General features: G+C 32.7%; 2 protein-coding genes and 1 pseudogene across 10 annotated transcripts; 2 read left to right on the forward strand and 1 right to left on the reverse strand.

Moving 5' to 3' along the window:
• The first annotated feature begins 15,074 nt into the window (after nt 1-15,074).
• LOC143223376 (TAF5-like RNA polymerase II p300/CBP-associated factor-associated factor 65 kDa subunit 5L) lies at nt 15,075-51,454 on the forward strand. The gene is made up of 15 exons (XM_076451283.1): nt 15,075-15,234; nt 17,714-17,871; nt 18,308-18,426; nt 19,674-19,803; nt 21,031-21,094; nt 26,405-26,459; nt 30,496-30,733; nt 31,710-31,901; nt 40,427-40,524; nt 45,471-45,552; nt 47,041-47,152; nt 47,411-47,579; nt 47,814-48,039; nt 49,487-49,635; nt 51,348-51,454. Exons 1-14 carry the CDS (start codon nt 15,139-15,141, stop codon nt 49,623-49,625), a joined length of 1,878 nt encoding a protein of 625 aa, XP_076307398.1. The 5' UTR covers nt 15,075-15,138; the 3' UTR covers nt 49,626-49,635; nt 51,348-51,454.
• Nucleotides 51,455-53,074: 1,620 nt separating this feature from the next.
• On the reverse strand, nt 53,075-97,743 carry LOC143223377 (serine/threonine-protein kinase Doa-like). 8 transcript variants are annotated; one of them, XM_076451284.1, is made up of 14 exons: nt 97,551-97,743; nt 92,207-92,367; nt 81,831-82,050; nt 65,173-65,266; nt 63,592-63,658; nt 60,153-60,266; nt 59,451-59,541; nt 57,831-57,906; nt 57,477-57,571; nt 56,995-57,124; nt 56,637-56,719; nt 56,300-56,379; nt 55,235-55,322; nt 53,075-53,715 (listed from the first exon to the last, which is right to left on the reverse strand). In XM_076451284.1, exons 2-14 carry the CDS (start codon nt 92,362-92,364, stop codon nt 53,485-53,487), a joined length of 1,527 nt encoding a protein of 508 aa, XP_076307399.1. In that variant the 5' UTR covers nt 92,365-92,367; nt 97,551-97,743; the 3' UTR covers nt 53,075-53,484. The 8 variants fall into 8 exon arrangements, with proteins under 8 accessions (XP_076307399.1, XP_076307402.1, XP_076307400.1 ...); XM_076451287.1 differs by lacking the exons at nt 92,207-92,367; nt 97,551-97,743 and adding exons at nt 85,342-85,563; nt 86,919-87,230; XM_076451285.1 differs by lacking the exons at nt 92,207-92,367; nt 97,551-97,743 and adding exons at nt 85,342-85,427; nt 87,138-87,191.
• An 8,265-nt stretch (nt 97,744-106,008) lies between these two features.
• Nucleotides 106,009-120,857, forward strand: LOC143223378 (adenosine deaminase-like; annotated as a pseudogene). The gene is made up of 8 exons (XR_013012883.1): nt 106,009-106,187; nt 108,575-108,636; nt 109,288-109,410; nt 111,449-111,717; nt 112,831-112,973; nt 116,873-117,114; nt 120,317-120,444; nt 120,609-120,857. The product of XR_013012883.1 is annotated as an adenosine deaminase-like (transcript).
• The last annotated feature ends 10,672 nt before the right edge of the window (nt 120,858-131,529 follow it).

A 131,529-nucleotide genomic window follows, 5' to 3' on the forward strand; every position in this document is an offset into this window, starting at 1 on the left:
GATACAGTTAGGGAAGAATTCAGACCTTTTATGTCTGTTGGTTCTGTGCCTTTGAATAATGACATTACTAATACCAACACCAAACGTATTTTACGTGATACTGGGGCGACTCGGTTATTATTATAAGATGGTACCTTGCCCTGAAATTCGATTTCTGCCACTGGTGAGTCTATTTTTGCCCAGGACATTGAGGATGGCTTTATTAATGTTCCTCTTTATAACAATTATTTAGCATTAGTCATAGTTTCGGGACTACTTGTGGTTGGAGTAAGATTTACTCTGCCAATTAAGGATGTATCATTATTGTTTGGAAACTCTTTGAATGGGGGAAAAGCTGTTGCTGAACCCGAGGTTGTTAGTGAGCCGATCACTGTTTCATATAAAGATGATGTTGTCACTGAGGAGAATCCAGATATGTTTCCCTCGTATGTTGTGACTCGAGCTCAAGCTAAGAAATTAAACCAAAAAGAGATGATAGACACGTGTTCAGAAAACGACCTTATAGATTTGTCTCATATTTGTCGATCTTATTTACATTTCTTCAGTGATTAACAATGGCGGATGTGAAGAATTTGGTTAACCTTGTATCAGTGATTAACAGTGGCGGATGTGAAGAATTTGGTTAACCTTGTAAAGTTCTATTTCCTGGAAGCAAATTGATCGAAAGTTGTTATAATGAGGTAAAACATATTTTACGGCTAAATAAGGTGTTGTGAGCTTGATTATTAATTTATCGTACAGGTATTTATAAAGTTGTATAGTGGCCAATATGGAAACAGCAGATCATATTCATCAAATCGTTTAGAAGGTTTATACCTGCAATAAAGTTTTCTGGTGAAAAACGTTATAATGGCACCATGGAAAAATTACACGTCAAAGTATCACACCACAAGCTTAATTTATCAACAATAAAAAAACGTAACACTTAGTGAAATATAATGTTGCAGTTTAAACCACCGAGTGATGAATCAGTGTGAAAAAGCAGTGTCAGTCTTCCTACTGAGAAGGTTTTCAGAAAGGATTACATTTAACTTCTTAAAGAGTCCAGGATTTGTAAGACATTCACTTATGTGTAGTGGAAACTTAAGGCTATATTGTTCATCTGTTTTCAAAGCTTTTTCAAGTGCACAAGATACACCTTTTGTTAACAAACTTGGTTTACAACAGTTTCATTATAAAGGTAGATAGACTGCCCTTTTGTAAAGTGATCGCTTGCATGTTTTGAAAGATGTGGAAAATGCACAAAAAAGTAAAGCTTGAATTTTCGAACAACAGGATGTGACATATAAATAACTGAACCACTTTCTCTTTTACAATAAATAACAAATTCGTGAAGTAAACTTTCATTTCCATCATCCATGTCAATGGTGACACTCTTGACATCTAAATATTCTGGATGAGGGAAGAGATTCTGGTTTTCGATGGTTTGGTTGAACATGATTTCACAGTAAACTCATATCACACAGCTTCCTTGGTTTTCACAAACCATTCAATATAAATAATGTAGTATGTATTACAAAAGTGTCATATAGTTTTTCTTGGTCCTCAGGTACGGTTAACAGACTTTAACCATTCTTTCTTCTGCTGTCACAGTCTAAATTTGTGAAATACACACCTGAAATAATTGAACATGTTCAAACGTATATTTCTGAAAAAGGTAATTCAAAAGAAATAAAATATATAGCCTATTCAAAGTTAGATAAACTTTGTTTTCTTAGTCAGTCTTAAGGAAATCTTTGAAAAGAGTATTTGAAATACTGCATCGAAAATACCTCCAGCAAATGGCAGTAGTTCTGGGTCTTTTGCAAAGAACCCAAACTGAAGAAACTATATATTCTTTTTCTATTAGAATATGATATCCTGGACATCCATAAACAAAACGAAGCTTTAGAGTCTTTTATATAATTTCAACCGACCAATTAACACCACTGCATTCTTTCCTTTTACTGTGGGTATGAGTTATGTTAACATAAAATATCCACAGTCAAAACACAACTTTATGTGAACAAATGATAAAAATGTTTCCTTTCCAAGTGCCATCAATCGATCTGGGAAACTTGCTGGTGTTTTCTTCGAGATTTCCAGTCTTCTTATAAAAGTGTGCAATATATAAGGAAGTTTACAATCAACATTAAGATAAGTGAAGAAAACGAAACTTCAGGAGGGCTTAAACAGGTGAAGTTTATGAATCGTGATACGATGCATGAGATCTTCTTGTGTTTTGGCTCAGAGCAGTGTGAGAAAACTTTACGAACAACATTTGGCCAAAATTTTTCAGAATTTTTCTTCCTAACCAAACTATTGTAGAAATCAATCTGCAGTATCAGTAAAACAGTAAAAATGATAATTCTGTTGATTCGTTAGTGTTTCTTCATATTTTTATGTTTTCAACTGCATTTTTCAAGTTTCAGTATGTTCAACTATTGTAGTTTTTTGTTTTTTTACAGGTAAATTATGGTAGGCTTTGCTTAACGAAACAAACTGCATACTTTAATTAATGCATGTAAATACGTTATAACAAAGATACACACAGCAAAAGTAACACAACAGCTGTAATATGATCACTTGTGATCATATACGAGTTAATTCATACATAATGCAAGTTATCTGCGCCATTCTTGAGTTAATTATGTATAATTTGGTATTGGTTTGTTAATCTTAAAGATGTTGATTTATAACAATCATGTCATATTTAGTTTATTTACAAGGTTAAAAGTAAATATCACATATCACACGTACTTGATACGCGTGGAAGGTAAAAATTAGCACACGTTTTATTTCTTTTGTTTGTTTTTTGTGTAGTTTAGTTGGTTTAATAACTCAGGAAGTCGAACACCTTTGTTTACCTTATAATTAATAATGACAGATAAGCACTTCGATTACTGCAGTTCAAAAATAAGTTTGAAAAGTCCGTAACGATTACGGTAACATACAGAGAGAGAAAATAAAATCTATATCTTTGGTTAAGCTTATACATCAGTAAATATAATTCACATACTGATAAGACTGGTTTTCTAGGGGGTTTAGAGTATATATCAACTGGTATCTTAAGTAAAAACAAATTATACAAAAAGTTTTGGTTGGTTGTCTTTAGCGTAAAGCTACACAATAGACTACCTCCATTTAATCCACTACGGAAAATCGAACACCGGATTCTAGTATTATAAGTACGTAAACTTACCGCTGACCCACCATGGAACCAACGTTTCGGATCACCACGACTAGCTATGACTAACATGGCCTGACTCGAGCCACAACCTACGGGTTTGAATACCGGAATTATTTACTCTTTAAGCTGGAGGGACGTTATAATGTTGTGATCAAACCTACTCCTCATTAGCAGAAAAAGTAACTCAAATGTTGGCGGTGGGTGATGCTAACTAGTTGCCTTCCTTCTAGTATATCATTGCCAAATTAGGAGCATCTAGCGCAGATAGCTTTCAAACGGATGTGCACAAACTTCAAAGAAAAGACAAACAAAAATAGTCTGCATAATGAAGCTCAAGAACATCTCCAGTAGTGAAGCTGTTAGTAGGAAAGTAACCCTTATCAGTATCTCGAAATAAGTTCTAGTTGTTTAATAACATAAATGAAACACATAAGCTATAAACTAGTAACACGATATAGTTATTTGATATCACATCTTAACAAATCAATTGTAAACTAGTAACACGTTCTAGTTGTTTCATATCATAACTTATACATATCAGCTATAAATCAGGCACACGTTCTAGTTGTTTCATATCATAACTTATACATATCAGCTATAAATCAGGCACACGTTCTAGTTGTTTCATATCATAACTTATACATATCAGCTATAAATCAGGCACAGGCACAAGTTCTAGTTGTTTCATATCAAAACTTATACATATCAGCTATAAATCAGGCACACGTTCTAGTTGTTTCATATCATAACTTATACATATCAGCTATAAATCAGGCACACGTTCTAGTTGTTTCATATCATAACTTATACATATCAGCTATAAATCAGGCACACGTTCTAGTTGTTTCATATCATAACTTATACATATCAGCTATAAATCAGGCACACGTTCTAGTTGTTTCATATCATAACTTATACATATCAGCTATAAATCAGGCACACGTTCTAATTGTTTCATATCATAACTTATACATATCAGCTATAAATCAGGCACACGTTCTAGTTGTTTCATATCATAACTTATACATATCAGCTATAAATCAGGCACACGTTCTAGTTGTTTCATATCATAACTTATACATATCAGCTATAAATCAGGCACACGTTCTAGTTGTTTCATATCATAACTTATACATATCAGCTGTAAATCAGGCACACATTCTAGTTGTTTCATATCATAACTTATACATATCAGCTATAAATCAGGCACACGTTCTAGTTGTTTCATATCATAACTTATACATATCAGCTATAAATCAGGCACACGTTCTAGTTGTTTCATATCAAAACTTATACATATCAGCTATAAATCAGGCACACGTTCTAGTTGTTTCATATCATAACTTATACATATCAGCTATAAATCAGGCACACGTTCTAGTTGTTTCATATCATAACTTATACATATCAGCTATAAATCAGGCACACGTTCTAGTTGTTTCATATCATAACTTATACATATCAGCTATAAATCAGGCACACGTTCTAGTTGTTTCATATCAAAACTTATATCAATTATAAGTCAAATACATAGATTAATTATTATTTACTGTAGCTTATACAAATAAAAATAATAACTTAAGCGCATTCGTTATAAACCTAACACACAATTTGATCGCTATCTATTGCACATTATTCAAACGAACAATGAACAAGGCACAATGTCAAGTTATTGTCTGTCACCAATCGCATCAACCAATTTAAAGCTGATACACAAATGGACTAAAATTTTATGAACCACAGTTTAAGCCCCTCAGTTTTACACTTACTACATAATTTAGGCTTCACCTATCAAAACCTGAGTACTTCAAATATAAACTTGGTGGACAGTTTAATCTAATTCATCAAAATTTAAACAGCTATTATTAACCTAGCAGGTAATTTAGTCGTTATCTGTCACAACAAAACTGATCCGTTACAAACCTAGAGCCGTGCATTATAGTTAAACATATCAGTACTAATAATGAAAGATAAGTTAGTCGTTCCACAATAAACTCAAACACAACATTACAAATCCTTAATTTAGTCGTTGCATAATACAGTTAAACACATATATATTAATCTCGACACATAACTTGTTTTTACGTATATTACAATCTAAAATACGTAATACTGTGTGTTAACAAAGGTTATTTTGTAAAGAGATCTTTTTCGTTATTTCATAATTTTTTTTCAAACTTGAGTTCCATTATTACTTCTACCACCGAAGGTGAACAGAGGTTATGTTTTCTCCTCTGTATTTGTTTGTCAGCTAAAATTTCTTTGAAACAGCTCAATAGACTTAGACGAACGTTAATATACATTTGGACTATGACCCAACTGAGAAGTGATTAGTTTTGGGATGGTCAAAGTCACAGCAAGCTCACTAAAATCAAAAAATATACACTGCTGGCCAAAATCTTAAGGCCAAAGAACATAAAGAAAAAATATGCATTTTGCGTTGTTAGATTCAACCACTTATTTGAGTAGAGCTTCGAAAGATGAAAATAAGAAAAGGGAGAATTAAATAAAAACTTTTTTAGCATTTAATAGGGAAAATGTAAACACTATAAAATTAGCCTAAATACAAATTTGTCAAAAGTTTAAGATTATACGGTTTGTTTGTTTGTGTTTTGGAATTTCGCACAAAGCTACTCGAGGGCTATCTGTGCTAGCCGTCCCTAATGTAGCAGTGTAAGACTAGAGGGAAGGCAGCTAGTCATCACCACCCACCGCCAACTCTTGGGCTACTCTTTTACCAACGAATAGTGGAATTGACCGTCACATTATACGCCCCCACGGCTGGGAGGGCGAGCATGTTTAGCGCGACTCGAGCGCGAACCCGCGACCCTCGGATTACGAGTCGCACGCCTTACGCGCTTGGCCATGCCAGGCCCAGATTATACGGAAACGATGCGTTAATCGGTAAACACGTAACGAAATTTAGTCATTCGTGTTCACGCATTAGCGTCCAACATCTCCCACTGACATCTCCTGTGTTACATTGGGTAAAAACAAGGCAAAGGCTAAAAAGTTGACAGATTTTGAACGTGGCAGAATTGTCAAGCTGCAAAAGCAAGGTCTCTCACAACGTGCCATCGCTGGTGAGATTGGGCGTAGTAAAACTGCTGTTGCAAATTTCTTAAAAGACCCTGAGGGATACGGAACGAGAATTTCAAGTAGTCGGCCCAAGAAAGTTTCGCCGGCGTTGAGAAGGAAGATTCGACGGGTTGTCCGGCAAGACACCAGCCGATCGTCAAATCAGATTAAGGCCCTTATAGACGCAGAATGCAGCTCAAGAACAATAAGACGGTATGTGCGAGAGAAAGGCTTTAAAAACCGTAAACATCTTCAAAGGCCACGCCTCCTTTCACACCACAAAACAGCTCGGTTAAACGTTTTTGAGGAGCACCAAACATGGGACGTAGAAAAGTGGAAAACCTTCTCTGATGGGAAAAAATTTAACGTAGATGGTCCAGATAGTTTCCAACGTTATTGGCTCGATAAGGATATCCCACCGGAGGCATTTCCTATACGACACAATGGAGGAGTTTCCATCATCATCTGAGGGCCTTTCTCCTTTCATGGAATAATGGAGCTTCAGGTTATACAGGGGCATCAAACAGCTGCTGGCTACATTGGCATATTGGAGAGAGCATCCTTATTGACTAAAGGCCCTCGCTTGTGTGGAATTGCCTGGATTTTTTAGCAGGACAACGCTGCAATCCACAATGCCCGCAGGACAAAGGACTTTTTCATGGCGAATAACGTGATTCTTTTGGACCACCCAGTGTTTTCGCCCTAACTGAATCCCATTGAAAATGTTTGGGGGTGAATGGCAAGGGAAGTCTATAGAAATGGATGTCAATTCAAACAGTGCATGATCTTCGTGAAGCTATCTTCACCACTTGGAACAACATTCCAGCCAGCCTTCTGCAAACGCTTATATCGACCATGCCAAAGCGAATGTTGGCAGTTATTCGCAATAACGGCCGTGCAACTCATTACTGAAACCTTTTGTTGGACATTTCCTACGCTGTTTAGGACTTGTTTTTTGGTATGGTCTCAAACTTTTGACCAGCTAGTATTTAGACTAATTTCATAGTGTTCACATTTTCCCTATTAACTGCTAAAAAGTTTTTATTTTTATTTTCCCTTTTCTTATTTTCATCTCTCGAAGTTCTACTCAAATAAATGGTTGAGTCTAACAATGCAAAATGCATATTTTTTCTTTATGTTTATTGGCCTTAAGATTTTGGCCTGCAGTGTATATTATCTGCTAACATGAGATTGATTTTTCATACTATTTTTGTTCTACAGTTCAGTCAAAAATTATCAAATATTGATCACACCTGGTGGTCGTGTATAGAATATTATTACTCATTGTTCTACCAGAAGTGATTCGTATCAGTTGATAACGGCGGACGTACAGAATATTTTCGAATTTTTGAAAGCTGAATATTGTCAACGCCAGGTGGAGGAGGCATGCGCTCCACTGAACACCCATTTAGTTTGTGTTTTAGTATCGTTGCAGCTTTAAACGAACAGGAAAAAAGACAAGCTGTAATAAAGTGAATCAACCATGTAATGATTGGATATTATTTTGTTTTCAGTAAAGTTGCTGAGACTATCTGTTGGTAACCCTAATTGTGAACTGCCCTACAAAGAAAGGCAACAGGCCTTAATCACACACCGCCAACTCTTGCGGTACTCTTTTTCAAACGAACAGTAGGATTAACCATCACTTTATAACACATTTATGGATGAAATACAAACAAATTGCTAATCGAACGATTTAACTACCGGACCATGTAAAATCATCAAAAAAAAAAAAGCTCGGCTCGACTGATAGTTTGAGGATCGCGGGTTTGAATCCCCATCACACCAAACATGCTCACCCTTTTAGCCGTGGAAGCGTTGTTATATGACTGTCAATCCAATTATTCGTTGATAAAAGGGTAGCCTAAGAGTTTGTGATGGGTGAAATTGACTACTTATCTTCTTTCTAGTCTATCACAAATAGACCAGAGAGACTAGTATAAATAGTCCTCGTATAGCTTTCCACTAAATTCAAAACAAAGAAAACATAACTGCTTTTTCTCTGAGTAAAGTGAAATGTCTCATTTAAAATAATGAAAGGAAACTATCATACATTTTTGTCCCCCAGTGGCACAGCGGCATGTCTCCGGACTCACACCGCTAAAAACCGGGTTTCGATAGCCTTGGTGTGCAGAGTAGTTTTGTGGTTAATTCCAAACAAACAAATCATACATTTTTAGACACTGTTGTTAATGCTGAAGTTGTTGTTGTTGTTTTGAATTAAGCACAAATCTACACAATGGGCTATTTGTGCTCTGCCCACCACGAGTATCGAAACCCGATTTTTAGCGTTATAGGTCCGCAGATATACTGCTGAGCCACTGAGGGGGGGGGGCGAATGCTGAAGTTACATTCATAAAAATAAACAAATTACTCATAAATACTTATAGATCTTTTTTCTTTCGAGAGTATTGTTTATACATTTTAATTTTCTATCTTTGAAAACAAATAAATTTTTAGCATTTAAGAAAACGTTGTATATAAGATGAGTAGGAAAACGTATTAAATGTTATAGTGAGCACTTTCTAATACAGCAGAAAGCTGTGTTGAAGCAACTAATTTTTATACAAATGTTCGTGTGGAGGGGATTTTTGGACTCATCCGGGGTATAACATAATAACTGGCGTATCAGTTGCTCAAGCTCAAGAACTTGTGTTAGTCAGAAACTTACTTTTTAGTAGTATATATTGAAGTAAGTAATGTGTGTGTTTGGCTAAACTTTATTCTACAGTAGATGTCTGTGACTTGTTGGCGATAAATCCGACAATAAACAAACAACATGTCTCCAATTGTTTTAAAAATAATATTTATATTAGAAACAAAATAACACACGTATATATTTATTTACACTGTGAAAGTCATAGACGTATCTTAAAACTATAAAGTGCTCTTCCTGTTGTTTGTTTGTTTTTTTAATTTCGCGCAAAGCTACTCAATGGCTACCTGTGCAAGCTGTCCCTAATTTAGCAATGTAAGACTAGAGGGAAAGCAGTTAGTCATCACCACCCACCGCCAACTCTTGGGCTACTCTTTTACCAACGAATAGTGGGATTGACCGTCACATTATAACGCCCCCACGGCTAAAAAGGCGAGCATGTTTGGTGCGACCGGGATTCGAACCCGCGACCCTCAGCTTACGAGTCGAACATCTTAAACCACCTGGTCATGTCGGGCCTCTCTTCTTCTTCTCCAAAGTCTATTTAGGCCTATTCAGTTGCTATAGAATTCAGTTGACAAGCTAAACTATTTTTATCTATTTCTGTAGTAGCAATACCTGTTTATAATTCACACACGCTTTCGCGAGAGTTAGTGCAATTTTATCCTGGACTTCCAGTTATCGTCTCATTTTCATCAAAGTCCACACAGGCTGGCTCATTTAGCTTAAAACACCCTTGACGAGACAACTTACTTTTCTTTTCTCTTTCAAACTATTAATTTTACTCTGACATATCAATCATTATAGGCCTTTTACTTCTACGTAAGATAGTATGCGTTTTCTAACTTTTCTCTCACCGAACTTCTCTTTCTCGTGAATTTATTTTTCACTCTCACTGTTTCCGCTCGTTTGATCGCAGCTATTTGTACCTCTGTCACTTAGGCTTTCTAAAAATCTATACAGCCACGACATCATTGAGTTACATACAATGTTCGATAGTTTCGACACCAACAAATTACAGACATAAAACAATTTAATTAATAATCATACTTAAAGTAAACAATCTTTTATATCTGACATTGTTACAAATGAAGATTGGGCAGAGAAAGAGACATGTCTCGAGCTGGGGTTCTCATTTTTGCTATTTTCTTCAGCTGGAACCACTTTCTTCATATGAAAATAAACTTTTATCCTCCCTTTAACTTTAATAATATTATCCTGCTCCAAAATATTATTTCGTAAATCTTCTCAACTCCTTATTTTCTCACTCTATTCTCTATTTCACTTAATATAAAACCTTCGAATTTTTTTCTTATTCAGTTCATTTTTTCAAACATACAATTTATTTACGATGGAAACATTTCCGGTGCATAAATGAAAATTAACTCTTTATCACTGTGATGAATCTGATTACATTATATGTTTGAATGCCCAGTCACTGGAGTAAGAATGTTATATTTTTACCCTATATTTTCGTGTGACTAACTGACTGACTTACAGCCAAATAGACAACGTATTATAACAAATCCTACTTTATGTTAACAATTGTATGAAGTTCTGCCTCTTCTTGTTGCAGCTATGTCAGTGACCTCTCTTTTCCTGAATGTATAGAGCATCTTTTGAATATTTATTTCAAATGGTATTCAGTCGGTACTAGTTAATGACACCTTTTTTATAATTCAAAGAGCAAAATATTTTAACCTATTGATAGCTTACTGGGCTTCTTGATGATTCTAAATCTGTCAAAATATAGCAGATTATTACTTCCTTTGAAACTTGAAGACAGCATCCAAGGCGTTATACTATTTGATACTTGTGATTAAAAATTTATATTATTTCCATACAAAATTCTATTTAAAATAGCAATGTGACCAAATTAATTACTGAAAAACTCAATTATAATTGTTCTGACACCCTTATCCTTACTCTGTTTTAATTTTCTCTGGATTCAAGTCGTCCATTTATGATATTTTTACAAGCATAACAACTTCCTGAAGAACACGCAAAAAATCAGATTTCTGTAAAACGAAGTATCATACAGTATTACTAAAGTAAGCAAAAGATGAAGAATCAACATGGCGGTATACAAAAAAAAAAAAAAAGATATCGCTAATTAAGTGAATGAATTCTTTTTCTACATCCTGGAAGGCAGCCAATCTCCACATGAGAGATCTTTGGTTACTGGAACAAGCCCGAGGATTGTTACCTAATACTTGACAATTATATTGATTTCTGCTTCTTACTTCCTGCTATTCATATGAGTACTAGGAGCATTTACAAAAGAGACAGTTTGCATTTTTATATTTATCCCCAGGACCATGTACCTCTTTAAAAAAAACAAACAAACTACTGCACTATTATCAGCCATTGAGTAATTATTCTTTTTGAATTTTAGTGAATAATTGCCTAAAACAGAGATGTATTTTTCATTCAGAGTGAATATTTTATCTCGAATATAGAAGCAGTACTTGCAAATTAAGACACCTGCAGCCATCAGTTTCTTGAAATGTTTAGAGCCCTTCTAGGATATAAAAAGACCTCAATTACAATTAAAACCTTAGACAACACTTTTGCAAAGTCCATATTCCTGGCACCTACATTAATATGATCTGCACTTATAGAATAAGCAGGTTTAAAAAGAAATGGATGTTAATTCGGTAACATGGGGTTCAAATGTCACCATTTATTTAGGTGTCCACTTGAACTGATCATTAGCTTTCTTCTGCGAAAATAGAAATGGTGTCATAGTGGCATACATAAGGATAAATAATGTGAAATCTGTAAAATTCATTAATTATTTCTTTGCGGTAAGATTTAGCCAGTTTTCAATAGTTTTACGTTTCGCTTAAAGATGTAGATGGCTTAAAGAGCTGATTTCACCAAAATCAATGCATGTATAGTAGCTAAAACTTTAATATACCTTTATTGTTAGAAAAAGCACTGTTTCCAAATTTTTTTATCTACAGCTTAAAACCTCAATGTTATCTTCCTCAATGACCAAGATCTTGCTAGAATAATTTGTAGGCTATAAATCAAGACCTCAAAGTTATACATAGCTCGAACGCTACACTACAAAAACAACCTTTGAGCAATTGATTTTGTGCAAATACTTTTTGTTTAACTAATGCCTTCCTTCAGGATTTGGGAGGCTTATTCATCGACTGTATTTTTTATTGCTGTAACCAGTCTTCCTCAATATCAAGGTCACTTAATAAATTTGCATTTCCAAAGTTTACTAAATCTGTGATTAGGTAAACATAAGATAGTTGACCAATTGGTTCGACAAACACATTTTTTTAATCTTACAGAATTTATGTTAATCTCTATATGTTTCTAAAATATTTGTATCAACTTATTTACACTTATTCTAGCCACTTCGTTTGGTTTTGCATGTTCAAAAATATGTAGCCAGTCTCCTTTAATTGCTATGAAAATTTGAATTCCATTACTGGAGCATATCTTGGTTAAAAATCCCACATTTGCCACTTGTTACAAACTGCCTATTATGTTCTCTTATTTTTATTACTAGTTGTTTATTTATTGTCATATCTTTCTGTAAATATAACTATTCTTGGTATCAGCATTAGCAAGCTGGAAAGATTCTGGGATACACACTTTTAAAAAGGATTGCTTCTATTTCTGTGTCTACCAGAACCTGTCTTTTACCAATTCACTGTTGGATGAACACAGACATGCCTCCACAACTTCCTTGAACATTTCTTTTGCTGGCATTGAACTTTGACTTCTTACCAAAGCTAACTATTTATAGACTGAATTAATAAATCTGTTTTACCTAGGTTTTTATGGTTTAACATTGACATAACAACAACTTAAGAAATCCTGCATCTTTTCAGTCGTTGATTCATTAAAGTGTAAGTATGTCCTTCTTCATTACCTGACACGGGTATCGCTCTAGGACAACTGTCACTCTAGTAGGTTTCAAGTTATGTGATACAGCAGGGTGACACATAAAACATTAACCTAAGAAATGAGTCCTTTTCGTACGTGGGTTACTAAGTTTTAGTGCATTAGAACAACCTGTGCCATAAGTGAAGTTATCTTTTATTTGACCTCTGTGAATCGTTGATTAAAAACAAAGAATACTTTAAGACTTAAAAATAATTTTGTCTGGTTACAAATATCTTCTGGTGTTCCTATAATCGCCTCCAGTGACTCAATGGCAAGAATAAAAGCTTGTAACTGTTCCTATATTTTTATTCTTTTGTTAAATAATTCAACTTGTCCTATTCAAATAACTTTTTGCAAATATGGCAAAAGTAAAAGATAAATTTAACAAAAAATAAAACGTTTTAGAATAAGAATTTAGTCAACGATAACTTAAAATGCAAATCTAAGAAATAATTTATGAAAAAATAATAATTCAATTGGCCTCTTTATAATGTTCGATCCAGAATGGACAGGTAATTAGGCGCTTGACTCACAATCTGAGAGTTGCGGATTCGAGTCCCTGACACACCAAACATGCTCGCTCTTTCAGCCACGAAGCTTTTATAATGTGATGGTCAAACCCACTAATTGTTGATAAAAGAGTAGCCCAAGAGTTGGCAGAGAGTGGTAATGATTAGCCGCCTTCCTTCTGGCCTTACACTGCTAAACTCGAAACGGCTAAAGCAGATAATCCTCGTGTAGCTTTACGCGAAATTAAAAAAAAAAGATTTTTAATATTTCTAATGTTATTGTTCGTAACCAGCTTTTTCACTTCTGCAACTAGGCCAATACCCTAGACCTATTGAAAATACTGATGAGCAAATGGGTGAAAAGTAAATGATTAAGTGGGTCATGATAAAGATGCACTGAAATCAAAATTGCTAGCAAAAAAATGAAACCCATTTTGTTACATCTATACACTAAACACTACATTTATAAATCCAGGTACAAATTACAAAATTATAATTGCTAATTCTAGTAGTGAATGAAGGTTTTCCTGGGCAATGAAGTGTGGTGAACAAAAGTTGTTCTGAAATACTAATATTACATTATTACATACCTATGATTTAAGCTCTGTAATGGAATAATTAATTAAGATGAGTGTGGGAAAATATGCAACAGAATGTGATTTTTATCATAGCTACGTACTGAGCACTGCATATAAAAATGAATTTTACATGTGGTTGTAGACGTATGCTTTGTCTAGCCCAACAGTGACGTGCATTTGTGGATAGTTGGGTGGGCTTTAAACCTTGCGTTCCTCTTCTTATGTCTCAATGTACCTTCTTTTGGATCGTAAAAAAAATGTCTATAACTACTAAAAAATATGCTTCATTCGACGCCTTACTTGCTGGGAGTTAAGGGAAAATAAAATTTTCAAATGAATGGCATACAGGGTTTAAAAGGAATTTATTGAAAAATGTGTATCAGAAGCACCCCTAGTCTCCATAGTCTCCCCCTAACACGCCTCCATCTAAATACTTTCCTTACCATGCTTAATAAGTAAAAAGTGTGTTTTTTTTATCTGCACCTCAAATGGTGAATTTCGATACTAAATGTTTGGTTTTCTTGGACAGTAACGCATGGCGACAAAAGATAGGTTTGAAATACTGTTTATGAACTGTCCGAAAGGAATTTTATGACAAAACATATTCATTTGAGTATAATCTTCATCTAAAATCATTAGGCTTATTAGTTATGTTGTTTTACCAACTTTCGGCTTTGGACTCTTTTTTACTTTGTTCAATTTACTATTGAAATTACATCGTCAATAAATAATTTGTCTAAACACAAATCACGGTACAGCATAACAAATTGCACGTTGTTGTTGTTTTTACACTCACACTTATCTTTCTCACAAATTACCAAATGTAAGTTACTTAATTTTATTATTTTATACACAAAACGCACATGTATAATATTCATGGTTTTATTATATATGGCAAAAAGTTTGTTGAAAATCATTTGTAGATCTCTAATTGTAGACCACTGATTGCCTTCGTATAAAAAAATATTATTTTGCTCATGATTGTAATTGTAGATTTTTAGGAATGAGAATTAAATCACTGTTTTATATTTTAAATATATATATATGTATATTTATTATGCACTTCAAAAAGCGAACTTTTATAAACCTTGAAAATTAAGAACAGTGTTCACATTTTGTAAATAATATCTTAAGACTGGTGATATAGTAGTGATAAATGCTATATGGTTATTATTCGCTAGGTGGCAATGTCATCTTTATGGGGAGAGATTTGTCAAATTTTGGAAACATGGTTTTATTATGAAAATAAAGAGTTTTTCGTTTGAAATGAAGCGAAGTCGGAGTGAGCTTGTTTCTTCAGCAGTAGGAAGTTTTCTGAGAAGAAGACAGTATTCGGTAAGTTTAAGTTTATAGCCATAATATTTTATACGTGATTGGCTCATTTCTGTCATTCAACCCTTATTATTTAGAACTTAAGTCATTAACTTGGCTAAGTTTAAAATTGTAATTAAAAGTTTGAATAGAACTTGAAGTAACAGTGGTTAACCAGTTTATCAAGTTGATATGAAATTACATATATTCCACTGTTTCTTGTTATTTTAGTTATATTAAGTTTGCGTGGTATTACATGTTGTATGGTTTTTATGTAATAGCTAAAACTCACAAAAATAGTAGGCACACTCCACCTATTCATAGTTTAACCTTATTATACTTGTAATTTGCATCTCAAGACAGCTGGTATGAGTATTAAAACTTTTATTTAAGTAGAGAACAACTTTTTGACCTTCTTAGGTCATATTCAGGTTAACAAAAAAAGGATGACCTAAGAATATTGAAATATTGTTTTCTATTATCTTCTAATAAATGTGTTAATACCCATACTAGCCATCTTGAGATACATTTTTATTTCAAGTGGGTTTCTCATCATCATGAAACACTTCTCATCTAATACATTTTGAAATTTGGCATGGTCTGCTAGATAGTGTATCAACTTGTAGTTTGCAAGACATGAGATTGAACACCATCATTTGACATGCTCGTCCTTTCAGCTATGAGGCATTATAAATATATGGCATTAATCCAACTATTGGTGAGTAAATGGTAGTTCAAGAGTTGGAAGTGAGTGGTGTGCTGACTGTCTTCCAGTTGTCTGTCACTTCAAAATTAGAGGTGGCTAGTGTCGATAACCTTCAAGTATTTTTACATGGAATTTAACAAACAAACAACACGTGTTGAAGAATGAGAGTATTTTTGTTAATATTACTGTATAGAACAATTTTGAAAGAAGTGGTCATAAATGAAAACTAAAAATTTGGGTTTCATTAGGATAAATTTTAATTTCAAGATTTATAATTAAGCTATGTCTTAATTTTATAGTAGATTTTTAGCAACAAGAAATTACAGTTTTTGGTTTTAAACTCGCAAACCACATGAAATTTATCTACCAGTTAATTTCAAACTGCTGAAAACATTGTTATTGGAAATGCCTAATGTAAATCACTAAATATAGGGTGTGAATTTTCCATCTGTGTTAGGTTTTGTTAAGAATATGGATGTTGCATCATTAATATCTCTTTCTTTTTCAATATTTACAATACTTTCTCTTAGCTTAAATGTGCTCTTGAAACTGATTTATATGTGTGTGAAATATAATTTTGCATGAAAAATATAACCTATGAAAGTGTACATTGTTTTGATCATAAATATTTACTCTTGCAGGTATTGTACTTTGACTAAAATCCAATTTATGAGGCATAATTAAGCATGGTAATAAAAGCTGTTATATAACAGACAAAGCAACAAATTACATAATACACCAATGTCATACTGGCAAGTAATATGTAATAATACATTTGATATTTAAATTTTGAATATGATGAATTAACATCATCACACATAAGTTAAATAGTTATATTACCCTTAATTTTGAAATAAATTTCAAAATGAGTAATGACAAATGCATTGTACTAGTTTTTTATACATGAAGAAACTAGGTTTTATGTTTGTAATAAACAAAAGTTAGCTTTGAATGACTGACATCTAGCAATGTATATAATCCTCTTATTGTCTCACTGAGGCATTCATAGTACCAAGTTTTACATTTTGGGATCTAATAGTGAGATTCTGTATTCTTACCCTATCATAAAGGCTAAACCTAAGAGTAATGAGTATCCTGAAAATTATAATATTTTTATTTTTTTTGTGAGAAGTCATGTTTGCTTGGCCTTATGAATAACAAACAAACATACCCACCTTGATGATGGGAAAAATTTAAGTTAAGCAGTTAAGTTAAATTAATTTATGGAATTAAAAAAGGTTAATTGTTTTCCACTCTTGAGTTTACTGAACTACTCACGCTACCCACTGCAAAAAGTAATTATTGAGAGTCGAAGAGCCACTTAACAGTAACATATGGTAGATCAACACTTTTATTCATTAACTTACTCTACATTTTGGAATGTGACAAACATTGTATGATTATTTCTTAACAGTTTAGTGTAGAATATTCCGCTTGCAAAATAAAATTTTGCATTCACATTTATTTGTGTGTTTTACCATTATTTCAAAAGTAAATGTTGAGCTTTGCTTGTCACATATTTTCAAGTGGGTTTCTCAAAGAGACATTACTGTGCACATTATATATAAAATAGAGTACTGTATATAACTGTGTAAAGGAAACATAAGAAAAAAAATATTGTGTACCTTTTTTCTGTCTTTAATTAGTATGTTTTTTGTTTATCTGTTATAGACATTGTTGATACTAATAATATAACATATAATTTACAACCAGGATACAGACTACTGTTATTAACCATAGCACATATAATAGAGCTTTTAATTCTCATAACCTTTCTCTTTTTTTTTTTCTTTTCAGGACTCTGAGACATTCAAAAAAAGTGACCTGAACATTCATCAAGTTCTTCAGGAGATGACTTTAAATGCCACTGTCTGTGTTGGTACAGGAATGAGAAATGCTTTCAGCTACACCAGCATCAGTGGAGATGCCACTGCTGTGGATCAGCAGTACACAAGGTAACATAAGAGGTCTTGTCAAAATACTTAAAAATCAGCATTGCATTTGAAGGTATAGTTTTGTAATTGTAACTAGGTTGTATCTAATTGTGGAGTCTATAAAATAGATGGTGATATATGAGTATATCATTTCCAGATATTAAACTATAAAGATGCCAAGAAATAAACAAAAATATATATTTTGTGACAAAAATTAGAGTTTTATATATTTATATTAAATCATAATAGTATATTGATACTTAGATTTTTTGAAAGATATGGGTTTTGAAAAGTTTCTCTGTAAATCAATGTGAGTTACTGATTTATGAAAGTTGTTTTAATAATGTAAATCAAGACAAGAAAGAAATCAATACAAGTTAATATTCATCACACTTTTCTTTTTAATAACAGTATTTTGTGAGATTATCATTAATTCTTCGATTATTCTGTTTTATAGGTTGAAGAACTTTTTATCTGAAGCCTTAGAGCCTTACAAGTCTGAACTCTCATACATTCTCTTCCCTATGTTTATCCATCTTTACTTGGAATTGGTGACTAATGGTCAGAAAACTGCAGGTAAACAGAATTAAGTGTCCCATCACAGTACTTTTGTAAGTTTTGTAAAATGTTTTTTATAACTTAAAGAGATTAACAGTTTACTTTATTTAGCTCTAATATGAAAACTAATGATTTTCAGAATTATTTGTTTTAAGAAATTGTATTTTCACAAAATTATATGCATAATAAAGTTGAAACTTCATTGGTAAAGCACCAAACTATTCCTGACACCAACATATTTAGCCATTAAGGATTCTTTATGCTATAGTTTGTCCTATACTAATTCTGTAAAATATTTTACTGTTTATAGTATTATAAAATGAAACTGTAACATTGAACAATTATTTCACTATTATTGCATTGTTTAGAATAAATATACTAAGTCCTGTGAATATTGTTCAAGGCTGCTCTCAAGTATGTGGTACAAATAATTGTAACCATGGAGACTAGAGCACTTGCTGAATTTCCACAAGTCCTGTTGGTTATCAAATTATCTAAAAACTTTATTTGTAAAATTTAAATATTCTTATACCTGCATTTCTTTGTTCTTTTAACTTAAATTAATTATATTGTGTACGGTTAAAAAGGTGGTTTATGTATATAAAGGGGCATGGCAGGTCTGTATACAAAAACAAATTAGATAACCAATTGGTTAGTTTCATTTTTATAAATGTGCTACTGTCTTCTCCCATAAGTACATACTCCAATATGAAGCATGACTGAGTGGCATGCTTCATTCAGTTTAATCATGAAGTCGCCAATACTTGTCATTTGGTGTCTTTTTATTCTTTCATAACTAAAATAAAGTTTACAGTTTCTTTTTATACTTGGATTAAGGTGAGATAATGCAAATTCAACATTTGACTATTTAATATACAAATTCAACATTTTACTAAGTAATATATATATTAAACATTTTACTACATATACAAATTCAATGCTTTACTATGTCCTTTTCTAACTAATCATTGAAGTATGGAAATTTAAAACCTTTTTATAATTACAAATTTACAAGAATAGTTTGAGGCTGAAAACAGAAATTTGTAATAAACTAAGACATGGTTATATATCTAGAGACTTGTCTTTGTGAAGTTTTCTGTATGTTTCTGCCTTATTCAAAAGGTGTTTCAAAACTTCAAATGATTCAGTGTTTGTTTTGGGGAATCTTAATTTATGCCTTGATGTGTTGGAAAGTTGTTGTGTTTTTTTTATATAAAAGGTATATTTTTTCTGCTTGCAATAACTTGATTAAATTTGTTTTCCAGCCCAAAAGTTTCATTCCAGACATCATGGGCTTTTTCTTCATTCCCAAGAGTACAAAAGTGTAGCAGAGAGTCTTTGCAGTATTGTTACTCTTCAAGATTTGGCAAAGTTTTCTACTGTTAAGGAAATTAGGTAATAGGATGTGTAAAGTTTTTTCTTAATGAAAGAATTAAGATACAAAGACTTTGAACCTTATAATTTGTAATCATTAACTAGCCAGTGTTTTCAAACTGCCTGAACTTCATTTGTGAAAATGCCAACAGTTCTCTGTATGGAACTCAGACCTGATATGAGTAATTTTAGACTTGGCCTGTAATGCTGTGGATAGTGAGATTAAAACTTGTATGTTGGCTATATGAGATTTATGAAACCTTTGGTATATTTTTTATATGTATATTTGGATATCTAACATTGAAATTTCAAATGTTTTATTTAAAAAAATCTTATAATATCTAATAAAATATGTTAAAGTTTCAGAGATAAAGAAAAGTTTTGTATGTACTGTTCATCATTGTGTGTTTATGGTTCTTGATTCATTACTGAGTCATTACCCTTCTGTTTTATGGTAATTTGTAAGAAGATTATAAAGCTATTAACAGCAATTGTTTTTATTTGATCATACAGAAATTGCTATGTTTTGGTGACAATCTTGAACAAGGGAAAAATCTAATAAATCAGTTTATCATACAAGACTTTGTATAAACTTAGAAATCAATTACTTGCTATGGAAATGCAATAAAACTCCAAAAATGTTATTTTGATATTGATGAAAAGTGTTCCCAAAGCAGGGTTACTTTTGCTTGGGGCCATATTTTGACCAAGAATTGCACTGTAAGGATGTTTTTTCAATATATTTGTGACATTTACAACACTTTGTACAATTAGTAAAAATAATAATAATATCCATAAACTACTGCAGATGATTTTCATATTTCAGTCTATCAATCACTGAATGACATAAGACAATGAAAGTGGTTACTGTGAGAAGAACAAAGTATATTGTTTTCTTATTATTCCTTCTGCCTTAAAGCTTCTTTACCCAAAATTCAAGTGACTTTCACCAAACTCTTGATACTAAGAAGAAAAATAACTAATTTTCAGATGAAAAAGGAAAAACAATAAACAATTAAAGTTGTAAAATCAAAAGCTCTAACATCAAATTATTTTTAAAAAACATTTTAATTCATTTTATCAGTTGTTATATGTTATGATACCAAAAGAAGATATTAGTATCTGTACAACTTCTCAATTTTAGGGATAAATATATGCATTTTCAATTAAGTAATTTTTTTTGGTAGTTAAATGTGTGTTTATTTTCTTTCGTGGATTTCTCTTAACTGTTTTTATTTACTCTTCCAGGGAAAATAAGTTCCATGTACAACTTAGTGAAGATTGTGTGGAATATTTCTTGAAATTTTTAAAGGTAAGACTCCTGTGTACACAATTATTTTATCTTAGTTTTTAAATTATGTTGCTTTTTGACCCTTTGATGTCAGTTTTTTCTATCGTTATATGTCTGTGTGTATGTGAATGTTAAGCGAAACTGTATTGTGAACATGAACTAATAGTGCAATCTCGCATAAGTGAAGATAGTGAAAATGTGCGAATTTATATTACTCCATGAATTGGACATGGCACAAAAAGGTTATGTTAATTAAAACTAGACAATGGATAAAATTTAACATACTGTTAGTAATACAGCAATGTAATGAGGGTTATTACCTAAGGTTCAGTAAAAGCGCAAACAAAATAACAATTCCTGAAAAGGAGGAAGGAGTTTGACACTAAACTTGATCCTCCCTGGTCCAAAACATCTATTGAATCCTGAGGAAGAATAAGATGTTAATTGTTGTTATTTATCATTTTCATTAGAACATGAATTCAATTTGTAAATATAATTTATTACAGTGATAGGTAGAATAAGTCCATGAAATAACATTTGAGGGGTGTAGTGTTGGTGTTTTTATTATATCAAGTATTTATTTTTAAAATATGAAACACTAAGAGCTTAATCATTCTGTGCCCCGGCATGGCTAGATGGTTAAGGCACTTGATTCGTAATTGGAGGGTCTCGAGTTCAATCCCAATCGCATCAAACATGCTTGCCCTTTCAGCCATGGGGGCATTGTAATGTGATGGCTGATCCCACTATTCATTGGTAAAAGTGTATCTCAAGAGTTGGTGGTGATAACTAGCTGCCTTCCCTCTATTCTAATTCTGCTAAATTTGGGACCGCTATCACAGATAGCCCTTGAGTAGTTTTGCATGAAATTCAAAACAAACAAACAATAATCCTTCTGTATGTGATATTCAAAACATTCTTTTTCTTTTGTTTAATTGCTATAACAGACCTTGACTAGGTTAAAGTTTTGGTGAGTTTATGTAGTATATTGAAAAATGGTTGCTGTCAATGGCTGCTTTTTGAGCCATGAGTAAAGTGAAGAGCTGCAAGATGTATATCCAGAAGTTCATGCAGAAATAGTCTTTATCTTTTTTGAATGGCTAGTTGTGACTTTTATAACTTGGTATTTCAGTCAGTTCTTATCATTTTACACATTTGTTTGTTTTTTCTCACTTTTCTGAGATGTTTCCAAACATTTGAAACAGCAACATATAACGCGCTTGGCGAAGTTTCTTAGTGTTACTTTTGTAGGGTTCCTGAAATATATCAGGCTTATTCACAAAGAACACTTGTTACTTTGTGAAAAACATAAAACTTTTGTATAAATTAATGTAAATGTAAAATAACAGTTACCAATCTGTATTATATCTTCAGTAAGTCACTGTTAGTAACTATTTATTTGGATTTTTTTTTTCCGCTGCAAGAAGTATGTTCCAGCTTTGTCAGTTTTCCTAACAGTAACTTTTAGTATTAATTTTTGTGGTATACCAAAAATTCTTATATACAAATCTGATAAGATATACAGATTTAATACAGAAAGAACTAGGAAATATTTAATGTTTTGTGATAGTAATAAAGAAAAACTGTGGAAAATTTAATAGCTAGGTTCATGTTGTTTTGATAGTGCTGTATTTTCAGAGTTGAAAATATTCATTTAAGATATTTTGTATTAGTGTGCTATTTATCATTTCTGCTGATCTAATAACATTGTAGTTATAATTTGTGTATATATACAGAGATGCCAACCATTATGGTTTGAGCATAATCATTATGATTTTGGTGTATACATTATGACTATATGCTCATACAGACAAATATTACGATATGTTGCAACTCCCAAATGATTATATATTATATAGGCCTATACAATAAAGTGATAAATTGTTCCTCCATGGCTTGAAAGGGGTAAAAAGAAAATTTCTAGTGAGATACAAATAAATTTGATAATAAATAAAAGACCGTAGTCCAAATGGCTACTTGCGATAATCTCCGACATCTACCAATAGTTTCAGTGCAATGCTTCTCCACACTGGGTACATGGGGGAATCCATAGTTATGTCATTGGTGCTGGTCAGACAATCAGCGCTCACGTAGATGGGTATTTCTCATTTTCTAAGCGGCATAGAAAGATCAATGCGATCGTTCACAAGATGGAAAAAAAAAGGCCTTGTTCACCAGATTGTCTTGTTTCTGGCAAATCTAAAGGAACTAAAACTGTGAATCAAAAATTTAGGAAAGAGTATAGTGCAAAATATCCGATTATTGCATCAAAAGTCAGTGACAGTCGTGCGTTTTATACAGTTTGTCACATTGATTTTTCTGTGGAGCATGGTGGTATAAACGATTGTTCCATACATACAAAATCGGCATCTCACCAACAAAAGGCTGAGGAGAAGACAAAAATGATGCAGGTAATGACATGAGTAAGAATTCAGAATATGAAACCATAAATGCAGAAGTGATGTTCACGCAATTTGTCATTGCTCATAATTTACCCCTAGCTGTAGCCAATCATGCAGGATATCTATTCAGAAAAATATTCCCAGACTCTGATATAGCGAAAAAATATGACTATGCTAGAACCAAAACTACAGCCATTGTACAAATGTTGGGTTGAGAAGATGACAAAATGATTTCAAGTGTACTTACTAACAGTGCTTACAGTTTAGCTACAGGTAGATCCACAGATGTGGATGACTCAAAATTGTATCCAGTGGTTGTACGATATCTTGACCCTTTGCTTGGAAAAATTGTTTGTTCTCTTTTGACAATGGTGGAATGGAAAGAAGCTTCAACAGGAGAGAATATTTTCAAGCTTTTGGACCACGAACTGACAAAGAGGAAAATTCCATGGGAAAACTGTCTTAGTTTTTCTTCAGATTATGCCTCAGTTATGTCTGGTATGGGTAAAGGTGTGATGGGACACATCTCAAGACAACAGCCTAGAATTTTCTTCATGGGCTGTGCCTGTCACCTCATGAATATTGCTGCCCAGAAAGCTTCCAGAGAACTGCCCTGCCCAATTTCTGATATATTGATAGATATCTGCTATTTTCTGGACAAAAGTGCTAGCAGAAAACAACATTTCAAAGAGTTTCAAGGATTGTTTTACAAAGAAACAAGAAAAATTCTACAACTTGTTAACACAAGATCGCTATCACTTGGGGTGTGCCTCAACAGAATATTGGACATGTGGAAGCCATTGAAGAAGTATTTTCACTGTGAAAAGGAAAAACTAGATTCAAAAGGATCTAAACGTGCAGCTCAGCCAGGCAGCAAGACATTAACAGTCAGGATATCCTCTCAGCCACACAGGGACACAAGACAACAAAGCAGACAAAGAAACATTTGATAAAACTCAATATATGTTTAGGCAGTCTGACCTTGAACTAAAGACGAGACAATCAATGAAAGAAGAGAAGAAAACGAAACCTAGCAAGGAAGTAACCAGGAAAAGTTATGTGCAGAGCAAGTTAGATAAGTTAACAGTCTTCTTGGTCAATAAAAAGAACTTGTTATTTTGTCTTTTTCTTCAGTATGCAATATCTCTATTTGAGCAAGCTAATTTGATAGTGTAAAGAGAAGAACCTTGCATACACATTATGCACAGAACTCTGATTACACAAGTTAAAAATATACTTGTCAGATACATCAAGCCAAAATATCTTGACTACAACAATGAATCCTTGCACAAATCTGATGAGGCAGTTTCTATTGGAAATGCTGCCAAGGAATACATTGTTAAATATGAAAAGGACCTGGACCTGATCAGCTTCTACACCAGTGTCAAGAAATACTATATTGCAGCTACAAATTACTTGATGAAACATTTCCCTCTAAATGATGAACTTCTGATTCACGCAGAGGTTGCTGACCCAGAACTGAAAGTCAGGAAAGATTTCTCTTCTCTATGCTTCTTCACAGACAGGTATCCTGTTCTTGTCAATACACATGAGCACGACACTATTGACAAGTTGGAAGGGCAAGATTTGAACTATCAAATTGATACTTTCTCAGAAACTGTCCTTCAGTTGAATGTTGACAAGTTTTGGGTTCAGCTGTCTACAGTTAAGGATGGAAATGGCAACCAGAAGTATGACATACTGTGTAGTGTTATGCTTGGAATTCTTACAGTCTTCCATTCTAATGCTGACAGTGAAAGGATATATAGTTTAGTGACTAAAAACAAAAGCAAGTTCAGACCAAACTTGAGCACCTCAGTTTTGAGCAGTATTATAACACACAAGATGTGTATGCAGTCAAATGGACAATGTTGTTATAACTCCCAAACATCCAGAGACATTTTCATGAAAGTAAAGGTTGTAACAGCTGCAAAACTATTACAAGTGTCATAAACGTGGTATAAACTAATCCTTACACAAAGGCCTTTTCTGCTTACTGTTTGTGCATGTTCAATGTTGTTTTACCAGTATGTTTGTTACTCTGAACTAAATAAAAGACATAATTTCAAAAGAATTTTTTTAAATTTATTTATTAAATACACAAAACAGTCATAAGTGAGCAATCTATAGCAGTAATAAATAATAATAGTTATAATAATAATATAATAATAAACAGCTTAGAGACATTGGTCAGGCCTAGTAGCTGCAAATGATAAAGGGCTCTGTCTGCAATCATTACGCTCAATCATTTGAAATAGTTGGCATCTCTGTATATATTTAGAAGACTGCTGTTTGAAACTTTCCAACACACGTCAAAAGTAAAAATAACTGGAAAACTGCTTCTGTCTTAAAGTTGTTCCTTCAGTTAATGACTCTGTGTTTTAATTTCTAAACATTTGTGTGTGTGTGTGTGTGTGTATATAGCATAAATAAAATTTAGTCAATCATAACAATGAATCACTGTATTGGTCATAGTGTTTTTTGGTATTTGTGGATATTTGTGTTAATACATGAAAAAATATATATTATTCATTATCTACATAGAGCTGACTCTAGATGTACAATAAAGGTTTAACATTTGATTGGAAATTGAATTGAAATCATTAAAAATCTTAGGAATAGACATGAATTTATTTTTTCGTATATATGATTTTTATATCATGCTTTATTCCTACTTGTATTAGACCAAAGTTTTTAGTTTGTGTTTTGTTACATGCAAAATATGTACCTGATAGATGTAGATTTACACTGAGAAGAAATCATGAGTTACCAAGAATATATAGATAGTAAACAGAGGTACCTTTGGTTATTGTACTAAACAGAAAAAAGAAAATTTTATTAACAGCATATTTTTTTAAAACTAGCTCAGTGTTTGACACTACAGATTAGATAAACAGTAGTTTATTATATTTCTGTGTTTTCTTTCCAGGACAATGACCAACTTATACTTCTTCAAGTGTTAAACATGTACTTTTGTATTGAAGGTGAGGAGAATGTGGTTGTAGTTAGATATAAATAAAATACATTTATTAATGCATTTATTGTAACATGAATGAATTAACTTTGTTTAACCCAGTTTTGCATGAAGATTACTTATGAATGATTTCACAGCTGAGATGTCTATCACTCGTTTCCCTGCCACCTCTTGCAAAGTTAAAACAATGCTAAAATGTAATTTAAATAATCAAAAGTAAATTTACATTACTATTGTACAGTGACTGTACTTTGAATTTTAGCTTTCAAAACTGTTTTTTCAACAGACTATACATTCTAAATCTTTCCTGTGTATACTGACAGCTGTAAAAACAATATAATAATTTAGTTTTGGTTTCTATCTGTTTGTGGCTAATGAAAATATAAAAATAAAATACTAAGCTTCAGTATTTAATTATAAGTGTATTTAGGTAAATATGAAACTAGTGTTGAGGCTTGCTGAGGAAACTGTAATTATTGTCCGTTTCATTTTCACATGTTTCATACAAACAAAATTATTTCCAACATCATCTTACTATTATGCTTTTAACTCATTCTGTCTTGTCTATCTGGTGATATATCAATGTTAGAAATCCTAAGAGTGAACTTATAAATACCATTTTACTTTTGTAAATATTATTTTGAAGAACAAGGGTCAATAAGATAATTTTTTACATAATTTTAACTTTTTTATTTGCACATGTTTTTTGACATTATCTCACATGTGTTGAAAAAGCCACTGAAGTACCAAAAACATATTTTCATAATACCCATAACTTGTACACACACATACACACACAAATTCCATGTTGTGTAGATTAAGTTCACATAATCACTGTTCAATTATTTTGAAACATCTCTGTACGCTGATATAAAACTAGGCTGGTAACATTGTTTTATTATGTAAAACAGGTGGATAGTGTTAGATATAAATTCTTTGTAATCAGTATTACAACTTGAAAATACAGAGAAACAAACTAAGTTGAGTATTTTACAGACCAGATGTGCAGACAGTTTTGTACATATCTTACCTAAGTATTCCTCAAACAGAATCATACAAGACAGGTGTTTGAGTAGTCACATGAAAATCTTTATCATCAGTTAACTTGTGAGACCATTATAATCTGTTCCAATTGATGTTTCTTCTCCTTGATGCATTTTCTTTGTAAGATCAAGCACATCTATTGTAGTCTTTCTTTTTTCCATCTTCACTTAACAGTTTGTGTAAACTACTTTTTGCCCAAGTGTCTTTTGCTGTACTAAGCTGAATGTGCAGGGATAACATTACCACTCATGACTAATGCTTGGATTCATTTGTTCAGTGACATAACAGTTATATGAGTACATAACATATTTGTTATAACTGTTACCTTATTCCCCAGTGACTCAACAGCATGTCTGAGGGCTTAGAATCCTAAAAATTGATTTCAATACCATTGATGTATCCCTGTGCTTAATAACAAACAGAAGCTCTTATCCCCTGGCATGATATTTATTCATTTGAGCTCAAGCTTGTTTAAAGAAGCATCATGAGTGGAACATGGATGAAAACCAACAAAATCATGGTGAATGGAATAGTAGTTCTGTTTATGGCTTCTCACCATCTTTGACTGAAATTTTCTTTTATCTTTAAAGTGTCATTATATAGTCTTCATATATACTTTGTCCTTTTAGTTTCACTTGGCATACAACAAATTAATATTTCTTCAGCATAATTTAAGGGCCTGATAATACTATTAAAATGTGTGAGCCACATGAACTATCAAGTAATGCAACAAAATATTATTAATTTCATAAGATGGTAACTAGAAAAATGTTTTAATTATTGTTAATAGTGTAATTTATGTATAACCTTGCAATTGGCTGTACTTTGCAAGTTGTGATTTCACTGTGTGATGCATAAGGTAAATATAAGGTCAGCATAGGTTAATTTAGTAGGCATCTTTTGTATGTTGTGCATTTACATCACAAAAGAACAGATTTAAACATTTTTGAAATATAACAAGAAATTATCTTGACATTTTAACATGGCATGCTTTATTATTTATGACAATGATAAAGGACATACTTAAGGTGTTTAAAGATAGGGTATACATTAAAAAAATAGATGCAACTAGGAAAAACTACCTTAACTGTAGTTCCATTAAAGGTGAAACACCTTCCAAGGTAAACATTTATTTTTTTGACTGACACAAGATGGTCAAATATTAGTTTTCAGAATTGAATGACGTAGTTTACTTGCTACCTTCACCCTGTCTAGGCTGGGAAACACCTTTCAGGTTTTGAGTTCACACCTGAATATCAGATTTCAAAAAAATTATTAAAAATAACTATATCAAAGGATTTTACTCAAAGATCTTACAGAATCTACATTTTCTCATTTTGTAATATTTTATAATTCACAAAGAGAAATGTTTAAAATCTTGTCATTTTCTACCCAGTTCTGAAGAATCTTTTCTGTAATCATCATACCAAATTTTTTAATACAATTAATCTGTTCTTCCCAAACAATACACCTATATTTTGTTGGAAACTATTATTCTGTCAGTTTATTTCTCACATGATTTTCATTCTCTCAATGATTTTATTAGTGCAACCTCTCTCTTCACCTTTTCAGGATGTCTGAATACATGATGTGTACCACTACAAATATAACTTAGCATTGAATATATTGGTAGGTATAGCTTAAACACCACAGAGCAAATTATAAACCAATTACTTCAATGTAAAGTGAATGGAGTGGTATGAGAGGGAATTTACTACTTCATGCAAAAGCAATTGAAGTATATCTCTTGCAGGGAAGAAAAACAGGGCTTAATAGGTAACTTAAAAGACTTAGAAAATGAAACCCAAACACCTTAGTTTTTTGTTATTGTTGTAAATGTTATTTTTATTTCTGAAATTGTATTTGTTTGAAAGTTATAGCAGTTTTTGTTTATGACAATATATCAGGTAAGCTGTATTAGATTTATTGAGTATGATATCAATTGTGAATAATCCTTAATTATAAAATGTTATTGTTAATTAAGCTTAATACATACAAACAAAACTAAAGTAATGAAAAAAAAACTATATTTTTTAGATGCAAACTGAACTCAATCAAGAATATTTTTAGTAAAAATACTGTTTTATAGTGTGATCTGATGCTGTTGTGTTTTTCATGATTTTTAGTTGGAAGTGGTGATTAATACTGTTAGCAAAATAAGGTATAAAAAGATATATCTTAATGAATATCAATCATGTTGAAGCTGATTATATATATAAAATGAAACATTTTTTATTAACACAAAATAAATTCAAATTATTAAACAAAAGGGAACCTTGAACTTTCTACAAACTTTAGGAAATAGTTTGAGCAATGTATTAAAACTGAGTTAGTCCAGAGTGTGTAAGGAAGTTATGTTAGTCATCTTGTAATTTACTGTAAGCCAGTAAATATTCAAAGCATGAATCTGTTTTCAGATAGAAAGAGTAAATTAGTAAGTAAATGTAATTTCTGTTAGATACTGTTTATTTGTCAAGGTAAGTCTGTTATTGAATGTTGGTTCATGACCACAAAATTTGAAGTTGAATAAGTAAAACATTATTGTTATCATTAAGATATGACAACTTTCCATCATTATTTTTGCTGAATAATCCTAAAGATCCTGGCAACTAATAGAAATCATTACAACAGTATGTGTTGTCTTCTGCTGTAGTTCAGTTCTAGTCCAGATAATTTGAAACTGAATGCAAAAATTATTTTTGGTTTGTGTTTACTGCTTCTGAATTATTGATTTTCAATTTTAATTATATCTTTTCAGTTGTTGTTTATAGAGTTAAGTGATCATAAATTGGGAGTTTTGGAAAACCTGTCGTGCTATAATTAAAATTTTCTCCTGTAATAAAATCACAAATCATATTCAAATTAAAGTATGGTATTAAGAGCTCCACTATTAATTTGAAATATAAATATGAAAAGACAATATATATATATATATTAATTGAACAGTTTTATAGATACAATGCTACAAAATATTGATTTAATTGTATTTGTTGCTATTTCAGTGGTTAATTTATCAGATCGTGATTCTAGCAACCTGCATATTCAAGAAGATAGTCCACCAATAAAAGTCAGCCAAATTTCAAGTCCTGTTTGTGAGATTAAGAATGAAAAAAGTCCTAAGTCACTTACTAATAGTAAAGAATCTTTGGAAGCTTTGAAACAGGCCATCAAGAAAGTGTCAGAGAGTCCTCCTTGCCTTCCTTCAGTGTGTTTGTATACTGTGAACAATACAAACCAGGGGTATGTGTTTTTTCTTCTTTTTTTATGAAAATTTAAAACTTTTTCAAATTGGTTCCTAAACTAAATTCAGTTTACATTATCCTTGATTGGCAGTGGTTTAATATGACTCTTTGATAAATGAGTCATTAGTTCAATGAAAAAGAAACATCTCTCAGTGGAATCATTTGTTTATTTTAAACATTTAAATCTAAGTTTTCATAATTATAGAATTGGTTTCAGATTTTTGGTAAAAAGCATATATTCATTAAATACCAACCTTTAGCTTATTACTCTTGTTTGCCAAGATTTCTGTTCACTGCAAGGTCTAAAAATATCAGACTTGGGTGGTACATTTATAAAACTTAGTTTATATTCAAGGTGACTGAATATTAAAAGATATAAGACTCTTGGAATTTTAGATAATATTCTAAAGAGCAAATTCAAAAATTAAAAGTATTTAAATATATTGTTGTTTAATGGTTATGTTTTGGTAATAATGTTAGTGAATAATTCAAAATGGTTCTTCTACTACTATTCGTACTGAAGCTTCAAGAGTGAAATGTTCACTGAAGTTTGTTTTAATAACTTATCAAGAATAAAGTGTCTAAGTTTTTCCATCATGCTATACAAATTATTAAAAAAAAGCTACATAATGGTTGCTTGTGTTCATTACCTGTTTTTGTCACTGGAGGCCAGTCTTTATCTTCACAGGCTTAACAGTGTGAGCTTGTCTCAGGTTACAACTCACCTGTTTATGAAAACTAGTTTTCATCTTCACAGACTTTGTGTTGCTTGTCTCAAGTTACCACACTCCTGTCTATGAAAATCAATTTTTACCTTTATAGACTTAGTAGTGTTAACTTATTCCAGGTTACCACATTCTGGTTCCTGTGGTCCAGTTTCTTTTTTTTTTTTTAATATCCTTAAAATATCAGAATGAGTCATATAAATATATTTGCACTGAAGTTATGTTTATGTTTAATTTTTATCTTCACAGACTTAGTAGCGTCAGCTTGTCCCAGGATACTACTCTTTTGGCTGGTGGCTTTGAGAATTCGAGCATTCGTCTATGGAGCCTGACGCCCAAAGCTTTAGAATCAGTGAAAACTGATGTTGATGTATCTAAGGTTCACCTTGGGTATGATATTTTGCCAGAAGATGATGAAATGGAAAATGATGTTTCTTCAAGGTAAATTATTATATAAATCTGTTCATGTATTTTCAAATAAATAGGTTGAAATGGGGTGAAAAAAAGTCATATGAGCATTTGTGATCACTGATTAACTCCTTTGCTTCCAAATTAATTTTATGTATTTATTTTGGCATTCCGTTAAAATGTGAAACTGATTTATTAAGAACACTTATAGATAACTATAAGGAACACATCTAAAGAAATATGATTTATCATGTAGTTTCAGTTAATTGATCAGGAATACTGGTAGATAAATACAAGTAATTTTGTAGTTGATAAGTTAAGAAGACATAGTTTTGAATGAATTTTAGTTTCAACTTTAACCTTTTTGAAAAGATCAGAGATCAAAAGTCACGTCATCACATTTGTTGACTTGCATTCAAAATTTATTCCCCTCGAGGTTGATTCCTGTATGTGGTGAAGGGACTTCCCAGAGAAAGTTTGTACTTTCAGTTTATCTCCTCTGGGATCTGAACACCCACCCATATATTTGCCATGTGTGGTGACCTGTGAAGGGGATGAGAAGATCCTTGTTGTTGAAGGGTTCAACCCTGAGACACCACTTTGACCTTGAAATCCTGTAGACAGATAGCTTTTGGTTGGCTTCCCATAAAGGTCAGTCGACTGGTCCATCTGGGCTAGAGTCAATGAAATACCCATGTTGAACATTCTCAACAAGTGTTATGGACATTGTATCTAATATTCGTGTGTGGTTATAGTGCTCACAAGACCCTGGCATTCCTGCAATGCCCTTGTTTGGCATTGCAGTATGTCTCTTCATAAGGCTTCTTAGTGGGTGAGGACAGTGGGCATTAAAATGTTCTTACTTTATTATGGATACCCCCCTCCATGCAGAAAAAATAAATAAAAAAAATTATGACTGGTAAACAGAGGTGAATGGATGACTGTTCAACAATCACCATCACAGTTAGTTTCTGTACCTATATTTCTCATTTTGCATTAATTATATGAGAACTCCTTATGGCAGAAGTCTCCCTTTTTTATTCAAATTAGATTAGAGGGGCTTGCTGGCTCTCACAAGTCAGTGAGGAAGTTATGTTCTTGAGACATTTTGATGAAAACATCTTCACCACAACACACCAAACTCCTCTTGAAATTGAAGGCTATGGAGAATATACCTATTGAGATTACTCCCCATGCTGCTCTGAATTCCTTAAGAGGAGTTATTGTTGAGAGTGGTTTAAAGAGTGTTCCCAGGTTGGCGATCCTAGTTGAATTCTCTAACCAAGGTATTTTTTTCAGTGTCCTGTATCTCCACTCAGAAGGACAGAATAATGCTATCTACAAATGTTCTTATTTTTATGTTCATATCACTATGCCCTCCTGCCACGATCAAGGCAGGATACTTAAATTGTAAGGTACAGCCATATATTCTCAACCCTCTCTGATCTTTCCAGTGCCAGCAGTTAGAACATTTAAAGCCCTCTTATAGTGGATCTTTAAGATGTGCTCATTGTGGCTGCAAAGTCCATGATACCTACAAGTTCAAACTGGAACCACACTGTGTTAACAGTAGTGGTTCACACTCCTCGTACTTTCAATCTTGCTCTAATTGGAAAGAGAGAGGTGCAACTTTAAAAATTTTAAACAATATTTCATATCCTGAAGTTCAGAATATACTGTCCTCCACTCCATCTTGGATATGTGTTGCTGCACTCCATTCAAGTGCTACAGTGGATATGTGGACAAATCACTCCTGCCTCCAACAGAGTCATTTGTAAAGCATCTGAAGAGTCTTTTGCCCTCCATGGTTAAAAGAATTGACAAGTCTTCATCTACTGCCATCTCTATCACCAAACTCTCCTTCCAGTAGTTCTGGATCCATCTTCTTCTCTGGCCCCGAAATGAAGACTGACCATTCATGTCAGCAGCTACTGTAATTGCCCTTTCAACCCAGGGCAGGATCCATGAAGATTGATAGACCTCCTTTCAATAAAGAAAAAAACATGATCAAAAACAGAAGGGCTCTCTGTCTAGTTCTCCTCCACTGAAGTAAAAATGGCCACTTTGACACAGTGGAACTGTCAACTTTTCAATCAAATGTAGATTACATTATTGATTTGATTGATTCTTATCATCCTGTATGTGCCTCTTCTTGGAGGAAATGTTTCCGAAACCTGCCAATGCAGTGACCTTTTGGCAGTCTTCTTTGTACAGAAATGACAGTTTATGTAATGGTAGAGGTGGCACTGAGGGTCAATCACCATGTGTCCACCCTGTCTTTGCCACTCAATACACACTTGGAGGCTGTATCCATTTGTGTTTCCTTGAGCCATACCATCACTGTTTGTTCCTCTACCTGTCTCCCGGTGAGACCTATGATTAGTCAGACCTTGATGCTCTCATTGAACAGTTTGCCAACTCTCTTTTTAATCCTGGGAGATTTTATTTGACATAATTCCCTCTGGGGTGGTGCCAATATTAATTGGAGGGGTTGTTCTATAGAGCTTATGCTCTTGTATCACAACCTTTTTCTTTTCAATACTGGTTTTCTATACTTATTTTCATGCACCAAGTCATTCTTTTACTACTATTGATCTCTCTACTGCTCCCCCTCACTTTTCCCTTACTTTTCTTGAAGGATTGGCAGTGACCCACATAGCAGTGATCATTTTTCTGTCATTTTAAGAGAAACTGGCCATGGTCGATGCCACTTGAGCCATGTGTCTCAATCAAACCTGGACCAGGAAAACTAGCTCTCTTTCACTGCTCTATCAGGACTTGATTTTGCCATCATCTGTAAGTCATTGATAAACAACTGCATGGCAGCAGTGACTGACTACTATCCAGGCAGCTGCTCAGTGTATTTCTAAAACCTCAATTTATTTTTCACAGTATCCTTGTCTGTAATGGAATCCTGCTTGTCACATGGTGGTTGAAGGGTCAAACCCTAATACACCACTTTGGTCTTGAATTCCTGTAGACAGACGTCATTGGGTTGGCATCCCCAAAGATCAATTGGCTAGTCCACTTGGGCTAGGGTTAACCACGTACCAGTGTTGGGCATTCTCAGTGGGTGTTGTGGACATTGTGTCTGATGCTAGTATTTGGGTATACTGCTCACAAAACCCTGGCATTGCTGCAGTATCCTTGTTTGACATTGTAGTGCATCATCTTGAAAAGATCATGCTGGGTGAGGTCAGTGGGCACCAAAATATTCTTTCTTTATTATGGATGTTCCAACCTAAAGTAAAAATAAAATATTGAAAAACAGACCATAGGTACATGACCATGTCTTGAAGATTCTGAACAGCAATCTTCAACTTTTTCAATAAGAAAATAGACTAGAAGGGGCTTACTAGCTGTCTTAAGGTAGTAAAAAAGCTTTGTTCTGGGAAACATCCACTCCAAAACAGAGTGAACTCCTCTTGCATTCAAAGGCCATTGAGGATATACCCTTTGAGACAACTCCCCATGCTACTTTGAATTTGTCATAAGGAGTTATTGCTGTGAAGGATTTGAAAAACATCCTTGGTTTCTCCACCCAAGAAGTTTCTCTAATGAGGTGTATCTTCACTCACAAAGATGGAATTATGATGCTGACAAGCATCCTAATTTTGACGTTTATATCACCATGTCCACATGCCACCATCAAGACAGATTATCTGAATTGGAAGGTGTGGCCATATATACCAAACTCTCTCAAATATTTCTAATGTTAGTGGTTTGGTCAATCAAAGACATCATGTTGTGATTCCTTGACGTGTCCTCATTGTGGTGGCAAGGACCATGACACCTACGAGTGCAAAAATGACCATCATTGTGCTAAATATAGTGGCTGTCAACTCTTTTACTTTCATTCTTGCCCTAGGTGGGTGGAGGTAAAAGAGGTACAGCATTTGAGAATGGTTCACAACATTTCTAACCCTGAGACTTGAAAGTTAGTGTCCACCACTCCATCTCAGATGTATGCTGCTGCACTCCATTCCACTGTTACAATGGGAGTGCAGGCAGATCTCTCTCTGTCTCCAATAGAGTCATTTTCAAACCACGTGAAAAAGCTTTTGCCCTCTGTTGTTAAGAGAGTTGATAAGTCAACATCAACACCTATCTCTATCCTTACCATTCTGTCCAGTAGCTACCCAGACCCATTTCCTTTGGCTCCGGCTTCTGGTGTTTCCTCGGGTCCCCCATCTTCTTCAGCCCTGAGATGAAGAATGATTATTCGATCATGCCCTCAGTCACTAGAATATTCATCTGCTTACAGAGACCTACTCACTCGAGCTAGAGCAGGAATCATCTCTCACCTGCTTCTCTTGTTATTCTTCTGGTTGTTTTTTACCAGATTTCACAGGAGAATGTTTTTCCTGATGCTTGGCACCATGCTATTGTCCCCCTTTTTCTAAGCCTAGGAAAGATCCCAAGGTTCCTTCAAACTACTGTCCAATTGCTCTGATGAGCTGTCTCTGTAAGATCTTAGAGAGGATGGTTAATGCTCATCTTGTTTGGTTCCTCAAATCAAACAATGTCCTCTTGCCCACCCAGTATGAGTTCTGACAACAGCATTCCACCATAGACCACCTGATTTAACTTGAGACGTCAATCAGAAAAGTCTTTCTCAAGTGAAAACATGTTTCTGAATTTTTTTACCTTGAGAAAGCTTATGATACTATGTGGAATTATGGCATGCTGCAAGACATCCACTCATACTGTTTGCGTGGCCATTTGCTCATTTTTATTAAACATTTTTTAATGGATTGGTGATTCCACGTCAGTGTAGATTTGACACTTTCCCGTTTTTTTTCACAGGAAATTGGAGTTCTGCAGGGCTGATCTTAAGTGTCACACTTTTCATTATAAAGATTAATGCCATCAGTGGGCAAGTCCACCCTACATTTGCTAGTGGTCTCTATGTCAACAACATCCATATCTCATATCAGTTGTAAAGCATGAGGTTTACTGAGCAGCAACTACAGACTGCCCTCAATCATTTACTGGAGAAGATCATAGCAAACAGTTTAACCTTTTCTCTCTATAAAACCATTTACATGCACTTTTATCACCAACAGAGTATTTATCCTGTTCCTAAGCTCCATCTTAGCAAAGTTTTAGTTCTTGGGGCTTGTATTTGAACTTAGCTGTCTTTCATTCTGCATATCAAGCAGCAACACATCAAGTGTACAAGGGCACTGAACATTCTCCATGTCCTCTCTTACACTTCTTGAGGAGCAGATTGATGTTTTATACCAAAGATCTATTGTGCCCTCATTTGATCGAAACTCACTATGGGCCTCTGGTCTTTAGCTCTGCAAGGACCTTGGTCTTGAAAATGTTGCACCTTGTTCACCATGTTAGGCTTCAGCTTTACACAGGGGCTTTCTGCACTTCTTTAGTCCAGAGTTTGTATACTGAATCTCCTCTGCACCTCTGTCATTTGCAACTGTCTTTACTGTATACTTGAATCCTTATCTCAACATTCCACCTGAGGTTGTGTTTTCCTTCTTTAGTGTGCCATGCTTTTTCAGAATAGACAGTCTGCTTTTGTTTTTTTTGGCCTTCATATCCAGGCTCATTTAGCTGAATTGGATCTGTTCTTGGGTGGCATTGTTGTGTCCATTCATCATCCCATACCACCAAAGTGTCCTTTCTTTGAATCATTTGTAGAAGGTGGATAATTCCAGTTGGAAGTACCATGTTTTACTTGCCTAATATCTTTTACATCATCCTACCATCCCCTTTTATTCAAATGGCTTGAAAGTGGGTGCCTCTGTGGGCTCTGTCATGGTCTGTTGTGGTTAGGTGGTCGCACACAGAATTCTCTCTACAGTTGGTGTTCATTGCTGTATTGTATGCCATTTCTCTTGCACTGGTTCATGTAGAAGCTATGCAGTATACCATTTGTACTATTTTTATCGACTCACCTTGCTCTTCACTGGCCCTGGAATCACTTCACATTAGTTCTTACCCTGTTGTCATTGATATTCAAAATTGACTGGCCCATTTCTCTTTGTCATCCATTTCTATTCAATATTTGTGGATACCAGACCACATCAGTAATTGCAGGAATAATCTCACTGACACCACAGCTATGTCCTTCTGCTCTAGTGCCTTACTATAGGTGGACTTTGGTCCTATATTATAGACTCAGATCTGCATCAATTTTCCAGATCAAATATTCTGCTACTCTTTTGCCATCCTGCTTCCATAAGGATCAGATGGAGGATGTTGTCCTAGTTAAGCTACACATTGGTCAGTTTTTTACTTTTTTTTGTTATTATTTTATCTGGGACTGATGCACCAATGTATGGTTTGTGTGACACTCAAGTCACAGTAGCCCACATTTTACTGTCAAGCTGTCAATACAACTGTGAGCAACAGCACCATTTTAGGCATATTGTTACTATGATGTTAGACACTGTCCACCTCAGTTGTGTTTTTAAATTTTTAAGGGACATTGGACTTTTTAGTTCTATTTAAGTTTCTGAGTTGAAAATTTTCCTTAGTTCTAACATGATTTCTTTTTATGTATTTTAATAATTTTACTTTTATTTTTAATTTTTCTACCAGTTGTTTGATGGTGATAGCCTAGTTGGTTATGCCATTAAATGTCAAACAACCAATCAAAATTTTATCGAACTACTATTTTATGAATTTATGTAAATAAGTTTGGAATCAAATTATACATTATATTTCAATCTTTAATATTATTAATGAGCTAATTTTTGATTTAAAAGTAAATATTAAAAGAACACATTTAAATATAGTTTTTAGTGAATCATGTGGTATGCTGAATGCAACACTGGTTAACATTAGATGTCTATAATATCAAAATACTAAGTCTATAGTTTTGTACAAATTAGGAACTCAGATTACTAATATTGATAAGCTAGAATATGAAATAAGAACCTGGTACATTTTTATTTGAAATATGGCTTATGTACTGAATTAAACACAATGGTCCCATTCATGTCTATCCATTTTTTGAAACAATCCCTTACATACACTTTCTTCAATATGACATGAATAATCACAGCTTAGAATATTCCCTAGTGGTTTTCTCAGCCATTTTAATATATGAAATGGTTACCACATTCTTTTGAACAAAGATTTCAACTGGGTAGGTTATATTTTTAGTCTGCTCTAAGTTTGATATATTTTAAACCTGAATACAGTTAGTTACTAAGCTTAATAAATTTATAGTGATATTCTGTGTTAGTAGTAGAGTTATGAGCTTTTTCGTAATTGAACTGTGTGTGTGTGTGTGTGTAAAACCTAAAAAAATTAATATTCTCTACATCTGAAATTTTAAAAGGCTTAGCACCTATGTTCAGCAGCATCTAAGTTCAAAGATCATAGCTAGAAGATAATTTTTTACATTTTTAATTTGTTTTATATTTTAAGATGAATGTTTCATAACATTTCTAAATAGTGATAATAATGATTGAAATGTGACTATATTACAAAATACTAGTCCACTAAAACACAGGTAAGACAGGGTCACTTTGTAAAGAGTAAAGGTCAGTTTTATATTATTCGATATGGTAATATAACTGCACATGCACATTATCAATGCAAGTTGTGTAATTTTAGCTAGGCATGACTGGAAGGTCAATATAATAAATAAATTTGTAGCATTGTGAGGCTGAAGCTACTTAGACTAAACATTTGTATTTTTGTATTATAATATGTAGTCATTCTAGCATAAAAAATAATTTATATATATTTCCTAATTTTTTTAATGGTGGTTACAAGGTTGGTCAAATGACAGACCCCACCTAATTAGGGTATAGAAAGTAACATAAAGTATAAAGTTTCTCTGAAGACAAATGTTTGAAATGTGTTTAGGAAGTTTTACAGATTATGCAAATAATTTTTGAGATGATGAATAGTTGTTTTTAATCATGGCATGAAATCACTTTGAACTCAGACTAGTAACAAAACAAAGTCTATTTTCACAAATAAATCTTTAGTAAAAATATTTCATTAAAAAATCTGAATTTCGTTTATAAAAAGCTTGTAATATTTACTAAAAGTCTACCAAATTTTATGAAGATAAACATTGTGTATCAAAAGTTATAGTGCAAATACTTAATGTTTGCAAATGTGTAGACAAACTTGTACATATTATACCAAACTTGTTGCAAAAGGGTTAAACTATGAATTTGTTTGTTATTAAGTTTTGTATGAAGTTTAATATATTTTAAGTATTAAATGTGCAAAACAGCCATATTTTGAGGCTAAGTAGTAAAAAAATATTTAATTTTATAATTCAAAACTGTACAAAAAGAAAATCTAAGCACTTGGACTTAAAGGCTTTTATAGAGACCTGAGTGTAAGTAGACAGTTGATTTTGTATTCAGAAAATGAGGTGGTTGAGTCTGTGCAAGAATATTCTTGTTTTCATAACCAATCTTGTCAATTGAACTTTCTGATGTCAAGTTCTAACAAAAAAAAATGTGGTTCACTAAATAATAATAAAAAAATGTAAAATTTTATTTTCAAGTGTTTTATTGTTGTATACAGATTTTCAGGATATGCTGTTATTATGTATTCATTTTTAGCCATGTAAAAGTGATGAGAGGACATGGAGGGCCTGTATACAGCCTGGCTTTTGTACCTAGGAGTAATATACTGCTATCTGCTTCAGAAGATACAACTGGTAAGTGTGGTAGGAGAAGTTTTGTGAGAGTCTTCATCAAGAGTATATTGTACGTCTCTAGGAAGCGTAATTAATACACACCTGTTCTCACTTGTTTCTCAATTGGAGATGTAAAGAAAACATTTGAAACTTAAACTTTTGTATAGTAAGTGTAAGAATGTGAAAGTACAAGATTTCTCTTTTGCTAAAATGTGTTTGTTATTTTTTCTCTGAGAATTTTTGAAAAGGACAGGATTAGAAATAAGATTGCATTAACTTGAGGAAAAGCTATGAGGATAATTACATTCCCTCATATAAAGTTGCATTTCCTTCTGAATTGTTTTTTTTTGTGTGTTTTTTAATTATTCATGCTATATATTCACTTTCATTGGTCATAACTAAAGGAATATAGATGGACCAGGCATTTCTGATTGGGAAAATCAGTTAAAAAGGTAAATTTCCTCAGAGTATAACATAATATTTTGATCTCTGAAAGAATACTTATGTAATAAAGAATAATTCTATTTCATATCTACTTGTGTAACCAACATAACTGAAGACTTGTGTACTCATTTTATTGTTTGTCTTTGAAGTTTTTATTCTGCTAATCACCATAAACTTCGTGACTCCTAAAAGCTTGCAGTGGTTTTGTTGTATGAAGAATTTGATTTTATGATGTCAATAAAAAATTACTTTTTGTTATAGTATTTTTTATTAAAATACTTTCTTATATACTAACTAATAAAGTATATTAGAGTGATCTAAAATAAACTTGAGAGTACAGAGAACAAACTAAAGGTTGACTTTGGGAGACAAAACACGATGAAGAAAAAAAGATACTTAAAAGTTTCTATACAGTTAACTGATTTTTGCATTAAAATGATAGATTTTATTGATATCTTAGCCTAATATCTGTATGAGGAGTAAAGCTGCCACTTACTCACTTGTGGAAGACTGTGGAAAGTATAGCATTTAAGAGGTATCTGGTATACAAGCTCCATAAATGATAAAGGGATTTATTTTATATTTAGTAGATATTAAATAGCTTTGTGTTTTTGTGTAACAAAAATAACTAAAGTATAGTTTTAAACAGTTATAACTTAATGAACTACTATAAATTGTATGTGGATAAACACCTTAAGATTAGAATGAATAGAAGTTTTTCAGAGGCTTATCTTGTGTATAAATGTGTATTTTTTACTCTGAGCTGTTAAATACCATTAAAAATGTGCTTGATGATGGATAAAAGTTAATGTATTTTGTAAGTGTATGTTCAAGGTCTAGATTGTGGTTTATGGTTATTAAAAACTCCTTTAAAAATTATGCAATTTTTTTTAAATAATTTGTGTAAAACATTATGCAGGATCCAAAATGGTGGTGGAAAATGTTGAAGGTAAACTCAACGTTATCATTTAGAATGTTGGACTAAAGCTGTATAGAAACTTCTAGATTTATTTTACAATATTTAAAAATCATTGTATAGACTTCTGTTTTATCATAGAAACTTTGAAACTTTAAATATATGTTTTTTTATTAGTGGCTGTCACTAATTTTTTGAAACTTTTTATATCAGTATACTAAACTGAAAATAAAACAAGGCTACTAAGCACATAGTCATGCAGAGAAAAGTTCACTGTTATGTAATGAATGTTGCAGTCTTTCATTAACACATTCACAAAATACAAGTAAAATGAAGCCTAAAGTAGTTCAATGAAATATCTCAGTTATTAATATTCCTAATGCTTGCATAGAGGAGTACCTTTTTTTTTTCTAAAAAATATCATTAGTGATCTATAGCCTCAAATTGTATTGCATAATACAGTTCATACTTTAGTACAGTACTCTAAGTCTTACATTTTTCAAATTCTAGAACAACATACTACAATCAACCACTCTCTGCAGCTGTCACTTATATGGATAAGACTGTTTCTTCTGTATAATGTGGCAGTGTTTTATGTGGGATTTAAATTTTAAATTTCCTATATGAACTGGTAAGGGGTATACACTCTCTATTCACCTGTACTTTGTTACAGAACAATGGATCAATAATGTTTGGTCTTTTCTTGTCACTATGACTCATCAAAACCCCATAGCATATGGCCAAAGTGTACAGAGGGAAACTATTCTGACCTCTATATATGACAGCTACTGTGAATGTGTCAGAAAAAGCATGTAGGTTCAATAAGTCTTGATACAAAACAATAAAAACCCTGTAACCCAGCTCCTTTGAAAGGTGAACCTTTCTTCTTCAGGGGCAAACTTAAATATGCATGATATTTTGTTATTTGTTTTATTAAGTCAGTGTATGAGTTATATTCTTGAAAGAGTTTAGGTTATTCTCTTCCCTGGCTTTTTATGTGAAAAATAACTTGTCATAAGGCTTTTAAAGTCAAAATTTTTATTTCCACTTTTAATAGCATTTACAAAACAGTAAAGTTGCAAGTCTAATATGGAACTCTACTTTAAATGAACTCACCTAATATTGAATGCAGGACTTGTTATGAAGTTGTAATATTACTGAACTTTAAGATGTCTCTAAAGAGTTCCAAGAAAGAACAGTATGTTATAAGAGATTAAAATTTAGTATCAGACAGTGGTGAATCTGCCTCTGGATTTTGTAGATTTGTTTCCATAGCCTCACACAAGTTAGCTTCTTTGGAAACTGTAGTTGTAGATTAACTGGCAGTTTAGATTAGACATTGAAGATTGAAGGTAGCAAAGTTAGGATAGTACCTCTAAAGTCAGTAGAGGCAGTACTGGTCTTCAATAGGGAATCAAATATAATGCCAATGAAGCTGGATACATACCTTGCTTGGGACAACCACTCAATCTTTTTGGCAGTTCTACCCTTGGAACATGTGCCAAAGATGTGCTTTATTTTGGATTGGTTTAGTGTGTCTATAATATGTTAAATCACATTTGACAAGTATTATAATAATGTTGAGAACAAAGTAGAAAATATCTTAGTGTAAAAAACTAAAAAACAAACAAACATGGTAGTGATATGGTTAGCACAAGAGAATGAAACAAAGACAATATGCCTGTGTTATCAAACATTAAATCAATCTCTGATTCAGTTTAGTCAAGATAAAATGCAAAAAAAATATTGCAAGTAAAACAGATGATTTGGAAACTGCTTTATTGAAAGTGCTTTGGAGTCACTCATTTTCAAGCTAATACATTTAGTAAAGCTTTATAGAAAGAGGAAGTAAGACTAGGAATTACTGTAACATTATTTTGATCTCTGAGAGATTTTGTTCAGTGTGTATGGGAAGACTTTGATAACATGGGAAAAGTGGGTTTGTCTGCTTAGAGAGGAGAGAAAATATGTGAATGATAACAGTCAGAAATGTTAGAGAAAGCAATATCTAGGTGGAACTGTTCATGATAAAGGGCTTCAAGATGGTAGTGAAAATTTACAGTTGAAACCTGTAGTGTCATTTGTAATTTATACATGTTTAAAATAAGTTGACATTCTGAAGTTTACTTCAATTTAAATTATGGAATTTGTATTTTTTGCTTTTGCAGTTCAATGCAGGTTGAATAATAACACAAAAGTTCACACTGTTTGAAGGAATTTAAATTTATATATTTAGAAAAGAATTTGCCAAATAACATGTACCATTTACTTCCATGTGTTCAAGGTTAACCATTAAGAAACTAGTTATTGATACCTAACTTATATTTGTGTGTTCCAATGTGTTCACTGCTCTACAAATATTACTTACCTTACTAGTTTCATGTGATCTTGCTGAGTATACATTTTCTGCTTTAAAACAGATAAAAATTACTTTTGAAGCATAGGATTTTAAGATCATTGTGTTGTCCTAATATTGACTGTTTCATTGAGTTTCAAAAGTACAGTTGGTCATAATATAATCTAGAAAGAAAATGTTGTAAGAGATAAAATTGGAATAGTAAATCTATAATGAAATAAGAAAAAATACCTAATAAAGTTACAATAACAAGTTTTTAATTGCTATTTGCAAGGGGCTAAAATGTCTACAAGGGCATTAGGAAACATCAATTCACTTGATCTTAGAATATCTTATAGCACATGACTTGCTTTCTGTTACTACAGAAGCACAAGTTGCAATCTGCAGTTTGTGGCAGTGGGTGAATTATAAGAATAACAGTATAATCCCATTATTAAAGTAGTCCAATAGTTGGCAGCAGAACTTGTGGCTGGATGACCAGAAACATAAGTGTTATGGTTAGTTAAATTTTATAAATAAACAGGTTATCAAAGAATTCAAATTGTGAGAAAAATTCAGGATTTTAGTTTGTGTTCTGACTTAACAGTCATGAATTATTACTGCTATTTCATAATTTCGGGTCTCCGAATAATGAATGATCAAAAGTGAACAGGAATTATAAAATAAGTAGTTCTTGTAACTTAAGTATTGGGTTGAGGAATAATTTGTGAGCGTTTTTTCAAGTTAAAAAAATATATTCATAAATGAAACGCTTTCGCAAAATATTTCATGTCATTTGGTAGATAATTTGCTCTAATAGATGGTGTGTTTGATTTTCATATGTCTTTAATATTTGCTTTCATTTTCAGCTCATTAAATGGAATGTCAAGTGGACAAAATCGAGCATTTTCGACACCATCTGCTTTTCGTGATTTAATTTCTTGCAATTTCGTTTAAAACAATGCATACTATATACCTAGGTATTACATGAAATAAAGTATCATAATAAATGTTTTGGGTGTAATGTGTTCATGCATTGAAGTATTGTATAGTCTTGCATGTAATGCTTGAATGAAATTATTTAAAAACGCTCACGAATTATTCCTCAACCTAATATTATAACATGTTTAGAGATAATACAGTGTTAATTTTATCATCACTGTTATCTGTATCAATATTTCTCAAATTGGATTCTCCTAGAGTACTCCAAGGACTCTGTGAGTCATGTCAAAAAATAAAAATATTGTTTGTATTATTGTATTTTCTTCACAGTTCGAGCATGGAGTATGACAAACCACACCAATATTGTGATTTATAGAGGCCATGCGTATCCTGTTTGGTCTCTGGACATTGGGTAAAAATACTTATAAGTAATTTCTATGTTATAAATCACTATGCTTCTATAAATAATTAGCTGAATATTAACATAAAGATTCTGTTGTCGGTGGTTTATTTTTCTTTATTCGTGCATATTTTAGGAATGTTTTATTAAGTTACTGCTGATCATAAATGAATGGCTTATTGGTAATAATTTAATCATATAAGCTAAAGAGAACCAATGTATGTTAGTGAAAAGTTATTTCATTTATATAATGGTTCAAACATGATTTTCAGTTATCTTTATATTTGATGTAAGGTTATGATTAGGTATAATAAATTATTGTAAAAGAATAAAAATTGTTTTTTTGTTTTATGATTAAATAAAAGCAAATTTCTTTAAAGCATGCAATGTAATTTCTTTTTTGAGGAAAGGGGAAGACAAAAAAAATCCTAAATGGAGTAAATGAATTATGGAACTATATTTGAGTTGAGCATAGTTTAATAATTATTAGCATGCCTAAATGTGAATACAAATTTGCATACCATTGCCACAAAATTTTGCTATGCACTTTGAGTGGTATGTGCACTGAGTGGCAACCATGTGTCACTATTTGACTATACTGGGCCAAGAGTCAGTAGGGAGCACTGCTAGCTATCTACCATTCTTTTGTATAGCTTTGTGCAAAATATAAAACAAAGGAACCATATACTGGGGTGTAGTTTTGTAATGATCCATTGTGATTGGATGGATGGAGAAATGTTTATTTCATACTTCTATTTAATTGCATTATAATCAGAAGAATATAAACCTGAATTGTTAATAATGAAGACAGATTGTTTAGTTTAAATAGTATTTTTATGTAAAATAATTAGGTTGAGTTTTCCCAATTGAGACTTAATTTTCACAGTTATAAAGAAAGTGCTTTATATACATATTAATCAGTGATGATGAGAAAACCCACTTGTAGAGAAATATATATGTAAAAATGGCTGGTTTGGGTTGAGATAATTTTTATGTAGAGGAGCAAACAACATTTCAACCTTCTTTGTGAACCTGGCGATGACTGTATATAGAAGACAGATTAATGTAAAGTTTGTTTGTTTTTTGCTATTTTTTTTCTACTCAAAGCTTAAACTATTTGAATAGGTTTGTTCACATTGAGAATAAAACCAATTTTTGGATGTTTTTGAAAGAAACTTAATATGCTTAATGTGAGAAAAAGTGTATTTATCCATGAATATTAATTAAACTAAGAATAAATAAATAAAACAACTGTCCCAATTATATTAAATTCCCATTGTGTGGTTTTTTTTAAATAAACAATTAAGTTGGATTAGAATAGAAATATAAGGGTATATTGTATTTAAAATGGCTGAATTTCACTACTTAGAAGCTGGAATCAAACATCCTATTCTATGATGAATTTAACTGCAGATTATCAGCTAGTAATTATATTGTTCTGATAAAAACCTCAAATGTTTATTGAGTTTGTTGTGATTAGAAAGTGTTGATTTCTTGTAGGCCATTAGGAGTTTATTTTGCTACAGCATCTAAAGACCACACTGCAAGAATTTGGACTACAGACAGGACATATCCATTAAGGATATTAGCTGGACATAACCTAGATGTTGATGTATGTACTGTATGTTTTCCATTTGTTTTGTTTCACCAAATATATATTTTCATTAAGGATACTTCACATTAAATATACAAAATCTGGAAATAAAACTGTTTGTAATTTTTTGATCTGCAATTGGAATGATGTATAAAAAATTACCTACAAACTGGAAAAACAGCTACTTCAATAGTTTTTACTTTTTAGGTTCAGCATTAAAAAAATCCATCTGACATTTAGTGGGAAACACTTTTTTGGGTTTGTTTGTTTTTTCAGTGTGTAAAATTTCATCCAAATGGAAACTATGTTGCCACTGGTTCCAGTGACCGAACCGTTAGACTTTGGAGTGTTCAAGATGGAAAGATGGTGAGAATGTTCCATGGTCACAGAGGCAGTATTTTTGCCCTAGCTTTTTCTCCCAATGGACAGTACCTGGCTTCTGCAGGTATGTGAGCTCAAGTGTATCAATGACATAAGACTAATACTCCCATTTTGATTATATTAAAATGTTTGTGTAGAATGTAAGGAAACAAAGAATATTTAACCACTGATCAACATATATACATACCATACCAACCTATATATGTGAATACATAAACTGATCTTTCTGTATATACCTATCATTTCAAATAAATGAATGTTGTTTTGTTGTTACTAAACTTTCTTGCCTCTACTGCAGGTGAAGACAGAAGGATAAAAATCTGGGATCTTTCTTCAGGATTGGTTATGAAAGAGTTACGGGGACATATAGACACTGTTTACAGTATCTGTTTTAACAATGATAGTACAGTTTTAGCCTCAGGAGGCTTGGAACATGTGCTAAGGATTTGGGATGTCCGAAAAGGAATCACCCACCATGGAGGACACACTGCTACTGGTAGTACTGCTAGCACAAATCCCAGATCGTAAGCTTCACACTGCTATCATTCACTCATTTTATGCTGTATTTCATAAGCAGTTCATGTGCATTACCTTACTAGCATATTTAAAATAATGTCATAATTGTTAGAATATTATGTAACAGAATGATATAATTACTGTAATATATGCATCATGAAAACAGTGGCATTTCAAGAACCATTTCAAGCATGTTATAATTAGTGTAAATTATAGTTTTTTCTGGGGAAATGTTTCCATGGCAAAATAGTAGGAAACTAAAAGCTTTCTGGAGCATTCGTCATTTTTGTTATATGTTTCACTAATCAGATAGCCTTAAATTTTACAGTGAACGTGGTTAGCCATTGGCAAATTCTGTATGCTAGTTTTCTATGTCAAAATTGTAGAACAACCCCCAGGAAACATAGCTTTTATCAAATGTGTAAAGCCGATCTTGGTAACTCGACCTTTAATGAAGACAGGTCTTTATTCACCACTTGTAGTTTACAATAAATGTACTTTCTAGTTCTACCTATTCTCAGACAAATACAGTAGAGCGCCATTAAGCCAGGGACCGCGAAATCGCTTAAGCCGCTGTAGCAAGTCTTGTCCCAAAATTTTTGATGTATTAAATCTACTACCTGGCTTTTTCAAGTTTCTCATACTCTCCTTGTTGTTGACACTAGTCTATACATATATATTATAATGATCACGCAATGGCCCAGATGAGGCTCCTCAGCAGAGCTGTTGGCGACTTTGGCTTTTCAGTCACAAAGATTTAAGCCGCGGTTAAGCAGGTTGACCCCCCCAAATACCGCGGCTTAACGGCGCTCCACTGTATAAGGAGAAAGTATCTTTGCAAGGCCTCACAGCATGCTTTATGTATATAACAAATGGGGTTATTTGATTACTTCTCTACTACTGTTTAAAAATCATACACTAAGACACAGTGAATATCTTCACTTTTTTGTATTTACTCATTAGTCAAGTAGCTTGTACGAACCACTCATACAAAGAAATGTTTCCTATGAATGAAATATAAGGTCTTATTACCTATTATAATGTGAGAAAATAACTTTTTAATTTCCTGTAACCATACTGTGGAGAAGTAAAAATATTTATAAAAAAGGTGTAATTTGTCTTATAAATATAGACCAAGTTTGTTTTTTTTATGTAAATGAATTTTTGCAGCAGATGTAAACATTCCTCATTGATCTAAAAAATATTTTACAAACAAATGAAAGAATACAATTTTAGTGGTTATAAACTTAATGTATATAGCACGTTTGGAGATTTTTTTACCAAAATGAAAACAGGGATCATAAAACATCCCATTTTCAGTTTTCTTGTAACTGGGTAACAGTTTCAGTAGGTAATAAGACTCATGTTTTACATTATACATCACTTTGTAGTTTGTTTTTAAAACTTCCTAGGTAAGATATAACTTTGAAATGGCACCTTTTTGTTTATACTTAGTGACAGAATAGATAGTCACACTGCCCCAGAATTGCTTGGAGCCTTTCCAACCAAATCCACTTCTGTGCAGCTTGTCCAGTACAACTGGCACAACTTATTACTGGCTGTAGGAGAAGGAGTAGAGACATGTAGTTCCTGACTCATCTGAGGTAAGTTGTATAACAACTCTCAGAACTTCTATAGAGAGTACAGTGCCCTGCAATGCTAGAATTCTACAGTAGGTTGATGTGTGCAGTGAGACAATAGATTCATAACTGTATCACTTGAATTAGTTAATATGCCTACCTACTCAAAACTGCTTTTTCCTGATGCTGATGATCTTACCTTTATCTTTGTGAAGAAACAATATAAAAATTGTCCTCAAATTGCTATAGTAACCATCAGTTATAACCAATGCAAAGAGACACAATTATATTTACAATAAATAGCTTTGAAATAGAATGTAGCTTATAGTAAGCAAAATCTGGTAACTTATAAACCAAAATTGTAATATGTTCCTTTAGGATTCTTAGGCAATAAGGTAAACAAATCAAACTTATAAACTGAATGTTATAAGCTTTCACTGAAGTCAGTAAGATTTATGATCCAATATGTTTGGGAAAGATCATCAAAGATAAGTGATATACTCTGTGGATCTGTATGTCATAACAGGTAGCATAAGAGTATAAACAGAAGTTGGTGTTAATGTTTACAACCTTGCATTATTTCACAGTGTATCTAACTTAGAATGATTCCTACACAAACAGTTTGCCATAAAGCTTTCTTGTGGATAGCAGCAGACACAAGTCTTATTTTTTAACAACCAACTAAAAAAATGCAGTTACCTGTGACATGTAAGGCACCAAAACGTGCTTACACAACACAAAATGTGTTGTTACATAAAACTTTAAACCAAAGTATCAAAACTTATAAATTTCTATACATACTTTGGCCTGACTTGCCCAATGATAAATACACATAGTCAAGTAATGACTTTTCACCTAACAAAGGTTTCCTTTTCTTGGTAAAAGAACACAAATTCTACCTTAACTTCCTGATATTTATTTGTATAATAGTATTCTGTTCTTTTTGTCTAACCATTTGGAAATTTGCCTGTAGCATCCTAGCTAGAAACAACTTCTTCCCATTCTTTTTTGTTTCATTCACAAATTTCCTTGTGTATCATTTTTGACTAAGCTTTATCTCATGCTGCAATAATAAAGTGCACACAAATTGGAATTAGCTCCAAACATGCTGAGCTAATGGTAAAATATACAAATAGTGGGCCAGTCTTTCTTTCTAACATCCAGAGTTGCTATCTGGACCATACTGAACTCGGAGCAGCAAGCAACAGGTTGAAACACTTGACCACTTTGTCAGAGTACTGATGTATCTGTTTAAAAGGATTTGGTGAACTTAAGCCTCCTCAGCGACCTCCACGTTATCACAAGCCAATTCCAAAGACTGCAAGAACTTCTTTTAATCCAATTTACACACTGGTCTAGCTGGTGACTCATGCTGGCAGCACTCCTCCCTAAAAGGATTGTTCTAGGACCAGTGCTAAATATCTCTCTTCACAAAACTGAAATTTATTATTTACAGTCTCATTTATGAATCCAGTATTTCTCACACTTTTTGTATAAGGAACACCAACTCTGACAATGCAAGTAAAATGGCCTTTACCACTATTTTCAAGTATTACAATTTGGGGAGTATGCTAATGTTCTGTACAGAAACATGCCACCACAATATACAATGTTAGTATTTTATAAATTCATATTTTCATAGCACACTTATAGAATGGAAGATGTTATTGTGTTTTATCCAAATGTAATGTAAACATAATGTATACAACTTAAGACTTGTATGTTTCATATTCCAGGTATCTGCTCAATCAGGTGTTCCTGCCAGTATGTACATATACATTTTCTATAAAACTTTTAAACTGTACTTATGTAATTATCTGTTATTAAAACAAAGAAAAACATAGTGTGGAATGATTTACTATGTTTGTGAAAAGAATATGAACAAGTGAAGTAGGTAGTTAGAAACAAACATGTGAACGTAACAAATTTTGTTCCTGGATAGCATGTTATTACTTATGTTGTACAGAAAATGGCAATTCCCTTAATTTTGCTTTTGTGACCTGGATAATAAAATTTAGAAATTAACCTATTTTCTATGTAAAAATGGACAAATTTGCAGATTTTTATTTACATAATGTCTGAATGAAAGAACATGAAACAAGATTTACATGTATTTATACTAAAGGTATACAAAAGTGAACAAATGTTTAGAAATGAGAAGATTGTAACTAATGTAAATCACTTTCACGTATCAGTCCCCAAATAGTTTGTTTTCATGTTTTCATTATACGCTTCTTGCTAGTGGCATTCAAAATCCAGTATATCATGGTGGAAATGCTCACCTTCATCCTCTGAGTATGCTCCCATGTTCTCCTTGAATTTATCAAGATGAGCATCCAGGATATGGACGTCCAGGGACATCATGCAGCCCACTTTTTTGCCGTAGTTCTTCACCAGAGCCTCAAATCAGTTCCACATAAATTTCAGCCTTGTGATTGACCAAGAAGCCCCCAACCACTGCAACAAATCTACCCAAAGCTTTCTATCCTTCCTACTTAGCTCCATGGGGAATGCTGTACACTCCAGGATCTTTAGTTGTGGTCCAACAAAGACATCAGCTTTGACCTTTGCCTCAGACAGCTTAGGGAAGTCTCAAAGGCACTTGAAGGCTGCAGACTCCTGATCAAGAGCTATGACATTGTTTCATAAGACCCAATTTTATGTGCAATGATAGGAACAATGCCTTCTGGAAGTCCACTAGTGGCTCACACTTGAGATTGCAACTCCCCACATAGAACTCAGTCCATTGTGGCCAGTGCTTCCTGTTGTAGTGTGTTGCAGTGTCACTGCTGTCCCAATGGCAAAGAGAACAGGGAAACTTTGTAAAGCCTCCTTGGAGACCCACCAGTTTGAAGTCTCTGATGACCTCCCAGCCATACTCATACTTCAAGACTTCTAACAAGGTCTTGATGCTATTGTATTCCTCTTTGAGGTGCATCGAATAAGCCAGGGAAGAGACAGATACTTATTCCCTTTATGGAGCAGCACAGCTTTGAAGCTTCTACAACATTCTAGACAGTTCTTCAAAATTCTTGTATGTTAAAGAAAATTCTCTAGCAGCAGCTACTCAGCACTGAATCTACCCAGAATGTTCTGGGAAAGGAGTAAAGTTTGAAGAGAATAATAGGTCTTTTCCATTTACTTTAGACATAAGCAATTGGGAAATACTTTCTTCCCAGGAACAATAACCAGTAAAAGTTTTATTACATAGTGTAATCTTTCATTCTTAAGCAGGCATGACTAAAGTAAGGCCATTTCATCTTACCAGCCCCTAGGTTTTTGCTTTTGAAACATCTCTAATTTTTAATTAATTTTTTAACATTCTTGAAAAATTCATTAAGAGGATGCCATCAGTGTGAAAAGTTTAAATCAATTAGAATATTCCTACAGCCATGCTGAACGCCAAGCACCACCATTATGGTTACAATATTTAACATACCATATTTTAAAACAACACAAGATACACAAATAAGAACTGTTTATTATGGCAGGTTTGAAAAAACAATAAATACAAGGTAGTAATTTACACAATTGCATTATTTGTTCATATAAACATCCTACAACTAAAACGTTTTGTACACTTTAATTATAAACACTGTACATGATGTAACAGACTGAAAGTGTTGAGGCAGTCTATCAGACAATGATAAATTAATGGACATTTGAAGTTTATGTTGAAAGAACTTTTAAAACAACATGAAACACAATGTGATAACCTATGTTATAACAAACATTGTAGATATGACAGTTTTCACATCTAATGTATCACTTTCTTCTTAAGCAAAATCCCCCCTTTCTTCCCTACTTTAAACCAGCTACATAGTTACAAGAAAAGATCTGAAATCAATATATGAATGAATATAATTTAAGGCTTCATCTACTAAGGCTATGTGAACGTTCTCTCAATCCGCTTTTTAACTCGGGAGTTTGACCATTAAGTCTCTGATCGTGTTTATGCAAAAGTAGCTCTGGTGGTAACTTTGCAAAAAATGGATGGTCAAGTGCTTCAGCTAAAGTGATCCTCTGAGATGGTTCATATTCTAACATCCTGAAGATAATGTCAAATAAATGTCTCTGATCTTCATCCTCTCCTGGGATATATCGCTGCAGGAGAAAACAAGCTATTATTTCAATGAAGGGCTGCATGCTTTCAGAAAAATAACATCCTTGCATATACCATTAAAAACCACATTCAGCAACCATCAATTTTCTGGTGATTTCTTTTTTTTGAAGTATCTAACAGTTACAAGCATAGTTATTTTTGTTTCGTGTATGATTACAATGAACAAATAAAAATGTAAGTGTGTGTGTATATAGGTGTTGATAGAATGGGAAGCTATGATAAAAAATAGTGATTATTCTGGTATCTCTTTATAGTCAAGTATAGTTACTTTAATGCAGATTCAAATGTCAGAGCTAGTAATGCAGGCTTAGTGAAAATGTTTTCACTTGTTTCAAAATTAGTTTCTTATCTGAAATATTCTTATACACTTTCAAACCAACTATAAGATTATTAAAAAATGTAAATATGAAACAGAGTTCACAAAGATCATCATATTTTGTAAACAAACTTTTCAGTAGTGGAATTCCAGCATAATCAATTATCTTGAAAGTCATATGTGCCATTAAAGACAAACTACCAGCTTATGTCCAATCAGGTTACTCTCTTTTTTTTTACAGGATAATTTGAGCCCTATTTCTAAATAGTTTGAAGTCATCCTTCCATTTCTCTAAGAGACAAGCAATTTTTCTGTGTTGTGATTAGTTTCTACTTCCAGATCTAAATTAAGTCATTTTTTTTAAACTGGTGCATAACTTTACTTATACTGTGATGAGTAATGAACAGCACCCTTGAAAACAATGTAGAGCAATTATTGTTTTAAACATTTATGTGACTTTTGAATCATTTTAAACTCACCATATAGTAACCTAAATTAATTTAAATCTGTGAATAATATGGCATTATACAGTTTACCATAATCAGTATTATATAGTAGACACTGTTTAATGCTTACATAAGTTTTTTTTAACCAAAAGTAAACTTGAAAACATAAGTTCTGAAAGATTTAAATTTACTCCATTTCCCATACAGTGTACTGTAGAATGCAGATTCACATATTAAGGCTTCAAATATCCCATTATTATAAGGGGCCTAAATGTATTTTCCTGGCTTGTTGACCATAGCTGTGCAGATTAGCCTTAAATGTAAAACAGTTACTGCATTCTTTTATCAAATCAGCAAGTGTATAGATTCTGGAATATCAAACACCCACCAGCCTGTATGAACAAAGTTTTGAGCAGTTTCCCTTATTTTTCAGTTTCCAAACAGTTAAACTTTCCATCTAGATTTGTGAAGAACTTTATAAGCTAGTCAATTTCAGTTTTTTTTTATTTAACTTTTTCTCTGGTTAATCTAGCAAAGTAGCAGCCCTTAGAAACATTTATCATTTATTTTACCCTTAGGTTGAAAATAATTACTTACTGGAAGAAAGTACCATTTTTTACTGAATGATTCATTATAGTTATTTGAAAGATCTCTGGGAAATAAAATGTTATTTGCTAAAGAATGATGGGAAGAAATGGTATGTGAACATCCAGTAAAAGATGCTTAATAAAAACTCACCTTAAGAGGTTTGCAATTTTCTCGAACATATCTGCCAGCAGAACCTTTCTCATCCCAGTCAAGCCTCCCATGGTAGAAATACTTGGTTCTAAAGAATCATAAATGATGGATTAATTTTTTTTTAATAATTGTTTCAGATGCTTTTTACTTGCATCTGTACATTAAATTTTATTTTTTTAAATTTTGCTAAAAATTTATAGTACAAACTGTAATCACAAGCAGGTGTATGCTATTAACAATGGTGTTTGTGTTCAATAATCATAGTTACCACCATGGGAAGAATTTCATTATTTTGAATATTTCTAATTATTACAGTAAACTGCTAAGTAAAACAAGAAATGCATACCTAAAACCTTAAATAAAATGTATTAATTTTTACTAATGGTTTAATTTTTACATCATTCAGTGCAGACAGTAGTGCTTTAAACATAGAAACTATATTTTATTGTGATGGGCTAAATAAGACAGTTGAAATACAATGTTGAATGATTTTTCTATGGCTGAAAAAAAAAAAGTTAATGTTAAAACTGTGAAGTGTTATAAATGCTGTTTAAAGTGAATGTAACATTACTAATATTTCTGGAAAGGTAAGGTATAATTTAACTCCGAAGCAGCATTTCACAACTCTTACGTTAAGAAAAAAACATTAATTTCAAAAGTAACTGACCAACACTGTACTTCAACTCACATCAGAAATTTATAAATCACAGAAACATTAGTTATATTTAAATGTTTTACACATTCCATTATGTCTTTATCCAATTTCTTCCGAGTTTTAAACTTTTAAAAAATTGGGTCATTTGTTACTTATTATCAATTAGCCTGCGTAATGCATTTTGAGTTAAAATAGTACGATACATGCACTAGTACAAAAACAAACTGTGTGGTCTCTAATGGTGAAACAATTTCTGTAGTTAAGTGATTTGCTTAATTTTTCTTAATCTCTGAAAAAAAAGAAAAAAACTTGAAAGGAATCTGGCATACTGAAAGAAAAACTCAAAAAGAGCAAGGAGCAGTTGTTATTTAAGTATTAAAAGCAATAAAAGTGGTAACATGTTAACTTACTTTGTTTTCCGACACATACGATATGGAAGTGGCCCTAAAATTCTCTCCATCATTGCTAGATGCTCTCGGTTGTCATGAGTCTGAAAAATTGTTGTTTTTTTTAAATGTTTAAGTAACTCTTAGATTTGTCTCTAACTTCTAACTTGTCAAAACCTATAAATAACTGTCAAGGACTTTGAAGTTACAAACCTGTAGTGTTTACTTGTTCTTCCAAATACATTAATCTAAAAATTACAAGTTCCAGAATACAACATCAATATCAATTACATGGTAAAACCAGCATCATAATTTAGGAAAAATGGAGTATTACAAAATTGTCTTTTGAAAAAAAACTTACCTGAAACAAAGTAATTCCTAAATAAAGTTCAAACAGTATGCATCCAATGCTCCAAACATCACAAGGTTGAGCCCATCCTAGCTCTAGCAAGAGAAAAACAAATTTAAATAAATCAATATAAAAGACATTTTCAGATGGTTCACAACAGAATTTAAATGATTTATTAATTATACTATACATAAAAGATAGATTCCTAATTTTGAAAAACTATTTTGTCATGTTTTAGTTTTTGAAATAGTTTTCATTATTATGACAGATATATCAATATGTTACACCTTATACTTAAGCTTCTGTTTCAAAAATTGAAGCATTTTAACACAAATTAGCTTCTGTTTTAATAACACAATTTTTTACATACCTAGAATGACTTCTGGGGCACGATAATGTCTGGTTGAAACTACAGTACTATGGTGTTCATGGTCAAATGTTGCTGACCCAAAATCAATTAGTCTAATGTGGGTGTCACGTACCCGACGATTTTCTCGTTTCTGTTCAAGTTCAAGGATAATAAGAAAACAGAACTTATACAAGATCTTCTAAGCACTGATGAAAAAGGACACTATATTTGAACATTATACATTTTTAGTTACTTACTATTGAAGCTAATTAAACAATTTTATCATAAATAAAAAAACTGATTTTAATATTCAATTTCACAATGAAAGAAAAACAGCATTTTCGAAATATTTCACATTCTAGTTTACTGTGTATAGTAATTCAACTACTTACAATTACCAAACATCAAATTTTACACTAACTTTAATTCATACTGTAAAAATCTGAGTGTGCGTTGCAGAGACACTTGTAACAATACACAAGTTTTGGATTTTTACAACTTACCTTTTTTGTATGGTAGATAACATCATAGTCCGAGTTACAAAATAAAATGTTTTCTGGTTTCAAGTCTGTGTGGGTAAGTCTGTTTTCATGCAAGACTGTTAAAAGATACAAAAAAAACATTCAATCCTCAATAACAAACAAGCTATCCTGAGTTCAGGATATTCAAAATAATGATACTGCCCAATAATAAGTTATTAATGTAAATAGTAACTATAACCAAATTACATAAAATAATTTTATATCTCACTATGGAGATGGAACTGAGAGTTAACATGACTAAGGTACCAATAATAATAAAATGATTTGACATTTTTAAGGCTGTTTGAACAATGTATGATAAAGAACAATGCTTACATTTCACAGAATAACACATCTGGTAACCAATGTGGCGGACCTGTTCCAATGGATAGGGTTGATAGTTGTTCTCCTTCTGTTCAACAAAGAGAAAAACAATATTTAGATGAAGATTAGAACATATGTAGCATAATTCTTAATCCAGCCCCTTAGGAATTTAAAAATTAAACAAGTGTATAACAACAGTATTCCCACCACAATGCATATCCATTTCTCTCAGGTTGACTGGGATACAACAAACACAATAGTAGTCAAAACACCATGGATATTAACTGAGCCAAGAATAATTACAATTATATTTATTATAACACATCAATATTAGGCCTATTTCATTTTTAAACACACCACATTCTTGAAAATTCCCAAGAAACTAGATAATGGAGGTAGTATTTAGAAATGTAAGGTATAATTGTAAGAATAATTTTTTGTTTATTCCAATGATTTTTCATCTACATGGCATACAAAAAAAAGAATGTTGTTCTCACAATTCTTTATGTAAAGCTTTGTGAAATACTATCTCCTTACTGGTGATAGCTTAACACATTTGTTGAGGAAAAAGTTAGGACACCCCCACATTTATTCCCACTTAAAATGGCTCAACTCACACACAGGTGCACATGATTAGAAGATCACTACTCAGCATTTTGAAAAAACCTCAGACATTTAATTTGGTGTGCACCTAACTGTTGAAGTAAGAGAGAGCACCATGGTGAGAGCAAAAGAGCTGTCCGAGGCCTTCAGAAAGAAATTTGTAGCTACTTACGAGTCTGGTAAGGGATTTAAAAAGATCCCAAAAGATTTTAAAATCATCCATTCCACTGTCCAGAAAATAGCCAACAAGTGGAGGGCTTTCGAAACAACTGCCAACATGCCCAGGTCTGGTCGTCCAAGCAAGTTCACCTCAAGAGCAGACAGCAAGATGCTAAAAGAGGTCTGCAAACACCCTAATGTCATCACAGGACCTAAGCAGGCTATAATCTCTCAGTATTATTGAAATTGAGATTAAATATCTATATATCCAAAAATGTTACAAAAATACACAGGCTTTCATAGGGTGTCCTAACTTTTTCACATGACTGTATGCTACAGTCTGTACTTGGTCACTATATCATGCTTGAAATAAGTATTATGAATTCCAGTAATTAGCTGAAAAATAAACTTGTAGCATATAAATGGATAGTGTGAAACTTTCCCACTTCATTACCTAAGAAAGTATATTTTCTGAAAACCAAAAATATGAACACATGGTTAAAATTGGTTTAAAAAATGCTATGTCATTTTTACAACAGAATCACTTGAAAATATACACTTTAGTAACTTGTGTGTATTTTATGGGTTCCCTTGGAGGCCTGCAGTATATAAATAAAAGTAAATGTTGAGAATATATACAATTTTCAAAAACAAAAGGAATGTATCTGCATTTCCCAGTACTAGATATATCTAAATACTAAAAGCCAAGCACAGTATTTCTTAACTGACTAGCTGAAATTGGGAATCTATATGTAAATTTAAAATATTTTAGTCATTCATTTAAATTTTCAATATCAATAGATGTTTTCGGTCAGATACTCAAAACATACTAGAAATTATATTGTGTAATATATGTGGCATAATACTTACAAGGAAGTCAAAGACACTAAGTCCTAGCATTTCAAATACTATACACATGTGTCCATGATAGTCAAACCAATCCAACATAGTGACACATAACCTACAATAAAAAATCAGTACAGTTTATTGATACCATAATACATAATCAACAAGAAAACATACAAACATGGCTTACCTGGGTTACAAGAACAAGCAAAAACACCATTTTACTGACACATAACTAAACACCTAGTAAAAATTTTACATCTAGAAGTAGTTAAACATTAATACTGTAGAACTATTAACATTGTAAAACATTCAAAAAGTATTCATAATTATAAATTGAAAAATCTAGTTTCATAAATTACAACACAGAAAATGTGAATGAAAGTAGCTCTTAAAAATACCATAAAAATAAATACCAGAACATGCAAGTAAAGCAAATTATGTAGCATTTAGTAAAAGTCACAATATTTGCAAAAATAAATTTTAAAAAATATTAAAACTGCTAAACCATAAATATTAACAGAAGTTTACTGAGAAAATGTTCAGACAGTTGGCTTGCAAACTACTTCACTAAATACATTATTATACCACATTTACACTTTCATCAAAACATAAATCACACTTTGGTTAAATATATTTAGTACAACTTAAGTAATCTAGTCCCTAATGGAACTTATTTTGTATATTAGCTTGCTAAAGTATGTTTGTTTAAAACTGAGATCAAACCTTTTATTTTCAGGATCACCTTCTGCTAACTTCTCAAGAACGTTTATCTCCAGCTTTGCAGCCTCTCTGTATTTCTCTACATTTTTTATTATCTTCAAGGCTACTACTTTCTCACTAGAGTACAAATTATCAATTGAGAGTTATTATTATGCAAATAAAAACAACTATTTTATATTAGTTCACATTTTAACACCAGAGTTAATAAATTAGAAAAGTCATTACTTATTATGAACGGACAGCAACAAGACTTTTAGTCGATTCTACAGTTAAGAAAACCATTTTTACTGTAGGATACAGTGTTTTATTTCAGAGTAATTAGTTTTTATACGTACTAATAACGTATTATCATACATACAGTAAAACTTTATAGTGCTGCCATCTTTTGAAAATAATTAACACCCACATACATTTATAATTTATTTTATCAACAAAGTTCTTCTGAGTTATCTCACACGTGAGCTATCAGTTCATAACTTCCTAAACAGAAATACATTAATTTTAACACACGAAACGTTATAAAAATTGAATCAACACCGTACATGTGCTTCTACAGAATTCTTCGATAGCTTATTAAAATATTTTTGAGATTAGGAATACACAGATGTAAGATTTCTAGAATCACAAAAGGCAAAACATTTAAAAGGCTTACCAGTCCCTATCAGATCTCAATTATTTAAAGATTTTGAGATTATATGAAATACACTGTGCTAATTCGTGGGAAAAAAAGGTCGAATTTGACAAAAATAGCTACTCTTGTCGTTTGGCATGATTCCGAGTAAAAATATTTTTTATAACTAATCTTTGTGTATGGAAGAGTTCCAACACACCAAAAGAAAACTAAAAAAACTTGCTAAATATAGAGGGTACTTCACTGGAAGGGCATTGATGTCACTACACAAATTTACTTATCCTGAGTGGTAGCTCCTAAACTTCGGATCAGGATAGCTAGTGACATCACAACTGAATAAATACCGACTATCCTAAGCATACAACAGAAACACAACAATTCAGTTTTATTCTCGCTGACAGTTTCCACATTTTTTTAAACAAGTGAAAGTAATGAAACTATTCTTTGTTTCAGCTGAATCATTCGCGATACCACAGTTTGTAGAATATGGTCTTTCCTAACATCTATAAATTAAAACAAAACAATATAATCAATAAAGACAACTAATGAATCAGTTTATCCCATTCTTTATTACGCTACCTATAATCAGTCTGGGGAATCCACAGCAAAATCTTGTTCTAAACCCATGAAAGAACACAAATTGCAGTTAGAAGAGGCCCGTCACCTTAGTTGCAACACAACTTTCTCCTGCAGTTAAAGACTGATAAACTGTAAAGGCAGACTGGATGCTTACAAGCTCCATTTGAAATAAAAATAACTACATCTCTCATGTCTGTTGCTCATAGTAAGGCGTCAGGCCTACGCCTATATAAATATACCTCCCTCCCCGAACAAGTCGAGCGCCTTCCTAAGCACCGTTCTTTTTTTATTTTTGTCTTATAATAATTAACCGTACTTCATGACATCACGTTAACCGTTAATAAACGATGATTTCATTAGCCATGCACCCAACAAAAAATCGAGACGTAAAACACTAAACAATTTCCAAATACGACATGCAACGCGAATCCAAAAATAAATCCAAATTCAGCTTGTTTGAATAAAAGATCGCTTTTTACTTATTAAAATAGGTATTGTAAACAATGAAGTTGTGGTATTCTGGTTGAAACAATAAGGAAATCAGCAGAATTAAAATAAAAATGCGAGTTAGGAGAATATGCTTAAAACAGTCAACTGTATCTTCACTCAACCCTAAAATGTCGACACAAATTTGACAGGCCAAAAAAGTTAACTTTTGTATGTCTTTCAATGACTAAATATTGTATAACTAGTCAAGCCTGCATATTTATCGAAGTATCTTCATTAACTGCATCTTCACTGATTTTATATAGGTCTTTAAAGCGGGTACTACATACGCTGGTTTATCGTTTCTGACTTATATCATTTTGCGCTTGAAGCAAGGTTTACTAATATGAACGTACAACAAATTTTACACATCATTTCGACAACTTTAAAACCATAAAGGTTACGTCTTTCGGAAGTTTCTCACCACAAATGACAAAGAATGTATCAAGAAGTATATGTAAAAATTAAAACGGGTTTGACAGATTAAACAATGGTGTTCAACATATTTCCAAACATGTCCAAGAACTTGTGTTTTTAAGTTGACAAACCTAAAAGATAAAACTAAACGTCTTACACTGTCCATAAAAACTGAGCAAGGCAATGGATTTGTTACAGAACAAACATACTATTTTATACTTGTAAGATGGAATACAATAAATTAGTTCAATATGGATCACAAAACCTGAATTCAAAACGCTCGCCGTATTTATTATCTGATAGTTACAACAAACAAATTAATTAAATCACACACAAAGTTATCTGCCAGAAAAGCCAATATTCAGTTTCGTCATTTTCACATGAATTAGACATACAACCGAAAACCTCTTATCCAAGTACATAAACTAGCGAGTGAAACTTAGATGACAACTTTTTAAAATGGCGAACACTTATTTTATTTAAAACTAAAGCTCAAAAAACAAAACTCCTGTCATCACATTCACATCCTGACACTTATGCACAAAGCAACTGGAACACTTTAGACGGCCGTGCATGAAATAACAAAACAGGCGTTAAAACTTAAAGCGTAAGCAACACAGAAAATACAGTAACTTTATTACTTGCTGAATATTTTTCAAAATAAATATTAAATGGACCAATGCCGGTATCACTATGTTATGCAATATTTGATTTTACGTAAAAAAAAATTATAGAAAAACTAATGACGAGGCAAGTATAAATCTTAAGTTGACTAAGTGGTAACTTAAACGTTTCAGTGACGAAATCACAAACCCTATTCATGACATTCCTAAAATAATGACGTGATCAGTAAAGTACTTGGAAAGTTAAAGGGCTTAAAACATGTTTTTTTAAATAATGTGATTTAGAAGAAAAAATTACGTCGATTTAAAATGACTACCGACTCCAAAGAAATGTAAACGGGCATTTTTGAGTTGCTTTGTTAAATTCTCTTTATGTAACCTAATGTTTTTTGTTTTCCTTTTTGTGGTTGCGAGCAAAATGTAAACTATACTAATGAAAAGAAAAAAAAACTTTAAAAGATCAACATTTCAGCAGTGGTTTACTCAAACGAACCTTCTACATTTTACTCAGGACCTAAACACACCGACATGTTTCAAAATACTGATAAATCGAAGCTTACAACAATAAAAATCGATTTAGCTTTTAGCTGAATAGAAAATCTTTCTGAAACATGCAAAGAACAAAAAGAAAAAACGAAATTGTAAAAAAGTTGGTTATGTCTTTAATTTGCCTCAAAAGGAAAGTTTCATCGCAAAAGTAACTTACGTCCTGACATCCACAACTTTTACAACTTTCCCAAAGGTTCCTTCTCCCAAAGTATTGACGATTTTATCTGAAAAAAGGGTAATAGTATTAGTAACAAAAACAGACGGTATTTCTCGTTACTACCACAATTTTGGTAGGACATATTAAAAGATCTCTAAGATGTTTGTATAAATTTACCTTCTGAAATTCCATACGAAACGGTCTGTACTTTATATAGATCTACAACACCCAGAATTTTCCCTAGTTTTATGTTTCGTAACATTAAACAACGAAATTCAAAATGGCTTCTGTCAAGTAAAGACGGTGTTTAACAGCAAAGAACAAAAAATTATAGATAATGGCTTTTATAGGTCAGCGATAACTCTGACATACATAGCCGTACTTATTAATTGATATAGCTAAACAAATTTATGAATTAAAAAAAAAAACTGTCGGCTAGTGTCCAGTATGAAACGTTAGATTTTTTTGTGCACGGTTCCTTGACCTATCGCACGTGTCGTATGCTCTCAGTGGTTCTGGAATTGATAACTTCGTTTAGTAAATCGATCAACCTTGCTTTGGTAATAAGAGAAAAGTACTGACCTACTAACAAATTACGTATACAGCTACATTTTGAGAGTCTGAGAAGCCTTTCATTTTAATAAAGATTAATTCGTGTTTTACGTGACAAAAAGGAGTAAAACTGTAAATAGCATCTAATCAAATACCCACTGACCAAGTGTAGTTGGGTCTAGTTAACTTGGACATTTATTTTAAGCCAAGTGTCTCGTGCCTTACGACCATGTCAAATTACCAGTGGCATTCCTCTACAATTTCCCATTATTCAAACTTTGCGAAATGTGGTTACACTGAATGCTATTAATATTGTTTAGTTTGATTTTAAGAAATACTGTACTATAGAAGTGTTCCTATATCAAAAGCATACAGGAATTGTCTTTCCGCTTATTAATTCCCGTACACAGTAACGTAAAAACCATTAATTGAATGTGTCGACAGAACAGCGTGCACAACGTATAAAATTAAAATATTTCCTGATATTACTCTTTATACATCACGGGGTCTAGAATTTGTAAGCAACATTCTTTGCGACCTAAATGTTTCCGATATCCATGTCCTTCGTCACTCTCATAGTAAATTTCATATCACAAGTAAGCAGTGTCTATTTTTTAATGATACTTTTAACTTGTTCGTTAAAATATATTAGTACGTACTATGAATAACTAAAGGTTTTATGCTTCCATTTTTTAAATACTAAACACTAGCCGACTAGTTACTGAGGTTGAGAGTTCAAAATAACACACGTCACTTGGATTTCCATGTTAGAAAAACTACTCGAAAATAATATAACCCACATCGTTACTCGGTAAAAAACAAACCAAAAATCTAATCATATTGTACATATACACCTATATAATGTGTGAGTGTATGTACGTGTGTGTTCAACAAAAACCACATTGAATTAATGAACAAATTCAAAGGTCATCTTAATTCCAAATTAAGAGCATGACATTAATAATTACATATGTATATTTTATATAAAATTATGTTTAAAACATGGAGACGTTACGAAAAGATGAGTACATCGATCTCTCAGGATGTCCCCATGACGATAGATAAGATGACCGTCATCATCATCCTCAACGCTGGACGGCCTGGAGCTATGTTCATGTGAGGACTGGTCAATTGCAAACCGCCAAGCAATCACGTGACCCAGGTCAGAAGGTTATTTCACCCAACCAATCCACCACGTGGCATCCATCCACAAGGTCAGTCAGTCAGTTCACCCAAACAATCCACCACGTAACAACCAAAGAGTCGAACCAAGCCACGCCCGTCGCCATGATTCACATTCAGACGACGACGAAGTAGATAGTGCCCACAGCGAGTGTAGTTAACCACCAATTTTCAGCAACATGGCAAATAATATAAACAAGGGAGGCATGGCCGTGTGAACAACATGTTCAAGGATATTATTTATACAGATAACGATTTTAAGACAACGTATTTAAAGATTTTCAATATTTTTACGTATTTTAAAAATTCCAAGTATTGAAATCTGACATTCATTATGTTTTTATTTATATTTAAGCAGTGATTCTTCAAACAAAAAAATTAAAGTATGGCAAACAGTAATTTGATAGAAATAAAACTGTCACAACACAGTTCAAAATAAACGAAACGGTGCGTTACAAACGTAAATTTAACGAATAAAATTCAGTAAAAATTTACTTTAAATGTATCTACCGTTTCGTTCGTGTTGTTTCACATTGGATAAAATGTACCTGTTTTTAACGTGCTGGTGTAAATCGTACTCGCTAGTGAAGCTTAAAATGATACAAAATATGTTTACGGAACAAATGCAATAATTATCACAAGTACAACCAATGTTTATCTGATCTGACAGTTGAAACAAACATCTACAACAGAATTACAATTCAATCATGAAGCAAGAAGTTATGTTCAAAAGTGCTCGAGTTAAAAGTTTATTTTTCTATTGTTTTGTGTAGTTTTTCACATCAAACGTGTGACTAAATTAGTTTTTGAAGGCTAATGTTGGTTTAAACAACAGATTAGCGAGATGTTTAATAAGCATTCATGAAACGTGCATAACAATTCTACAATCAATGAACAAAGCACACTTGAAACGTAGGTTCCCATGCTTGTACGAGGTATATTTATTAGATTCATGTTTTTACACAACCTCACACTGTGTGTCAGAAATCAGTAACAGTTTATTATACAAATATTTGGAGAAATACCCAATATAAAATATGGCGATCAGATGGATATCATTACCTCTGTATAATACTGTTTTATGTATATTTTTAATGAAACATTAAAACCCCGAAGACAAAAATATTATTTATAAATAAATAAAATATTAGAACACAAAGTAAGACTTTTTAGAGTGAAGTTGCATGCTATTCAACATGAAAGAGAACGTGAATAATCACCATGCCTTCAGCACCCTCTTTTAATGATTTTCTTTCTGCACAATGTTAAAGGTTTAGCAGTTTACCAAATTAAATCAAAATAACCTTCAAAACGTGTTGACTACTACACGTTAGGGTAATAGAATTCGAGTTACAATTTTTATAAAATTAGAAGTATTTTACACCTTTAAATGGTTTTACTTTGATTTAGAATGACTGTTTTAGTTATTCTACGAACAAGCATGCGAGTATTAAACTTCCTGTTAAAATTACATCAGTCACTTTACCATCCTTATTATACAAACACATTGTACTAAAGTAACTGTCGAGTTACTAATTTAATAAATAGCATCACTTTTGGAAAAGGGTAAAACATGCAAATTACAGTTTACAGCTGCAGAGTAAAGCTACCAAACTATAACTCGTTCAATCTATCATGAAGTTTATAAGCATGTAATAAATCCTGTTAACTGATGTAACGTTGCTTCATGTCAGCTATCAGGCATGTAATAATAAAACAAAATTACGCAAAGATTCCTACAGACATCAGCTTCTTCACACTTTCCTTCTGATGATCTTTGTTATCTGGCTGGACTTTCAACCTGGATGAAAACCGCTGAAGAAAACTTGAACAAGACCGAAACATTTTACACCATAAAGGGGTAGCTGCTCGTCGTTTGAATGCCCTCTTGGGAGGCTTTAAACCAATATCTCCTTCGTAAGCTTCTGCCACTTTTTCTTTTAACGTAATTTAATCTTTCAAATGCTGTGGTAGTTTAATATTTTGTACGGATTTAACTCGTTATAAATCGCGTACATGTACAGAAAAAAATACATTTTTCTTGCACTACAATTCAATTCACAATTTCTGTACGTTCTCAACACGTCATTAATATTTCCAGGACTATTGTTGTTTGGCACAGAAAATTGAGTTATCCTTTGGTTGCTCTCTTGCAACAAAAATTAACACATGCCAACTTCTTTTGAGAAAACATGTCACGTAAAATAAAATAATTTTGGACTTCTAATCCCTTGTAGCGTTTAAAACTTTCACTCAACCAACGGATTTAATGTTGCAAGATGATTTTAAAACTTCTTTATCAACAAAGTGTAATAAAGTATCAGTTTCACCTATAAAAGAAATGGAACCTGAAATCTTAACTGTAGTAAACAACCTTTCAAAGTATCCTCCAACGTGAGCACAAAACATAAAACCTCACTTAAAACAAGAAAAATAATACATCCCTCTTACACTGAAATGACGAAATCCATAATCCACTTGTGTACATATGAGACCTTAGGTACCTTACTGTAATGTTCAACAGGTTTCCTAATAAATCCCTTCAACAACAATTATTTGATTCTGGAGGCAACAAACCTCTACATGTGCTATACTGTGTCGAAATAAATGTTGAGATTATTTCATGTAAACAGAGAATAACAAAAGTTTGGATTAATATCAATACTATGAATTTGTAAGTACAAGTTAGATTATATATGTGTTTGAAAAAATAAAAGCTAGTCAGCAAAAATATCCATTTGACCCAAAGCCCTTCGTTACTTTCCAATTATAAACTGGAAAATGTCAACTGGTTTACTTCAAACGCTTCTACAGAAAAGGATAAAAATACAAGCTCTCTACAAAGAAACAAATGATAACTCAAATATGTCTATATGATAGTTCTGATTTCTATTTATAATCGATTCTGTAACTTTCAAAACAAATCAGCTTAGACATCCACATTTATCCCTTAATAACAAGTCCAGTTCTTTACAAGTTTAGAACTACACATTTAATATTCATAAGTTACGGTTGCCTCCAAAGTATCTAACAGTTGTAGATCACCACTGTTGACGGGCAAGTACTTGGTCCTTTTTGAGACACCAAAACCTGAAATATTCGGTCAAACTGTTTCGTTTTAAACCACCACATTCACGTTGATACAAGAACTGGAAATGGCGTTGAATTATATGACCACTACGGCTGTGCTATGAAGGCATCTCAGTAAGTTATTTGTATTAGAAATTTCAGTTTCGTAACAATGCTATACCGAAAATTATTTACCCAAGGAAGAAATAAAATCGCGTCTCTGTGGCACATCTTGTTGTGCTTCAAAAACGTCTTGCCAGATAGACTATACTCAAAATAGCTTCCACTTTCTGGCCAAGTTCCCGACTTCATGCACACATTCATAGTGAATAGCAAACATTTTTCTACGACCCTCAACATTTTTATTTTCTTAATTCTGATTTAGAACGTCCAATAAAAAACGGTGTTTTGAGTAAATCCTGAAGACATACATTTCCAAATGCTAGATTAGTGTTATTAGCACATTACGTTGAAATAAGCCCTGCATTTAAACGTACTAAAATCTCAAAATGTAACGTCTCACACTGAGAATGTTGATTATTCCAACTTTCGGTTTCAGTATTTTTTTCTAATAACGATGCTTGACGTCAATGTGCCTAATTCCCCCTGAGACTACACTGATTTGGAGAATGAGGGATTAACGTAAAGATTAGAATAGAGGAGGCAAAACTTTGGTAAAGAAAAACGAGACTCCGAGATATTGAATGGGTTTCACCATGCTTATTATAATATTTACTTCGTATGAATGTCTTCCTGTTGCTTTCCATACGCACAGAAAGTAATACCTCACCAGAGTTTTTTCTCTCTCTCTCTCAAGGTGTTTGGGTATATAAATTTGTATATCCAGGAGGGTCAGGTACACTAGATTTACCAGATTCTTACCGTCGATTACCTCACTTTAAACAACCGCGCTGAAAACACTTCGGATCGCAAGTATGGAAGATATTAAACTGTGTGTAAGATAAAACTACTACTCTGTGAGAATGTCCAAATACAACCTAGTACTAAAGATACATGAGACTCGCCAAACAGCAGTAGGAATACAATGACTATAAAATTCACTATTCAGCAAAAGAGCAAAGGATATGAACTGTTAGTTTTAGGGTAAAACCACACAGGACCGTTTGTCGTGCCCATCGCAAGCAATCTTACCCTGGATTTCGCGACTGACTCACAAGAGGACAGGGAAATAGTCTGGTTTGTTTTGAATTTCGCGCAAAACTACACGAGGACTATCTGGGCTAAATGTCCCTAATTTAGCATTGTAACACTATAGGGAGTGCAGATAGTCATCACCACCAACCGCCAACTCTTAGGCTACTCTTTTACCGACAAATAGTGGAATTGACTGCACATAATAACGCCTCCACGGCTGAAAGGGCAAGTATGTTTGGTGTGACGGGGATTTGAGCCTGCGACCTTCGGATTACGAGTACCTTAACCATCTGGCCATGCCAGGCCGACAAGGAAATAAAATTAGAACTTAAAACATCAAGAAGTGAAGCGCACTCGAGCGTTTTTTTTAGTTTTGTTTTCAAAGATAAAAACAAATAACTATACAACTGAACTCAATGTCATTTGCAATTACACGTACCACTTACAGTGCATGGAATAAACAGTTTTAATAAATAAGCTATATTAAAACTTAAATATCAGGTTAGTCATTTAATAAATAGCCCCAAAACTTAAAAAGTGAAAGATATGAAAATTACTTATTACAGTTGCAAATTAAACAATAAAGCAATCAGCATATGCCAGTTCGTTTAGCTACACTGAGTTCAACAGCGGTGCAATTACTTTATAAAAATTGTAATGCGTTCTTGGCATTGCATGATTATTTAGCCTTTAAGGTATTTTAGGGTTCTTCACCCTCGATATTTTCTTCCACTAGATATTTTAGGATTTCCCAGTAACGCTCTATTATTAAACTATCTCTACACACATACACCGTCCAAAGTTGGTAACATTCTTAAATCATTTGTGGAAAATGATCACGGAGGCGCAAATAGACAAGGTCAGAGTTTACAAGTCTACATTCCTTTCGCCATGCTGATGGTATTGCAGTTTGAATGAAATTCCCTAGTCTGATGTCAGAAAAAAACGTATGCATTTCATAAATTAAAAACTTTAGTTTTATATGGGAATGAAAATACTGTATTTTATTCACTAACCACGATTTATTATATTTCTTACAAGTGAATAACATTCTTCATACTTCTTAAAAGCGTGTAAGGAAATAGATTTTAAGATTAAAATGTTAACAACATTCGTCTAAAAATTCTGCTCTGTTTTATATCCACCCACAGCAGCCACAAAACGTATCAACTTCCGACACAACCAGATTTATCGTGGGCGACCGATGAATATTAAGAACTCCACATGTACACAATCTATTTCAATGTGTATTTCATTTACTGATAACGTTTTAGTAGAAACGAATTTTGAAGTTAAACACAAGCGACCATCACACTTTATTCGTCTGTTGGTAAGTATCCAACCCGGATTGAATACAGAATCTTCACTAACCTTTCACAAGCCACGATATAGAATGTGGAAGAGAAAATATATTGCTCTCATACAGTAATATGGCAGAGTAAAGGTTAATTTGACTACTACTATGTCAATTTCGTTGCCTAAAAATATGTTAGACCTAGGTATATATTAATTTTCTCTCTCTCTCAATACTGTGCATAACAATTTAAATGCCTAAATATTCATAAACACAGAAGTTCCAAGTTTATAGACATCTAGTTGTCAAGTGTCTTTCATTTTCTGCTTGTACTAGGGATGCACAACAATCACTAGTAACCAACCATACTACAACAGCTCTGCGACTCTCTTTATAAGATTACAATAAAACATGCTCTCCTACTGTTTGTATTATGTATACACGTGTTTACTAATAATCATAATGCTGATAAATTTACTTCTCTCTCTCCCTACACACAAGTGAATCTAAGTTATTATTGATACAGTTAAGGTCATCCAAGGTTAGTTTTATCACACTCTACCACATGTTCATTTGTAGCGTACATCTACCTGAAATATTTTTTTGTGTACAGAAGGTTTAAAGGTTTTGCTACTTTCACCTAAATTAATCAGATGTGGAAATCAATATTTAATAGTAAAAAAACCTTGTTACTGCGAGATAACTTTTGTTTAATTTCAAAAAACCGAAGGACTGGGTTTAATAACTACTAACACAGTTGTTTTCACTTTAAAAATATTTACCCAGTAATTTGGTTATTCAGAAAATAAATTTTAAAATCATGCACTATTATGATCAGAGCAAAAACAAAACAAAAACGAGTATAGTGCACAAAGTATTGTATCTTGTTTCCTTATTTACATAGAGCGTAGAGTTCGAAGCATGCAACTCCCACAAACCTCCTGTACTAAAGAGTGAACCGGCGTCTCATCAACTACACTAGGAGGGTTCAAAACATTACCACGATGCCTTCTGTATACGACAGTACGGTTAAAAGGTGGTGCCGGAGGAAGACGGGACCGAGCAGTGGACGTACATCCAAGATGGCGAAGTCCACTTAATGACGACGATGAAGAAAGATACAGTTGATTGGATTTATAGCAGGAATTATCCAAATCATACAAACTTAAGCGTGGAAAATGATGTGCAAGCATTTTAACACTTCTTGACGACGTGGTTCTACATCTGAGTGCACGCGAGAACAATACAATTTGGCCCAATATCTATATCGCACGTTTCAATAGCAGCCGGTTTTGAGACTAGTAGATAATTACTTAGAGCGAAACAAGACTTCCTTTCTTCCAGTGTAGGGTAACAGTTATACAGAGAAGAGAGGCTGACACGCTTCTATATCAAGCTCAACACGGGGTACAACGAGAGCATCCCTGGAGATAACACACTTTTACACACAGCTTCTTCCTTGTACTATAAACCCCAATTTATTTATTGTAAAAAATAAAAACAGGTTACTATGAAATTAACCACAATAACTTGTTTACACAAATACAGAAATGCAAAGCACAAACGCGACTATAATGAAGCCTGAAAATCAGGATTTAAAAAATGCATGAACACAATCAAATACTGACGTGTCTATACACAAAGAAAATTGATATGTTTTAAGTACAGACGAATTAACGAATGTTTTCATGCTCGTATACACAAGTGTGCACAACACAAATTCAGTCAACATAAACAAAAACATTTATTTTATACAAAAATAATGAATTTTTAATCTATTTAAATGTAATCAAGCGAAGTCGAAACCTATTATTCCAGTCTAAGAACTTTTTGTACGCACTAATAATCTTTACTGAAATGCAGAGAATATTTTAAAGTACTTCTGACAGAGGGAATGAAATCAGTGTTAAGTGCGACTGGAACAAATATCGGCGATTTTGAAAATAATTTGACCTATATTTACCACAAACAGTCTCTTCCAACAAAATACTGTTCGTAGCTACGTAGTCAAAGTACCATTGTTAAGGCTATCGCCTCAGTAGACGTTCTTAACACTGTTGCTAATAATTATTTATTATCTGTGTAGTTTTTTATAATTATGAGGGACTGTCATTAACACATACAATTATGCAAGTTATACATTCCTACGAAAGTGTCTAATTCATGCTTTCATGAACACTTAATTACTTAGATAATTTTATACTGAACATCCAGAAAAATATTAATTTTTTCTAGTTAGGTACAAAGCCACACAATGGGCTATCTGTGCTTTGTCCACCACAGGTATCGAAACCCGGTTTTTAGTGTTACAAGTCCGTAGACTTGCCAATGAAACATACTAACGAAAAGCCAAGTTTAAATTAACTTACGTAGAAAACCGATTGTACAATCATATACACTGAAACAATGTAAATGAAACATTTTTACTTAATGTATCCCTACATTACCAACCATCTTTTTGAAAATGGTGGTTAGTGGATAAGTTTTTATCTAAAAGTTTGTTACAATTTAGTTTTAGGCCAAATGAAATCACAGGAATTTTAAAAAAATTATTTTCGTTAAGCCCTAACCTCTATATAAAGGAAAGAAGAACGAATCAATGTAGGGTAGGCTCGTGTTGTTCGTTCATATATAGTTTACTGGTAAAAGCAAACCTACATCTTGTACCTATTTTTATCCATATAGGACATCACCTTGATGCAGGTATTCAGGAATTCTCCAGAACGGAAACACTACCAACGTCGGTCCGGTTTCCAATTACAGGTACAGGAATAACACAATTACTCAGATAATTAAAAATTGTCAATTTAAAAAGAGGTAATGGAACCGTCAAAAATATACAAAAGTCAAATACAAATACAATATTTTCAAGCCTACAACTAGCGGCTCTAAAAAAAGTAAAACTGGATTGTACTGTCTACCTTATCTTCTGAAACTACAAATCCCTATTTTGACTCCATTAAAGTTGTAAGTACTGTAAACATAGAGTCAAAATACGAATTTATAGCTTGAGAAAATAATGTTGGCATTGTTTACAGCCTAACTCGTTTATATACTCCCTAGTTGAGTATAATTTCATTTCGACTTAACTTGTTGCTGTATACTTTGACGAGCCTACTCCCGCTTTTAAATTAACTTTTTAAATATCTTGTTACTTAACTGTCCATTTACAAAGAATAAAATTTAAGCAAAATACGCGCATTTGCATCCAGTTGTTAGTCGCACGTTTCTAAGTAATTTGCTGCTGCTTCGGTTTTGTTTTAAGAGATTTTGTGTCCGTGATTTCGTGTAAACATACGTTTAACAAGTGTCGAGTACAAAGAATGCCGCTAACATCACACACAGTATTTAAAGCCACGTTAATCAACATTTAATGGAAAATACAATTTTATAAATAGGTCATAAGCATTCCCAGCATTTCATACAGTATATATTTGTCTATTATAGTGCAAAATACCCAGGCTGATTCTGCTGAAGACTTGTGAAACAAAAATATAAACAATAAAATACGCACTCAATTTCAACGAAGTACGAAAATCTGCAGAATAACCAATCACAAGAGTAGAGAAATCTATGATAATTGTTTACTGTTAGAAAATGAAGTTACACATTATCACGCAAAGACAAAGTATAAGTGCTAACTAGTGAATGGTAAATTTTTACCCAGAATTTTCCAATTAATGCGCATTAGTAAACTAGATTTTTCAATGAAGGGCTTAGAAAATTTTTCATCAGGGCGAAAAACAAAGGTCTTGGAATTAATTCTAAAACTACCTTATGGTATACTCAATACTACACTCATTACTACTATTCGGGTTTCAGTAAAATATTCGTATCAGTATTTTCTATTATGACTTGTAAAACTATAATAAATTATTATAAGCCTGTAGACATCGTTATAAATATATACTGTTTACTAAGTGCTTCCAATTAGTATAATGGTTTTTAACGGGCTTCGAAGAGCTTGTGTTGGTTGCGAATAACTTAAAAATATTTTAGAAGGTAGAAATCTTAACTTTCAAGAATCAACTTAAAAATAGCTCTACAACATTACCACGAGGATGCATAGATTTAGTGCACTGAACCCAGTCGTTTTTGCGGAGAAAAACTGATCTCTCCTCCTCTTTCAAGAATCAAAATTGTTTGTTTGTTTTTTTAACTGGGTTGCCTAAGTTTTAATAAAATATTAATAGGGGTGTTAAATTATAATAATATGAAACAAATGAACGAACTTTGTCTAACAACTGGAAGATTAACTTTTTTGTGCCATTATCAATATTTTAGCAGCCTTAACCGTTGATACAGGTCTTGAGTGTTGTTTCAAAAACAAGTCTACTTTTTAAGATCGTTTTTGACCATATGTTCCATGAGAATTTTTGTTAAATTCCTGGGGCAATCTTAGTATGAACCATTATTGTGGTTCATAACAACAAACTTAAAGTTATAAAAAACTGATTCACAAAATATTAAACACCAACGAAAACAATTTCAAAAATTAAACGTAAATCTGTTTGGTCATTAAAACAATTCTGTAATACCCAATATTTGAGGGGTTAAGGACGATTTTTTTTAACGAAATGCTAAGCTTTGAGTAGTCAGTTTCTCTCAGAAAGAGAGGGTAGTAATATGAAAGTGTTGCAAAACAATTATTAAATTATACGTACTCCCAAGACGGCTGGTATGGATGCTAGCACTTTAAAATAAAGTACAGAGCAACGTTTAGACCTTAGCTCATATTCAGGTAAACCTGCCGCCTTGAGAATACATTTTTACTTCAAGTGGGTTTCTCGTCATCACGAATTATTAAATGTTGTGGATTTCCATCTCCGTGATTTCTGGTGTATGTGCACGCGCCTAGCGTGTGTGTAAACGTTTATACAATCTAGTGTTTCCTCTATATATCGTTTTTGTAGACGATAGTCAATTTCTTTTCAAATGAACTGGAACAAACAAATACATAAACTTAATAACAACTTAAAGCGTAGCTAATTAGTATTAATTTTAATGCAAGTATTTTTATACACGCATAAACTATTTTCTATACAAAACATTTCCAGATAAATCTATTAATAGATATTCAACACGAAGACATTCATAATGGAAAACAAACATGAGCACTATACCAAGATATGCTCATAATTTGACTATATTTAAATACACAACTTGGATAATTAACATGTTGGTAAGCTCTCTCTTCTGACAGGCAATTTTTTCTCTAACTATTTTTGTCAGTCCCAAATTTCAAGTTAAAACAAACAAGCTGACTAGGCTACACAGCTGCCGGAACCAAAATGATACCCAACCGTGGTATACGACCCTTCGTGGAGGGTCCTTTCCTTATAGCCCTCGCATCACCGGAAATATACTGACTACACATACTTGTATGTGGACGAGTAGTTTTCGATTATAAGGTCCTTGATAAAATTCCCTAACCTTCAAATTCCAGTAAAACACACCGATTCGTGCTAATGTAGATAATACTAAAGTAGCATAATATAAATACATTATTAAAACCAGTTTAAAAAAAACAATTGCTTGATTAACAAAAACGACGCAAGGTAAAGTTTTTACCCTTAACCAGCAAACAAACTAAAACAAATGTTTCTTGATTGGTGCTGTCCATTCGCCAAATTCATATTGGTAATAGTTATATTCCTATAAAAAAGCACCTGGAAGTTTCAATTATGTGTAAAACGGGTGTGGTAATAAAATGTGCCCTTCTTTCTATCTTGCTCTGTAACTTGAGCATTCGTTCATTTTCAACATTTTCTTTTTAATAACAGTTGGAAAACTAACATATTGCTGTCGCTTTCAAACAACTTAATGTATAGACATTTTAGGAGCGTAGAGAATACCTAAAATAACTACTACCTTCAAAGCCAAGTTTTATTAGTAACTGTTCCAAACACCTACTGTTTATCACAGCACGGGGGGGGGGGGAATTGGGCTACCTATAGTGATACTCCTACTGACAGGAAAATCACGTGAAAAACAAATATCATCATGCTATCAAACATAAGACTGCTTTGGGATGATAAAAACATCAAATCGATAAATACTTTATTTACAGGTGAGACTTGTTAGTTAACGGTCCTGTACAGAAATGATGTTGGAATACTTCTTTGTAACGTTAACAGTTTGTTTTAACTTTCATAAAAAAAAATGGAGGTACACATTTTTCAACGATCTTCACAAACCTAACTTACTGTTCAAATTTTTCAGATTTTAAACAACTGGGTGAAAGTTCACTCATTTTCTCTAAAAGCAAAACCAATAAGAAACCAACACAGACAGACCAGAATCTAACGTTCCAGTGGTTTTGTAATACTGCCCTTTTCACTATATGTAAAATTTGAACACTCAAATAAAAAGGTCTAGCAAATGGGAGATAAGCCATGACTTGATTTTCAATTCGTACTACTCAACTAATAAAAATTAAGATAGTTCACAAGTCTACTGCTAGAATAAAAGTGATGTTATAGCTATTGGGTTAATTATTCTAGCGTAATTTGTTTATCACAATCTAATTCCTTTGTTTGTTTTCATACCGAGAAGCTAAAGGTTAAACACTATCACAAGCATTTGGTCAGTGTGGTTACAATTTTCACACGGCTTGAGCTAATTATCTGACAATTCATCTATTTAAAAAAAAGTATAAATTAAGCCGTTGAATTATTTTGTAAAACATTTCAGTTTGTTTGTTTCGTTTTTACAAATAATGTCACAAAATTATAATTTCAAACAGACTTAACTGTAATCAAACATTACAGCGGTACTTCAAACAATACTTACTGTATAAACACGTTTCGAGTTTAAAACATTTGTGTGGTAATTTATATTAACATTTTATATACTGACTGATGAATGGTAAATACAATCCATCTTCATGTCAATTATCTTTTGCCCACTAACGAAAACCAAATACTGAAACAAAGTTAACAAAAATTAAGACAAATACTCCACAACCACATTACATTTCAATTCTTCAACGAAACATTACGGTTAGGCTACAACTGAACGTCATCCAGTTATTTATCAGGCAACGTTGAATCTAGCACTACAAAACGATATTTTACAACAATAAAACGTTATGCGGTTTAATTTTTACTGTCAGTACCGTTAATGTTATCATTAAACAATTCTTTTATATGAAAAAATAAATTTTAACAATCATTCCCAGAACACAATGAGCATGCTTAAACCATAAGCAGTGTTAACTGATGTGTTAAAAATCACGTGACTCTGACACTGTTGGTTGTTACCTGCCCGTAGTCCGAATCACTAGAATCTAAAAACGGTTGGTCAGCTGCAACAGTTTGTCCTTGAACCATACCGTAAAAGGTCCTAAATTACACACCCAATAGCGATGTGTTAATCCTACTGGTTGCAACAGACCGTCTTTGCTTGAATTATACTGATCAAAATCAGCTGAGAACCAAGCACATTTATTTTAGAGGTCTTGGAGAGTTATTTATAGCCTAAAGAGGCAGTTACTACACGTCAATTTGTCTGTCATACAACACACTGCATCATTGGACTAAATGCTGTTACATTAGTAGCCCCCTTTTCTCCGAAGTACTCGCCACTAGTGCTGCCATCTTATGGATATAAATTGTAATGCAGCTTTTTTTTTTTGCATTAGAATAAAGATGGTTACCTGCTCAGTTAATCCTGAAAACGTTTTAAATTTAAATTAAAACCATATGAAGTTTCGATTATACATGTGAAACACATGCATAACATAAGAACTTTATAACCAAGAAAGAGTTGAAAGCACTAAATATCATTAAAGAGTCTAGAGTCCCCATATGAAGGAACAGCAACATTAGAAGAGCCTGGTATGGCCAAGCATGTTAAGGTGTGCGACTCGTAATCTGAGGGTCGCGGGTTCGCATCCACGTCGCGCCAAACATGCTCGCCCTTTCAGCCGTGGGGGCGTTATTATGTGACGGTCAATCCCACTATTCGTTGGTAAAAGAGTAGCCCAAGAGTTGGCGGTGGGTGGTGATGACTAGCTATCTACCCTCTAGTCTTACACTACTAAATTAGGGACGGCTCGCACAGATAGCCCTCGAGTAGCTTTGTGCGAAATTAAAAAAAAAGCAAACAAACCTCTTGTAATGTGTTTGTTTGTTTTGGAATTTTGAGCATAGCTTCACGAGGGTTATCTGTGCTAGCCGTTCCTAATTTAGCAGTGTTAGACAAAAGGAAGGTTATCACCACCCATTGTTAACTCTTGGGCCACTCTTACCAACGAATAGTAGGATTGATCGTATATAAGAACACCTCACAGCTCAAAGGACAAGCATGTTTGGTGTGACGGGAATTCGAATCCTCAACCCTCAGATTACGAAAAGAGCTCTAACCACCTTGACCATACAGGCTCTTCTAATGTTGCTGTTCCTTCATACGGGACTCTAGACTCTTCGAAGGCATATTTGTTTAATTTAACCAAGTAACCTTTTGAAATGTAACAATGTATATAATTTTCTTCTAGCGAAAATTATTTATGAATTTTTATAATAAATAATATTGTCCATATCAGCATGCTGTCAATAGTTTTCAATATGTAAAGACTAACAAGTTATTTAATTTCAGCTTAAAGTATACATACAATATACTCAAATACATAGCATTCTCTTTTGCTTTTACGGATTAGTTTTTAGAAAGTCGTACTTTTGTAAAGCTCGGTTTTCATCACAGTTAGTTACAGCAGAAATTTTCTATAAGTATCACAAATTCATCATGAACCATGGTAGTGTTCATAACAAGGTTTGCCAATTTATTCTTTATTATTTTTTAATACTGTTTTGTCTGTCTACAGCAGAAATAGTTACAAGTATTGCAATAAAACTTAGGTAATATTACTAAATGCATCATTGAACATTGTTTACAGTAATTTTTAAATTTATTTGGCTAACTAACAAATAACAATGGCTGCATAACAACTGACACCCAATCACTGTAATGTAATCTGTGGTTTACATGGAATCTCAATCTACTACAAGCTTAGGTATTTACCTGCATGCAGACCATGAATGTAAATTAATGTTTATATAGCATGCATTACACATTTACCATGGCAATTATTAATTTACTGTTGCAACTGTACTAATGCCAAAGACCTTATGTTTATGTATAGGGTTCCCAGTGACATGAATAATTTTTTTTACACTGCATGATAAATTTTACCACATGTATCTCAAACATTATACAGATATCTAGGCTGTCTCCCACAACAGAAATCTTTAAGCTTTATTTTAAAAGATAGCACTAAGTTCAATTTCAAGCATTTGAATGGCAATCGTAGTGATGGCTGATGGCAAGTGCCAAATAACACCCAACACTAGATTACTAAAATTCATAAATGCTACAGATGTAGTCATCGTTGCAGCTGACCATGAGAAGTGGCAAAAATAATGCCAGCAGGATGGGAATTCTAGGCAAAAGTAAAGTAGGGTACAACTTTTACAACTATATACATCACATATTTGATCACTAGGGATCACATTAATCATAGATGTAGTACCACTATCAATGATAACATCCTAGCACTTATATCAGGAGTAATAGCCATTTGATCTTCATGAATCCAATCCAAAAGTTGTTACTGTTTCCTGAGATCATGATATACAAATTATGTATTTCATTAAACTAAACTGTCTCAAACAGGACAGTATTTCTATAATACACAAGTATGTCCACAATGGGCATAAAAAATAAACAAGGTTATTAAAGACTGTTAATTTGAAAAGGAGGAATAGAGATCTTGAAAGAATTACAGAAACAAGAGAAGTACCTTAAAGTGAAAAACAATTTCAAAAGGTAAACAAGTTTAAGGTTTGAGACAGCACAGACATTACTTCAGCATATAAATCCCAAGATTGACTCCTTGTCTAAGTTTTAATATTTAAAAGGATCAAAATAGATTCCTTGCTAGCAGAAACAGTATCAATAGCATAAACCTTATGCTTGTTTGTTTACTTTTGCAACTGATTTTCACTTTAACCTACCTCTCGTTTCTGTAATTCTTTGAAGATTACTATTTCCGGTTTTTAAATTAACAGTTTTAAATAACTGTCTTAAACCACAGCTACATATACTATAAAGGCAATCCTATATTCACATTTCTTTTACACCTATGAAAATGGCTTGAGATAATTAAAATGAACCACTGCTTGATCAAAGATTAAAAATAATTGTTGCAAATTTTATAAAACATTACAAAAAGTATGAGTGATGTTCAATGTCAGATTTCAATCCATAGAATTATAAAAAAAATGAAAAACTAAAATATAATTTAAATGTATTAACTACAACAGTTCAGTAGAAGACTAGAAGCTTCCTTCATCTTGTATTTTATGCATGTAATGATTTTGCAATATTAATGTTCTCCAACTACATGTTTATGCAAGATTTGTTCCACATTGCACACCAAATCTTTAATGACATGATACCGATTTTCTTCCTTATTAGCTGCTGTTTTGTATTTAACTAAATGAATTGGTTTTACAGTAAATGTTTTAATTCAGTTTTAGTGCAATGTATACAACTGATACATAATATTAACCATAAAATTATAATACAACACTGCTTTCAGAGTTCCCATATTGTCTAAACACAATTTCATGGAAGATGTATAGGTAGTGTACCTTTATAAAATTTGTTACCATACAGAAATGGAGAAAAAGCAAGAATAATTTTCACTCATGCAAGACTGTGTTACTGGTTGTTTGAAAATTTGACTATGTAAATATATGCTTCCCAAAACAAAATTTGTTTACAAAATTAAAGCTGTTAATTTTAAAAAACAATTTCAAAATTTTAGTATAATTACCATACATAAGATGTCTGCAATGATTAACACTTTCAAATTCAAAATGTATAGAAAATTAAAATTTTATACCCCCACAAAAAAAAAAAAAATGTGTTGACTGCAACAAGAAATGTATCAAAATTATGAAACTTTCTTTTGGGGAATGCTCACCTGTGTACTCAAACTATGTCTTTGGTGACGAATTCTTCGGCTATGGTCACTCCATTTTTGCTGGGTCTTCTGTCGACTGTATGAGCTGTCACTGTGTTGCTTGGATCCATAACTGCTTGAATTCTTTCCATGGAAGTGACGATGCTGCTTTTTAGACTTACTGTAAAGTTTATAGCTGTGTCTTGATGTCTTGGAACTGCTGTAATCCTTGTAATAATCACTGAAATAATACGGAGAAAAAGACTATGAATCTAATAAAAATTTAAATAAACCTGAAGAAAACACAAGTCTAATTATAAACAAAAAATTTAAGGTAAAATAACATTTAACAAAATATTTGAATTTAAGAAAAAAGAATTTTATGGAATGCTGTTAAATCATTTACTTGAGCTTTCAAATTCTTTAAAACATTGCACTGTCTTGCATTTATATGAAACTGTTTAATTACACAAATTTTTAATGCTAATATCTACAAATATAGTAATAAATATAACAAACCACAATATTAATATGAAGGAATTCATGTATTGTTCATGTACTTTTTACATGCCACTTATTCATTTAATCATTAATAAAATGAAGATTCATCAAAATGTAAAATTTACTGACAAACTACATAATTTAGTATATATGCATCAAGCCTTTAACCAAGTTCCAAAATCTGAGCTACATTTTTGTAATAGCATACATCAAATATTTAATCATTTGAAAATCATTGTCTTATAGAAATTTTACACATTTTTAAAGAAATTAAAAGTAATGGTAGGTATGACTTGAATAAACATTATAACCTGTTGAATAAATACTATAATCAATTTCAATATGGATTAAGAATATTTTCATTTGTTTTAACACAGCAGAAGTTGATATAACTCAAGATATTCAAAAGGATCTTTAAATGCCACATTACTTTTCAACACTATGGTGGAATATAGGTTGAAAAATGTGTGCCTAAATTAAAAATGTTGAGTGGTAAAGCATCCCATGGAATGAAGACTTGAGGCAGTGAAATTAAAACCCGTTTCTTGATGCCATATATATTCTTAAGCCTCCAAGTTATCACATAAGAGTGTAAACTTCAATCTTCAATATACTGATGATGTTAAGCTCAAACAAGTTAAATGATTTCACATCTAACAAAATGCAAAAGCTTGATCACAGAAAGTTTACATTTCTGTGCATTAATATATACACACAGCACAAGATTAGTAAAAACAGAATATAAATCAGACATGGTTTTCATAGCACACACACAAAAACTCATTGTAAATGTTCAAAATGAAGTCCTTAATAAATTCCATTTCCAAAACTAAAATCAAAACTGGAAGAATAATTTATTTCAAGAAATTGAAATACTCATGTTTTTCAGTTCTGTTCTTAAAGGGAAAAAAACAACATATCAGGTTTAAAAAACAATGTACAGGAACCAAATACTAAACTTTGTAGAATTTCATTGATTCCTATTAGCCACATGCAATCAAGCAAAAGTTACATTTTGTAATTGCACATGCAGCAATTTGTAGTTTTGCTTATCCTTAATGAAATTTATTGAAATTTAAAAGTGTTGCACAATTATTACATGATAAGAGGCACAAATTTTAACACTAAACAAAATTAAAAATTTTATTCTAACTCTTTAAATTATTACTAAGGTAGCATGTATGTAAACTGCTTAACCCTTTTGTATCATGCTCATGTTATTTACATAAACCAATTCATAAAATACTTGTGTAATAATACATGTGGTAACTATGAGATTTAATGTATCCTACCAAAAACTAGTAAGATTTTTTAACAGTAACTATCTTATACACAAAGAATGACATTACAATTTAAACATTTTACTAAAAATGTTATTTTTATATTGCAGTTACATGCACTTAAATTAAGTTGAATACAAGATGATTTTCATTTTAAATATTAAAATACTTTTCTGTGTCTTACAGTTTTCATTTTATTTGGATAATCTCTAGAACCTCCTGAAAGGATATCAAAAATTTTATTAATTTTATTTTTCATTTTATCTACCACATCACTAACTAGTTATTATGAAACATACAATGCATTGAAATAATTTCCTTTTGTTAAATTTGTAATTTCAGATTTTTTTATATTTAGTTAAGTTTTAATATTTTATTTCTCTTTCTTATCCTTTACCACTTATTCATTTTGACAATAATACCCTTAAGACATATTACAGTACTTTTGGGAGACATGCTCAACCCTTTGCAAAATTTTCATTCTACACATCATAAGCCTTGAGAACAGGCATATAATATAGTATTTTTAAAATGTTTAAACCTTTTAATTATGCACTTGAAAACGTAAATACATAATTAACTAACATAACAGTAAGACCTAAATACAATTTATCTCTAACTATAGCACATTTAAGTAAGAAACAACCATAAGTGTTAGTCAGTTTAGCAGCCAACAATACTGCAGTCAGTTACACATTTTCTGACAACTGAGTGCCAATTTATAGTGTAATATGAGCTCTTTCTAATTACTATACATGTGTATGTAATATCTACATGTGGGCTATAAAACTCAAACCTGCTGAAAGTGAGCATGGCACATGTCAAAGGTTAAAAATGTATTACTTATTTCAAATATACTCAGTTAACTTTAAAATCCACAAGTCAAGAGTATCTTATTGCCTAAACTTATCTCTATCCAACTACTATTGGATTTTTGAAGGTACATCAAACCAAAGTAGAGAATTTTTTATCGCTCATTGGTCACATAACATGTCTGTAGTTTTAAGTTTTTAAAAACTTATTTGAAACAAAGGACTTAAAACTTACATAAAATTTTGAGTCATAACATAACAATCATTCATATTCATTTATAGTAAAGATGTTTAACTTCAAATGTAATGACTTGTGTAGAAAAGCATTCAAAGGGGCACCCATTGGAAATGGATTAATATTTTACATGTGACAAAAATTCAACAAATTATCTAGATGTGTTTATAATCTACCCATAAATATTTTCAGCATCTAATTTCATACTGTCACATACAGTACAAAATTGGACTTATTAGTACAGCAAACCAAAGCAAACATGGAAATACATAACCTCACAAAAACAAAATGTGTAAAATGTCATTCCTAAAATACACTTTTTTTAACATAGGAAGCATTTGGTATGGGTATTCAATAAAAATTAACTTTCTTTAAAATAATCCATAGTTTTTTTAAGATCAGACTGTGGGGTATAATATAGATCCTTAACTACAAGTTTAAATAGGTTATATGTGAGAGAAACTTACTGAAAGAATTTCTAATTCAAACCACTGATATTGTAAAGTATGCAGTATGTATACCTATTCCCCCCCCCCTCCAAAACAGTCTTATGATGACGAGAAATCTACTTGAAGATGTATTCTCAAGATGGCTGGTATGGGTATTAAAAACTTTTCTTAAAATAAAGCCACCCTGAGAATGCAAAAAAAACTATCTGCTGGTTATGGTTAAATAGCCTTATATATCTAAAGCATACTGAGTACCTCAATTCCTGTTTCTTGATAACAAAGCCACAGCAGCTACGGAAGCAACAGAATATCAGCCCCACAGTCAATCTGTTAGCCATTAACTGTATAAGCACAATAATTTAAATACAAATGTATACAGGCAGTAAACAAAATTCCAATGCACTACTTCATGTATCAATCCTTTGGCAATACCATCAAGCAATATTCTTTAAAGCATTTCCTTCTTTTAGGAGAAACCTAAAGGACATTGAATGGCTATATACTCAATAAAAACAACCCTAGAACAAAGAAATCTGGTTTTCTAAATCAAAACAACATTCACTACTTCATAAAATACAACTACACTGCTCACTCTCTACTAACCTTTAAACCTATAATGTTTTGCACACTTTGCCTGAATTATTTTAATGATGTACTAACAATTAGCACCATACCTTGTAAAATGTTTGGTCTATTTATAAAAAGATGGATAAACACACATTTTGGATTAGTTTTCAGCCAAAAAGACAAATGTTACCAGAGGCTGTCACTGTCACAGGTAAATCAGATTTTGGGCCAGAAAGGGGCAGCACTTGCTCAGGTTTACAGAGTTGTTAAGACCATTGCTTACCACAATCTTATTTCTAAACTGTGCTCCTCATGATAATCTAAAGTATATTTTAGTAAAACTATTGAGAAAAAATCGAGTTGTGACAAGGAAATGTTTCATAACCAATGTTTTTGTTCTGCCTATTGTAGAATAATGCAAGTAATTTATATACCTACAAACTATGTTCACTTGTTAATAGGTAGTAATTCTACATGCCTATGATATAAGTACCAAGTACCACAAATGTAAACTTCTTTAAAACAATTTGGTAAAGCAACCTAAGGTCAAAATGATAAGCCTACATTTGGCTACCAATGTCATTTACCAAAGAAGTTAAAATCATCTTTAAATACATTACACTATGTACAAGTTTCACTGATATTTATTGAGATTTTTTCTACACATTTACAAATAAAATTAATTTTGAGTGTTAGCAGGTGCAAATAATTTAATTTGGTAAATCCATAAAACAAAAATCTAGGTCAGTGCCATAAGCTAACAACAAAAATTATGAAACAATTACAAATCAGATCTTACTGTTATAGTTTGTGTATAAAATCACTAGAAAAGACTCCTAACTTAACACTACCCTTTTTTTAAAATCTTAACAGTTCTGGAATTTGAAAAATAGGTATACTGTTTTTAGAACATGTATTTTAATCAATTTTAGTACCTAACAAATATATCTTTACATAACTATAATCATTATTAATGATGCATTTGTATACAAAAACTAGGGATAATATGAACTTAAGCCCAAAATTCAAAACGTGGGATGTCACAGAAGTCAAAATCAAATATCCTAATTCATTAAAAAAATTATAATTACAATGCCATAAATCATTTAAGAAAGTTAGAAAAACACTTAGGTGATGCTTACAAAAGTTTTGTTTGGAGATATGATAGTTGTAAAAGTACAAACTAATAACAGAAATTCTGTTAGTTAAACAGGTAAATAGTCTTAAGAAGAAACATCACTAGGTTTCCATTAAAATCCTTTTACCATATTCAAAAATTTCGAAGTAAAGAAATAAAAACTTCATTAAAGTGCCTGTTGATCTTCAGTTAAGAGACTTTCCCTTGCAAGCACATGCACACGGAGATAACTTAGGAAACACTGAACACTAATGTAGAGATACCTATGTAAAACAAAAACTATTCATACAGATAAAAATAGAGCTTTACATTACAAAACAATTGTGTCTCAAAAATGTAGACACACCCTGTCTCTAATTGTATTACTGAAACATTCTTGCTCCATAATGCAAGCAGTAGAACTGTTTTACATACATATTTACTTTCAATGTGCATCCTGTCAATAAAGATAATACTGTACACATATTTGTATATGTACAATTGAAAGTAACTTGTCACATCCTGTCACTCCTACAATTACAAAGAACTTCTAATGATGTAATTTCCTAAGTGCACTAAGAAAGATGTGTAACCTCTGAGCAAAAGGTGCGAGGCAGAATAAACTTCAAATTACGTTTACACAGAGATACATACTTTCCATAATTAACTTTCATAGTTGTTTCACTCAGTTACAAATATCAGTGTACATCAAATTTGTGATAATTTATACTCTAGCAAACTTCACAAAAGGTTTTTTCTTCACAATAACACTAAGATTTCCAGATATTGTAAATTACACTTTCACTTCTAAAAGTGAATGATGCCTTCTAAAATAAAGTAACAAGCATTACTAAACTTTAATTTTAATTACTAATGTATTAATTCTTGAACTCAAAGATCTCGTACATAATCTCATTTTTTGCTAACATATAGTGACATTATTTGATGCATTATCAATTGTTAATATTTATTTTTCTACAATTAACAGAACAATCACTTACGTAACTAAGTACCTTATCCTTCTGGTTACTTCTAAATAAATCACTTATGTCTGGCTTTCATACCATAACTTGACCATGTGTCTTTCTTACACACCTGTCTTTGTAATCCCATCACTGTCTATTATCAATTATATATGTATACTAAAATCCACTAATTAACTTAAAACTAAATTACTTTGATGAGATAATTAGAACAAAACAATTTTCATATAATTGGCTGCTAAATGGTGTTTGTTTCATGTAGAGTCTCATACATATTTGTTGGAAAATTAGTACTGGAACATCAAGAACAATTTCTCAAACTACTAGTTACTGTTTGTTTTTTCTTCATAGTGTTAATAGTTTTATTGTAATTTTGATTGCTTTTTTACAGTGGACATGTGCAGCTACAAGTGCACATACATTAATTTTAAGCAGTAACTACTTTTACCTTATTTCATTAAATTCAGCTTGTTGGTTAAAATACAGTTTAAAATAATTCTAAATAAATTTTGGATTATGTTGAAAAATTATAAATGTCTATAACATACAATGGCTATATTAGAAAAACAAACACTACAAAAGTTTATTTTGTTAATCTTCATATCACCCATATTTGAAATACTTATGAGACTACTTGTTCTGAATACTGTAGGTTAGGTTGCTTTTTTAACACAATAATTAACATATTCCACAAGTTGAAATGTATTTAAATTATGTCTACAACAAAACATGAATTTTAATTTATAGCTTTCTCAAAATGCTCCATACCAAAAATGCACACTTTCATGAATGTATGCATTAAGACAGATTGTTTGTAAAAACTGTTTACACAGGAGCATGTTTAAGTCTTAACTATTAAAATAATAGTAAATTTAAAGGTTTCTTTAACTGGAAGAATATATTTATCTAATACATTTAGGTTAAGTTATTTATTGGAGGATGAAAGCTTCAAGACCTGAATATCAACTGTAAAGCACACATAATAGCCAACTAATGACTGCTCAAAAAGTCAGTTATGTGGCTTAATACAATAATTGACTAATTTTTGAGTTAATTTTATTTCACAAGTGAGGCTTGTAAGCAGATGAAACCTAATAAATAGTACATCCAAATTATTGAATTAGCTATACATAATTATTTAAATTTCTATATAGAAAGATGCTGTTTCTTTAAATATGTGAACAATTGTGTTTCTAATCAGTTTCTAATGCAGACTTGTGGTAACAAAATGTTATTCAAGTTGAAATAAAATAAAACAGCTTGAATTTAGAATTACCACTTTTTAAAATTAAAATATTCTTCCAACTCTATAAAAATATTTTTAACACAAGTAAAAGTAATTTATCCATAAATTTTCCTGTCTCTTTGGGATGATCCTCAGTCTCTGATTAGGAATTTTGGCATCATAATCCATGAATATGAACAAGATTGTTTTACTCTGACAAGCAAAGTTCACAATTATTATGAATCAGGGTTTAGAAAATACTTTCATATTCACAGAACAGAAAGATTGAGAGAAATCAGTTGGTTAAGGAGACAGAACAAAACTGAAAAACTGGTTGTAAGTGGAAATACAAAAATCTGATATTACAAAACTGTGCCATGAATGGTACAAACTGAATATACATCTTATTTCAAACACCACTAAGACATTATGAACAACTCATTCAAGAGTACACCCTAAAAGACTAATCACAGAAAATTAAAAACTGTTAAACAGTGTACAAAGTTTTAGTCACTTTATTTACTCTTAAAAAAAAATCAAATATCACAATTGTAAATTAGTGAGCTTATGATAAAAAGTAGTTATTTTTCAAAATGATATTGCATATTAAATTTAGTATCTTATTTTTCCAAATAGTAGAAGATAAAATGTTTTCTTACTTTTAAAGTAATTAAGAACTACATACCACTAATCAAATCAATCATTAGAATCCTCTCTGTAACTACATGGAAGAAAAGAGACAAAAACAAAAGTTTCCAAGGATGTTTGCTGGTCTACTTTTTATCTAACATATGCACTAAGATAGAATAGTTCAATTATTGCCTGTCCATTATGATTTTATAGACAAGAAGTACAAAGGGGTCATTAGAGGGGGAGGAAGGAATACAGACCAACATTACAGGCATAGTGATTGTTAGTATAATAAGCCAATAGTAAAGACGTAGCACAGGATCACCTTGCCTAAAGCTAAATGAATAAAATGTATGAAACTAAAAATAACAAAATTAAATCATTTCTGAATTAAGCTATTTTCTGTAACATCACCAACATTTTAATAAAAACCTTTTAATTAATGGAGACTAAATTAAGAAATCAAACATTTTCCCACTTTTTCTGTATATCAAAAGCTGTTAATTTCACCAATTTTTACCAATAAACTACTCATATGCCATAAATTCATTCCATGAATGATCTTAATTTCTATTTGCTCAAAGGAATTTATCAACATTTGTCTGTCTCAGCTGCACTTTTCTGTCTCTGTCGATAAAGCTTGATTCTGCAAAAATTATTTCAGTTAGCTATGAAATGTCAGGTTAGGACATACTATGAGGCATGATGATAGTAATAGCCTTGTCATTTTTTAGACTACATGCTAGTTTTCTGTATAAATTATAGAAATACAATACCACTTTCCAAAACAATAAATAGTATACACTACTATCGTTATGTAGACAAAACATTTTGACAACAAAGAAAAAAGGCCTTTATTCTTCAGAGAATAATTGTTTATTATCTGGAAAGTAACAGTTCTTTTTCACCTTAATATTAAAATGTCTAAATCCCACTAAAATGCACTACAAATTCTGATAGAAGAGTGGACATGTCATGTAACACCAATGCTATATATATATATATATATATATATATATACACACACACACACACACACAGTATGTATTTACTCAAAGTTTAAAAATAAACAGCATAAAAAATTCATACCCAAGTATTACAGCAGTAATAAAACATTTTGAAAACATTTTCACGGGTTCAGAAAATGTGAGAATACGTCTCAAGTTATTGTTAGATGAATTGCAATAAAATTCATTAAAGAGTACCTTAGTCTTGATGGTTTTTGTCAATCCAATACCAAAATTTATGTACAGATGATTTATGTATAGCTGTATTGTTATATTCTTGTTTTCATTCTTTTTGGCACTGACACTCCTATATAATTTGTTTATAAAATGTTTTTTTTACTTCTTTTTACTTTTTTCTTCTCCTGACTGAAAGTAAGTGTATTCTATTAATGTGTGTAATAAAATTATTGTGTATTGAATTTTTTTCCTCTTCCATACATAATGTAGGGGTTGGCTCCAATTCTAGCATCATCTAATGTTCATCTATTATTGGCTGATAATTGCTGTTTCACTATGTATTTAAGCTTTCTAAAGTAACACCAGATTTCTGTAAAAACTAAAGTTTAATGACAACATTGTTTGCACTAAAATTGTTGCATTTTTACAATTGCTAATGATATTATGCACTGCCCAGAAATACACAATGAATTTAGAGTTAAATTGCTATTAGTGGCAAAGTAGTTGTACAATTATCTCAACTGAAACAATAAAAAAATGAACAGTTTGGTAGGTTTATTATTTTCTGGTTTGTATTGGGTACAGAAACATGGAACTGAATAACAGTCATATTTTAAAGTAAAACTGTCATTACCAGTTTTCTAGCACATATTTGTATTATGCCAACTGAGTATTTTGGTCATCTCTACATAGATAGTGTTACCATTTATATATATGGCATTAAAGACTTGAAACAAGTCCTTTTCATATGGATGTTTTGTCAAGAAATTTAAGGCTCACCAACTTCTAGTAGTAACATAATGGATTTATTTTTTATTATATCAAAGCTAATGATATAAAATTTTACTAAGTACTTACTAGCCATTTATCTTTTGCTTTGTTTTTAAATCTAGTACCTAAGTTGCCTCATCCTCTCTCCAAACATAATACTATCCAATATTTAAATGAGTTTGCCTAGCTACATTTATTATAACAGTATATCTAACTAAAAGATTATTAAAGGGTGGTTCTAGCTACTACACCCAAAACTTTATAACACAAACATTAAAAAGTTCTTCTATCTAATCAATAACAAAATCAATTGCTAACACCAATACAATTCTATTAAATGAGATGGATAATTTTTAGATCTCGCAACACTTCTGGTAGCTTTAAATTAATTCACACAAATTTTAAATGTATAAGTACACAACACTAGAACTCTCAAGTCCAGCTTAACTTTATCATGTGTGTCCTTATCCTTTTGTGCATAGTGAAAAAACTTGCTCAAGAGTAAATAAATATATTGCTTGACAATTTGCTATTCATTAGCTGTCTTAGCTAAATGTTTAGATTCTTTCTCTAACATGAAAACATCATTAAGTAGAGATTTTGTTAAAGATCACTAAATCATTTTTTTATGAAAAAAACTTACATTTTAAGATTTCTGGATGAATTGTTTTGAGTGATTTCATCTTGATATATTGGTGATAATAATCTTCGTCTCTTATAACAGGGTTCTCTACTGTCACCATATGAATCACACCTTGGAGAAGGTGAATGATGCCGTCTTCTATAATACTGAGTAGGCATATCCTGAACAATAACAAAAAATAAAACATGAAATCTAATTAAATACAATACTTCTCTAAGACAGAGAATTAGCAAAAGCAAGTCATGAATCTTTACAAATGTTTATGAATTTCTGTAGTTTCTTGATATTTACCCTCTAGTCTGTCAAAGACCACTGAAGGAGATAAAAGCTTGTTTGAGAACAAATGTTAGTCCCCATACATATAGTTTAACTGTAATATCTGAACCAAATGAAAGCACCACAGCTTTTGAAAACACATTGCAATACAATTTTAAGAAATCACCCAAAATATTAGAGTAGTAAAGGGTGACAGCATGGATTGTTTATACATAATTTTCTTGAACATCATGAAATATTTCAGTATTAGAATATTTCATAATAAACTATTAGAACATTTAAAATTATATATATATACACACACACACTTTAAATATAAAGTTGTAAATTGTATATAAAAAAGTGAAAAATACAGAAATCTTAATGGAGAAGGATTCTTAGGATACAAATAAAGTGCTATACCTTGCAAAGAATATTCAAAATAGAAACTAGTCTGAAACATGAAAGAATATATTTGTCTATAGAAATGTTGACACTGCCTCAAAAGTATCAATATTAATGATTTTTTGTGCCCAGAAATTTTTTTATTTTAGTCTTTCTCATAAATATATAAGAGTTGCAAAAACCAAATTATGTAGCAGATGACACTTGTATAAACATGTGAAAGGCTTTATCTGAAAACCTATTTCCATCTACTGTTTTTTAATTAGTCACTGCAATTCCTTGAAGTTATAATTGTGAAACTTAAGTGAATACTTAACATGTTTAACAGCAAAGAATTAGTGTCAGTGAAAAACATTAAGGAAGACAGTTTGAGTTTTTGACAGTACAATAGTAAAGTTTCTTACAATGCAGCTCTGAAAACTTCAAACAAATATTAATTACTTTCAATATATTTTACCAAAACTAGATTATGATAATATTCATTACTTTCACATCCAGTTTAGCTAAAATTCTCCAATTACAAATATTTAAATACAGAGCAAAAACTCCAAGAAAGGCTTTCTTAAACCCCAAAATGGTTGAAAATCATTTCCACATAGGAGAATTTTCTCCAGGCATACCACACCATTTAACCTCTAAATCTTCACAAAAGCTAGTAACAACCTTGTGTACACTTAAATGGATAAGCATTATGAGTATGAAAATACAAATATAGCTAAGAAAATAATTATGGTTGTCTGGCCCCATAAAAAATTTCATTGAACTACAACTTTATAAATGTATTTCAGTAATTCTGGTATAAAATTGTAGATAATTCAAACTTTAACATGATCCATTAGTTAATTTCTTAATTTAAAAGTAAATATTAAAAAGAAATACTAAATATTGATTTTTTTTTGTAAAGTGGAATGTGGAATGCAGCATTAATTTAAATTAGATGTTTGTGATGCCCACATACAGTCTATAGTTTCTTATGAATAATGAACTCAACCAACAGCTAGAATCTAAAATAAGAACCTTTTATCTTATCTGTTTGCTGAGATACTGCTAAACTCATTGAATGAAACAGTGACCTTGCCCATGTCTTTCCAATTATGAAAATACACCTACATCTGTCTACATGTGAATAATCAATGTAAAGCCCAGAATGTCCCCCATGTGGTTCTTATGCTTTGCAAGTATTCACTTAGGAAACACTTCTTTTCATGGCAGATTTCAAATAAGGTGACACTTTAGTGAGCTCGAAATTTATATTGGGTTGAGGAATAATTCGTGAGCGTTTTCCAAGTTAAACAAATATATTCATAAATGAAATGCTTTCGCAAAATATTTCATGTCATTTGGTAGATAATTTTTTGCTCTAATAGATGGTGTGTTTGATTTTCATATGTCTTTAATTTTTGCTTTCATTTTCAGCTCATTAAATGGAATGTCAAGTGGACAAAATCGAGCATTTTCTACACCATCTGCTTTTCACATGTAATTTCTTGCAATTTCGTTTAAAACAATGCATACTATATACCTAGGTATTACATGAAATAAAGTATCATAATAAATGTTTTGGGTGTAATGTGTTCATGCATTGAAGTATTGTATAGTCTTGCATGTAATGCTTGAATTAAATTATTTAAAAACACTCACGAATTATTCCTCAACCTAATATTTTCACAGACTCAAATATAAATTTACAAATTGTAGTGGAATTCTATGGTACTGATATAATGATTTACAATTTTGTGTTATGCCAAAATGTGTATATATATATAAAACCTGAAAAAGTTGTTTTCGTTCGCATCCTCCACATGTTCAGTTGCTGAGCCTTTTACAATTTTGCACTTGGAAGATATAAACATTTTTTAGGTTTTATATATACAGTTAAGTAACCAAAACATCATAAATTACTATATCATTACCACATAATTCCATTATAATTTACCAAGCTTAATAATTAAGTTGTATTGAGGTAAAAAAAAGAAAATACGAAACTTCAAGCAGACCAAAGACACAACCTTTCTCCTTCATTTCTTAGTTTGAAAGTGATAGCCTTTTAACAAAATAAAATGGCTTAGAATACCACAAGTGGGACATTATAAGCTGTTAATTGTTTACTCATGTCATATGTTGAAATAAATGTATGTAAGGGACTGTATCCAAAAATGTAAAGACGTAAGCAGAGCTACTGTGTATCTGATACAGTACATAAGCCACATCCCAACAAAATAAGAGATATGAGATGAGGTTTTTATTTTATATTACAGCTTGTCACTATTGGTAATGAGTCCCTAATTCATACAAAGCTAGACTTAGTATTTTGACATCATAAACATCTAACTGTAACCAGTACTAGGTTCAACAAACCACATAACTCATGAAAACTAATAATTAAGCAAGTTCTTTTAATATTTACTTTAAAATTAAGAAATTAACTCATACATAATATTCAACTTAGAATTACAATCTACAATTTCATACCAAACTATCTGAACAAAATTTCATAAAATTGTATTTCAATCAAATTTTTAATTCAAGTCAAAAATCATGATGACAAAGCCTTTGACCCATTATAAAAGGGTTACTCATAGCATGAAAATCACTTCACACTTGTGATAAAACACTTGATATACTTTCACAAACAAATCTTCTGTAGAAATAATTTTAAAATTGATTTTTGTGCACAAAAACTTGCAATCTTTACTAAATATCTATCAAATTTTGTGAAGATACACATACTGCATCAAAAGTGTGTATACAAATTTGTGAATATTACACCAAGCCTGTCACAAAAGAATTAATAAACTTGTATATTCTTCATACAACCACTATACAAACCATGAATTAGTATTTCCCCAATCTTAAAGTTACACTAAGACCACAGCCATTTCTCCATCCTGGTAACAATTATCATAAAACTTTATTATTATATGAAAGTATATGTTAAAGTACCAGATGCTAAATGAAAGTTTGGTGTTCTTCAAATCAAGCAAGTTGTATATTTGATGTGTAAACTGAACATCAGTTTAACTATTTTGGAAAGTTGAGTGTGAAACTATTTAATATTTTAACCAATTTAAATTTACTTTAACCCTTTTGCAATGGGCTCAGTATAACAAAGTTTGTATACACATTTACACATGTGTAAAGATTTGTTTGTGAAAGTATAGTGTTCTATCACAAGTGTGAAGTGATTTTCATGCTATGATTAACCCTTTTATAATGGGTCAAAGGCTTTGTCATCATGATTTTCAACTTGCATTAAAAATTTGATTGAAATGCAATTTTATGAAATTTTGTTCAGTAAGTGTGGTACTAAATTGTAATTTAAAGTTGAATATTATGTATGGGTTAATTTCTTAATTTTAAAGTAGATATTAAAAGAACTTAAATATCAGTTTTTATGAGTTACATGGTTTGTTGAGCCTAGTACTGGTTACAGTTAGATGTTTGTGATGACATTAACTTTTGGTATTCTATGTGTAACTTCACAAAATTTGGTAGACATTCAGGAAAGATAAAGTTTTTAGGTAGACATAAAATCAGTTTTTTTAATGAAATAAAATTTTTTTTTAAATATCAAGACTGTTTCATTACTAGTCCAAGTGTGTAGAGATTTCATGTTATGATTAAAAAACAATTCATCCTACAAATCTCATTTCATTTGTATAATCTCAAACCTCCTAAATACATTTAATGTGTGTGTTTTCAGTAAAACTTTTATTTTCTATATCCTAACACTCTGGTATATATCCATTGAAAAACAAATCACAAAAATAAATACAATACAATTTTTTTTTTTCATGCTAAACAAATGTTTAGTCTAAGTAGCTTCAGCCTCACAATGCTACAAATTTATTATATTGACCTTCCAGTCATGCCTAGCTAAAATTATACAACTTGCATTGATAATGTGCATGTGCAGTTATATTACCGTATCAAATAATATAAAACTGACCTTTACTCTTTACAAAGTGACCCTGTCTTGCCTGTGTTTTAGTGGACTAGTATTTTGTAATATAGTCACATTTCAATCATTATTATCACTATTTAGAAATGTTATGAAACATTTGTCTTAAAATATAAAACAAATTAAAAATGTAAAACATTATCTTCTAGCTATGACCTTTGAACTTCGTTGCTGCTGAATATAGGTTGCTAAGCCTTAAAATTTATGATGCAAGAGATTATTAATTTTTTTTTAGGTTTTACACACACAGTTCAATTACAGAAAAAATCATAACTCTACTACTAACACAGAATATCACTATAAATTTATTAAGCTTAGTAACTAACTGTATTTAAGTTTAAAATATATCAAACTTAAAGCAGACTAAAAATACAACTTACCCAGTTGAAATCTTTGTTTAAAAGAATGTGGTAACCATTTCATATATTAAAATGGCTTTTTGTAGCTTATATCACAACAAAAGCTGTTTCAAGAACTTAAATTCATGTTACAAAAGGCTTTGAAAGGAATAAAGTAGAGATTTTGCACACCAATAATGGCGACTTGTATTAGCTTACAATAAGTGACGTCATCCTGAATTAGTTATGGTGAGACAATAATACACTGCATTGCAGTTTCTCAACTAGACGTAACATCGATAGTTTAAGCCTAAACGATTAATTTGTATTAAAGACAAATTTACAGACTATCTAAAGCTTAAAGACAATATGAAAGAATACTTACCGTAACGTTTTTTAAGAAACTTTATTAAGTTTACCTTCTCTTGTCAACAAAATTCGGTAGAATTTGGAAAATACTGACAAAGAACTGAAATACCTCACTTCCCAACGTCAGACAAAAGCTCAATCAATGAAATTACCGATGACGAAAGCATTAGTTCTAACACTTTGCCACCAGGTTGTATACAATCAGAATACCTTACTGTTGCAAATACAAATGGAAATTTACTAATTCAAATTTATGGATGCTTCGGAGAATTATGATTCATTAATCCAGTCTACAAATAATAACAACAAATTATGACAACGTAATGCTATAGCCTCCCATATATTAACTAAACTTCAAAAATATAACCAGTGGTATAGTACTAAATAAAGAAGTGAGGTAGTGCGTTTTATGTTAGTAATGTTGTATTTATTATGTTGCCTATATATAAAAATACATATTTCAGAAATATTAACTATAAATTATAACTGAAACTACATTTGAAAATGTTGCAATGAATATTACATTTATCTCACCTTCAACTTTTTAATTACTGAATAACGTACTAACAGAACTTCCAAACTTGTTACACAGTGAGTTGTTTCGACTCAGCTACTCTTTTTCGTGTATTAGTTGCTGAATGACGACACATGAACCATTTGTATAGATAGTTGTTTGGTTTCCAAATTCAAATCACAAGAGCATGAAGCGAATGAACATTTGATTAACAGCTTAGACCTCGTTTCCCTAATTATAATGTTCATGCTGCTCAAACTCCAAAACAAATAAATTTGGATCATTTAATTCGGCTATATCAAATTTTAAATAGACTATTCAAGTGCTTCTAAGAGCGGTGAACTCATCTATCAGAATAACAATTTTTCCTTTTATTTCGAATATATGCGTTTGTAGACTCTTAATCTCATTTCTTGTGCAATATGGCTAATTATATTAGTAGCAGTAAATCGCAAACTCAAACTTTGTAGAATTTCTGTGCCCTTTTATTCTTAGAACTGCAACAGATCAAAATGGTTAATATATGGTTTATTATTTTTTGTCTATATTATTTTTTCATATCGAGTTAGTTACCGTATTTCAAAAGCAGGTGAAGTTCATACAATTGCTAGAAGATTTGATAAAATCATGCGCAAAAGATTTGGTAGAGTGCATGACTGATGAGAAATTTCTTAAAAACATTTACTCTGTGTCTCTTTCTGACAAACTCGGTTTCTCGAAGAATCAAGTATATTTCAGCAAATTGCTTAATAGAGTTAAAATGGCGAGTGAAAACGAGTCCAACGTTTTCGCTTCACATGAATGAATCAACAGATTTCGCAGGTTATGCGACGTTGCTCGTGTTTGTTCTCCATATTCACGAAGCTAGTTTTAAAGAAGACCTGCTAATTTGCAAACCTATGCCTACTCAAACAACAGGCGAAGAAATATTTAAACTGATCGATTTTTTTATGGAAGAACGTGAAACCAATAACAACTTTGCTCAATTATTTGCATTGATGGGGCAGCAGCTATGATTGGACGCATAAAAAAGGAAAACCCGGACATCGAGAGTGTCCACTGCTGTCTTCATCGTCATGCACTTGCAATGAAACGAATGCCAGAAAACTTAAAAGAGGTATTGGGTGATGTCATAAAAATAGTTAATTTTATAAAATCAAAACCATCCAATGCGAGGATCTTCAGTTTACTTTGTGAAGATATGGGAAGTTTGCATAAACATTTGCTGCTTCATGATAAAGTCCGATGGCTTTTTCGGAGAAAAGTGCTTGCTCGGGTTTATGAACTGCGTGAGGAGATAGTTTCTTTTCATTTGAATGTCATTTTGAACTTGCATGCAAATTAAGGGGCAAATGCTGGATACAGAAAGTGGATTAATTTTCGCGTAGTTGCCAATCTAAATGAAGTAAATGCTACAATACAGGGTGCCATGGTAACGTACTTTAAAGCTTAGAGTAAAATGCAAGTGCTTCAACGTAAGCTAAAACTTTTGAGTGAGTATATACTTATAGAAGAACTTGATTGCTTCGAAAATCTCAATGGCTTTTTCCTTACGATTGAAATTTCCTTAAGTGAAGATGCAAAAGTTTCAGTCTTGCAGCACATATCTGATTTGTGTACAACTACTGGGGAGTACTTCCCTCTTCAAATAGAAAAATTATTGTGAATTCAAAATCTCTTTGTTGACTCTGCAAATGCCAATGATTTTCCTTTTAAAGAGAAAAAACAGCGTATACAAATTTCAACTGATTACACCATAACAACAAAATTTCAGCAGGAAAAAAATTACACAATTTTGGATTCAAATGGCCGTGGAATACCCTGAAATAAGTAACAGAGCTTTGAAAATTTTGATGAGTTCTCCAACAATATATTTTTGTGAGGAAACATTTTCACTTTATACAGCCACAAAGACGAAATTTAGCAACAGGCTAAATATTGAAGATGATTTGCGCTTACAGGTAACAACCAAAACTCCAAATATTGAACTACTTTGTGAACAAGAGCAAGCCCATCAGAGCCACTAATAAATGAAAAAGTACACAGTACTTTTAGTGATATAAGTTTTGCAAGCAGAAATTTTTGAACAAGTAAGTAGAAGTAAAAGTTTTTCTATAAATATTGATATTTTTAATAAATTTATATTATAAAAGCTTTGAAGTAAACTTCATCTGGTGCTAGTGACCGATTGTTTCTATTTTTAGTGTATTTTTTATTTAGGCTCCGGAATGTTTTTTTCTTTCTGATGTGAACCTCAGCAGGTCTAAAAAGTCTGGGAACCCCTGCTTTATACAGTCACTATGCTAAAAAGATACCGATTAACCTTACACTGTGTTTATGAAGCTGGGAAAATTTCTATCAGTGATGTCAAACTGCAGTGTCATTTAAACTGTCTAATGCCTCGGTGGCGCTTCATTGCTTTATTTTAAAAATATTTGTATTTCAGCTGCCAACAATGAAATGAACATAGGAAATAGGTGTGAAAACATTAGAAGTAGAATTTCTCAGAAGATTTACTTTAAAATATCAAAGTCCATTGTAAAGAAGTCCTGACAGTACTATTTATTTTGTTTCGTCGAACTTCCAAGTCAGTTGCTAACAATATAGGAACTACAGAAGATAAGTGTGAGAAGTGTATACTCCGACCATGAGTTGTTTGGAACTTTATGAGCAACACTAACAGGACTACATATTTTACTTTGCAATTTACAATCCTTCCCTTCATTAAAATTTGATTATTCGCTTACAGTCGGGTTGAAGGGATTAATGATTCTTTTTCGTGTTTCTTCTTAGAGTGGATAAAATTTCACGAAGTTAGAGATTTGTAAGGTCGGTTTCGTTCGAAATTGTCAGAGAACCATGTTCCGTTAAAAATAAAAGCAAGAAAACACCATTTCCACGTGTTCCCACACCACTGAATATAACCTCCATTTTCTCACAGTCTAATTTAGTAAGATGTGACAAAGCTAAAAACAGACATATAATAAAGTTATTATAAAGATGGTTAAGATTTTAAAGGCATATAATCACAGTTAAGAATGTCTGCTAACCTGAGTGCTGTCGCAAGACAGGCTTTTTTGTAGGATCCTTGTAAGTAAGCAATCTACATTTTATTTTTATTTTCAAATGGTTTAAATGTTGCAATCGAGTTGTAAAAAAAATTAACAAAAGAGTCTATCTGAAATCTATTTGCTCTCTTTCCATACTCTAATCTGAATTTGCACTGTTTAAATGCGCTATTAAAAAATAACTTATAAACATGACTTTTCCAGTTTTTATTCATTGTTATGCAAAACACAAACATTTGATGGTATAAATTGTTATATGAAGCATATTTGATAATGTGTTTAACAAACTATCGTATTATGGTGTCCAATGCTGAGACAGCGGTAAGTCTTCGGATTTACAATGCTAAAATCAAGGGTTCGGTTACCCTCCGTGGACACAAAAGATCGCCCAATGTGGCTTTGTTGTAAGAAAAACACACAAACACACGTATTGCGGTATGTTATATATTACTTTTTATCTCGGACGAACCTTCGATTTCTTACGTTACATATTACGATTTCAAATAACCATAAATTTTAATATTAATTTAGAATTTAATTGAATGTCAATACGCATCAAAGTTATAATATTTATCAACAAGATTGATACACACAGTTTTGTTTTCTTAACAAAAGTATGTTTTAATATAACAATAATACAATTTATAATAATTGTTATTACAAATAATGACTTATATATAAAAGTTTTTGGCCTAGCGCGTTAAGGCGTGCGCTTCGTAATCTGAAGATCGCGGGTTCGCGCCCGAGTCGCGCCAAACATGCTTGCCCTCCCAGCCGTGGGGGCGTTATAATGTGACGGTCAATCCCACTATTCGTTGGTAAAAGAGTAGCCCAAGAGTTGGCGGTGGGTGGTGATGACTAGCTGCCTTCCCTCTAGTTTTACACTGCTAAATTAGGGACGGCTAGCACAGATAGCCCTCGAGTTGCTTTGTGCGAAATTCCAAAACAAACAAACAAACAAAAATAAAAGTTTTACAAACTTACCAACAATACTGAGTCTTCTATCTGGTATGGAACTGAATATTTTGTAGATGGTTCACGACGAGCAAATTAATTCTATGTTGATATCAATACATTTCACACAAGAGGTAATCTATCTCTCGCTGCTCACACGTGAGTTTTTCACAGACAAAGAACGTAATTTCCTCGTAGAAATATTAACTTTCGAGTTAAGCAGTTTGTAATATTCGATATCAATAAACGTTCTTGGGCAAATATCTATAGTTTCCCAATTAATAAACTTTTATCATATTTATAGTTCACTAACTGTAGCAAATCAATAATATTAAAACTGTCTTTCCACATTGTGCTGGTTATCTTTATAAGCTTTAAGGCGGGATTCTCGGAAGTTCAATTTTCAAAAATGTAAAACTTATATTTTACTTCTTACATTCGAGAATCTTCTACAGATTTAGAGAACAGGTGAGACTTTCGCAATACACATTTAACAATATAAGTTACATATATTTCTAAATGTATATTAAACTTAAACAAACATAGATATCAAGATAAGTATTAAATCCATTACAGGTACAACATAAAATTACACTTTCGAACTATATCAGCTCTTTGATCGCTGTCATCAATAAAAAAAACTAAGTGTTTCAAAGAGCACACATTTATAGATGTGGAAGACGTATCGAGCCAGGTTTCTCTATAACGCAATAATAGCTTTAATACACACATATATACTTATGATTATTATTTGACTAGAATTGAAAAATAGCTTCAAAATACCTAAATAGTCATGGGGATCTCCTAAAATTGTTTTCAGCTTAATCAAAAAATAAAAATAATTTGTTCGTTTGTTGTAAAGTTTGTTGAAATACACAGTGAGCTATGTTCACTGTAGGTATCGAAACCCAATTTCTGACATCATAATCCCATTAACGAACAACTGTGCCACCGGAAAGCTAAAAAAAAAAAAAAAAGCTTAACATATATGCTGTGTAGTTAGCAGGGTGGTACTTAACAAATTAATATATCCGTTAGTCAGATATGTCATGATACATTATAAAATAAGGCAGGGGTGAAAATAGTTTGGAACAAAGAGGGCTTAACTACTAGGTAAGAAAATCACTAATTACAATATAAAATAAGGGGTCAAATGGAACTGAAATACTGTTATAGGGTTAATTGAATATTCTAGAGAACCTACGGTGAGTAACAGGTGGTTACATGCTATAAATAGTCTTCACTGTGCACGACTGAATTTCGAGTTGACTATCCATAATTACGTAAACCTGTGAGCGATGATCAAAACGAACTTCGTATAAATTCGACGATTTTTCTTCATCTAGTTCATAGTATTGTTGAAGAGTTGTTCTTTCGTTTGAGGGATTCTTTTGGACCATTTGATAACAATAAATAAAGGATAAGAAATTCTATCAATGTAATAACTATCTATTTACTCTTTAACGTTGGCTTTGAAAAAGGGTATGTAACAACGTGTCCACCGCTGGTACAGTGGTAAGTCTATGGATTTACAACACTAAAATCAGGGGTTTGATTCCCTCGTTGGACTCAACAGATAGTCATGTAACAGCGTTTCTCAAAGAAAAACAGAAAAATTCATACAATCAAATAATATATATATGTGTTCTTATTGAGCGTCTAAACGCTAAAACCAGTAATATTTTCAATATTTAATGACATCAAAACAAAAAAATACGGATAAACTGGTGACACCAGAAATATTCAGAGATATGCCTACAAAAAAATTGTGTCTCAGCCATGGGAAGAAACGTGCAATACTCTCTAACACACAGTTCAGTGATAAAAGTCATCTACCTGGCTCAAACAATAGTATGCAATGAAATCGATAGATATTACAATATGAAAACGAGACAATAAAGGTGTGTAATTTTATAGATGAGGCATTTAACCATCACATACTACGTCAAGCACGTGGAGAATGAAATAAGCACTCATGATATTTCATGCAAAAACATACTGAACAAGTCGTGAGGTGCATCATGTATGTATTTACAAAAAAACACTGAACAAGTCGTAAGGTGCATCATCTATGTATTTATCATTTACAAAAAAATACTGAACAAGTCGTTAGGTGCATCATAATATATTTACAAAAAACACACTGAACAAGTCGTTAGGTGCATCATCTATGTATTTACCATTTCCAAAAACATACTCAACAAGTCGTTAGGTGCGTCATATATGTATTTACCAAAACACACTGAACAAGTCGTTAGGTGCATCATAATATATTTACAAAAAACACACTGAACAAGTCGTTAGGTGCATCATCTATGTATTTACCATTTCCAAAAACATACTCAACAAGTCGTTAGGTGCGTCATATATGTATTTACCAAAACACACTGAACAAGTCGTTAGGTGCATCATATATATATTTATTTACAATTTAACTATTTTTTGTTGTTTGTTTGTATTTGAATTTTGCGCAAAGTTACATGAGAGATATCTGTGCTAGCTGTCCCTAATATTGCAGTATAAAAACTCTTGTAATACTCCTTTACCAAAGAACAGTGGGATTGACCGTTAAATTATAAAACCCCCACGGTTGAAAAGGCGAGCATGTTTGGTGTGACGGGGATTTAAACCCGTGACCCTCAGATTGCGAGCCGAGTCCCTTAACCATCTGGCCATACCGGGCCTTATCTACTCGAACAGCCAGTGGCATCCTTGTACACTCAATGGGTTATGTAAGTAATAAATGACGTATATTTGCTATATAAACTACACTCTAAAGCAATAGTCAAGATGCGTAGGATCAAACATAGTGAACGAACTGTTATGGCATGGTGAGGCTCCAGAATCATTTTAATATTACTCAGCTCTATGTATATTTAATAAAATTTTGTGCAGTATTGTCCATTTTTAGTTTTCTAGAAGAAATGGTCTAGTGGGTCAGGCAATATTAATCTTTTCCCAATCTCTGAATTTCCTCTTCAACAACGGAATTTAGGTTAGAGAAGGCAGTCAGTCACCAACATCTTGCCGCATTAATGGAGTGATTGTTGTCCATGTAAGGCAGCAATAGCTTAAAGGTTTTTATATAAACGTGACATAAATTCCAGCTGCGTTTGAAAAGGATGATAGTTTTTCATAATTAGATTGTTTGGATTTACTGTTTCACCTCTTTGTACATGCAATATTGATACACTTTCACGTTGATTCATGGATTCTCTGATGAAAGTAAATCCTGATTCAATAATGTTAAAAATCCACAATATAAACGATTTTCGGCCAACGCAGCACACATGGTCATGTTTACATGTGTACGTGGACAAAGGTGAGAGAGCTGCTTTCGATGTTTTAGTAAATGCCACGTAACTAATTGTCTTCCCTCTAGTCTTACACTGCTAAATTAGGGACAGTTAGCGCAAATAGCCCTCGAGTAGCTTTGTGTGAAATTCAAAACAAACCAATTCCTTTCAGTGAAACAATTTCGATTAGGCCAGAAAAATGTGAACGAGTCCTTGTGAGATATGTGAATATTATGCTATTTTATCTTCTAATATCAGAAAAACAGAGTATGTATTTTTTTTATTTAGTATTTAAAAATTACACAATTTTTTCACCAGAAACTGAAGAAAAAACATTTTTTGACATGAAGAAATTACACTATCATTTTGAACTACTATTATCGAAATAACAAACTGATTAAGTAGCTTGAAGATTGAAGGTTCATAGCTTGTGTCCACCGCTGCAGTGTATTTTATTGATACAAGCGGATAAAATAAAAAATACATTTGTATACAATTACTATGATAAACATGTGTGCCAGGAGATATTTTCGTTATATCAGATATTATCAGCTTGAAGAATGATATCAGTTTCTAAATTCAGTGCCGTTTATCAATATTACAATGATGTCATACATACGTAGTTCGATGTTATCAACGTGAGTACTATACGACATCATGCAGTAATGTGTTATAATCCGCCTAGAGTCCATCGAGATTATAAATATATAGTTGTTCATACTGACCCTGTTTTCTTTATAGGTTTGATGAAGTTTATAGCTGAGAGTGTGAAAATGATCGACTTCAGCCACTTCAACCGTGACAAGTTACCAAGATCTAGGGTATGTTTTCACCTGTTTAGAAAGCAATGGTTATCATCAGCAAAGTGGGTCGAATGATATAAGTGGTAATATATATATATTTGTATGTGTATGTGTACACTTGTCTAACGTAATTAATATAAAAACTAACAATAAAATAGATATTAGTTTTTGTTATATTTAATTGGACTTAATTTTCTACTAAACTTTCTTGTCCGTGAAATTATTTGTCTTATACAGTACACCATTAATTATGATAATACGTAATAGTATGGAACGTGATGAGACAAAATGGCGGCCATAAAAATAGTTTAAAATCACCTTCAAAATTTCTGAAGATTAACAATGATGTTTCACATATATCGGTTGAGCAAATTTAAACCTTTTGGTACTTATAAAGCAATCTAAATTACTATATACGTGTTTATATAGTGAATCAAAAATTTACTATTTCAACGAATTTTCATCTAAGTAAATAAGTAACTTTTCCAAACAAGCGTACAGAACAAATGACAAACTTTATCACTGTTGTTCTTTCACAGTATTCTTCCGTCTGCAGTCCCAACGATACCTTTCTTGTGCAGAGTATATATATATATATATGAAGCGGACGTTGCGCTAGTTTAGGCATATAATAAGACTTGGGAGTAGGTTGATAGATTCTGGCGAGTAATTTTGTTTCTTTGTTTGTTTTTGAATTTCGTACAAAGCTACACGAGAGATATCTCCGCTAGCCGTCCCTATTTTAGCAGTGTAAGACTAGAGGGAAGGCAGCTAGTCATCACCACCCACCGCCAACTCTTGGGCTACTCTTTTACCAATGAATAGTGAGATTGACCGTAACATTATAATGTCCCTCACGGGCGAAATGGCGAGCGTGTTTTGTGCGACGGGGATTCGAGCCCACGACTCTCAGACTACGAAGCGAGTACCTTAACCACCTGGTCATGCTGGGCCTGTTCATTTGGGAAGATATTGATAAAATATATTGTTTTGGTTGTTGCTGAGCGAAAATCTACACAATGTGCTATTCCTGCCCACCATGGATATCGAAACACTGTGTGTAGCATTATAGATCTGCAAACTTACAGCTTAACATTGGGTGGAGGACTAAAATAAAACTGCTAGGTTTCCACTCTTGGTAGACCTTTAATTAATAATTGATTTATTATTCCTGAGGCTATTATGGGCTTTCACTTAAGCTCACATGTGTACAAGATGCTACTCAGGTTGAAAATTCCAATTCCAAACTTTTTGTCCTTCAGTTTGTGAATGAATTTACTTTCTAAATAATTGCATCACGTTTATTTTCTGTCTTCAGCGACATTACATTGTAATACGTCCGTTCAACATTATATTTCGTTATCGTATATATACACCAAGATTTATTCATAAAGGACAAAGCCCATCAAGACGTGTATCTCAATAAAGCGTTTGGGTTTTAATGTTTCTTTATTCTTGCTTTTCATTCTCTTTTTGAACCTACATGTTTTTTTTAACATCGTGAACATTTTTGTTAAATTATTATTTTTGAATAAAAGTAACTTTTTACGATTACTGACTTAAATTATGTGGCTTTTCCGATAAAAACTGTTACTTGGACAGGGTATGACCAAATAGTTAGTTGATTGACGGGTACAAGATTCTAGTCAATGGAGCTCAAAATTAGAAATGAGTGGCTGCTAAACCCATGTGTGAATAAGCATATGTTCAGGTCGAAAATAGTCTTACCTATAAAGCTTTTCAAATATAAAATAACTTCTATAGTATTCATTTTATATTATCCTTTATAAGTGATATTTATATAGAAAAAATATTTATATTTAGGCCAAATATAATTTGCTTAAAATTATATTTGTTTATCGGTTATCTGTTAAATCTTAAATTAAAGAGAAGTATTTATGCACTTATCATCAGACGATTTTGTTCCAGGTTGAAAGCTTCTGTCAGCGCGAAAAGTTAAAGAAATTTTTTTTATGGTCGCTTAAGTTATTTCTCACAATCGCGTGCTATAACTCAAGAACCACATGCCAAAGACTCTAACATTGTTTCAATACCGCGTTGAGGTACTGGTGGGCCCTGGGCAAATTATAAACTAGTACATACAGCCTCCCTTGCTTACTCTTGCTTGAAAATACCATGAAATTTGATAAACAAAAATTACAAGTGATAAAAAAATAAGCAAATGAAAAGGGAAAATATGTTTGAAACTACTTTAAAATTATGTTTATACACTCCATGTTCTATTAATTATTATTATACTACGAATGCGCGTTGGTCCCTTGGCAACTGCCTCTTTTGCGCATTGGATGAAATGGTCCTTCTTTGTTTACTTTAATAGTAAAAACTAAATATTTTCCTTGATCACCATCTTATCCTATTACAAACACTTATTTATTTATCTTTAGATCGAATTACACCTTCATCTGGATGGAAGCCTCAGACTAACTACGATCTGGGAACTGGCTCAGTGAGTTTAAATTACTTTATGGTAAAATATTAAATTGTTCTTATATGTATTTTGTGATAAAATTGAAAAAAAATGATCTGAATAGAACACGTAAGAGACGACGAATAAAAGCACATGGACACATACACAGACACACATACACACACACATATATATATATATGTATGTGAGTGTCTGTGTTTGGTGTGAGTGCAGACTTACACTAACTAAACACTTTATATAGTTCCCTACCCCACAGATAAACATATTTACGTAATAGAAGTAGGCTGGTCGATTGATTTCTGGACCATATAAATGCCGAAATGTAGCCATAATTTGGTTGCAATTCTGTGCATATGTGAAAAAACCAACTTTCGAAGTTGTTTAACAGTATGTGCCCATATAACCATTCCTTTAGTTATTCAAGGGCATTTATCATCAGAGTCTAGCGATTGTAAATATCCGAAAAGACCGTTATGTCTCCAACAAGAATAAAAATGTAAGAAATAACATTGTTTCTATGTACTATAAATTAAAGGATTTTCTTTGGATTTTTGGAGATTTTATTCATGTAGCTTTTAAAGACATTATTAAATATCGTTACAGAAAAATGTAATCATATTTCGGGTCTAGCAATAGTAAATTATTTGTACTTTATTTTTATTCCTACAGAAAAAAGGGTATTGACTTAGGATGCAAGACATTGGCAGAATTAGAAAATACTGTAAGAATACGTAGGCCTTCAACACTTGCAGAATGTCTGAAACCATATCAGATTTTTATGCCAACAATCATGTAAGATTTTCTCTTACTTTTTCTGTTTTTTTTTCTATCTGGTTCTCTCCAAGAGTGAGTTTAAATATATTTTTTTAATTCTAAGAATTGTTGATGTTTGTATTAATTTTAAAGACGATAACAACGACTACAAGTTTTAAAATTCTAAAGCCATTGCTCAACTTTTATATCATGTTGTTAAACATAAGGTACCTAATCACAAAAATATTTGTAGTGATTCGTTTTTTTTTTGGTTTTTAATTAATGTTACACCTCAATTAGAGATATATAATCAATTTTTCGACAAATCATATTATTTATTGCATATATATATATATATATATAACACAGTTTTGATTAAGGCTTGGTGTGACCAATTATTAGAGCACTCAACTCCCAACCTCAGGAACGCGGGTTCCAATATCTTTCCAACCAAACATGCTCGCCATTTCAACGGTGAGGAGTTATAATGTGACTGTTAATTCCACTAGTTGTTGATAAAAGAGTAGCCCAAGAGTTAGCGGTAGGTGGTGATGACTACCTGCCTTCCCTCTAGCGCTACAATGCTAAATTAAAGACGACGAGCGAAGATACCCTTCGTGTAGCTTTGCGCGAAATCCAAGCCAAACCAAGTCCTCTGGTCAAATGCATCTAGAATTCCCGTATTACAATTCACTGCTCTGAATATTTAATTGTAGAGTACAAATATTCTGGGAGAAGGCATAGTTTATTTAATTAATGACTCCTAATGACCACAATAAATTCTGATGTGAGAAAATGTAACTTTAATGTTTAAAACTTACATATTTTATTTATTCTTTCGACTTTCTTGACGATTTTCCACATAATGAAATAATTACAATTTGATAATTGTTAAAGTAAAAGAGTATTATAATTTATTATTCATTAAAATCTCCAAATTTCTGGCAACGAGTTTTAGTTTCCATCTTCCGCTTCTTGCTTTGAATTTGGCCCGGCATGGCCAAGCGTGTTAAGGCGTTCGACTCGTAATCCGAGGGTCGCGGGTTCGAATCCCGGTCGCACCAAACATGCCCGCCCTTTCAGCCGTGGAGGCGTTATAATGTGACGGTAAATCCCACTATTCGTTGTTAAAAGAGTAGCCCAAGAGTTGGCGGTGGGTGGTGATGGCTAGCTGCCTTCCCTCTAGTTTTACAATGCTAAATTAGGGACGGCTAGCGCAGATAGCCCTCGAGTAGCTTTGCGCGAAATTCAAACGAAAACAAACAAAGCTTTGTATTTTGATTTTTTTTGTAATTTAATTATTCTTATTGTACTATCTTAGTGCCAAATAAATTAATTATTGTGGGTGATTGAACGAACCGTATGTGCTACCAGTGGCACAGTGGTACGTCTTTGGACTTAAAATGCTAGAAATCATGTTTCGATACCAGTGGCGGGAAAAGCACACATAACCTATTGTGTACCTTTGTGCCTAATAATAAGTAAACCAACATTGCTGAAAATAATATTGCACATTAAATAGATGATTAATCACACACGAGGTTTGCTTGTTTTAGCGCAATGCTACATAAAAGTCTATTGGGCTATATGCGTTCAGTTCACTGCGGGGAATCAAACCCAGGATTTTAGCGACGTAGTTTGTAGATTTATCCCTGACTCACTGATGAGAATAGCTACAGGGAAGACATTTAGTCAAACTGTGCACCGTTAGCTCTTGGACTACTCTTATCAGACCGATTAATAAGATTTAACCCTCACTCTTCCAATGCACCCACGGCCTCAAAGTGCAGGTCATGTTTTCTCGGTAACGAGTCGCGAAACATGAACCTTAAGATTCACAATTCGTGCACACAAACCACTGGGCTATTTACGGCACCAGGAGTGTGACAGTGAATGTTTTGGAGTCGAAGGGGATGTGTTATTACTTCGGAGTTAAAACTTTCTAGCGTTAAAATAATAAGAAATAAAGAATGGAAGGGAGTGAAAATTTTTGGTTTAAAATATAAAAGCTTTAGCCATTATTCATACCCGATAATAACTTATAAAGTTCATATATTGTTTTCATTTTGCTTTTCAGAGGTGACCCTGAAGCATTAGAGAGAGTAGCCTTTGAACTTTGTGAAGACCAAGCTCACCAAGGTGTCTGTTACTTTGAAACTCGTTTTTCACCTCATCTCTGTTCCAACACCCATGGTCTTCCTCCAGATCAAGTCGTTTCTCCTGATGACGACAAGGCAGTAACACCGAAGAAGGTGGTGGAAAAGGTTTTGAAAGGACTACGAAGAGGAGAAAAAGACTTCAATATCAAGGCTCGAGTGATTCTGTGTTGCATGGTTGGACAGTCCAGTGAGCTTTATTTAACACCTTACTCATATTAATAACACAAAAATTCTCATGACATTAGAAGACTATCTTCATAATTTGTTTCTTTGTTCAAATGATATCAGATATTATAACGTGTTAGATTTTTATAACTTTCCGAAGGTTGTACGTTCTCGGGTCGTGAATTCGAGAGCTCTTGGTTCGCTTTCTGTTGCTGCAAAACTTGCTCTACGCACTTTAGCCGTGAATGCGCCAAAAGGGTAATAATCATATGCACCTCGTCGGTCAGGCTATGCTAGACTAATAGCTGATGTTAGGTACCATAGACTAACAGTCGTCCCTCTAGTCTATCAGTTTGAAATTAGGGCCGGCTATACGCTAATAGCCCTTTATATAGTTGAATCATTTTATCGAGACCAAAGTGCCAGATTTAATTTGTCTTTTTTATTGACTATTGAAAATCAATGGCTCTTCTGGGGTGATTTACATTTTAAACATCATTCTCTTTCTCTCTCTTGTCGGGTATAAACACCCCTGAGGGTCAGGTCCATATTGACTTCTTGTTTTCTCCCGTACGTTGATACACAACTTCTATTAAATATATTTATAATGCTTCATGAGGGCCAAAGTAAACCGCACTTTTCCCAGCCCCTGCGATTCAATAAATATTTCATTAAACTTTTGAATTTCCCGCCAATCTACACGTGGACTATTTGTGTTAGCCCTTCTTAATTTAGAAGTGATATGGATTACAAGGAGGGCAGTTAGCCAACACCACCCATCACCAATTCTTTGACTACTTTTTACCTACAAAGAGTGGGATTGGCCGTCACATTATAACGCTCCCATAGCTGAAAGAGCAAGCATATTCACTGAGGGGATTCGAAATCGCGTCCCGATGGTGACAGAAGAAAAAAGAGTAATTTTTTTTATCTTAACCTCGAAAGAATATCAATTATCTGTATAAAAGGATTCGGAAGTATTTTTAAATGTTTACCTTTTGAAAACAATACTTAACGTACTTCGTTCTTAATATGCAAGTTTATGATAATCTAAACTTATCGTTATAAGTAGTTATGCTATTGTTAACCTTAAGTTTTTAGAAATTTACAAACAGGCAATTCAAATAAATTGCAGTCTGGGATGAAGACGTACTTTCACTATGTGTGGAATTCAAGCTTCAGGGAGTAGTTGGCATCGACATTGCTGGGGACGAGGCTGGAGAAATTGAAACTGATAACAAAGAAAGTATAACAGTGAAGACAATCGAAGTATTTCAGGTAAAACAAAGTTTTGTTTTGGTTTGGTTTTAATTTCGCACAAAGTTACATGAGGGCTATCTGCGCTATCCGTCCCTAATTTATCAGTGCAAGACTAGAGGGAAGGCAGCTTGTCATCTCCACCCACCGCCAACTCTGGGGCTACTCTTTTACTAACGAATAGTGGGATCGATCGTAACTTTATAATGCCCTTAAGACTGAAAAGGCGAGCATGTTTGATGTGACGAGGATTTAAGCCTGAAAAACTCAGATTACTGGCCGAACGCCTTAACCTACCTGGCCATGCCGGGCCTAACAAAGTTTAGTCGATAAAAAGTTCTAAATAAAATTTAATAATTCTGAGTGAATAAGTTCTCATTTATTTCCGAAACTTCAGTAACAACATTTTCAAGACTTAGTTACAGGGCTGAATTAAGAATATTTGGATCATAGGCACAAAAGATCCTACGCCTTTCCCGAATAATTATATAGATATACAGTCATGTGAAAAAATTAGGACACCCAATAGAAGCCTGTGTATTTTTGTAACATATTTGAATATATAGATATTTAATCTCAATTTCAACAATACTGAGAGATTATAGGAATATAACTAAACAATTAAAACTGAAGAAAAGACTTTTCAAGATCTTCTGTAAATGTAATTCTACAAAAATGCGTATTCTAACTGAGGAAAAAGTTAGGACACCTTACCCCCTAATAGCTAGTGTTACCCCCTTTGGCTGAAATAACTGCAGTGAGATGCTTCTTGTAGCCATCTACCAGTCTCTGACATCGGTCTGAAGAAAGCTTGCCTCACTCCTCTTTTTTGAGGAGTATCTTTGAGATGTTTGAGGGGTTTCTTGCATGTACAGCCCGTTTCAAGTCACCCTACAGCATCTCAATGGGATTAAGATCTGGGCTTTGACTCAACCATTCCAGGACTCTCCATTTCTTAGTTTTCAGCCAATCCTTGTTGGATTTACTGGTATGTTTTCGGTCATTGTTGTGTTGTAGGGTGCAGTTCCGCTTCAGCTTTAATTTTCTTACAGATGGTCTCACATGATCTTCAAGCACCTTTTGATACACAGTAGAATTCATGGTAGATTCTGTGACTGTGAGTTGTCCAGGTCATGCTGCAGCAAAGCAGCTCCAAACCATGACACTTCCACCTCCATGCTTCACAGTTGGTATGAGGTTCTTTCAATGGAATGCTGTATTCGGTTTACGCCAAACATGTCCTCTGTTCTGATGTCCAAATAATTCAATTTTGGACAAATAATTCAATTCTTTGTCTACATTCTCTCTGGCAAACTTCAGCCTGGTTTTAATGGTTCTCTTAGAGAGCAAAGGTTTCCTCTTTACACACCTCCCATACAAGTTCAACTTGTGCAGTCTCTTTCTGATTGTAGAGGCGTGCACTTTCACATCAACAGTAGCAAGAGCCTGCTGTAGGTCCCGTGATGGCACGTTAGGGTGTTTGGAGACCTCTTTTAGCATCCTGCTGTCTGCTCTTGGGGTGAACTTGCTTGGACGACCAGACCTGGGCATGTTGGCAGCTGTTTCGAAAGCCCTCCACTTGTTGAATATTTTCCGGACAGTGGAGTGGCTGATTTCAAAATCTATTGGGATCTTTTTAAATCCCTTACCAGACTCATAAGCTGCTACAACTTTCTTTCTGAAGGCCTCAGACAGCTCTTTTGCTATCACCATGGTAATCACTCTCACTTCAACAGTCAGGAACACACAAAACAAAATGTCTGAGGTTTAAATAGGGCAAGCCTCATTCAAAATGCTGAGTAACGATCTTCTAATCATGTGCACCTTCTGTGATACACCTGTGTGTGAGTTGATCCATTTTAAGTGGGAATAAATGTTGGAGAGTTTTAACTTTTTCCTCAGTTAGAATATGCATATTTGTAAAATTACATTTACAGAAGATCTTGAAAATATTTTCTTCAGTTTTAATTGTTTAGTTATATTCTTATAATCTCTCAGTATTGTTACAATTGAGATTAAATATCTATATATCCAAAAATGTTACAAAAATACACAGGCTTTCATAGGGTATCCTAATTTTTTCACATGACTGTGTATATTTACAACCTATAAAAATTTAACCTGAGGCTCAGGTACATCCTGTGGCAAAGCTCTGGATATCAGACTTGACGAGCCGAGATCAAATGCGTATGATACAATAAAATATCACCCCACTCTAGGCCGTGGGTAAGTTATAAAAGTAAGACTTATTTTTTTATCGTGTAATCTGAATAATACAGTGTTGCTGAATAACAGTCTTCCTTTGACTACTACATTAAAATTAGGGCACGTGGCAATTAGGCTTAGTAGCTTTGTCATAAATACAAAATATGCACTTATTTAGACCAGACATGGCCAGAAGGTTAAGGTACGCGACTCGTAATCTGAGGGTCGTAGGTTGAAATCCCTGTCACACCAAACATGCTTGCGCTTTCATCCGTGGGGGCGTTACAATTTACGGTCAATCCCACTATTCGTAAGTAAAAGAGTAGCCCAATAGTTGGCATTGGGTAGTGATGACTAGCTGTCTTCTCTCTAGCCTTGCATTGCTAAATTCATAAACAAACGAGTTACCAAAACTGAAAGTAGTTTTAAAACATTTTATTTTTAGTTAATATGATAATAAATTATTGTTAAATCTTGTTAACAATTTATCAACATTGATTTCAAATGTACCCAACAACTGTTAGGTAGTCTGCTGTGCACTTTATGCCTGAGTTAATTTTAATACCATCTTTCCATAACATAGCAATGATGCGTTGGCTAGAAATCCAAGCGACCGAAATAATAAATAGTGTAGCGTCATCTGTTGTGTTGAAATACAACTAGATCTCAATGCCAAAAGTGGTGATTGAGGTATACTAACAAAAATCCATTAAAATAATTCACATATTGAGTATTTTCAATTAAGATAATTATAGGAATAACTATGGTATGTACAATAGCCATTTCTTTATAACATAACAGAATTTTGAACAAAAGTGTTCTCCTCACAACATGAACACGTCGTTCTCTCGAACTGTACCTGAAGATTTGATTATATCCTTATTGATGTAACTTTTAATATATAAAAACATTATAGTTTATATCATTAACATTTATGAAAAGTTTGAGCTTTGTATGTTGGATACATTTGATGCAACAACTCAAGTGTGACTAAAGACCACAATCTGAACAATTTTTCTATGTAGTATTTCAGGGAAAATATTTTTAGATATCCACTTTTTAAACAGCTCCTTATAATAAGGTATGAATGCTACACAAACATAGCACAACCACTCGTGAATCGGCATGGCTAGGTGGTGAGAGCGCTGCATTCGTAATTTAAGGGTCCCGGGTTCGAATCGCCATGCCACTAAATATTCGCCCTTTCAGACGTTATAATGTGACGGTCAATCTCACTATTCGTTGGTAAGAGAGTAACCCCATTGTTCGGGGTGGGTGGTAATGACCACTTACCATTCCTCTACTCTTACACTGCTAGCACAGACAAACTTCCGGTAGCTTTGCGCGAAACTCAAAACAAACAGCACCCCGTTAGACGAGTTTCTGTTAGTTGACACAGATAACCCATTCTTCTGAAAATAACTAGTTATTTATACATTTTTATATTACTGTTTGTTAATAACCACAAAGTTACACAAAAAGGTTGGCGGTGGGTGGTGATGACTAGTTGCCTTCCCTCTAATCTTACACTACTAAATTAGGGACGGCTAATACAGATAGCCCTCCTGTAGCTGTTCGCGAAATTCAAAAACAAACAAACTAAAATATATATTAATCCTGAACTTTTAGAACAAATTTTATTCTTGATCAATACAAAGGATTTGACATCTGAAGTAGATGTCTTAAAATTTATATATTTTTTTGTAACAATTAAGAAAGCAGAACGTTTAGGGATTCATCGAACCGCACACGCCGGAGAAGCAGGACCAGCTGCTAATGTGGCTCGGGCCATCCGTGAGTTGCGAGCGGAAAGAATTGGACATGGCTACCACTGTACAGATGACGAAGAAATATATAACCAGGTTCTGAATCTTGGCATTCATCTTGAGGCATGTCCGTACTCTAGTTATCTGACTGGATCAGTAGCACTCACTACTGAGAAACATCCTATTATTAGGTAGGTTTAAAAGTACTACATACTTACCTAGAAACACCCTATCATTAGGTGGGTTTAAAAGTATTACATACTTACCTAGAAACATCCTATTATTAGGTGGGTTTAAAAGTATTACATACTTACCTAGAAACATCCTATTATTAGGTAGGTTTAAAAGTATTACATACTTACCTAGAAACATCCTATTATTAGGTAGGTTTAAAAGTACTACATACTTACCTAGAAACATCCTATCATTAGGTAGGTTTAAAAGTATTACATACTTACCTAGAAACATCCTATTGTTAGGTGGGTTTAAAAGTATTACATACTTACCTAGAAGCATCCTATTATTAGGTGGGTTTAAAAGTATTACATACTTACCTAGAAACATCCCATCATTAGGTAGATTTAAAAGTACTATCGCAAAATAACCCATGATTAAATGCATGTTGAACGAGTAACTCTCACTGGCCAAACGCATCCTATCATAAGGCATCTTATAGACAGGTTTAACATTCTATCAATATTTATGTTACCAACAATTTTTTTTGAACAAACATTTCCTATCGTTAAATTTGATAATAATAGATCCCACTGGACATAACCATTCTGTAATTACATATTGTTGAGAAAAACTTTCATAAAACGGCAATTTCCTTGCTTTGAACGTATTTAATAGTACGGCTTATTATTGGTGTATATATTATCAATAGATTTATTTCGTTGTATATTTGACGGTTCTGAATCATAAACGATGGTTAGTTGTACGTGTACTAGGTTTCACTTGCTAGAAAGGTTAGAGAAACCTCGTTATTTTAAAGGTTAAATAGTGTTTACCATCAAGCATAAACAATGCTTTCTTTAACATGTTAAGTACTTAAAACATACATACATCTAAAAGATAGTATATTATACAGTACTGTGCAAAAGTGATAGGACAAAAGAATATTTTGTCATTCTTACTGGTTCGGCAAGAATTTGGTTGATCAAACAAGACAAGCATTAAGCATCATGCCTAAGATCTTACAGAGACAGCTCATCAAAGCAATTGGACAGAAGTCTGAAGGAATCTTTGGATCCTTCCCAGGCTTAGAAAAAGAGAGGAGAATAGCCTAGCGCCAAGCATCAGGAAAAGCATTCTCTTGCCAGATCTGGCTAAAAATAACCAGAAGAATAGCAAGAGAGATATCATCAGGTCCAACTGATATACTGCCAGAGAAATGAAGCTTGAGTTCTTCCAGTGTAAAGAGACAATTGTAGTCATAGAGATGATCAGCCCGAAAGAAAAGAGACGATCACTCTACCAGTCTCTTGATAACCAAGAAGGTGGGGAATGAAGCAGAAGTACTAGATGCACAAAAAAAAACTATCGCTGAGATGCCCTGGGAATCAGCAACTACATGACCATCGGAGAGAAAGACCGCGAGGAAGGCGAACGGAAGTATACTGCCCACTGACCTTTCGAATCTTGTCCCATATGACTTCGGAACTGATGATAGAAGAGATGTTAGTTGTGAACTCAATACAAGATTTCTTATGGCTTTGATGTCTTACCTGCCGAGCATGTGTATGGGTCCGCTGGAAAGTGATGCGGTTTGAAAATGTGGGATACCTATGAAAGGTATTACGGCTTGTTGTTGAATCCTCCGGGCCCGTTTTTTGTGCCTTTCGTGCCATTTGGCAGCCAGGATTTCGCCACGGATAAGTATGCCATGATAATCGTGTCTAGAATTTAGGAATACATTGAGCAGCTGCCTAGATAATACAGTCAGTCAATAGATAATACAGTCAGTCACTGGATTATACATTCAGTCACTGCTGCCATGCAGTCGTCTATCAATGGCTTACAGACGACGGCAGGCCTAAATAATACAGTCAGTCAATGCTGCCGTGCAGTTGTCTATCAATGGCTTACAGACGATGGCAGGATTAAGTTCTAAGAAAACAGTGAAAGAGGGCCAGTTGACTTGGTCCAGCTTCCCTCGAGGCACGCGGGTCAGGTGGCATCGATCACGACCAGTCTCCCTCAAAATGATAAAAAAATGATCACTGTTCCGTGGTCGCTGTCAACTCCCTAAGAGAAAGGAGAAAAGTGAAGGGGATATTTGTAAATTAGACGTAATTACAGGCCGGCGCAAGTACCATCTGATACTGATGTTTCATGGTATACCCAATGGTTTGCGTATATTATTGGTAAAGGATTCTACTACCAAGAAGATAATGACCCTAAACACTCATTCAACCTAGCAGAAATTACTTATCTAAGAAAGAAGCTGCTGGAGTCATTCAGATGATTTTATGACCCAAGAGAGTCCCAGTCTTATCCAGTTTGAGCAGATCTGAGATTTGATAGATCAAAAACTTGACGAATCAAAAGTTACTTCCAAAGTGTATTAGAGATATTTGGAGCAAAATCCCAAAGGCCGCTTTGATTAAATGTGTTGTATTAATGCCTGAAAGACTGCCTGGAGCTGTTAAAGCTAAATGAGAACACAGAAAATATTAACACTTTGCTGAATTCCAATATTTCCACTGAGATTCTGTTGTACTAAATATAAAAATTAATAAAATATTGATTTCAACCGTGATTTACTTTCCCTCGTGTGCCCCCCTGCCAGTTCAGCGGATATGTCTACGGATTTACAACGCTAAAATCACGGGTTCGATTCCCTTGGCGGCCCGGCATGGCCAGGTGAGTTAAGGCGTGCGACTCGTAATCTGAGGGTTGCGGGTTCGCATCCTCGTCGTGCCAAACACGCTCGCCTTTTTAGCCGTAGGGGCGTTATAACGTGACGGTCAATCCCACTATTCGTTGGTAAAAGAGTAGCCTAAGAATTGGCGGTAGGTGATGATGACTAGCCGCCTTCCCTCTAGTCTTACACTGCTAAATTAGGGACGGCTAGCGCAGATAGCCCTCGAGTAGCTTTGCGCGAAATTCAAAAACAAAACAAACAAACTTTCCCTTCTTGTTTGAAGGTAGCCTGAAATCTAATTTTTGGCTTTGTTCTAACACTTTTGCACAGTACCGTATATGTGTGTGTGTGTGTGTGAAAATATGTTTTTATTGTTTTGTAAAGTTAAATATTTTTCTCTTAACCACATTTTCATTTGAATATACACTACTTAATGTACATATATATGTGATATCCTCAACCATGATTGGCTTACCGAACATTCTGAGTATGATAAGTATAGTCTATGATGTTTTAAATATTTTCAGGTATGCAGAGAGCAATGCAAAGTTCTCTATCAGCAGGGACGGGCCTACAGTAACAGGCACAACGTTGAATGACGAGTATGACCTTTTTGAAATGCATGGGGCTGAACGAAGTTCATTTAGCACGAGTCGTGAGTTATCATAGATTTTAACCCTCGGCATCATCTATTGTTAAATATCAATGTTTGACAAATCGGGAGCTTAGAAAATAAAAGAATTGAAATTTAAAGTAATTAAAGAACTTTAAACGTATCATTTGTAAAACGTTAGAATTTTTTGATTTGTTTATTTACAGAATTTCAACGCTGCACGAGCTGCTTTTCTTCCAGAAGAAGAAAAACAGGAGTTGTTGGAACACCTCAAGAATGTGTATAGGGTAACTCTGTAACAAGAAGGAGTTATTCAATTGTGTCGCGTCAAGAAGTAAACATCCATTGGTATTCAAATGATAGAAACTTGAATGATTTAATCTGTCACAACTAAAATGGTGATTTTAAAAGAAGAAAAATAGTATTTCGTTCAATAAATCGATAAATTAAACCTACGCAAATCATTGGAGTGTTTCTTCACTTGAATAACGCAAAGTAGAAATAATTTTTCATGACTCTATTGTAGTGCATAAATGTATTCAAGTGTGTATAATATCACTTTTCTGCCTTTGATCACACAAGATGGATCTTCACTCTAAACATTTGTGTACCATGAACATCAGAAAAAATCTCATACATATTATATTTTTATTTTATTTTTCTTAAAATAACAATCAAAGTGTTATTTCAACAGTACCTGACTTTAGTAAGTACAGTTATTTTGTAGAACTGGTGCAGTGCAACATAATATAGCTTCAGCGGTTTAAACAGCATTCCACTGTGAAACAAAATTTTGAAATTCATATAGCGAATTTAGCATAAGTCGGCTGACATAAAAATTGTTACAGCTTTTGTTGTTGAGATTGTGTTATTTTACAAGATATACTCTGACTGCAAACTTTTCAATTACTTTCTATTCAAGATGTGGCCCGGCATGGCCAAGCGTGTTAAGGCGTGCGACTCGTAATCTGAGGGTCGCGGGTTCGCATCCCGGTCGCGCCAAACATGCTCGCCCTCCCAGCCGTGTGGGCGTTATAATGTGACGGTCAATCCCACTATTCGTTGGTAAAAGAGTAGCCCAAGAGTTGGCGGTGGGTGGTGATGACTAGTTGCCTTCCCTCTAGTCTTACACTGCTAAATTAGGGACGGCTAGCACAGATAGCCCTCGAGTAGCTTTGTGCGAAATTCCAAAATAAACAAACAAACAAATCTATTCTAGATTGCTATGAATTAAATTAACAAAAAACATTTAAGAAGCGTAATGCACTTCTGGTTTAAATTTGAGAGACATTTCTCGTGTGTAAGAAGAATTCGTATAGATGAAAAAAAAACAAGAGAAGAAATATTTTGGCATTTTTTTATTTGGAAAAATCCAGACCTTCTGCTGAATATTCTGCGTTATATTTACTGGGATTATGAATTTAAAAAATATATATTGTAGCCTTATACAGTAATTTTTGGTGTATCTGAAAATCTAGATACAACAAATATAATTCCTTACTTTCACATTAGCAGTAACCTTATACAATGTTTTTATTTTATTCCGTTTTAAATCTTAAGTATTGTAAAAATATTCTAAACCATAAATATCAGGATATAATGAGAAGAAGAAGCTCAAAGTTATATGGAATAGGTTTGTTCATATACAGCCAGACATAAGGTGTAATTCTGGTAGTTTACTATAAAATAGGCCTAAAAACTTTTTGTAGTTATCCTGTTTATTTTCCTTTTAAAAAGACACAAGAACAGTATTAATCCTTACTTTTGAAAGGGATGAGATTTGAGGAGTTATATTTGTGTGTGGATATTTATATGTAACCACCTGATGACCTATATAATGGATTTAGTTAGGGGTAGAATGAATGAATAGATCTTGCTTTTCTATAAACGTAAATAAAAACCACAACATACCTCTGCAGAATGTAACTTTATTAGCTCAATATTTTGATATTACGGCTTCGAAATGAGCTATTAACATCCTACAAGCTCACTAACTCAGTTAAACCTAAATTAGAACACTGTCATTTGTAAATCCAACACTGATGCACCTGTTCAGAACGTTAATATAATATATCAAAATAATATCAAACATGTTTGAATTATATTCTTAAGACAAATCAAACCAACAATAAATGAATAAACAACGTGTAAACCAGTAAATAAATTATTAACATCATTAGATTTAGAATAGGATGTTTTAAGTATATAACTTCAGTTTGGCACTGACCGTTTATAAACTAGCAACAATAATGAAAAATAGTACAAACTTTCTTTTGAACAGGCCTTTTAAAACAAAAGTGCTTCCTCCTCTTCTTTTCGAAAACTTCGGACGCTGAACATGTTTTTTTTTCTGGGTTTGTTTGTCTTGGAATTAAGCGGAGGTGGGCTTTTCTTCTAGAGTCCAGTGGTGCACAAAGTCCGGCCCGCGACGAGTCGCCGAGTGGCCCGCGATGTCCAACCGGAAAGTAAAACGTAGAGAGTTCGCGCCTGCGCGAAGATTAAGCGCTATAGAAGAATATGCATTAGATTAGATACTGGACGGTTCCATATTTGTATCGAGCAATAAAGAAAATTTAATAAGCAAATCTCGTTAATGCATAGGCATTCAATTATTGGCGCAATGACGTGATATTTCCGTAATTACGAAATCTGACGCGTTCCAATTGTTCTTCGAGATTTACTTACGAGCCCTATTTTGATATTATTTCGTAACAGAATTGGCAGTTAATCGTAAAAGAAAAATTGACGAAGAAAACCGGCAGTTTCGTGATGATTGGACTGCTCAATACTGTTTTGTTCAACAACAGAAGAACGTGATTTGTCTGCTGTGTCATTCGACAGTAGCAGTGGCGAAGGTATCCAATATAAAGCGTCATTATGAGTCGAAGCATAAAGATTTCTACAACGTTGTCGGTGATGAACGAACAGCTCGAATTGAATCTCTGTGGCGGTCACTGAATCACCAGCAGAACGTTTTCTCAAAGCAGTCAGCAGATTTAGGTGCAGCATGTGAGATCAGTTACGATATTTCGTTGATGATAGCAAAATCTGGCCAACCGTTCACTGATGGTGATTTTGTCAAGCAATGTATGATTACTGCATCGGAACAATTGTGTCCGGAAGCAGTTCGTAAGCTACAGACGGTGAATTTGAATCGTATGACAGTTCAACAAAGAATTTCACATCTCTCAGCAGACGTGACAAGGCAGCTTACAAATAAAGCAGCCAACTCTGTCTACTTTTCTTTGGCAGCAGACGAGTCGACTGACATCAGTTCAATGGCACAGTTACTAGTTTTTGTTCATGGTGTGTCGTCATCATTTGATATCACAGAGAAACTAATCGGCATGGGTTCCATGAAGGGTCAGACAACTAGATCTGCTCTATTCGAGGAGACAGTACGACTGTAGTAGTGTTTCATTGGATTTCACGAAACTGGTAAGTGTGACAACTGATGGAGCACCAGCCATGACTGGAGAAAGTAGCGGGCTGGTAGCACTGTTGCTGAAGCATCGAGGAAAGCAGAACAGACAGTTAGTGAAGTTGCACTGTATTATTCACCAACAGAACCTGTGCAGTAAAGAACTTGGTTTTCAGGCGCTGATGGCATTATTGACGAAAACCATTAATTTCATCAAATCACGAGGGCTCAATCACCGTCAGTTTCGAAGTCTTCTTGAAGAAATTGATTCAGACTATGGCTGTGTCGAGGGAAGATGCTCAGAATATTCTGGGAGTTGATTGATGAGGTGATAGAATTCCTCAGAAGCAAGAACAAAGACACAGAAGTGATTTCCATGATTGATCCAGCATGGCAAGCTGATTTAACCTGACATGACACAACACTTGAATGATTTGAATTTGAAGTTGCAAGGCAAAAATCAGCTTGTCTGTCAGCTTGCAAATCATGTCTCAGCTTTCAGGACAAAGTTGCAGTTGTTCCGGCAGCAAGCAGCATCAGGCAGCTTCGTGCATTTTCCCACTTTTCAGTCACAGCTACAGAAGAATCAGGACATTGACACACAAGTTTATGTTGGGAAGCTAGATACCTTGATTCAATCCTTCAACTCACAGTTTCATGACTTTGACTAATGCAAATTGTTGATGAAACTTTTTGCTGATCCATTCAGTGTGTCAGTGAATGACTTGTCAGCAGAATATCAGCTCGAACTTACTAATCTCCAGGCATCTGATGAACTGCGTGCTAGTTACCGAGAAAACAGTTTGCTTGACTTCTACAAAACGCCGCCTGATACATTTGCTAATCTGAAAGAGAATGCACGTGTCCACACCAGCATGTTTGGCAGCACGTACAGGCTTTCTCGCATATGAAACTGAACAAAAACAACACTCGCAATCAGCTGACTGATGACCATCTCGAAGCAGTCTTGCGTCTTTCAACGTCAAACATCAAGCCGAACATTTCTAAGCTCGTAGATGACATGCAGCACCATCCATCGCATTGACTTTGTGGCAGTTGACGTATCATAACATTTCTTAGAATAATGTGCAAACTCTTTGATGTAATCGTTATTTGTGTGTTCTTAAATGTGATGTCTATCTTGTGTGAAACTACTGTGGGACTATTTTAATCTTCACTTTTTTGTGGCCCCCAACGGTTACGAGAAGTCTGTTTGTGGCCCCTGACTCAAAAAGTTTGTGCACCACTGTTCTAGACCTTACTCCCTTTTTACTTGTAGAATAGCTTCTTCAAACATCATTATTTCGTTTATCATACAACAGTAATAGCTTTTAGCCTTTCTAGTTTACAAAGTACCTCGTAGTTCATTACAAATTAGGTCGTGATTTTATTTACGTTTACATATATTACCATAAAAAATTCCAATTTATGTTAAACAAAGTTGAGGATAATAAAATCAGCTATGTTTACTTATCAAAATGCTTAGTTCCCGCGATTACCTTGACACGCCAATCATGGGAAACTGTGACTCTGTGTATTATTGTTAGAGAATGTGCGCAAAACGTCAAAATATTCACGATAAATTATTTTGGAATGAAGCAATCAGCTGTTCGCAAATTGGAAACACAGAAACTTACTTCTTTTATGACAAACAAAATGGTGATTTGTGAAAGGGCTATTATCCAAGAAAAGGAAAATTAGGCTTAACCTACTCGGAAATAGAAAAGTTGGAGGCAATACCTTTTTTGTAGTTATACAACATACGATTTTTGTATTTTTACATCAATTAAAAATGAAAAAAGGCAATTATATATTCTGCACTGCTTACTAAAAATATAAAAATGCTACTAGTTTGACTATCTGTTAGCAAATTTACAAAATTATGTTCTATTACAACTCAATGATATTGTAATACACTCCTAACTGCTTCTCTATTGCCTTGTACGTAATATCTAAGCCTAAGTAAAAAACTACATGTTTAGCATTTCTGCCTTTCCCCACTTTTGGCGATTTTTTCTTTTTCGGATGATCGTTTTTCGATTATACAAAGAAAATTTCGGAAATAATAATAGAGATGAACACAGTTGATTAATTTTGCCCTTTTTCTTTATTTGTCGTAAATTACAAACCGTTTTGAGGAAAAATAAAACAAAGAACACTTATGCTTGGCATAGACTCTACCCGTTGAAAACAAGCAACACTTATAAAAAAGGATGCAAAATTTCTTTTCAAGAGGACATTGAAAAACAAAAGGACTTCTTCCTTCTTTTTTTTCGAACACTTCTTACATTAAACATGTTTTCCTTATATTTGTCACAATTCCCTTTCCACTTGTAGAATACTCTTGTCAAACGTTGTAATTTCGTGTGTCATACAACAAAATGAAATAATGGAGTCCTTCAAACCTGGGATAACACGTCTAAGACAAAGCTGTTTTTATTAGATATTCACAATATTATATATGCTTCTATTTAGGCTTTTGTTTCTATGTGTTATGGTTTAACTTGCTAGACGAAGGTCTTTTTCCACAAACGTAGCAACTAGATATAAAGTTTGTTTTTTTAAACGCGTGTTTTATCAATTTCGAACATCTTTTTTCAATCTTTTTCGTGCGGTCTTTCCTGCTGTGTTTTTTCTAAGTATAAAAGACTTGTTTTCAAATTATGAACTTCATATCGAATGCGTTACAAATTATGTCGTGATAATTTTGTGACGTTTTAGTGCGCATGTCTTATTTTAAGATGCCTCTTTAGTAAAAGTTGCATGTTTGCTTTGTCAGAAAGTGTGGTATTGAGGCTCAAGTGTTTAAGAATTGTTATTCTGTCACGCAAATTATACCATCTTGGGTGCGTAAGTTTAAATTTGTGTTAAGGATGTGTCTTATTGATTTTAATTTAGGGTGTTCTTTAAATATAGTCTCTTAATAAAAAAAATAATGGGCTCTCGTAAATAATGGTATGTGTAGGACTGATAGACTTATCACTGTCAGCCATGCTACTATAGCTATCACTTACGAGAAAGGTACGTAACGAAACAGTAAAAAACATTATATTTAAGGTCATTTCGCGAACAAAAATTATTAAATTTGATTTTACCTTTGCAGTAGTGAAGCTGTGACTGAATGAAAATGAGATACTTTCACATGAAAATTAGTTTTTCAATTAAATTTGTAATTTTTAAATTTGAATTAAACCAGATATTAATAACTTTCGATTTTTAGACGTGGAAAGTTACTATTAATTGTGATATTGTCACTTTTACTATAACTTATATCAAGCCCGGAATGGCAAAGCGTGTTAAGGCATTCGACTCGTAATCCGAGGGTCGTGGGTTCGAATCCCAGTTGCACCAAACATGCTCGCCCTTTCAGCCGTGGGGATGTATAATGTGACGTTCAATCCCACTATTCGTTGGTAAAAGAGTAGCCCAAGAGTTGGCGGTGGGTGGTGATGACTAGCTGCCTTCCCTCTAGTCTTACACTGCTAAATTAGGGACAGCTAGCACAGATAGCCCTCGAGTAGCTTTGTGCAAAATTCCCAAACAAAATTCAAACATAGCCTAAAAGTAAAAATGAATAGAATGTCAAATATAATTTTTACAGTGTTAGCTGTCCCTCAGTGTACATTACAATAATTAATAGAATGATAAAAAGGAACACCATTTGATTGTTCACAAGTATTAAAAAGCAGAATGAATACTATATATGTTTATATAGTAGAAAGTGATTGTTGCTTCATTCCATTTTATTATTTGTGTAAGAATCTCTGTTTTTTTGTTACGTCAACATGAACTGGATTTTTTTCTAGTATTTACAACATGTAAAAAAAACAAACATTGAAATATGAAAAATAGTGAACCATTAATTATGAAATTGGATATTATTGTGAAATTATTTACTGATAAAAGAATTGCATATTTAAAAGATCTGACTGATTTAGTAAAACAGCTACTTCCCAATAACTATTAAGGATTCACTCTCTTGATTTTCAGTGTATGTTCAGTCTTGTTGATTAAGTTAATATTATACATGCTACTCTTTCTCTTTTTTTTCATTTGTCCTCAAAAAAAGCTTGAATTATTGTAGTTCAGTATTTGCGTATAAAAACTTGTGATTGAAGGTATATAACTAAATCAACTTCACAGTAGTTTCTTTGAAATTCAATCTTACGGGTTCAAACCAGCTCAGTTATTCACTTTTTATGGCTTTCTATTGCAAAAGCTTTCTTTAACAGGAAATTGTTCATTATTCTTAAATAAATGAATAAGAAAATATATCTCAAACTATTTAAATTTGAAGCCCAGATTCGTTAGAATGTGTCACAATTCATTTTAACAATACTTTCAGAGAGCATATACAATCAAGTACCCTTGAAAAGAGTAATGATAAACTATCAGAAGTTACACACAGCAAAGTTTGTGTTTTTTTTGCCTAGCTGACATTCATACATTTGTTGGAAATAGGTGACTGTTGTTTCAGTATGATAGTCAAATTTAGGTTAATAAGTTTTAAAAAATGAAAGAAAAAGAAAATTTAAATACACTGTTTGAAGGTTGGATTAATGAATCATGCACTTAATTAACAGAAACTGAAAAAAACACAAAAACTGATGTAAAAATATATTTTTTCTATGTTTTACATAACTCAACATAATGTATGCAAACATTTTGTTTTTAGCCTTGACATTACAAAGGAATTTACACTTATGTTATTTCTGTGCAATAACATGATTAAAATATTGCCTTAGGGAATGTGTTGTTAATCTGTCAGAGCATAAATACTACAATTGAGGTGTGGGTTAATATAAAAACTTTCAAACTTGATAGTATATTGAAGCTTAAAAACAGTGACTGATAATTTTTACACTGTTGTATCAATTGTTTCTTCAGTGTTTGACAGATAAGTATTGCAAAGAGAAAAGTTTTACAGGGGTACATTTGGTACAGAATGTTTCTTAATTAACTTATTTTGTGTTTAGAATCGTTGTTTTCATTTACACAATTTAGTGCATATTGTACTTTGTTAAACTCAAGGGTATGTTAAAACCAGAATACAATTGAGTATGGTAGAAATATTGAGTACATTCTATAAAAAGCTGATGTAATTTTATTTTGTCATGTTGTGTAATAAAGCATGTTGAGCTGTTGTAGAGAGAATGAATACTGCAGTGATTCCAAATTTGAAAGAATTGTCTTATGGGGAGTGAGGTTGAAATAAATGGAAGGGTGTTGGAAGATGTGTATGAGGCTTGTGAGATTGTTAGAATTTTTAACTCCATAAATTTAGATAACAATTCCAAAGTATTTGTAGACAGTAATACTAGAGAACACAAGTTTAAGGTTTGGAAAACTCGAGTGTAATTAGTTAAAACAGTTTACTTTTTAAATACTGTGGAATAGTTTAGCTGTATGTTAGGGGCTATAACATTCAAGTGATTAAACAAGACATTGGTTGAGTTTCTGAAAAATGATGGCTGGATAGAGAAAAGAAATTCATGTAGTTTGTATTAGGGTCGTATTAGAAAATGAAATACCCTAGATGGGCCTAGTGTAGTCACTTGGACACAAAATGTGCTACAAGTTTCCATTCAACAGGACATTTAACTTTTGCATTTTGTCATTTAAAATAATCCAAATTGAATTGTCTTACAATTACTTTTAATTCATATTTTATTATCAGTTTATTTTTGTTTCAGAAAAATTCAATTTTTTATGGACATTTGCTGAAACATTCATAACTTCATCTGTGGTATAAAATTAAACTGCTGAATTCTCAGTATTATTGTAGTCTTTTGTAGTGTTGGTGCTCTTGTATTCTATTAACCAGTGTTAGTTTGTCAATACTAAATTCATTGTCATAATTACATGAATTGTTGTCAGTTATGATTTTCAATTATAATGGATACTGAGGGTAATTATATGTGTGCCAGTTGTTATTAAAATGTTATGACCTTTGCAAACTTTGATTTTATATTTTTACAGATCCCTGCCTTCTTTAAGACCTTTTATGTAGAATTAAAGGACTCCATTATGGTTAGGTTTTTATTCTTTCTGTGATTTATTATTTCTGTTTAGTCTCTAAAATTTACTTTGAGGATAAAAAAAAAACTCTTTTTAGCATTCTTGTGATGTAACTGCCAACTTCTTTCTTTGTGTCTTCTTCAGGGTCACAAACCTTATGAATTCTTGCTATTTTCCATTGTATGACTACATTTTCCATGCTATTAGAGCAATTTGGCATGTAGTTTAGGTAGTTGATATCATTTGACTTTCTATAAACCTCTCTGACAAATTGGTTAACTATTCTTAAAACATTACACTTTTACTCTACATGTTTATATCAGTAAGATACTGTAAGTTTACAGATTTACAATGCTACAATTTTGGGTTAAATTCCCCACAGTGGAAACAGCTTACAGGAAAATGTGACTTTGCTTTAAGATAAACAATTCAATGGTTAGTTATAATTTATCATATAATTAAAAATAAAATCATAGCATTGGCTAACTTTTCTATTATTCAATCATAAAATATCAATGAAAGCATTGCTGAGAAAAAAAACCTATTATACAAACCAGTCATTCCAATACTCAAAAACAACAGGATAAGTAAAAACACATTAAAACAGTGAAGATGATAGGGAATCAGTATTAATGGATTTGTTCTTGATTTGGGTTTTCCATTTGATCATTTTTGGGGAAGGTGAAGATTTCTTATGGTTATAAATATCTCAAAAACTTTCACAATTGACCTTTTTACAGTAAGCTAATAGGAAAGTTGTCACTGATAAGATTGGTGTGTTTAAAAAACCCTGAAAAAATTTGTTTAGAATGTAAGTTATACTTTTTCAAAAATTTAAGTTTTTTACAGACAATTATATGGTTTTTAATCTGTTGTTTCTCATAACCTTATGTATCTTTTTCTATAACTGAGCATGTATATTGTCTAAAATAAGGATCCTGAAATTTAAATGACCACTCTAAAAATTGGAAACTAAATCATGGTTGCCAACTGGACTAGAAGTTACTTTAATCAAGATAGGTATAAAAGTTTTACTTCTCTTGCTTAACCATAAAATACCTCCTATGTTTGTATTCCCACTGTATGGAAATGGGTTAATTATTGTATGGTTTTCAAGGAAGTTAAATCAGCTGTGGAACCTGGTAGTTACCATCCAGTTAATTCTAGTACTAACTGCATTGGCAAAATATAAAATATTAACCTCTAGAAAAAAAAATCATTTTTTAAAAATTACCTTCACTAGTTTAATGTAAAAGAAAAACTTTTGACCATTTGGCTCATCTTGATAAAAGTATCATCAAAGATTTTAATTCAAAACAATCCATTATTATTTTGTGGTATATCCAGTTGAAATTAACATTGGAGCTATCAGACAGATCCACCAAGTAACTGAAGGTTCACTTAAGATATTGATTGTGTAAAAATACTCAAACTCGTATTGAGTTGATGTTAAACAATGTAGTGAGATTGGACATAAATGTAGAACAAAATGCAGAACAGAACACAGATGCTGGATGTGTGTTGCATGCATTTCGTACTTATGTTAGGCATTTGCTTTTGCTGGCTGAGGTATCTTCCTTTGGAGTTTCTTTGAGATATTGTCCCAGCCTTTTTAGATGCAGTTTCTATTAGTTTGCAAGAAAGCTCATTTTTAGTTAGTATGACATGCCCTACCCACAAGACTGGCT

The sequence above is a fragment of the Tachypleus tridentatus genome, chromosome 8, assembly GCF_004210375.1.
Source record: "Tachypleus tridentatus isolate NWPU-2018 chromosome 8, ASM421037v1, whole genome shotgun sequence".
NCBI classification, from domain to species: Eukaryota; Metazoa; Arthropoda; class Merostomata; order Xiphosura; family Limulidae; genus Tachypleus; species Tachypleus tridentatus.

Excerpts from the sequence above, each read along its gene's own strand:
- LOC143223376 (XM_076451283.1), top strand. The coding sequence starts at position 15,139 with ATGAAAATAAAGAGTTTTTCGTTTGAAATGAAGCGAAGTCGGAGTGAG. Across the intron at positions 15,235-17,713 it reads TGAGAAGAAGACAGTATTCG|GACTCTGAGACATTCAAAAA; the intron begins GTAAGTTTAAGT and ends TTTTCTTTTCAG. Across the intron at positions 26,460-30,495 it reads CATGTACTTTTGTATTGAAG|TGGTTAATTTATCAGATCGT; the intron begins GTGAGGAGAATG and ends TTGCTATTTCAG.
- LOC143223377 (XM_076451284.1), bottom strand. The coding sequence starts at position 92,364 with ATGCCTACTCAGTATTATAGAAGACGGCATCATTCACCTTCTCCAAGG. Across the intron at positions 57,907-59,450 it reads TTAGTGTCTTTGACTTCCTT|AAGGAGAACAACTATCAACC; the intron begins GTAAGTATTATG and ends TTTGTTGAACAG. Across the intron at positions 53,716-55,234 it reads AAAATTGCAAACCTCTTAAG|CGATATATCCCAGGAGAGGA; the intron begins GTGAGTTTTTAT and ends TTTCTCCTGCAG.